The sequence below is a fragment of the Tamandua tetradactyla genome, chromosome 4 (assembly GCF_023851605.1).
Source record: "Tamandua tetradactyla isolate mTamTet1 chromosome 4, mTamTet1.pri, whole genome shotgun sequence".
In the NCBI taxonomy this organism is placed as follows: Eukaryota; Metazoa; Chordata; class Mammalia; order Pilosa; family Myrmecophagidae; genus Tamandua; species Tamandua tetradactyla.
In genome coordinates, this window is record NC_135330.1 from 120,564,188 (window position 1) to 120,708,366 (window position 144,179).

General features: G+C 36.6%; 1 long non-coding RNA gene across 1 annotated transcript; it reads left to right on the plus strand.

Moving 5' to 3' along the window:
- Positions 1-18,104: 18,104 nt before the first annotated feature.
- On the plus strand, positions 18,105-80,550 carry LOC143679315 (uncharacterized). The gene is made up of 3 exons (XR_013173646.1): positions 18,105-18,199; positions 75,783-76,012; positions 80,447-80,550. It is a non-coding gene; the product is annotated as an uncharacterized LOC143679315 (long non-coding RNA).
- The last annotated feature ends 63,629 nt before the right edge of the window (positions 80,551-144,179 follow it).

Consider the following 144,179-nt stretch of genomic DNA (forward strand, 5'->3'; position numbering starts at 1 on the left):
ATAATTAATATAAATCAATACTTCATTAAAATGTAACTTCACGAATGAACTCATACTTATTTGCAGAGTATTCCATGACAGATACAAATTGCATAGGATAAAAAGACTGGGCTCACCTGAATTTTTTTAAATATCCTTAATAAAAATTTAAAAATTATATTAGATTGTATACATAGTGCTTCAAGTTTATATATAGATTCAGGTATCTGGTCGGTATAAGTTATTGATTTTGTATCAATATCCATTCTCCATATTTTTAGAAATCAAATCTCCTGAGGTTTAGATGGAAATAGGATACCTATCTTAGTTTGAAAGGGCTGTAATGACAAACAACACAATGGGTTAGCTTAAACAATAAAACCTAGCAGAAAAGAGCAGCACAGGAAAGGAAGGTGGAAAAATTCAAAAGAGGGAACCTGGGACCTGAATGATAATCCGAGGAGCAGTGCTGTCCTATCTCTCTAGTCCAGCTCAGCGTTTAATTTTTCACAACTTTATTGAAATATAATCCATGGAAATGAAATTCACTCATTTTAATTGCACGGGTTAATAAACTGTGGTAAATGCACACAGCCGTGCCGCCAGCATCAAAATCAAGATTTGGAACACCGTTCTGACCCCAAAAAAGTTCCCCCATGCCCTTTTGCAGGCAATCCCCTCCCCAACCCCAACCCCTGGCAACTACCAATCTTCCCTGTTCGTATAGTTTTGCCTTATATAGAATTTTGAAGGAATTGGATCATATAGTATGTAGCACAACATTTTAGAGATTTATCCAACATTGTTGCATGCATAGGTAGTTTATTCTTTGTTATTGCTGAATAGTGTTCCATGATATAAATATACCACCTTTTTTTCAACCCATTTACCAGTTGATAGGCATGTGGGTTGTCTCCACTTAAGCGGTGTGCTGGTTAGAAAGTGTTATGTGCCCCAGAAAATTCATGTCCTTTAATCCTGATTCAATATTGTAAAGTGGAAACCTTTGAATAGATTGTTTTCATGGATATATAATCCACTCAGTTGTGGGTATGGCTACTTGATAATATGGAGCTGTGACTCCACCCATTTAAGGTATCTTGATGAATTTATTAGAGCCTTTTAAAAAGGGAAACACTTTGAGAAGCCTCAGATGCAGACACTTGGAGAACAGTTGCTTCAGAGCTCACAGACACATGGATGTTAGGAGATGCTTGAGAGAGACAGAGGGAGCAGATGCCTAGACATGGGCAGAGCCCAGCACATGTCCCCATGTGCCTTCCCATGAGATGCTAAGGAAACCCAAACCCAGAATTGTGTCCCGTAGGAGCTAAGTAAAGGCACACAAGCACTTAAAGAGGAAACCACTGGCATCAGAAGCTGGAAGTAGTGGAACCAGAAATTAGGACCAGCAGATGTCAGCCACATTCCTTTCCATGTGACAGATATTGGCCTTTCTTGAGTCAATGTATCTTTTCTTGGGTGCCTTAGTTTGGATATTTTTCTGGCCTTAGAACTGTAAATTTGTAATGTAATAAATCCCCTTTATAAAAGTCATTCTATTTCTGGTATATTGCATTCTGGCAGCTTTAGCAAACTAAAACAGGCAATATTTTGAATAATGCTCCTTATAGGCATCTATGTGTGAGTTTTGTGTGGACATATGTTTTAATTTCCCTAAAACAGATGATTAGGAGAAATACCTAGGTCATATTTTAAGTATGTGTTTATTTTTTAACAAACTGATAGTTTTCCAAAGGGATTATATAATTTTTCATTCCCAATAAGCCAGGGCTTCTGTTACTCTGCATTTGTTATGGATTGAATTGCGTCCCTCCAGAAGATATATTCAAGTCCCAACCTCCAGTCTCATAAATGTGGTCCTATTTGGAAATAGGACCTCAAAGATGTTATTGTTAAGATGATGCCAAGCTGGATGAGGGTGGTTCCTAATCCAGTATGACTGGTGTTATAACATAGGGAGTCTCTGATAAGTCTTAGAAGAGGGAACTTGCAAATAGATGGACAGAAGACTGCCAAGTAACAGAGGCAGAGGTTGAGTTGTGCCATAAGCCAAAAAACATCATTGGTTACCAACAAGCTACTGCTAGGACTCTATAGACTTCAGAGAAGCATGGTCCTGCCAATATCTTGATACATACTTCCAGCCACCAGAACTATATGACAATACGTTTCTGTTGTTTGGAGCAACCCAGTTTGTGGTACTTTTTATATAGCTGTCCTAGCACACTTATTTGCCGGCACTTCGTTATCATCAGTATTTTGAGCTGCCTGCTAGCTGTTCTTGTGGGTGTGTCATAGTATTTCATTATGGTTTTAATTTGCATTTCTCTAATGAATAATGCTGTTAGAATTTTTCATGTGTTTGTTGACCATTTCTATAACTTCTTTCATGAAATATCTCCTCAATTCTTTTACCAGGTTTTAAATCATATTTTTGACCTCATTATTGAATTGTGTTATTTACACATTTTGATACAGATCCTTTGTCATACATATGTAAATATATGGCAGTTAGTGTTTATATACACATATGTAAAGAGAGATGTATCTACATATCACAATGGATTTGTCAAATATTTGCTCCCAATCTAAGGCTTGCGGTTTCATTTTCTTCAGTCTCTTTAAATGAGAAAATTTTAAATTTTTGATGAAGTGTTCTTTATCTAACCAACTATGCTTTCATTTGAGAAAAAAAAAACACCTAACTTATTAAAACAAAAATTATAGTAGTCTCTTTTAAAAAAGGGTCAAATCAATTACCTAGTTAATGCGCATATATTTTTATGGCAGAATACTATAAACTTTCTACAATAAACACACTCTGCTTTTGTAAACAGAAAAAAAAAACCTAACAATTTTAAGAATGTAAACAGGCTTCATATTCAAGAAGACAATATTAAATACACAAACTAGTTCTCTCCCAAATTTTTAGGGAAACAAAATGATATGCAGAGAGTGAAATAAGTACCAGCTCTGGAAAAAAGGAAAATATGTTTTTAATACATTCAAAATATTGAGGAATCTAGAAACACTATGTGTTTTCAAGAATGCATTGTGGGAACAAATGAATAAGGTAGGCCCGTTTACTAAATAAGTAGAAAGAATGCTATGAAAATAGTCCCTGCTTTGTACCGACTCCAAGTTCAAAAGCAGATGATATTTGAGGGAAACTTATTAACATAATATGACCAACTGTGAATACTTTAGCAAGTGTTAGAAAGCACACACACAGAAACAGTCCAAATTTGACCTAGCCCACCTTGCATTTCCTCCTGGTTGCTGTTGATTCACTAGAAGTGTAATACTGGCACTTGAAGACTGTGATCATTAGATCAGTATTTTATAGTTATTGAGCAGAAAATATGGAAAGAAGGAAGGAAGGGAGGGAGGGAGGATGAGGGAGAGAAAAGCAGAGAGATAATGAGGGAGGGAGGGATGGGGGAAGGGAAAGCCAAAAAAAAAAAAAAAAAAGCCAAAAACTACTAGTGTTAAAGCATTCTTCTTTCTAATCTGTCAAATTTGAAAGGAAAACAAAAATCTCTTATAGAACACATCTCAATTTTTAATGTTGGAAGAAATGTATTTTGTAAAAGGAAAGGAGGAATTTTAAGATGAAATATCAGAAGGAAAGTATTCAAAAGAAAATTGTAGAAAATGCCTCATCTCATATCACCAAACAAAAGGGTATCCTCAAATTCTGCAGTCTTGTCAAACTTGACATCATTTTCTGCTGTTGGCTATGTCCTCCGGGGATTACAAAGATGCTTGCCCTTTCGCAGGGGACTTCTCATTGTGTCCTTCACTTTCTCTGTTTGCTTTTTATGCTACCACTGTCCTATTCATATTTTTAGATATAATTTCTTCGTTCTCTACTGGTCATGCATTCTATACCCATGGTTTTAGATGTTATCTTTCTGATCATGATATCTACAAATAGCTCCCCTCCTGAAGAACCAACCTACATTTCTAAACATTTTATAAACATTTCCCATCAGGATATTGGAAATCTGTTTTGTTTTGTTTTTATTTTTAATAAAAGATTCTCTTCTTTGCTTCCATGTGTTTTTGGCAGCATTCATTTCCTTAACTAATCTTATTGGATACCATCCATATTTGTTTTCTCCCACACTGCAATACATTGGGGATGTTAGCCTTATGCATATCTCAAATGTACCTCTGGTTTCCTTTCCCCCTGACTCCAGCGACACATAAGCCAGCATTGCCCTTTCTCTAATGTGCACCCTGGTATTAGCCCGTTCACTTGTACTGATCCCTGAGTCCTCTCTTTCGGAACATCCCAGATCCCAGATGAGATTACTAGATACAGTCCTTAGGTTGAAAAGCATTTAAAGGCTTTTCATAGCCTGTAAAATTAAATTCAGATTATTCATTTAAACATTGTGTTTAAACATTTTTTCCATGACTCATATGGAACATCTCATTTTTTTTACTCCAGTGAAATACATACTTTTGCTTTTTCTCCTTCTTTATTGGCTCCTTCTTTTCTATCTCCTTTTTCTCTTTACACCGCCCTCTAGGTCATCTCTTTATTGCCACTGATTTCAAGTTACCTATACACTAATAGTTCCAAAATGCTTATCTCTAGCCCTCTCCCTCTAGAAAGCACATGTTCAAATGCCTAATTGTTATTTCAATTTCAATATCTCATCAATACCTTCCTACTAACTTGTCCCAAAAGAGCATACTGCTTTCCCTCTAATGTCACAGTAAATGGTACCACCATTTACAATGTTAAAGCCAGGCTTCTTCCTTCTATACTACCTCTTAATTCCAATTCATCAGCAGATTTATATAGCCATGTGCTCCGCAACCAATGTGTTTTAGATCATTACCTTTCCTTCTTGAACTGTACCTATCTGAACTAGTCTATTTTCATTCTTGTCGCCCTCACAGAGCAGGCAGTGTAATCACTCTTCAGAGGTCAGATTGATAATGTGTCTGGATTATGTCAATCCCTACTTATAATTTTTCAATGGCTTCCATTACACAATGAAATAAAATTCAAATTCCTCCATACTGTCTCAGAACCCCCGCATGACCTTGGCCTGCTCACCTCCTCTTTTTCCTCTTATGTCGCTAAGACAAATGGCTCTCAATCCCTCTGCTACACCGTGTTCTCATCAGGTCTGGGGCCTTTGCCCAGGTGTTCTGAGTAGCATTCCATGTCTCCCATCCTCACAAAGTAAGTCCTTTTCCTCCTTCAGCGCTCACTGCAAAGATCTCCTCATCAGAGAGAATGTCCCTGAAAAGCTATTAATATAGGCAATCGTTTATTTCTTTTTTAGCATCTAATTTGTTTCCTTTTTTGCTCTTTTAACTATTTGTAGTTATTTCATGTGTTTATGTATTTAATTACTGCTCTATTATGCCCACTAAAATATAAACTCCCTGAGAACACAGATCTGGTCAGTATCATTCAATTGTGCATGCCTGGAAGCTAATAGTGTAAATGGTACATAGTAGATATTTAGCTATGTCTAGTGAATGGATAAGTGAACTCTCTATATCATTGTTCTGATCTACTTAATGTTCTTCAGCATTCTGAAAGGTATTTTGGGTTTAGTCTTCTCTTTGCCTTTGGGCTGTTATACTTTCAAAGCCCCAAAATAACACTGACCATAATATCTTTCCTGAAACGTTGCTGTCCCTTTCCCATAAAGACAATTGTTAAATTAGATTTTATAAGCAATCTATAAAATAAGTAAATCAAGCAAATAAATTGAATATAATTTATTTTTAGGTGAAATTAGATGGCACTTGGGGGGGGGTTCTTTCCTAATGAAGTCTCGCAGTACATTGCTGTTGGGTATAGGAATTGATTATGTATTATTAAATTCCATATCCTTTTATCCTGTACCAGAGTAATTTGCCATTCAATGCTACCTGAAGCGAAATTGCTGAAATATTATCTATCATTTATACTTAAAAATCTATCTTGCTAATGATAAGGAATAACCAGTTACAGATTATATTGGTCATAAGTGGTTAATGATAATGAATAACTAGTTAAAGATTATATTGGTCATAAGTGAAGTGAAGCATTCAGTGTATTCAAAAGACTCTTGAGATTTAATCATTATCATTTGTTTATTAATACCAAGAGCACACATGAATGACTATGCTTCTCAAATTTTCTATATATACACATTTCTCATATTAGATATATATGTGTGTGTGTGTGTGTGTGTGTATACATGTGTACATATAAATCAATCTACAGCCATTAGGGAAAAACCTAGGCTGAAAGAAATCTGTTCCTGCAGAATTCCTGGGGATAAAACCATGGTAATTACAAGTATCTTTCAGTGTCTGAATCTGTGCAATATTCTTGTGAGTTGCATATCTTATCGTGTAGAAACTAATGCAGAGTACTGATCGATCAATAAGCTTCCGTTTGCTCATTTGTTTGCTACCTCTCCACAAACTATGCAATGAAGGTCTTTAAAGCGGTAGGAAACCTGATTTAAGGTGAGATTATAACATAAAATATAGTATAGAGAAAGTTCACTCTTTTTCCTGTTATGTAAACAGACTTTGATTGTTTTCTGAAAAAATGGGGTCCACTAAAACCTTTCAATACAAAGAGAGTGGATTTATATCATGGGATGGTATGCTACTTAAAAACAGAGGAGATCTAGTAAAGCTACTTTCTTCTCTGTGAAAACCCATTTGTTAGGCAAAGCTAAACTGTTTCTGTAATATAAGCACTTATTTCACTTGGATCCACATTTGTGATTATTTTTTAATGCAACCTATTTTAGTTCCCCCAACACAGAAATATGCTAGCCAGCTGTCATGGTGACCTAAATTTCTGAGGAATACCGTGCGTCAAAAAAAAGTGACCACTTTTTCATGAGGTAATATTAGCCAATGTCTGCTACAAAGCATGCCATGTTAAAACAGCCTCTCCTCATCTCAGAATGAAGATTATAGTTCTCCTCCATCCAAGGCTAATAATGACAACCCTTTGTTGCATGAAGTAAAATAAATTAATGGTTCAACAATTTTGTCCAAATATCTGGATAAAGTCTTAACTACCTCAAATTTGCAAACCGACTATCTGATTTAATTGTTTTGGCTTATCTTATTTTGTTTACTCATTAAGATTTTTTTCCTCCTTACATATGATGATTACTAATTATATATAACCTATTGACTTCTTGTCTTGAATTCTTTATTAGTGTTAGTTTTCTTGAAATCTGGGGCATCTTTGATTTGTTGATAAATCTTTTTCCTTTTATGATTTTTGTAAGTCTTGTTTATAAACAACACTAGAAAACATGAATACCTATGGTACTCATGTTAATATAGGCAATTACTTATTTCTCTTTTAGCATCTAATTTGTTTCCATTTTTACTCTTTTAACTATTTGTAGTTATTTCATGTGTTTACATATTTACTTACAACACGAGTAACTATGCTACTCATGTTTCCTATGAGTGTATTTAAAAGCATTTTCTAGGTCTGATTTCTAGGTCATCAGAGAACCTAGGCTGAAAGACATATAACAAATATGCTGATTCTGGTTTTGGAGTAATTGGGCAAGGTAACTAATTTTCTCCCTCTGCTTCATCTACAGATATGTTTTAAATATTAACAATTATATATTTGTCTGCCTAGTTCACATCTGTGATTGGGAACTTAAATTCTAAATTAATCTATAAAATATATAAGAAAAGTATAGCTTACACAGTGATTCCGCAAATAGTTTAGCATTCAGCCTTCTTCTAAAGAACATCTGATGGAGTTAGTATTCATCTTTGGAAATTATCACATGTACTTCCACAAACCTTTACATCCAAATAAAAAGAAATTCAGACACTCAACAAGAAAATAGAACCCTCAAAATTTGAACAAGTCCAGAAGGCAAGTAATTTCTCAATTCTCCTTGACATTTTAAATCTGCCTTTTATTGATTTTAATATTTCTTTAGTTAATATTTCTGTGATATTCTTATATTTGCCTAAGCCTTCAATACTCTGTATATTTGCTTTCAAGAATTTATCAATATTGCTCAGATAGTCATAGCCAGTTTGTGTGCTTTTACAGTATTTCCTGTAGTCTGCTTCATTTTGGCCAATACAGGAGATCTATCACTTTACTAGAACAATCTTTGATCTGGACTTTCCAGAATTAATTTGTTAATCTAGTACAAGAGAGAGATGGCTGGCTGAGAGGAGACTGTGTCATGTTAAGCCACATTCTGGGAGGGGAAGGCAGAAGTGGAGCTTCATGATGGCTCAGGATGACTCTACAGGAAGGACAGAGAGCAGGAGGGGGTTTCCCCCAAACCCACATGGCTGGTCTGGTGAGTGTGGAGCTGGAGGAGCTGGAGATGGGAATAGAGCAGGATACACCATGTACTGGAGGAACTCATGGTTTGGCCTCCAATTACAAGGGCTTGGGATTCAAACGTCATCTTATAAACATTTTTCAGAACATTGAAATCTAACATTTTGCGAAAGGAAGGCAAAAATTCAATAAATACAAGCACAATTTGAATTTAGACCTAGATTTAAAATTCCTTTTCAATTCCCTGATTAGCAAGGACCCCACCCCACCCCTCCCCCGTTTACTCATTTGCAAAGTATCTCTAATGATGGTTGTTCCTCATGGTTGTTTATCATAACTGGGGTGATGGTGATTAAATGCTCAGCATAAACTTAGCACAGAGGAATGTCTTATGGAAGGGTCATCATGATCATTTTGTTGTAGAGAAAACGCTCCGATATTCACTGTCTTCATGAGCGGCAGCTATAGGGTAGCTGCTCCTTAGTGTTTTCCCTCTAGGCTGTTATACTACAAGAAAGGCACGTATTACAAACTATTTAGTAGAAAGGCCAGTGTTTTAGTTTGTAAAAGCTACTAGAATTCAATATACCTGAAATGGAATGGCTTTTAAAGATGGGAATTTATTGAGTTGCAAGTTTACATTCTAAGGCCATGAAAATATCCAAATTAAGGCAGGACTATAAAAATGTCCAAACTAAGGCATCCAGCTACAGATACCTTGGTTCAAGAAAGCTGATGATATTTGGGGTTTCTCTCTCAGCTGGAAAGGCACATGGCAATGTCTGCTAACTTTCTCTCTAGGCTTCTTCAATGGCTTCCCAGGGCTCTGTCCATTCTGTTGGCTCTGTGAGTTCTCACAGCTCCAAGACTTTTTCCAAAATGGTTCCCTTTTAAAGGGCTCACCTCAATGTGAGGTCCAGTAAGTGACCTCACCTTGAATGGGTGGAGACACATCTCCATGGAAACCATCTAATCAAAGGTTGCCACCCATAACTGGGTGGGTCACATCTCCATGGAAACATTCAAAAAGCTTCCCACCCAGCAATACTGAATGAGGATTAAAGAACTTGGATTTTCTGGGGTACACAGCAGATCCAAACTGGCACAGCCAGTAAGATGCCATCTTTACACTGAAATATTTTCTGATGAACTTTCCACATATGAAAATAATAGCAAAATGCTTAAGAGTAGGCATTGAGTGAGCCTTTGTCTACTTTAGACTTTTTGCAGTTGGTGCTCAGGCAAGATAGACAGGATACAGGAAATAGGAGGATGGATTGTTTACTTCCATGTGAAACACAAAGGAGAGTGCTATAATCCCAGGCTGGAAGCAGCAAAGCTATTAGCACCCCAAGACTGAAGGCATGAAAAGAGTGATCATAAAACAAAAAAATTGAAAGAAAGAGTCTCATGAAACATTCTGCATTGCAGACAGGAGGATTAAAATAAAATAAAATAAAATAACATAGAAGCCCTCTCATCTAATCATCTGATGTCCTCGCTCCCTCCTCTCTTGCTTGGTTACCTCTTGGTTCACCACAACCAGAAGTCATCAGGGGCAGGAGCCCTCTGCTAATCTAGTACCTGCTGGTCAACAACTCAGGTCAGAGGGCAGGAGAAGAAGGACAATCTGGAAGGAAGATGAAGATATCTGGGTTAGACTTCTGATGCCTGTTGTAACTATTATAAAATTTCCTGATGGTTTCTGAAACAATGTTTCTTATTATCAGCAAGCTTGAGCACTGCATTAAAGCTCATTAGAAGAACTTAATATGTGTTGCTGGACCTTGGCAACCCTGATCATAGAAAAATTTCTCACAAAAAACGACACTGCCAAGTGGGCTCCTTGCCTGATGCACACAGAAGGCAATGCCACAACACTAGGATTTCCAGAAAAGAAATAGTGTAATGCAATGCTGACCAGCAAGGAGATAGTAGCTGAGTCTCAGATCTGTCTGGCTGAACTGAAAGGTTTGAGACATTTTGCAGTTTTGGGTAGATGGGTCTAAGGGAATGGTTTAGGATCAGGCTGGTTGATGTGGATTAAGGGGTAGGTATAAGGGGAGCATGCCCCATCTTAAACCACACTACTCCATGAGTCACATGTTCAAAAATGGCAGCTTAGCATGATCATTGGTTGTGATTTTACTATTATAATTAGTTCAAAGTGACTTTAGGTCAGGATTTTTTCTGACTGCACATGTCTTTATGGCTGAAACCAGTCAGAAGCAGCTTTAGCAACTGCTGCTAAAGGAGGGGAAAACAGAAAACTGTCTTGCAGTGTAGTGAGCTTCTCATGTATAAATATGAGGAGGTGGGAGCTAAAAAAATGGAAATGGAAACTTTTGCAAGTTAGTGAGGGAGGGGCTAGTTTAGCACAAGAAAAGATTAACAGGAGGCAGTTTCAAAAATACCACTGGAATATGTATGTAGCACATACATATGAGAATATATTAATACTTATTAAAACATAATTGGTGAGATTCTAATAGATATTAGGATGATTAGTAATATGTAGATGAAATAGAATATTCAATAGAAGAACATAAAATAAATCCTAATACAAATAATGTCTTTTCAAGATGAGTCCACTGTTTTTAAAACAGCAAAATATGAGGGCTAGAAAAATGGACTTGACAGGCAGAACTGGGTTTGAAACAATGTCAAGAGAATTGTAACTAGATAATTCTGATAATCCAATAGGACATCTAAAAAAAGTGCTTAAGACAATTTATGCAAAATATTTAACACAATGCAATGGAATGCAAATCTCTCAATAAATATTGATTATGATGTTACTACCACTAAAATTGTTATTAATATTAACATAATTTAGTTTTTTTATAACTCTGTTGCACTACAGATTTTTCTTGGATGCTCATGCATTTGTTCATTCTAACATGGCTGATACAGTTGTAAAGGAACCCTGTGTTTATCTTCCTGACTATTTTATTTAGTAGGTAACTCATGTGAAGAGCGTATTTTGTGTCTTTTTAAAGCTAGTATTGGCCAGTCAGTACCTAAAGAAGCTGATCTTTATTATCTGCTTTATTGCATGCAAGAGAAACATTGCTACTAAAACCTTTATATTGCTGCCAGTATACTGGCACTGTAGTCAGAGTAGCAGAGAGAAAACTTAATCGAAGGTCATCTCCTTAAATCATATTTGCAGTGCAGAACTCGTTGCTAAAGAGAGAATCAAAGACAAACACATTTGACATTTGAGAACTAATACCGAAACATAAAGTATAAATGTCCCATAGCTTTGGGATAGAAAACTAACTAGAATTTAACAGTGGCTATCAAAAAGAACTTACTCTATGTTATTTCAATGTAATACAGATATTTTTATTAAGATGAGTTTTCTACCTACAATACCATTTCAAAATAATAGCCTCAGAAATGAAACCAACCCTGAGAGTTGTTTTATTATAATTAGTAGCAAAGACCACATTAATTAGTTAAAGAAGCATAAATGATTCATAAAACCAGCACCAAGTAACTCATTTAGCACCTTTCTTAAATAACAATCTAGAGACAGTAAACAATACTTAGTCACTCAGCTGTTTGCTGGTATATGAATTACAGGGTTTCATGCACACACATTCCATTGAAGCAGGCTTTCAGGAAAACAACAAAAAGAGAAAATGCCTGCATTACAAGCAGTGGTTGTAAGATAAAAGGTAATTGGGTCAGAAGTAAGAGTCAAAAGTTATGTTCTTTGTCTCAAGCTTTTCTTGAGGACCAAATAAAAGAGGTATTTACCCAATGGTTAAATTGATGTTAAAGTTGAGTGATATGTCCCTTCTGGACTGATTTTTTCGACATCAATATGTTGAGAAATGTGAAAAATGATCAGTCACACTTACTGCCTGGTCAGTGTGTTTAAAATCCTGTTCTCAGAACTGAAGGTAATTATGAAAAAATTGCAGTTCTAACCCTTACAAAATTTGCAGTTGAGTGGAAAAGGCAGAGGTATAAAAATAACATGCAACTGCGCAAACATATTTAAACTAGAATGTAAGAAATTCACTGAATTTAAATATGGTGCATTCAAGATCTTATTAAAAAGAGAAAATCCGTTAATAATGTACATATACATAGAGGGAAAATTCTGTTAGTGAACCAAACAAGTAAGCATTCCCATAAGAGTCAAGAAAAAATGATGATGTATCAGTTATCCGATAAAGGCTTAAACTGCAGCCTCATTCTCTGCCGTTTTGACACTGTGGGATGACAAAGGTAGCGAGAAAAAAATATGAAATTTTATATTGTGAAACTGAAAATTATAAGTAATTCCTCTAAGTTCTAATACTTTTGTGGATGTAGGAAAACAGAATGAAGGTGCGAATTACTGGGGTAATTACAGTGACAAAACTAGCTTGGAACGTTTCAAACACTATGTCTGTTCTTTTTTGCAACACTTCATTATATTTGTGAATTTTATTAAATATTTTTCAGTATAGGGATTTAAGAATTTAACAGATTGTAGTTATTAAGTGATATGCCAGATCTATAGATTTAAGCAACCTAATATTACATAAAACATCATAAATAGAGGGGGAGAAAAAAAGAGTAGTTCCAGAAATACTTAAGTCATGTAAAATCTCACTCAAGTGATGGAGAATGGATACTGTTTTCTCTTTAGTATAGGTTTTGCTCTCAGGGAATAAATATACTGCTGGAGAATAATTTTTGTGAATCCAATGAGCACGGATTATGATGCAGGGAAGTGCTAGATTCATTTTCTAGTAAAAAAAAGAAAAACCTAAAAGAATAATATACCAGAAGAGCTAGATCTAAGTATTTGCCTATTGTGCCATATGTTTAAGGAACATTTCAGAGAAGATACTTCCTATTGTTTGTTTACATATTTATTTTTTCTCTCTAGAGATAAAATGAGTAGAGTTTTTCTTTGCCTTGAGAAATAAATAAATGGCTTACTCCAGTACAAAAAGAAGACAAGCCTGTTTAGCCTAGTTGCTAAATGCCTCAAGCCACAGTAAAAGGTAGCCTGCATTTGATACTGATGGGCTCTACCGTGTGGAAATCAAAAAACCTTTAGTTGATAAGGGATTGAATGAAAAATCATAAACCGATCATTAAAATGTTTATAACATGTAAATCGGTCAAGTAATGGGTTTTTTTTTTTAATCTCTGAAAGAGATCTTGTGCTTGAATCACATTACAGAGCAGATATTTTTCCTTAAACAAAATGTTTTCTCAGATGATTTTAAATCTTAAAGCTAGAGGGAGTAGTGTTCTCAAACTAGGAACTTTTCTTCTAGAGAAGACCTGAAACAAAAGGCCTCTGCCCAGATATCTGTTTCTTATTGGACTAGGATCAATAAAGTGGGACTGGATGCCATGTAGCTGCCTCATACCCTGTCATCTTAACCAATGGCATCTTATATTTTCTCCATTTTATATTCATATTGTATGTGTGACACATTTATTATCTGACTTGAAGAATTGCTAATAAGGGTAAATACTACAAAAGTAATAAGTAACAAATAAAATAGGAAATAGCGAGATATTTCTTGGGTTGTAAAACGTACGTAAGGTTTTGTACTGAGTTGGTTGAACTATTTTTCCTCTAACCAGCAAATTCAAATTTGTTAAATGAAATAACAGTATTAAGCTATTAAAGTTTTTTTTAATTGTAGGTTATCATTGGAAATCCTAAGAATAAAAAATGCTAAAGGGACCTAGGATTGAGTCAGATTGTAGAGGTTAAGGACAGAAATAATGTTGAAGGAAAAATCAAGCCTCCTTTTCTTTGTTTCTCTGTGGTTGTTTTGGGGAAAGGACATAGGGAGAGAACACTCTTGGGATTGCATCTTGATGTATAATTTATCAAATCCACAGGGTAACTCAACCAATGATTTTATGTTTTTTTTTTTCTTTTATTCAAGATTGCCTGGTACATTTTACTTAGTTTATTAAATGGATAGGAAGAAATAAAGGCAAAAACATTGTATTGAATTTTCTTTTAGAGTCAGCAGAAGCCTAAGGATTTCAATTAGTTAAATTTTCATTTTTGGGCCAGCATTTTTATCTTGAAGTTTTATTCATTAGGGAGCTTTACTCTGTAATTCCTCTAGCATTTTCCTAAAGGTAGGCAATAATGTTATTTTAGATTATGTCCTTTCCTATTATAATATATACTTTAGTAAAATGAATCAAAAGAATAAACCTTTTTTTTTCTGTTCCACTTGCATGAGTGAGTTGAGAAGGGATGTAAGGAATAAATTAGAAGTTGCTATGTTTGGATAAAGACTTTGAAATACAATTAGGGAATAAAAGGAAAAATAAATCAGCCAAAAAAATTCCAAAGTTGGGAACAATATCATTTCTTGATACAAAAAGTAGATTCTGCAGCAATGTTTGTGATGTTTTCCAAAGAGAATCTATTAGTCATGTTGAGGGAACACTACAGAGAAATTCTCCAAGGCAATACAGGGAAGTTTGAATTTTGCCTCAAGGATAGTCTCTTTGGGGAGATTTACCTGAACGTGTTACGAAAGAGACTGAAAGACCATATTTTTCTCTGCATAGATTATGATTAGAAGTAAGATGTGAAATACAGACTAAATAAACATCATCCTCATCTTATTAAACAGATTAGACGGTAGACGTGAATGGATTCAAATCAGAATTATTATGTATGTTATCAATGCAATTCATTCCAAAAATTTAATGCTTAATAATAAAATTATTATAATGTGGCAGATGGTCAAATAAATGTAACAGTCTTTTAGGGAGAGGATGGTGGCAGTAATTTTTCATAGGTATATGTTCAGAGGAGGAGACAAAATTGTGCGTTGGGTTAATTTTTTATTACCTAAAAATATTCTCTCATTCTTTATATTCATGTTTATTCAACTGTTAACTAAACCAAACATTCTTAATTTGTGGCAACATCTGACACAACTAACTTAAGATGCTGGCAGTGCTAAGTGTAACTACTACAGGATAAAACTCCATAGATCAAATAAAAAGCTATGTTATTATTTTAATGTGAACCTTTAATGGGACAAATGACATAGTAAAAAGGAATGGGATTTTATGTGTTTGGGGATGGAAGAGTTTGCGAGTTGCAGATAAATGGAAAGATGCTTGAAAAGAAAGGGAGTCGTAGAGAATTAAAGAAAAAGAAGGGCTCATGCAAATAGTCAGTTTTTTGACTAGTAAGATAAATAAGTGAAAATGATTCTTATAGGTATGAATCTTATGGGTAGGAATTAGATTTAAAATTTCCTCTATTTTTCACTGTGTGAGATTCTACGGAGTAACGCAGTTAGCAGGAAGCTGTCTACCATTCTCTCTACCTGTAAGGGAATGCATAAAGAACAAAATGATCAGTAGATTCATTCACACTCCCTGACTTAGTCAAGGAAAGTTGATGTTTATTTAGGGAACTCTGACCTGGAAATAGTTTTTTGTAACACTTTAGGAGTCATTTATCTGAAATGGTCCCTTTGGCTGGTTCAGAAATAGATTTGGGCCTGGTTCATCTGTAGTGTGTGTATTTCGTAGATCTGCAGTGAGAAAATATCACAAGAAAATGTTTTTCATATACCTGAATCAGGATATTATTTTATTTTTTAATGAAAAAGATATAAAGGGTATACTGAGAAATGAAATGAAATACAGTTGTATATGCTAATGTGTAATCTATAGGAAATGGATTTTGAATAAGTTGGCTAGCACACAGAATCCTTTCAAATAGTAGTGTATCTCCTCCATATCCTCAAAAGAGTTTGAAGCTGCCAATGTATTGCCTTTCCAGTGAATTTCACAGTCATATTGTGTTCATAAAGCACTTGTGAAATGATTGGGTCATGGTCAACTCTGAATGTACTTTCCCTGGCCATGGGTTTGACTTACCTGAATTTCTCCACATTAGCATCATGCTCTACTTACTGCAAATGGCTTCTGCAAGAACCAAAGAAATTAATGTATATTAACTTTGAAACCTGAAAATTTCACATCATGATGATTAATTTTCTTGAGGAGTTATCAATATTATCTTCCGTATTAAGTACCATTCACTTCACAAGCAAAGGAGTACCAGTGAGCATTCACAGAACAAAAGGTAACATTTTCTTCACATAATTGTGTTTGTGATGCTCTGATATTTTTAAGTTTCAATATCAGTGAACTTAATATCTGGAAGTGTTGGTAGACTAAAGATGAGTGAAAAAGCGAAAGAAATTATGTTTATAATTTTCCTCAAAGACATATATGAATATTTATCCTTGTAAACGTAGCTTTTGTTAATTAATGGTTTTAATATACTCTTTATTTTAGAATAATTTTAGAACAATGGAAAAACTGCAGGGATAATACAGAGAGTTCCCATAAACCCCTCACCCATTTTTCTCCTAAACTTAACCTTTTACATCGCTGTGGCATATGGATTCTTTGTTTTGACCAAGTTGTACAACATTTGTACTGCTATTAAGTACACTTTATGAAGTTATTGGGATTTCATCCATTTTTCCACTAATGTGCTATTTCTTTTCAATCCAAGATACCCATATGTTGCTTTCAGAATTAGCTCATTTTAATTGTGAATTTTGTTGTGTGATTACACCACAATTTATTTGTTCATCCTCCTCTGACTGACCATTATTTGTCATTTGTCACTATGAGAAATGTAAATATTTTATTAAATAAGCTGAACTCTCAGGTGCATTCATGATACAACCTCACTCTTTCTCTAGTGCCCCTTCAATCTGCCCTGTGGAAGAAATCTAAGGCTCATTCCATGGCAGTTTGTGCTACTCTTATTCTCAAAACAGTTTCCTTACAATCACTAAAATATATAGTCATAAAAAACCTCAAATCTTATGCAACATTATTCAGACTAAATCTGTTGCCTCTTCTCTTTCTGGGATTGGGTGAAATTGGGAAGCCTGCTGTGGAGAGGGCAGGTATGGCTGCGAACACGTCATGAGAACACTTCAAGATTAGGTCGGGGAAGGGAATTTAGGCTTAATGAAATATTTTCCAGACCTGGATAAGGCTGAAAGGTGGGAATAAAGGCATTGCCATTTTAAGGTGATATAAGCGCATTGTTTACAGACCCACCCAAGTATCATCAAGTGAAATGTTTTTTCTCGATCCACTGTTTATTTTTTAAAAAGTCCTATTCTTTGTTAACTTACATGCCAATTTTTATATTTTTGTCTTAGACAGATGGAAATAATTATTCTTTCCCCAATTTATCACTTGGGGAAGTGATAACCCCCAAGGTTACTATTGTTGTTTTGTAAGTAACCAAACAATATTGTTTTAACATTCTTTATTAAATTGTCTACACACCTCAATATATCAGATGCACTTTGAATTATGTATACCATCTTGCTGGTTTTCTCATTAATGAATTTCTCTTTAAGGTGTGTTCATTTTATGCTTATTGGAGTCCTATGTAAGTTTTGAAAATTATGCTTAAACAGGCAAAAGAACCCTCCTTTGATGGGTGGCATTTAATAGTCTACGCAGATGCATAATTGCTATTTGCTCTTTTTAGGAGTGCTTTTTTTTTTAAAATCACTCTCTGGGTAACCCCTGACTAAAGCCCCTTGGTAAATGATGCTTATCTTCAAGAAGGGTGCTTTATACTCCCTTCTTCACTGCTGGCTAGGAGAGAATTCACTCAGCTCTTGGAATCCCACTGCCCCTGCAGACTCAAGCACTTGCGCTGCATTCCTTCCCCATCTCAGTAAAATGCAGTTTGCTTTCATCATAGTTCCGTATTGTCCCTCCGCAGCCAGAAACAGCATTCCAGAATGCCAGAGCCTTTCTTCCTTACCTTCCTGCAAGTGAGAACCAGACACCAGATTCTCAAACCTCAAGGAAGATGTGTTCAGCCTCGTAAGTGTCTGACTGAAACTCCTCACTAGACTTGAGGTGGAAAACAAACAACCCTTCCCTTTCCTCCTTTACTTCCTCCATTGGAGTTCATTAGCTCAGCGTCTTTCTCTGAAGGAATCTTTTTCTTAAAATCCCACTCTTTTATTGGAAAAGTCTTATCACCTTTTTTTTCTTCCATACTTCCTTGGTGCTTGCACAAATGACAATACTGTATATACGGTATATACAGTTTCGAATCAGCTAGTCAAGAATGCTGCTGATATTCCGAATGGAAATTTATAAATTCATGGATTAATTTTAGAAGAATGAAAATACAATTTTTGCTTAGTCTCATCTATGAACATAGTATGTTTCAAACCCCAATTATTTAGATCTTCTTTCTGTGCTTCCGTATAATTTTATACTTTTCTCCCTAAAAATCCTCACTTCTCATTTAATTATGATTATAAATTCTTCTGACTTTTGAATATCCATTTTATGCCCAACAGACTTGGTGTTCACTATTTTAATTCTAATGATTTCTAGGTTTCTCCAAGATTTTCCTGTAGAGACATCATATTTATAATGTTTTGTTTCTTCATTTATAACCTGATACTATGTACTATATTTGCTAGACTTACTGCAATGACTAGATTCTGGAATATTAGATTCTGTTACTCTTCTCTTACCACATTTGCTGCTACATACATGGAAGGGAAATGGTAGTAAGCATCATTTGATTCCTAAATCTATTGAAATTTTATCTAAATATCATCTTAAAATGTTTTCCTGACTTTATATGTGGTTGTACATTTGGTTCATTACCTTAATTTGTTTCAGGAAGTTGCTTTTTCAAAAAACATTTAAACCTATTTTGCTAAGAGTTTTCCTTCTGTTCCTGAATGAATTTTATGCCAATTTTTCTGAATTAATTTGATTATCACGTGCTATTTTCTTAAAATTACCATTTCAGTATATTGAACTAATCACAGTTTTTATATTAAAACACTTTGCATTTCTGCAATAAAACTTCATTCATTATGACAGGCATAAATATCTTCGTGAATAATCATGAGTAAAATATAAACATAATGTATACACAGAACTAAGTTCAGGATAGCTGCCTTTGGAATTCTCGTATTCCGTATGAATTCTCTTAAAATCCTCATTCCTCCTTTCTTTTTGCATTAAAATGTCTTTGAAACAGTAAACTTAATGCAAAAGAGTAATCCATCTAACATAATAATCTACTTTTATACAAGCCTTTGGGAATGACAGGTTGAGTACTCAGTTCTTGGGGTTGACATGAATATTGATTATGTATGGGCAGCTTAGGTTCTATTTCTTAAAATTTCAAAGGGGAGTCAAATCATTTCTTTTCTCCACATGAATACCAAGGGACTTAGAAGATTCATATGCATCATAAATATGCAATATAGTTACATTATGGAAGTAAAGTTTTATTATTATGCTAATTTATGAAATGTCCTATCAGTAAGCATCAACTAACTCCTCTCAATGAAATGGTGACATTAGGGATAGCAAGATAAATACAGAGCAGCATTACTGCCCACAGGTTATCTACAATATAATTCATACAATTGTCACATCATTTCCTTTAACTGATTTTAAAAATATAAATGTCAACAGCAGTGTAACTGCTCTACTTACAGCTTTTCCTTGAAACCTTCTGTGCATGTAGCAAGAAACCCTGCACATCATGGATGCACAGTAAATCCTTGTGGAATATTTGGCTGATTGCATTCGTTTGTCCTGTTAACATTAACATCCATGTTACTTGACCATCTAGTTGGAAAAGTCGCATTCAGGTGATAAAGTAAATCAAGGATTATTTATGCTACAAAAAAGACAACTCAAAATTGATTTATGAAATCACATGAGAATCTGTAACTTGTTTTATTTTAAAGTCAGAAGCCACATACTATTTTGAAAAAAAAGTTTGGTAGTAATAGTTGTTAAATGATGGTCATTGTGATCATTGGCTAATTTCACAAATATTCAACTTTGTGTCTATGTCGTGTTCTCCTCTGTAAGCACTAGATTTTGTAATAGAAGAAAAGGCTGCTGTTATTCCTGCTGGGTTTCATTGCAAATGAAGCAGGTGATGAGAGGCAAGTCCTTATTAACGCAATTCTCTACGTCTTCTGTCATTTCAAAACTACAACACCACCACAAATGAGATGGCTTAGATCCAGTTTCTGACAAACTAATCAAAGTCCCAAATTTTAACACTGGACTTTACAGCTTTCACAGAGAATGCTTGGACTGGCTCATCAAAAATCAGCTGTGGTACTGTAGCCAGGAGATATTTACAGTGTTACAAAGAAAATAGCAAACAGAACCTTCTGATAAAAGTCTGAGTGGGCAGAGCACTTCACACTGTCAGAATCTAAAGCTGTTCAAAAGGAAAGAAAAAAGTAGGGAAGGCAATAGCCCTCCCATTCATACCTCACATACTCGCAAATATACACTCTGCTCCCTCCCCTATCTTAAAAATAACAACACCAAAACCAACAACACCAAACGGTAAAAGGAATAGCAATTGGCTAATAATTAACACAGATTTTATTTAAGAGTAGTGTAAGGGATGGTGGACTTCTTCCACTGAAATAAGGAAGTAACTTCAGTCTCCACCTTCTAACCTGGCCCACCTCCTGCCCAGAAATAACATATGACAATGAAGGGTTCAAAATACCTTTGTCTATCATTGGTCAAGTATGAGGCTTACTTGATTGAACCCCTCTAAGAGCAGCTAAATGCACAAATGAAGGACTCAACATACCTTCATCTGTGGTTGGTCAAAGACAAATGAATAACTATGATAATAAGGTATAGAAAACTCACTCTTTAATTGACTGACTTCTGAGACTAGATTATAACTCCTGAGTAGCCAGCAGCGTGAACCAGGATAGGGTCTCCTTTGCGTTAGAGACTAAGACAAAAGGAGCCTGCACGCTCTCATGCTTTGCACTCGCTCACCACTTGTCCTGTGAGTGCCCTTTCTCATGAGAAGGAAAGAGAAGAGCTTCTGCCATATTGCATGAGCATCCGGAGAACTAACTTGAGCTGGCAACACTGAGCTGGTAATACTGCTCTATACAATAATCCAGAATTGGAGGCAAAGAAATAGGGTAGCATGCTTTAAAGAACAATGCGTATTAAAATTCACTGGCCTCTTGGAATGACAGCCACATTGGGGTTAACATAGATTCAGGAGTAAGAAGTTTTAAAAAGCCATAGAATTAAATAGCAACAAATAATCATCAGGTAGGCATTACTGATTATCTTTCTGAACCAATGAAAGACCTGACTAAAATAAAAATTTGCAAAATAGAAAATACAAATGAAAATAAATAATACCTTTGCGTACAAGACACTGAAAATATACAGTTGGGAGAAAAAGCCAAAGAAATGTAAAGTAAGTGGGATAAAATGTCTGTAACATACAAAAGAAAAAGAAGTGAAATATTTTAAGATAGCAGTAATTCCTACCAATTCATAAGTAAAAGACCATTACTAAAGCGACTAGGTAAAAAATAAACTGAGTGGAAGAAATTGTCAATTCAGTAAGTGTGTGAAAAGGTGTTCAACCTCCTATTTAATCAGGGAAAAGCCAATGAAGGATAAATAATTTTCATAGATTAGAATGGTAAATAAATTTAAAGATTAATAGCATCTATTTCTGTTGAGGTTGGGCAAAATGAGCACTCATACATAGCACAGGGATCTGGAAAACTAATCGGGCAGAATTAGAAATTGAAATATGCAAGCCATTACACACAACAACCTTGCTTTATAATAAAAATATAGAAAGACAAGTCCTGCATATATAAAGATATGTATGTGATGATATTTCCAGCAGAATTTTAAAAAATAAGAATATCCTAAATGCCCATTAATGGGGGACTGACTAAAAAATGATGGTATATTTATCTATATGTGATAATATAGTCACTCAAGAGAAGAATTTAGATGTACATATACATGTGATGTTCATTAAGCAAAGCAAATTGCAGGGTAATATGTATAATAAAGACATTTTTGTAAAATAAAACTTTTGTGTGTGTGTATATATATGTTTTCATGTGTTTACATGGACATGTAAAATTACTTGCAAATATACATAGCATGCAGCTGACATTTCTCCTTGTGAATTGGGAGAGGTGTATGGGGAGAAGAGGGTGGGTGCTAGATTTTATTGCACACTTCTTTGCGTCATTTGTAGCAATAAGGATGCTATGCTTTTGTGCTGTGAAAGGATAATCCACCATGCATATTTTTTTAACTGAACTATGCAAACAACCCTTAGAAACATTTCTGAATATAAGACCAGGTTTCTTGTGGAAAAAGAAAGGATTTTTTTCTATCTCCATCAGACAATTAATTTAATATCCATCCAGTAGGTGATATTGAGCTTTACCAAGGTTTATGAAATCTCTAAAATTGTTAAGGAACCTTCAGAGGCAAGTAATGCTTCCTTTAAGGGCATTTAAGCTATTTGGAGGAGAGTTAACAGATTGTAGCTGTTGGAACATTGTGATCTAGTCTGAGTGATAAAGTGAAGTACTCTAGTTCAGGGCAATAAATGCCACCTGCAGTGACTTTATCAGTCAACTCATATTAAGAACATGTTCTAGGGCACAGTATCATTTCTCAGTACTTGACATCCAAGAAGAAAACATTTTCCAATGTTTATTAGCACCATACCACTTGATAAAAGAAGGTGGCTTTGTGAATTCCAGAAATCATTTTGTCCAGGACCATAACACATTGCCTCATTTACCAATGTAGAACTAGAGATTTTTGGAAAATCATAAAACCCTCAAATTGAGTCATATGCATCTGAATATCCCATAAGGATATAATATAATGAGAGCGTCTGCATTGCTAACATTTTCATTTTATTGTTTCCCTGGTAGAAATTAGAATTACTAGAATATCTTAAACAAAATAATTGTATAAAATCAGCCATGGTAATTGTATGACACCTAATTATTATTAGGTGATTATAGCATCTATATTACTGTTGGTTAATAAAATGCCAGATTCTTCAAAGCAAAAACAAAATGTGCAATTCTCATTCAATTAAAATTAATCCCATAGAACAAAATTAGCAAATATTTGAAAAAATTGTTTGTCAAAGCTATCTGTAGGTTTGAAAGCATAATTGAAAATAAAAGTTGCTAATGTTGTTGCCCGAAACCAAGGACAAGGCTGCAAGCCTCCAGGAACATTCTGCAGTACACCAAAGGAACTGGGACCCAGTCTCCCGAGCTTCAGGAAACAAGATTTTATTCGTCCACGTGCACGGGCCCGGCCGAGTCCCTTTGAAAATCTGAGCCTGGAATAATCTCACAAGAGCTTCTCTAGTCAGGATGACACCTTAAAGACAAGTTCTGAACTGGTGGTGTTGGAAGGAAATGATTGGCTGATTTAAATCAGGAAAGGGCCAAGCTGGGTTTACAGAAGCAGATGAGCAGTTGGGGGCGGGGTTTCTTTACAGAAATTTGTTTTACCTTGCCTATGTGCAGTCTTACTGGTTCTTGGGGCAAGCATCCTGTTTACATGTAGTTCTGCCTGCTCAGAGGAATGTGAGGAATTTCTAAAGAGGAGGTAGTTTAAATGTGCAAGGAGGGGTGAGGGGCTGCCTGCTGCAAGGGGAAATTGCCTGGGCAAACAGGGGCTACCTGCTACAAAGTTATCCGGAGAGATATTTTTGGATCCTCATTCAGTGTCTACACTGATTAAACAAGAAAAGTGCTTCTTCCAAACCTACTCAGACAAGTTCTGACTCTTTGCACCACTCTTCTCATATGACTAATGAACACCTGGTTGCTGTGACTTGAAAAATGTATGCTTTGGTAGGTTACAGTGGCTCTTCGTGTTCCCTTTGGGCTTTCTAATTCTCATCCGTTATATCTCTTCTTTCTTTTATACCTCAACTCTTTTTACCAATATTTGTAGTTAAGCTAACTCAAAACATCTGCCAGGGCCTGAAACAATTCGTTAGAATCTGCTTTAGTGCCAGAGATAAACGTCTAACTCTACAATTTTTATGGATTGAAATAAGCTCTCCTTACCTCTTACTTACTTCTGGCAACTTGTCCCATTTTATATTATTTCAGTTGTGTAAAGAACTTTTTTGTATTTCATTTCCTTGATTGTTTGCATGTATCTTATGTACCACAGAGAAGATGATATTTCATTACCTTATAAACTCTTTCTTTATTTGTATATTTGCTTGTATTTTTGTTGAAATATGCTTGAGTAATGATGAATAATTTATGTAGATATGGATATGAACCATACGCAGAACCCAAGATTGTCCTTATATAAATATTTGCTGTCAGTTTTAGCCATCCCATGCTAGAATGACAGTTCAGATACAGGAGTTCTCAGTTAACAGAAATGCTAGCAACACCACTGCAGGTTTAAAAGAAAAAAGTAACAAGTCTGAAAAAAATACTTTGCTTAATTTTCCTGAAGCCTATTGTCTTGATCTTGGACTATAATTTATTTTATTAAATTGATAGCACCAATCATCATTTCTATATTCACCGAAGCTCTATAAAAGTCCAAAACTATTCTGGTAGAGTCTACTTGGAACCTGTTTTTCTCTTCTAGGGTGTAAGATATGTGCATTTCAGTTTAATCTATTTACAAATGCAGTTTTGAGGCTACAGAAAGAAAAAATAGCATCTAAGTCACTGCTCCTCAAAGAAAAACAGACCCTCGGGGCAAGCTGTCAGTTTACATTACAGTTAAAGAAAAAAGTTTCAGAAGCATCAGACTCCAAGTAATAAGCACATAATAAACTGTAATATAAACCCACATCACAGAGTTATCTTGATTTATGTGAGTAGCACAGACAGAATTACCTAAGGGGAAATGCATACAATTGAAGCAGAACAATGCTGTCTTAAATTGGGCCTCACAATAGTTTGCAGGAAAGATGCCTTGCTTAAGAGGGTCATAAACTGATTTTAATAGAAGCCTGTAATTTGTCTACTGCATATTGAGCTAATTGTTGTTGATGTTGATACAGATAAAGTGGGGGAAAAAGACCAAAACACATTTTCGGAGTGCTAGAGTTTTCTGAATATAGATATGTATTTTATTGATTTTTTTTAATTGCATAAGACAATGTGCTTTACAGTGAGAGACAACAGATAGGGAAAGAATAATGGCAGACAATGGAAAGGACTATTTGGAAGACTGATTACCACTGATAGATCTTTCCTGATTTCTTCTTATAATTTTGGTTCAATGTAAAACACTTGATGTTATGACCATGAAAAAGAGGTTATTGGGATAGGGAAGAAAAGAGGGAATATGATAATACACCAATAACTCATAGTCGAAAGTTCTCATTAAATGTGGACTTGGGTATAAAAATTAGACAAAGTCTTACTAATTTTAGAAACCAGGGAAAAAAATCACATCCACTCATCAAAACAATAAGTAGTTTAGACAATTGGAATTATACTCAATGATTTAAAACAGAACAAACCATAACAAAACAATACAAAGCAAAGATACCCACTTCTCAGAAAACAAAATTCCATACTGGTGTTTCAGGTTCCCTAATACAGCATACCTTAAAAATTATATGAGAAAAAGGGTGGGCCACTGTGGCTCAGCAAGCAGAAATCTTGCCTGCCATGTCAGAGACCCAAGTTCAAGTCCCGGTGCCTCCCCATGCAAAGAAAATATATATATATAAGAAAAAGATTTAGTTTAAATAGCTCCAGTGATTGTAAAACAGCTATTTGCCCCAAATAACAAAGCATGAAATTAAATAAAACTGTGTATATACCATTACATACATTACAAGGAATCAATGTAAATAATTCTTTAGGAAGGGTTTAATATATTACTTTGTCTTTCAAAAACAAATAACCTAAAATGCATAAGAATCTAGTTTGGAGCAAAAAAGTAATTAGACTATTGATGTTATAGACATAAAAATGATATATATGATATATATATTATAATTTATATTGGTATATATGTAAAATGATTTATAAAATTTTTGCCTATAAACAGATGATACAATTTTTCTGCAATAAAAATACAAATAGGACTTCCTGGAAGATGGCGGCTTAGTAAGACGCGCGGATCTTAGTTTCTTCTCCAGGACACCTACTAGGGGAGTAGAAACGATACAGAAAGCGCCCAAAGCCACAACAGAGATAAAAAAGACAGCGTACCCCATCCTGGAACGGCTGGCTGGCTGAGAGAAGCAGCTCGGGTGAGATCGCCGAGGCGCGCGGGCCTTACCGGGCAGGGTGGCAAGTGGCCGGAGTTACTCCCTTCCCCCTTCCCGGGCCGGCTGGGAGAATTGGAGAGACGGTCCCCTGAAACAAAGACGGCTGGCGCCCACACCATGCGCAGCCCCCGGACCAACTGAGAGAATTGGATCGGAAACCCCCAGGCCGCGGAGAACGGTGACGGGTGGGGGAGGCCCCTTCCAAACCCGTGACTCCCGGGGAACGTGCACTCTCTCGGGCGGGCCGCTGCCGCTGGCGCCCTCCCGCCACGCTTGTTGCCCAGGGCTGACTAGGAAATTCGGACGGGCTCTTTCCCTGGCTGCGGCGACCAGCAACCCTCCCTGCGTTCGGACCCCGGGCCGGCTCAAGCCGTTTCGGCTAGCGAACCCCCCGGACGGCGAGAGTTTTCCAAAGTTTAAGGTCCCACAGCACCTTTTACTGGTGGGACCCGCAGACAAACGTGTGCCACGAGCGCCACCTACTGGGCAGGATAAGAAAAACAGAACCCAGAGATTTCACAGAAAAATATTACAACCTTGCTGGGTCCAACACCAAGAGAAATCTGAATAAATGCCCAGACGCCAGCAGCAGAAGATAACTGTCCACGCTCAAAAGATTGAGAATATGGCCCAGTCAAAGGAACAAACCAATAGCTCAAATGAGACACAAGAGCTGAGACAACTAATCCTGAATATACGAACAGAAATGGAAAACCTCTTCAAAAATGAAATCGATAAATTGAGGGAGGACATGAAGAGGACATGGGCTGAACATAAAGAAGAAATAGAAAAACTGAAAAAACAAATCGCAGAACTTATGGAAGTGAAGGATAAAGTAGCAAACATAGAAAAAATAATGGATAGCTACAATGATAGATTTAAAGAGACAGAAGATAGAATTAGTGATTTGGAGGATGGAACATCTGAATCCCAAAAAGAAACAGAAACTATCGGGAAAAGAATGGAAAAATTTGAACAGGGTATCAGGGAACTCAAGGACAATATGAACCGCACAAATATACGTGTTGTGGGTGTCCCAGAAGGAGAAGAGAAGGGAAAAGGAGGAGAAAAACTAATGGAAGAAATTTTCACTGAAAATTTCCCAACTCTTATGAAAGACCTAAAATTACAGATCCAAGAAGTGCAGCGCACCCCAAAGAGATTAGACCCAAATAGGCGTTCTCCAAGACACTTACTAGTTAGAATGTCAGAGGTCAAGGAGAAAGAGAAGATCCTGAAAGCAGCAAGAGAAAAACAATCCATTACATACAAGGGAAACCCAATAAGACTTTGTGTAGATTTCTCAGCAGAAACCATGGAAGCTAGAAGACAGTGGGATGATATATTTAAAATACTAAAAGAGAAAAACTGCCAACCAAGACTCCTATATCCAGCAAAATTGTCCTTCAAAAATGAGGGAGAAATTAAAACATTCTCAGACAAAAAGTCACTGAAAGAATTTGTGACCAAGAGACCAGCTCTGCAAGAAATACTAAAGGGAGCACTAGAGTCAGATACAAAAAGACAGAAGAGAGAGAGATGGAAAAGAGTGTAGAAAGAAGGAAAATCAGATATGATATATATAATACAAAAGGCAAAATGTTAGAGGAAAATATTATCCAAACAGTAATAACACTAAATGTCAATGGACTGAATTCCCCAATCAAAAGACATAGATTGGCAGAATGGATTAAAAAACAGGATCCTTCTATATGCTGTCTACAGGAAACACATCTTAGACCCAAAGATAAACATAGGTTGAAAGTGAAAGGTTGGGAAAAGATATTTCATGCAAATAACAACCAGAAAAGAGCAGGAGTGGCTATACTAATATCCAACAAATTAGACTTCAAATGTAAAACAGTTAAAAGAGACAAAGAAGGACATTATATACTAATAAAAGGAACAATTAAACAAGAAGACATAACAATCATAAATATTTACGCACCGAATCAGAATGCCCCAAAATACGTGAGGAATATACTGCAAACACTGAAAAGGGAAATAGACTCATATACCATAATAGTTGGAGACTTCAACTCACCACTCTCATCAAGGGACAGAACATCTAGACAGAGGATCAACAAAGAAATAGAGAATCTGAATATTACTATAAATGAACTAGACTTAATAGACATTTATAGGACATTACATCCCACAACAGCAGGATACACCTTTTTCTCAAGTGCTCATGGATCATTCTCAAAGATAGACCATATGCTGGGTCACAAAGCAAGTCTTAACAAATTTAAAAAGATTGAAATCTTACACAACACTTTCTCGGACCATAAAGGAATGATGTTGGAAATCAATAATAGGCAGAGTGCCAGAAAATTCACAAATACGTGGAGGCTCAACAACACACTCCTAAACAACGACTGGGTCAAAGAAGAAATTGCAAGAGAAATTAGCAAATACCTCGAGGCAAATGAAAATGAAAACACAACATATCAAAACTTATGGGATGCAGCAAAGGCAGTGCTAAGAGGGAAATTTATTGCTCTAAATGCCTATATCAGAAAAGAAGAAAAGGCAAAAATTCAGGAATTAACTATCCATTTGGAAGAACTGGAGAAAGAACAGCAAGCTAACCCCAAAGCAAGCAAAAGGAAAGAAATAACAAAGATTAGAGCACAAATAAATGAAATTGAAAACATGAAAACAATAGAGAAAATCAATAAGGCCAGAAGTTGGTTCTATGAGAAAATCAATAAGATTGATGGGCCCTTAGCAAGATTGACAAAAAGAAGAAGAGAGAGGATGCAAATAAATAAGATCAGAAATGGAAGAGGAGACATAACTACTGACCTCACAGAAATAAAGGAGGTAATAACAGGATACTATGAACAACTTTACGCTAATAAATACAACAATTTAGAGGAAATGGACGGGTTCCTGGAAAGACATGAACAACCAACTTTGACTCAAGAAGACATAGATGACCTCAACAAACCAATCACAAGTAAAGAAATTGAATTAGTCATTCAAAAGCTTCCTAAAAAGAAAAGTCCAGGACCAGATGGCTTCACATGTGAATTCTACCAAACGTTCCAGAAAGAATTAGTACCAATTCTCTTCAAACTCTTCAAAAAAATCGAAGTGGAGGGAAAACTACCTAATTCATTCTATGAAGCCAACATCACCCTCATACCAAAACCAGGCAAAGATATTACAAAAAAAGAAAACTACAGACCAATCTCTCTAATGAATACAGATGCAAAAATCCTCAATAAAATTCTAGCAAATCGTATCCAACAACACATTAAAAGAATTATACATCATGACCAAGTAGGATTCATCCCAGGTATGCAAGGATGGTTCAACATAAGAAAATCAATTAATGTAATACACCATATCAACAAATCAAAGCAGAAAAATCACATGATCATCTCAATTGATGCAGAGAAGGCATTCGACAAGATTCAACATCCTTTCCTGTTGAAAACACTTCAAAAGATAGGAATACAAGGGAACTTCCTAAAATGATAGAGGGAATATATGAAAAACCCACAGCTAATATCATCCTCAATGGGGAAAAATTGAAAACTTTCCCCCTAAGATCAGGAACAAGACAAGGATGTCCACTATCACCACTATTATTCAACATTGTGTTGGAGGTTCTAGCCAGAGCAATTAGACAAGAAAAAGAAATACAAGGCATCAAAATTGGAAAGGAAGAAGTAAAACTATCACTGTTTGCAGACGATATGATACTATACGTCGAAAACCCGGAAAAATCCACAACAAAACTACTAGAGCTAATAAATGAGTACAGCAAAGTAGCAGGTTACAAGATCAACATTCAAAAATCTGTAGCATTTCTATACACTAGTAAGGAACAAGCTGAGGGGGAAATCAAGAAACGAATCCCATTCACAATTGCAACTAAAAGAATAAAATACCTAGGAATAAATTTAACTAAAGAGACAAAAAACCTATATAAAGAAAACTACAAAAAACTGCTAAAAGAAATCACAGAAGACCTAAATAGATGGAAGGGCATACCGTGTTCATGGATTGGAAGACTAAATATAGTTAAGATGTCAATCCTACCTAAATTGATTTACAGATTCAATGCAATACCCATCAAAATCCCAACAACTTATTTTTCAGAAATAGAAAAACCAATAAGCAAATTTATCTGGAAGGGCAGGGTGCCCCGAATTGCTAAAAACATCTTGAGGAAAAAAAACGAAGCTGGAGGTCTCGCGCTGCCTGACTTTAAGGCATATTATGAAGCCACAGTGGTCAAAACAGCATGGTATTGGCATAAAGATAGATATATCGACCAATGGAATCGAATAGAGTGCTCAGATATAGACCCTCTCATCTATGGACGTTTGATCTTTGATAAGGCAGTCAAGTCAACTCACCTGGGACAGAACAGTCTCTTCAATAAATGGTGCCTAGAGAACTGGATATCCATATGCAAAAGAATGAAAGAAGACCCATCTCTCACACCCTATACAAAAGTTAACTCAAAATGGATCAAAGATCTAAACATTAGGTCTAAGACCATAAAACAGTTAGAGGAAAATGTAGGGAGATATCTTATGGATCTTACAACTGGAGGCGGTTTTATGGACCTTAAACCTAAAGCAAGAGCACTGAAGAAGGAAATAAATCAATGGGAACTCCTCAAAATTAAACACTTTTGTGCATCAAAGAACTTCATCAAGAAAGTAGAAAGACAGCCTTCACAATGGGAGACAATATTTGGAAATGATATATCAGATAAAGGTCTAGTATCCAGAATTTATAAAGAGATTGTTCATCTCAACAACAAAAAGACAGCCAACCCAATTACAAAATGGGAAAAAGACTTGAACAGACACCTCTCAGAAGAGGAAATACGGATGGCCAAGAGGCACATGAAGAGATGCTCAATGTCCCTGGCCATTAGAGAAATGCAAATCAAAACCACAATGAGATATCATCTCACACCCACCAGAATGGCCATTATCAACAAAACAGAAAATGACAAGTGCTGGAGAGGATGCGGAGAAAGAGGCACACTTATCCACTGTTGGTGGGAATATCAAAGGGTGCAACCACTGTGGAAGGCAGTTTGGCGGTTCCTCAAAAAGCTGAATATAGAATTGCCATACGACCCAGCAATACCATTGCTAGGTATCTACTCAAAGGACTTAAGGGCAAAGACACAAACGGACATTTGCACACCAATGTTTATAGCAGCATTATTTACAATTGCAAAGAGATGGAAACAGCCAAAATCTCCATCAACAGAAGAGTGGCTAAACAAACTGTGGTATATACATACGATGGAATATTATGCAGCTTTAAGACAAGATAAACTTATGAACCATGTAATAACATGGATGGACCTAGAGAATATTATGCTGAGTGAATCCAGCCAAAAACTAAAGGACAAATACTGTATGGTCCCACTGATGTGAACGGACATTCGAGAATAAACTTGAAATATGTCATTGGTAACAGAGTTCAGCAGGAGTTAGAAACAGGGTAAGACAATGGGTAATTGAAGCTGAAGGGATACAGACTGTGCAACAGGACTAGATACAAAAACTCAAAAATGGACAGCACAATAATACCTAATTGTAAAGTAATCATGTTAAAACACTGAATGAAGCTGCATCTGAGCTATAGGTTTTTGTTTTGTTTTGTGTTGTTTTGTTTTGATTTTACTATTATTACTTTTATTTTTTTCTCTATATTAACATTCTATATCTTTTTCGGTTATGTTGCTAGTTCTTCTAAACCAATGCAAATGTACTAAGAAATGATGATCATGCAGCTATGTGATGATGTTAAGAATTAATGATTGCATGTGTAGAATGGTATGATCTCTAAATGTTGGGTTAATTTCTTTTTTTCTGTTAATTAAAAAAAAAAAAAAAGAGAAGGGATAATTGGAGATGAAGGGATACAGACTGTACAACGGGACTGGATATAAAAACTCAGAAATGGACAGCACAATACTACCCAATTGTAATGCAATTATGTTAAAACACTGAATGAAGCTGCATGTGAAGTATAGGTTTTTTGTTTTTGTTTTTTTTTGTTTTTTTTTCTTTCTATTATTGTTTTAATTCTTATTCTGTTGTCTTTTTATTTCTTTTTCTAAATCGATGCAAATGTACTAAGAAATGATGAATATGCAACTATGTGATGTTATTAAGAATTACTGATTGTACATGTACATTGAAATGATTTCTAATTGTTTTGTTAATTCTTTTTTTAATTAATAAAAAAAAAATGTATAGATACAAAAAAAAAAAAATACAAATAAATAATGGGGCAATGATAGTCAAAATTAATGTCAAAATTATATTTAGTGGTCATATTCCTTCAAGTTCATTGTAGTAAAACTAGAATTCAAAATTGAATATTTAACCACAAATCACCAAAATTATTAAGCAATGTATAAACTAAACAGATCAACAACCCAAAAACAATTAAAATATTTATTCTACTACCTTCAAATAAACTTTCAAAACTGTTTACCTTATTTTTTAGTTAATTCAAACATTTAAAAAACAAATGCCCATCTATATGAATTGTTCCAAAGTATAGAAACATTTTTAAAATCAGCATTGCTGTTAATTTTATGTAATGATCCCCATTCCCACTTTAGTGGAGAGTAAGAAAAATCAAACTGCGCACCAAACGTCTTTATCTATAGACTCTGAGTAGGGAACCATTAGGAGGGCAGTGTAGCTTGAACCAGTGCCTCCGGAGGAAAGTAAGAAAGTAAGGGCATGCTTGAGGAGGCCAGCTGAAAGCTGTTGAAGCGATGATGGTGTCTGGGGAAAAGATGGTAGAAGTGATAAGATATGGTTGGGTATTAAATGTATTCTGAAGTTAAAGCTATTTTGATTTCCTGGGTGACTGGATATGGGGTGTGAAAAAAAATAAGTGGCAATTGTTTTTTCATTGCTCATGGGATCAAATCTAGTTTTCTTAGCTATGAGACTCTACACATTTAGGCACTGCTTGGCATGTCAAACTCATCTCCTCATCTCTCTACTTGGTTCATTTTCATATCCTAACTTCAGTGACCTTTCATTCCCTAGTGTGTGCCATTAACTTGGGGTCTCAATGATTTGCCTCAGTTATTGTTCTAGTGTTTTGTTTACAAATAATCTTATAGAGCTCAGTCGAAATGTGTTCTCTTTATGTTATGTCTTCAATCATCACCCTTTTAAAATAACCTTCCCACTTATTTGTCTCCTTCCTCTTCTCTCTACTCTATTCTATTCTCAACTGCAGCACTTCCAGTGTTTTCTTTGATATATTTTGTATTTTTGATATATTTTTAATAGATATATCTTCTTCCCTCATTTTGCCAAGTGACAGGAATGGACATTGAATTAACTTCTAGTGTATATTGAAGTTATACTTGGCCCTCAGAGGACACTTTAATGAAAAAATCCAGACAAGTGTGATGAAACCGAGTATCTCTTCCTGAGTAAATAAAAATTATTTTGATCAGTAATAGGTTGATTATGTTACTTTAAATGGTAGAGAATCTTTGTCTTAACATCATATTTAACTTTGAAAAAGTAGAAACATACCCAACCGTGTCACAGTAGGACACCCATGCCCCTGAACTGGATATCTTCTCTATTCCCCTTCAGATAATCTCTCTGTTCTGTGCCATGTCAGGTTGACCTTAATGATTGACATCAAGGGCTGTTTTATTTTATTTTTTTTAACTTCAGGCTTTCTTTTGACTTTTTCTAAAGGTAAATACCAGAAGTTTTTTAGGGTGAAGGGAAGTTAAGTTGAGAGTATGTTTTCCATTGATTCTCTTAATTTTAGTCACTGAAGGCTAATTGCTTTTCTACAGGATCCTCTGTCCCCAGGTAAGGTTAACTACTCCATCTCCTTGCATTTTAGGAGTAAGGAAAATAAGGCACCCCATGTGTACTATGCCTGGCACTCCACTGTATCTTATTGTTGACCTACCTTAACCCATATATGGGTCAAAAGATTCTGCATTAACTTCTTTTCAATAATTCCAGTGTTCTATCTTTTGTCTGTCAGGATCCTGACTGAAGAACCATAAAACTAGTATATTACATCATGCATAGCCTGTAGAGATAAATAGAGCAAGATAGAATACAAGAATAAAAGGCTAATTAATAGAAATAGAAATAAGTAAATTAGTGTATATATAGATAACAAATATTTGTTAAGCATTAAATTGAATAAACCTTTCATAGTTCATAAGATATATCATTAAGAAGTTCACAAAAAAATGCATATACAATAATAGAAAGTTTCCTTATACATTTTCTCAAATACGTGTTGGTTACTATTACCATATTATTTTCATTTAATAGACAATCTAACTGCCACTCAGAAATCAGGTGATTTTCCCTAAGTGAAAAGTGGGAGAACCAAGATTTGAATTCAAACAGTCTGGTTCTTGTGCAGTCAGTGCTCTTCACTTCACCCTAAATAGTTTCCTATTTCAGCCATGGTATTCAGATTAATCAGCTAGAAAATACAAGGGAAAATGAACCCTCTCAAAATAGCATCTATATTACAAAATAAGCAGATAGAAACCAACCAATAAACGGTACATATCTCTCTGAATAAAACTGTAAAATTTTATCTAGGGAAATTTTTTTTTAATTGAACAAGCAGAGAGATTTAGCAAGTTCCTGATGTAGAAAACATCTTCACAGAAGTTACTTCTAAGTTATTTAAGAAACTTAAATCAAATCAATTCATTCTAACTATGAACTATTTTCATCCCAAGCTTGACAAATATACTGAAGTTAGTCCTGAAGAATAAATGAACAATTGTATATATCAACTGTTCAAAGAAAACCGGCAGTACCAGGAGGTTTGCCAAAGGTTAAACATATTGCAAAGACATAACGAAGTGCAATCCATGTGGAAAAAAATAATAACTGAATAGAAAAAAAGAAGAAATAAACCATAAATAAACTTTTGAAATTCTGGGGAAATAAATACATTTTCAACGAAAAGTTCCAATCTATAGTTCATCTAAATTAAAACTAATGAAGTGGGATATCTACTTATCCTAAAAACTATAAGAAATTCTGAATGCAACTTAAGAGTTAAATATGAAATGAATAAATCAATAAATAATTGAAAGAAAACAAATTATAGTATTAATATGATTTGTTAGTGTGAAGGACTTTTTATGCTCAAGAAAAGCAATGATACAGTTATATATGGTGCAAATACGCATGCATACCTTCATGAATTAAAGCATTCAGAAGTCGAAACAGTACATATGATATTAGGCAAATAATATACTGATGAAGCAAAACAAATACATGTGATGGATGAAGGGTTTATTTTCAAAGGGTATGAGCAGTTTCATAATTTGAAAAAGACAAAATCTCCAAAATAAAGATGGCCTGGTTCCATGCACAACCAATTCAGAAAATTAGATTTAAATGTGAAATTCTCACACTGAAAACACTGTACTTAACTAGTAGGCAAATAAATTAAAATTACAATGAGATAGTTCATATAAAATTGGCAAAAATGAAAAATAATGGCATCATCCCATTAGCAAGATGATAATGTGCTAGTGTTTCTAATAACTGACAAATTACCAAGCTGTCTTCAGCTCTGAACCATAGCCATACTGAACGTGAAGGAATGAAGTAGAAGTAACATTTCTAAGTCTAATTAGAAATGATGAATATGACAAGTGCAGTAAAAAAAACTTCTTTAATACTAAAACCCATGTTCTTAGTCTTTACATTTCATAATGTTTATAAGATTTCCCAGGAAACTCTGTTAGAATGCACCAATATTAACGGTACTCATATCAGGAGATGAGAGGAGACAATAATTGGTGAAACAGAAATATGTATTTCATATTAAACTTACAAAAATTTCAGGATGCAAAATGCCACTCACTATTATCTAAATATTGTAAAGAGTGAAGAATAGAAGTTATCCCATGTGTCTTGAACAATGATTATCTTGGACAGTAGAATGATGGATTTTAATGTTTGGTTCTTTTAAAGGCTACTTTAAAAATTTTCCATGATAGTCATATAAACACGTTTCAAGACACATTTACAGAAAAATGGTATTTTTAAAAATTAACTTTTTGATTTAAATTTGTAAATTAATTCATAGGTGCCATTATAAAATTCCCAAGTACATGCAGGCTTCAGCCTGAGATAATGTCTGTATGAGTTTGAATTTCCAAGGGCTGTTTGAATAGTTTTGGCTGCACCCCAAGCACAGGAGAAGACCAAGGAGAAGCAGCAAGAGCTTCACACAGTATTTATTGACCTTTGCAAGAGCAGTGACACCAGCAGCTGAACTGGGATCTGGCAGCTTCTAAGCATGTTGGCATCACTGAGAAAGAAGCCGAGATGGTGAGGTTTCATTATGGTGATTTTTGACAGCTGTCTGAACTACAGGAATCTTTTCATAACCCCCATCTTTTAGGTTCCAGCCTCATTCTTCTCAGTCTTTCAAGGATCTTTAGCTTGGTATTTAAGGCTTTTTAACTCTTATAAATTTACTTTGCTTTCCCAATCTGTTTACCTCAAGACTACAGATCAAAAAACCTGCCGCTTAGAACAGTCATCTCATGATTCTCCCAATATTCTGTCATAAACATAGCCTCCAGCTCCTTCTCCTCCTGTCCCTCCTGACATACTAAAAATTGTTCAAAGTCCAGATGTAACATTACCTGTTTAATTTTTCCTTCTGATATTGATAGCCTTAATCTTTGACATCTTAGAATATGTAAGGGTATTCCAACAATGAAGGAAGGTACTTAATACCTTAGGCTTACCACGGCTACGAATGATTGTGACAATTATTCTTTTAAACTTACTTGAGACTCTTCTATTAAATATAAACAAACAACGACAAAATCAATCTAATGCGAGAAAACAACAACAAAAACAGACACCCACTTATTCTCACTTATCCTTGCACTCTCTCTTGCACCTTCCTAATTCCCATTTACATTTTCTCTATCATATTTCTCAACAGCAAACTATTCTTGAGAATGTTAGTATGTTGTTTTATCAATAAAAATATTTAAAGAAAGAATAAACTATACTTGCTGCTTCCACGTCTTACCTACACACGCAGTTGTCTATGCCGATCCTAGATTGATTCATTTCCCTCACTTTAATTAAAATTGTCATTGAACAAGATAATCAAATGAGAAGGACTTCTTTTAAACATTCCACTTCATATGACATCTCAGTAGAACTGAAGAGTTGACCACTACTTCCTTCTTCAAACCCATTGTTTCCTTGGATACTGTGACAGTTCCACTTCTACTCTGCTTATTCATTTTCTTGCTTACAAAATAATTATTCTCTTCACAAACTACAAGTACTGGATCCTTAGCTCTTCTCATGCCTAACTCTCACAAGGATTTTCACCTCTATGTCAATGTTTTGCAATTTTATCTTTAGCTGAGATTTCTTTCATAAGCTGCAGATTTGCATTTCCCCTTCCTCTTGATTTTACCACTTGAGTGCCTCAAAATCCCTTCAAACTAAAAAGTCAAAGCTGAAATCGCAATCTTCCTCCCCTTGTTCCCAAAGCCAAGTCCTTTCCAATGTTTCCTGTCTCAATGGTTGGCATATGCTCCTGTTTGAGCCAGAACCTAATGGGCCATCCTTGACAACACTTTTTTCCTTCACTCCTCCATATCTTACCCATTATACTGCCCTGCTAATTTTATCTTCTAATTATAAGTTGAATCTTTCCAATTTTCTCTATCCTTAATGGTAATACCAAACCTCAGTTGCATATTCTTATATGCACGATATTGCAATAACTTCCCAACCACCTCCTGCTCTACTATGGCCCTTGCTAATATATGCTTCTCACTTAGATTTAATTCTGAGTTTACAAAATCTTCTGTAGTCATCCAGGGTTGCTCTCATCTTTATGCAAGTTGTGTCTTGAACAACTTTAGGGGCCATCCTTCACTCAGTGGTCTTGGTCATTTGTGGAGATATTTTGAACTTTTTCTAGCAGATGGCAATAAAATATCTGGAAGAATGTAACCCTTTTCCTGAATGTAACCATTTGGGCTAGTAGCAAATTGCTCATTTCTCACTCTCTTGCTTAAAACCATTCAATTCCTCTTCATTTATTTTAGGATTAGGTATAACATATATACTAACAATGCATTAGACAGTCTTGTACGTAGGCCAGCCCTACTTTTCCCTTGTACTTTTTTATGTCATACTATCCCTGTTCTCTTTGGCTCAGCCACTCTAACTTGTTACATGCTACTTCTTCACCTGTTATTTCTGGTTATGGAGAGTTCTTCCCTTCTTCCTTAACTCAATTCATTCATAACCTTTCCTCATATCTCACGTGCCTTATCAGCTCCCCAGGAAAATACTTTTGGATCTCTTATTTAGTTCAAATTCTTCTACCATGATAGACTTATGATAGTTTCCTGACCCACCCCACTTATATTTATCACAGTTATAATTTCAAAATTTTGTATAACTCTTCAATTAAAGTATGTGTTCCCAACTAAACTGGAAAATCCATCAGGAACAGTGACCGTATTATTTTTAGCCCAGGACAATGCCTTATGTATTGAACAAAGGGAGCTGGAAAGGAAGGATGGAAGGAAGGAAAGGACAGGCAGGATCTAAGAAAAAGCATGGGTTTATGGAGGCAGTTAACTAAATTTTACAGCATGTTTTATGCCAAGTTTACTAATAATTATGACATTGCTTGGAGGATGAATACTTCCCTTAAAATTTAGAGTGTAAAGAATATAAATAAAGGTTTCAATTTAATGGAGTTCATGAAGGGATTTTATAAACAGTTAAGAAATTAAACAGTTAAATTAATACTTTTTCAAATACACCTAATGTAGTTTGAAGTAGTTTTTTTTTTGGTTAAGACATTATTGACTATGGAGTGGGTTTAACTACTTCCCACATAAGTTATGTTTCACATATTTTCCCATTGAGTATACCTAGTTTTTATGTATATAAAGTTTCCTAAGAAAACTGTCATTACAATTTTATACCTCAGTAACTGGAACAATAATGACAAGGGAGCACACCTTTGCATTATCTATTTTGGTTTCAGAAAATTGGTAAGAATATTATATTTGAATGACAGTTTTCGTAGATGCTAATGAAATAAGAATTTAACCTCCCTGTGACTTCAATTTTCTTTATTATGTCTAAATAATAGGTTACAAATAAATGTTATTTAAATTCATTTTATAAAGGGGATTTTATTTGAAACTAGAAAGAGGGGTTGACATTCATTAGCAGATTAAAGAAGTATTGCCCTTCACAAACAAAAATGATGCTGCATTCATACATTCTTAGATCACTCAATCAGTATTAAAAAGTACACGAATCTACATGTACTATGCCATGGGCTACTCACTGGTGATGCATCAATAATTGCACCACCGTGCCTGCCCTTATAGAATCGACACACTCATGAAAGAGACAGGACAAAAATATCACAATGCAATACTTGATCATGAATGTGGAGTCAAAGTGCTACAAATGTAAATGGAAAAGGTTCCAGGCCTTTGGTTTCAAACAAGGATTTGTCCATTGGAAAAAAAAAAAAAAAGTAAGTTGAGGAGAGAAGAGCTAAAAGGATGAGAAAGAGATTATATGGGATAGAAACAATCAATTGAAATAATTCTTATTTGGAAAAGGATGAGAGAAAAAATGTGTGAAAGTCAACTGTAAGCATAAGAAATAGGTACTAATTCATTTGGGCACTAATATACATTTCAAGGAGAAAGCTAATAGAAGAGAAGATAGAAATATAAAATTAGAACCAGGTTTTGGCTTTAATTTACAAATTAGAAGTTTTGGTATTGATTGGTGAATGTACACAAATGGTGATTTGGAAGGGAAATGTTGCAAATGTAGCTCTCATTTAAAAAACTAATGCTAATGTTTCTGTAAAACATGGATAAGCTGAGAAGAAATAAAAATACAGTCATTACAAGAGTCTGAACTTTAATCAGATTTTTAAAAATGGAATCCCATAATATTTCTGTGGGCATCATGATCTAAGATTTGCTTGGTGAAAACTGAGGCAAACATAATCTTGAAATTTTGATCCAATGTGATAAGATCAATGCTTGTTTCTTCATTTTTATTCAACAAATTATGTGTATATAAAATATACAAGGCATACTGCAAGGTCCTGGTTAAAATGTAGCAAACAGAACAAGCCAAACCTCTGCCCTCACACTGCTTACCTTCTAGTTGGAGAGAGAAAAAACGAACAAATCAAGTAAAACATATAAAATGTTGGATAATGATAAATATTAAGAAACAAATAATAAGGCAAGGAAAGAGACTGGGAATGTGAAGGAATAGGAATTTTAGGAAGTGGTCAAGAAAAGCTTCACTAAATAAGTAACATTTAAATAAGGGCCAAAGGAAGAGAAGGTCACTCATAAGGGCAACAGGAGAGGTGTATTTCAGGAGGAAGGAACTGCATACACTAAGACACCAAGAGAGGAGGCAGGCTGGCATGGGCATTTCAGGCATATTTTAGAAATTGTCAAGAGGCTCATGGTCTTTAGAAATGGTTGAAGGGGATGGTGGTAGAAAATGAGTCAGTGAGGGAACAGGGGACAAATCAAACAGGACAACATGAATTTTTTTTTTCTGAGTGGGGTGGGAGACATTGGAGCTTTTTGAGCAGAGGGACTACTTGATCTGAGTGACGTTTTTAACAGGATCACTCCCAGACCAACAAAGAGAAATAGTGGAAGGAGGCAGCCCAGGTTAGGAGGTTTTGCAGCAATTCACAAGAGAGACCACGAAGGCTTAGACCAAGCTTGAAGTAGTAGAGGCATTGAGAAGTGGCAAGACCTGGTTCATGATGGTCACATGATGCTATGGTCAGTGACTAGCCTCTAGCCTGTACTTGCATGGGTTTGAATTCCAGTTCTGTCACTAATACAGACAAGATTACAGTCATTATTATTTTATTTTTAAACATTTCTCTACTTCAGCTCCCTCTTGCATAGAAACAGTAATAATAATAGTAACTGATTAAATGAGTTAAAATTTGCAAAGCCCTTAGAATTGTACTAGGCAATTGGGAAGAACTAAGAATTGATAAAGGAAAAAAAGAGGATGCATGAGGGTTTGCTAAAGGATCAGATGTAAGGGATGAAGAGAGGAGGTGGGTGATTGAGGAAACTGAAAGGACTGAGGTTCTCCTTTATTAAAGATAGGTAGACTGCTCAGGAGAAGTAGGTTTGAGGGAAAATAGAATAAACTCAATTTTGAACATTTCATTTTTTGATTGCCATTTAGATGCTCTTGTGAATATGTGGAATAGGCCACTTTAGGTCGGTGTCAGAGATATGTATTTGAGAAGCTTCAGATATAGATGGTGTTTAAGTCTAAGAGATTAAGTAAAATCACAAAATACTAAAACATCACAAGTACTAAAACATATGACTTATTTTGGTTTGTTTAAAGCTTCTGGAATGTAATATACCATAAATGGGTTGGCTTTTTCAAAAAGAATTTGTTAGGTTACAAATTTACAATTCTAAGGCCATCAAAATGTCCAAATTAAGCCATCAAGCCGAGGAAAGGCTGATGGCATCAGGGACTCCTCTGTCACATGGGAAGGTTCATGGTGACATCGGTGAGTCCTTCTCTTCTGGGTTGGTATGAATGATCTCTCTTCTTCTCCAGAGGCTTTCCTCTGGATTTCATCTCTTAGCTGAGATTCATCTATCTTTTATTTTCTTGCAAAGGACTCCAGCCAAGGAATTAAGACTCACCTTGAATGGGCTGGGTCACATCTCCATGGAAACAATCTAAACAAAAGGTGGCACCCACAATAGGACTGAACCCACAAGAATGGATTAAAAGAATATGGCTTTTCTGGGGTACATAACAGCTCCAAACCGTCACACGACTTTTAGGGTATCATGCAATGAGAATCAGTATAGGAGATTAACAAAGATTAGTAAGAGAACTAAAGGAAAGCAAAAAGACAAAGTAAAACAAAACAAAGACAAGTGCTGTGATATTCTGAAAACCAGATGAAAAATGTGTCTGGAACCTCCGAGAGGCACCAGTTCTGTTAAGTACTCTCCAAGCAGAATGAAGCACTGGGAAACGACCATTGGGTCTAGCAAATGTGGGGTCTTTGTTGCCCTGATTGGGAGACATTTCAGTGGGAACAGCAGCCTTACTAAAGTGGATTTAAGAATGAATGGAAAGAGAGGAAGATTTCCTGTAGATAAAATTAGAGAAATGAGGCACTGAGGAGAAAGTAGAGTCAAAAGCGTCCATATGTGTGTTGGCTTGGTTTTGATCTTTGAGGTGCTCAGTATATCAGAATATTCGTATGCTGACATGAATGGTTCAGGAAAGACAATTTAATGAAGTGGAGAGAGGAGAAACTTGTTGGAGCACTATCCTTGAGTAGATTAGAAAGGACTGTCTGCTGTAAGATAGAGAGTTTAGGCTTAGCTGGGAACATGGACTGTTTATTCATAGAGATAGAGCAGGGAGATTATTGGGGTGCAAATGTAGATAGGTGGGGGCATAAGTGTTGGGAAATTGTGGGTGTTTTCATTCAATCACTTCAATTTTTTCAGTGATGATACTAGTTTATCAAAATGCTAATGGAAAAGTGGGGATATGGTATGAAATAGTCACGTAGGGGGCAAGAGGGGTAAATGGCACATGCATACATGCATGCATACACACATATATATGTATGCATACAAACATAAGTGATATACATATATACATGCATAAATAGAGATCAGTGAAGAAATGAAATGAATGTATAACATAAATGTAATTACATATATGAACATATATGCACACCAAATATACAAATTGTGTGTAGGAATATGTGTTTATTTCTAAATATGAAAAATATATATAAACTTGATAATGTTGTTGTACCGTTTTCATATCTATTCCAAAGAAGTTGGCATAGAACTTCAAATGGATACTTTTCAAAGTTATGAAAAAATTCCTATAATGAATATTACTGGTTTTCCATCCAATAGCTATTCTCCCTTTCTCCTAGTTACTGGAACACCAATTTTGTTTAAATTCAGGTAGCGGAGAGTAGAGCTCAACATAGCAGTGTACCCATACCCCAGCTGCAGGGTATGAATCATGATTGTTCAAACCAGTAGTGGAAATTCCATTTCTCATTGCCAGTGATTGGATGGGAGTAGATATATGATCTTTGTTTTGTTTTTTTTAACCAGTGAAACTGAAAAATCTAGTCATGATTTCAGAGTAAGATTTTCATCTCTGATACAGGAGCCTGGCAGGAAGTGAGTTGCTTTCTCTTCCTTCCCACTTGGGATACCATTGCATGAGACATATGTTTAGGGCTTTGCATTTATCTTGTATCCATGAAGAAAGAGTATTGCAGAGATGTCAACTCAGAGCTCTAATATCACTGAGCTCAAATGAATTCCGGAACCATCTCTATACTTTTTGTCAAATAAAAAATAAATATCATTGTGGCTTAAGCCAATGTAATTCAGATTTTCTTTTATTTGGAGACAAATATATCCTAACTGATGCTCTATGTATAAGCCTTCTTTCTATCAAGGCGCGGGCCAGAGAAAAGGAATATAATCATCTGAAAGTCTTCAGAATTGTCAAGTTACTTGAATTTGCAGGGCTTTCACTGCTCTAGATAAAAATTTTGAGGTGGGGCATGTAAGTATTGATTAGAAGAACATTATAGGAAAAGGAACAGAAGGAGATGAAAAAACTTAGTTTGAGGTGAAGGTTAAAAGATTTGAGAAAAAAAATCAATGCTATCTTAGCATTTAAATACAGAAACCAAGAATGTAATATTTCTAAGCTAGAGTCTCTTAAAGGAAGTAGAAATCAGGAGGTAGAATTCAGGAGTCAAAGTTGTAAGAATTTTCAGGAATCTAGATTATCTGCAACATTCCATTTAAACATAAATGTATCATACCCTGGATGATTTCTTTAGAGTAATCAGAATGCATAGTAACAGGTCTTAACAGGAAGTTTATAGTTGATTTTCTTTGGGGTCAGTAAGAAAAATTGAGCCAGTGTTTTAACTAGTATTGCTGAAGAATAGAGAGATTAATGGTTGTATTAAATTGGGGTCAGGGGATGGGGAGAATATGTGTATCCACTCTGGGGCTTAGAAGTAGCCCTTGGGCTTACTAGTTCATAGATTCTCAAAATTAGGAAATGCTAAGCCAAATATTTTCCTGACAACTCTCAAAGATTATAGAGTCACCGTCAAGCTCAGGACTGTTCATCAATGATCAGCAATGCTCTTGCAAAAGATACGTTAATTGACAGTGGAGTAGGAAAACTGTTGATGCACTTAATTTGACAGTATGGCATCTGACAAGCCAGTGAGCCCAAAACAAGGTAAAGGTCAATAAAATAGCAATGCCACCCACCAATTATACAGATGTCAGATTCGGAAGGCCACAGTATTCTAGCTTTAAGTGCCAGGGAAAACCCCATGAAATCATAGCACATCAGAATGATCTACGCTGGCGTAAATGTTACCCACATGGGTTCGTTCCAGGATGTTTTATGTTATGAGGATGTTTTATGTACATTATGGGCCAGATATCTAATCTCGAAACCCTGAATGATTTTATCAAAAAGCTAATTACATGTACTGAAAAAAAAATGCTAATTATATGTTCTGAAAGCCTTAGAAACCCCCCCAAAGCCCATATATTAGACCAAATTAGCAATCAGAACATTTTCTATCCATGATTAAACAGATTTTACATTGATAGCCCCCTTTAGGATCAATCAAATAAAGTAAGTTTAACTGAAGTTTTATGTGAAGTACTGAAGGATTATGGTTAGAAATATATTTGGAGATATATGATGCACAGCCCTGAGTTTTGCAATATGGCATCAGCCAGGCTGTCTGCTAAAAACAAGATGCCCCTCAAATGCAAAATATTGCCTTCACTTGAATATAGTCATATAAAATAGCCCAAACCAGCTGCCAGCTTCCAAACCTTAGAAAATGCAAAAAAAAAAAAAAAGGTTTCATTTTGCTTGTTGCAAACATTACTCTTCATACATTTCTTCCCTGTAGAAAAAGCTCTTTGTTGAGTAATTTTTTCATACTGTCACCCTGTTGTAAAATGCCATGGTATATTCGCTTTCTGCTCTTTGATCAAATCATTCATGGGTTCTAATATGTTGTGGATTTTCACGACATGTGGAATACAACAGGGTATCATTTGAGTAATAACCTTTCTCAGAAATGCTAATTGGTGCCTATTGATTTTTATTAATAATATATGAATTGGAAATTTTATTCATCATGAAGCAAACCTTAACACCAGGACCAACACAGCTTTAATATGTACTTGAATCCTCTGGTCTCTGTGCTCATTCCCAGTTACAGGCCTCTTATTTGCATTTTGTAACCCATTTGTGTAGGATACTTAATCTTTGTTTCGAATTTTTTAATTGCAGAAGTTGTAGGTTTACAGAAAAATGCAGCGTTCCCTTATACACACCCTCATTATTAACATTTTGCTTAGTATGGCATCTTTGTTACAATTGATGAGAGAATATTGTTTTAATTGTGCTATAAGACCAGCATTGACATTAGAGTATACTGCTTGTGTTGTACAATTCTCTGTTGTTGATTTTATTTCTAAATTTTTATTCTAGTAACCTACATACCAACTAAAATGTCCCATTTAACCACATTCAGTGGAGTTTATTACATTCACAATGGAGCGCTAGCATTACCACCATCATCGGCAAAATGTTTCTATCTCTCCAAACAAGATTCCTGTACAATTAAGCATTAGCTCCCCAGTCCCTATCCCTACTTCAGCCCCTGTTAACCTCTATTCTGGCTACTAGGAATATAGAAGTCCATGACTTTGCATATTTTAATTATTTCATATCAGTGAGCTCGTGCAAATTTTTTCTCTTTTGCATCTGGCTTCTTTCACTCTACATGATGTCTTCCACCTTCAACTATGCTGTTGCATGTATCAGAACTTCATTCCCGAAGTACTGCTGAACAATACTCCATCATGCAGCTATACCATATTTTATTTTTTCGTTCATCTGTTGATGGGCCCTAGGGTTGCTTCCATCTTTTGGCAGTTGTGAATAATGCTGCTATGAACATTGGCGTGTACATATCTGTTTGAGTCCATGATTTTTATTCTTTAGGGTATGTATCTAGAAGCAGGTCATATGGTAATTCTATACTTATCTTTCTGAGGAATTGCCAAACTTTTCCCACAGAACTGCACCACTTTACATTCCAACCAAAAGTGAATGAGTGTTCTTATTTTCTACATCCTCTCCAACATTTATGTTTCATTTTTTTTTAAAACCATAGTAGCCATTCAAGGACTGCATTGAAATCATAAACTTCTGAATATCAAAAGACTCCATTGTGGAAGGAAAAAACAAAATGCAGAATGGGAGAAAATATTTGGAAACCACATATCTGATAAGGGTTTAATATCCAGAATTTGTAAAGAAATTCTACACCTCAATAACAAAGAGACAAGCAATGCAATTTGAAAAATGGGCAAAGCATCAATAGACATTTCTCCAGAAAGATATATAAATGGCCAAAAAGCACATGAAAAGATGCTCAGCATCATTAGCCATTAGGAAATGCAAATCAAAACCACAGTGAGATACCACTTCACACCCAGGAGAATAGCTTTGCCTTTTGAGCTCTCTCACTCTGACGACACAATTTTTCCCATCATCATCAGGAACTGGGTGGGTATTATGTCCACCTAAACATATTACATAACACCTTCCAACAGATGGTTGTTTTCACTGCATTTAAGACTCCTCTATTTCTATATTACCTCTCAGAAAATAATACCATGCCCTTTGAACAATCTGATTCAGAAATCAGACCATTTACCAAAGAGGCCAATCAGTCCTACAACCGAGTTGGGTTCTCTTAGATTCATCGTTAATTATTCTTAAATTATTCCATTTTCACCATCTTTTGCCTCATAAGTAAGCCCATATAGGACTTAATAATGTCTTTCCAGAGTTCAAAACACTTGAAGCATGTACTATATTGATTCTTTATCTGAAAGTATTGTGTAATTTATCCATTTACAAATATATTGTATTTGTGTCATGAGCTTCTCAAGGGTAGGTACTTATCTTATTACCTTGGTATATTTGCTACATCAGAGACAGTGTATTACATAGAAATAAAATCTGCATGTTTTTTTCCATGAAATTATCTCCACAACATTAATTTGTAAGCTTTGCTTTGAATAAGTCTTTTATACTATTTAGCCAATTCCACATTTATATTTATTTGAACTATTCCGCTTTCCTCAATAGCATGGTGATGAATGTCAAGTAATCCAAGTTTTACCATAAGCTTATTCCCTGAGGATCAACATTTCTAAATGCCTTGTTGGGCAAATGAGTTGCGTTTCTTAAAGAAGCTTAAAATACATTATCAAACACATGAATACGGTATCAGTTTTTAGGTTGTTTACAGCAGTGTATGAGGACATCCCTCGTTTTCTCTCATTTTCCCTCTCCCTCTATTTGCATTCAAGTAAAGACATTCATATTGGCCAGTTCTTCCGATTATCGATCAATTGATCATCAGTCATTGATTCTCAGTTACTATTTTTTCAATTGTTAAACTGTTACAAATGCAGGGCTTGCTAAAAATTTGGACAAATTGTATGGCATATAAATGTATGATATAGTACCAGTTCCTACATTTTAATTATTCTTTGTTCTGCTTCTTCTACAATCCCTGCTCCTACTCCACTGCCTCACTTGGAAACACTTTTGAATGTGTTTGATGTGTGTCCTTGGCTATATATACCTTCCTAAGATATATCATTGCCCTTGTCTGTATCTTTGATTTACAGAAACGATGTTGTGCTCTGGAACTCATTATTTTTCTTACCCTTTACTCTATGTGATATGTTTCACAAGATCTATTGATGCTTCTGAAAGTACATTGAGCTCATCATTATAACTCTGAGTCCTTCACAGTTGCTTATCTAGTTCCTTTAGTGATGGACACCTGGGTTGCCTCCAACACTCTCTACCAGAAACGATAATGCAATAAATGTTCAAAAATAGCTTTGTTCGTGGATGAGTGCAAACTTTTCTTTAGGACAGATAACTATAGCAGGATAAGCATAGGCAGTATGTGCATTTAATTTTAAGATTACTGTCAAATTTTTTCCAGGATGGCTGATAAATTAACTCATAACTGCAGAACATGTGTTCTTTATTCCCACATCCTCACCAAAACTTGATGTTATCTGATTTTCTAGCTTTTGCCAAGCTGCAATTCATAAAACAGTATCACATTACTATTTTAATTGGATTCCTCTATTACTGAGATTTAGGATCTCATTAAAAATTAATTTCCAAATTGATTTCCCATGTCTTTGAATTATCTTATGTTATCATTTGACTGATTCCGACCATTTCCTGTAGTTTTGCTGTTTATTCACAAAAATTCTTTAATTATTGTAGATCTTCTTTTAGACAATACATATATTGTCTAATAATGCAAAACCTACCAGCTATCTGTTCAGTGTTCCCGATGTTGCCCTTTGTTAAAGAGAAACTCCTGACTTTGATGTCATAAATTCTGTTTTATTTACGGTTTGTATATTTTTTAATCTTATTTAAGAAAAACTTTTGCTTCCCAACATTATAAAGATATTCTCCTACTTTATTTTCATTAAATTTATATTTATATTTTCATAATTAGGTCATGTTATATCTAAATTTCACCAAAATATAATGGAAGAGTTTCCCAACTCTAAAAAAAAAAAAGTCTGTCTTCTCATTGTTTCATAGTGCCAATTTTATCAAGTATCAAACTATCCACAAAAAACAGAATTTCCAAGGGAATATCCAAAAAACAGAGATTTTGAACTCTCTATTCTGTTACTTCATACATTAGTTTCCTTTGGCTCTTGTAACAGATTAACACAAACTGGGGGGCTTAAAACAAAATAAATTTATTCTTACCTTTCTGGAGACCAGTAATTGGAAAACAAAATGTTGGCAGGCTCACACTCCTGAAACCTCTGGGGGGGATTTATTTATTGCCTCTTCCAGCTTCAGGTGGCATTGACATTCTTTGGCAAGTGGACACATCTCTTTCTCTTCTTCCTTTACAGAAATTTCTTTTTTATATGTCTGTGTGTGAAATCTCCCTCTGCCTTTCTCTTATAATGTTATTTGAAATCCCGTTTAGGTCCCCCTCCCTATCTAACGCAGATAAGCTCCTTCTCTCAAGATCTTTAAGTTAATCACATGTTTTGCCATAGAAGATAATATTCACAGGTTCCAGGGGACATGGGCATGTCTTTATAGAGGGAAAAATGACCCTGTTATTTTAAGCCAAGGCTGTGGTAATTTGTAACTGCAGCTCTTGGAAACAAATACCCTCATTTACATTTATTGTAAATTTTATTTTATTTTTATACCAATAAAATAAAAATTTATTTTGTTTTAACGCTAATCCCTGCCCTGTTATTTCAGATTCTCTGACTGGAAAGTTTCTTTTGATTCTCACTTTTTGTTTCAATGGAATAGACTCACTTTATTCCACTGGATTGAAAATTTCAAATCGTGTAATTGTTCTCCACTCGGTTTTATAATCTTCTAAATAGGAAAATTAGTACTTATCTTAACTTCCTTACAGATTAGCTCTGCAGATTAAATGGCTTGCTAGGCCCCAAGTTATTTGGCTCTGTCTCTATCTGGTCCCATTCCTCAAATAAGTTTGAAAGCAGCATGCCGCCTTGGATAACATAGGCTTATGTATTAGGTACAGAAATATTGAATATAATAGAGGAATAACTTTTTTCTATGTTGAATTCTATTAAAATTAAATCTCACAATAAAAGAAATAACTGGGATAAATAGGGAATGCATATATAAGTGCAAAACAATATGGTAAAGAAGGCTTGGAAGCATAAAACAAAATACTTACATAGTAATTTAAGTGAACCAATATTAAATAAATGAATGCAATAAAGTGTCTATTATAAATTATGTAGTATTATATCAAAGATTTTTTTTTATAAACACAGAATGTAAACATGAGCCTCAGTAACTAATACTGGATGGCAACTACAGCAATAGTCATTAATACTATCCTATAAGCCTTACCACCAATTTTAGAAGTGCATTGGGTTAATTTGGATTAATTTGCAGATCATGATTGTATTTTCACCATTAAGATATTTTTTCCCCAAATAAACTATTTTCCCCAAATAAACAACTATATGACTTTTGGATAAAGACTGAAGAAAAAAATCAAAGCATGATGGTTTAATGCTTGGGAATTGATGGACAAATATTTCATTCATACTGGATTACTTCTTTTCAGTTTTAGAGAAATTATAATTAAACAATAAAAACCATAAAAAGTACATCTTATGCTGTTATAAAGTTTTATGTGTTTCTTGGAATATGGAATATTTAAACATATGTAGAGTACGTAATTTAACTCTAAGTAGACTGGAAGTTTCATGGAAATAGAACAGCTACATTAATTGAAAACTGCTACATTTAAATGAAAAATATTTAATATGTCACAAAGGGATAGGAACGTATGCCTACATTTATACTAGTTGATGAGCTTCAGATGCTTGGTGAGACTTTAAAATAGTACAAATTTAATCACAATTTGGTAACTATTCACTGATTTTTAACATGAATATAGAAGTTGCAAATTTGCAGATATAGGTAAAACTTAGTCACAGAGCATATTACTGGGAATGCATTTAGAGAATGTACAGCTGTGAATAGCACAAGAAAGCTTAATGTTCAGGACAGAATTCAGTCTAATGCTGTGTTAGCTTAGGAGGCATGAATTTATCACTAAACATTCACTATTTTTATACTTGCTAACATTTGCTTGCTACTTATATGTGTCATGCAATGTCTAAATGTTTTACGCTGGATGAATAAATTTTATACACACGATAACCCTGTAAGGTATATATTATCATTATCCACATCTCACAAATGAGGAAACTGACAGAAAGAGATGAAATAACAGCCCAAATTCACAGAGCTGGCAAAGGTTTTAGTCCAGATTCAAGGTCTGGTAATGTGGTTCTAGAACCCACTCCTCACCATTTTGTGAGACAACTTCAGAAGAGGTGTGTGAGGGTTGGGATCTGGTGTCAGTCTGGTGAAGTGAAGAGGCCCAATGGTCTGGTCAGGCAAGCACTGGCCTAATCATTAGTGCAAGGATATTTTGTGGCTGGTTAGTAAACCAGAAGGCTGGTGTATTAAGTCAGTCAGTTGATTGCAGCTGTGGCTGATTACATCTGCAATCAACTAAGGCATGTCTCCCATTAATTTCTCGAAGTCTTTTAAGGAAGAAGAGAGACTCTTTCACTGCTTCTTCAGCCAGAGATCCTCTTCTGTGGAGTTCATCCAAACTCTTTATTGGAGCTGCCAGCTTCACAACCTACCCTACGGATTTGGGACTCTTCCATTCCCATGGTTGTGTGAGACACTTTTATAAATCTCATATTTATAGATATCTCCTGTTGTTTCTGTTTCTCTAGAGAACCCTGACTAATATAGGATATAACAATTATAGTAGTTTCTCAACAAAATGTTAATGCAGATAAAGTTTTCCAGCTGAACACTTAGTACTTTTGTCAACCCCTCCCCCTAAGTCTTTTTAATGTTGCTGTCCTTTCTCAGTACTCCCAATGTGGCAACTAATATTAGATGTGCATTGCACATCTGCTGCATTTGCATTTTAATAGTCATAAAGAGATGTTCCCACAGATTCAGAGAAATAGATCTCAAATTGTGAAACTTAAGACGTGAAAGACAAGTGTGGTAAGAGGGGATGAGTTTGGCAATGCCATCATTTTAAGCAGGAGTTTCTTCTTAGTTCCCTTTATACTGCAACATATTGATTTTGAATCTTTCTATCTATTTATACTGTAGGGCTAGCACTAAAAGTATAATATTCTCTGCATATTTTAAATACCATTTAAATGCATAATCTAACTTATCCGTCTGGCATATTTAAATACAAATAAACTGTGTTTAATCAATGTCTACAATGGCAATAACCTTGAAGTGAGAAGATACAGAGAGGTTATTTAAAATCACCAAATGCCTTTTTTGATAGTCCATGAGATGCTGTTTCCTAAGATCCTTATCCCATTCAGCATTTGAATATGCCACCCTCACCATTAAAATATACAGAGCTCTGGCAGATGGAGGTACACAGACATCCCACAGAATGGCTTTTCAAATGAGGCTCATGTACCCTGGAAACCAAAGCAGACAGCTCCAGTGTGGACAACCAAAGGCTTGTGACTTTTGCTACTATTGGAGGAAAGTGTCTGTTGACTCTTGGGCTCATTATTTCCCAAACAAAGCCAGTTGGATTAACCTTTCCTAGACTGAAATACCAGCTTGCAACACAGAGTGACTTTTTGTATTCCAAAGATATGACCCTTCTCTCTTTCTGAGAGCCATTTTACTTCTGGGTAATAAACTTCAGAATCACCTGTAAGAATAGGAATACAAGTGTTCTAGTTTGCTAGCTGCCAGAATGCAACACACCAGAGACGGATTGACTTTTAATAAAAGGGGATTTATTTTGTTAATTCTTCAGAGGAAAGGCAGCTAACTTTCCACTGAGGTTCTTTCTTACGTGGAAGGCACAGGATGGTCTCTGCTGGTCTTCTCTCCAGGCCCCTGGGTTCCAACAACTTTCCCCGGCGTGACTTCTTTCTACGTCTCCAAAGGCCTGGGCTGAGCTGCAAGTGCTGAGATGAGGAATGCCGAGCTGCTTAGGCTGTGCTGTATTGCGCTCTCTCATTTAAGCACCAGCCAATTAAGTCCAACGTCACTCATTGCAGCAGACATGCCTCCTAGCTGACTACAGATGTAATTAGCAACAGATGAGGTTCACGTACCATTGGCTTATGTCCACAGCAACAAGACTAGGTATGCTCACCTGACCAAGTTGACAACAGAATCTAACACAAGAAGCAACTTAACAAATCATATTTTTCTCTAACCTCCAGGTTAAATTAGGCACATGGCGAACACAGTCACAGTTTCTTTCTCAGCTGGAATTGCACATGGTGAACATGGCATCATCTGTTAGCTTTCTCTTCTGGCTTCCTGTTTCATGAAGCTCCCCAGGAGGTGTTTTCCTTCTTCATCTCCAAAGGTTGCTGGCTTGTAGCTTCTCTGCTTCTCGTGGCTATGTCGTTCTCCTCTGCTCTCTTTGAATCAATCATTCTCCAAAATGTTTCCTCTTTTATAGGACTCCAGAAACTTATCAAGACTCACCCAAATGGGTGGAGACTTGTTGTTACCTAATCCAGTTTAACAACCACTCTTGATTGTATTATGTCTCCATGGAAATGATCTAATTACAGATCCAAACATACAGTATTGAATAGGGATTATTCTACCTTTATGAAATGGGATTTTGATTAAACATGGCTTATTCTAGGGGACATACATCCTTTCAAACCAGCACACCAAATGAATAAATGGTATTACTGTTTTTTCATAAATCCTAGGCTTTCTTTTCCCTGTGGTTCCCAAAATAATTTCCAAAACATTTGCAGAAATTTGGTCCTGTGTTATATCCATCTATATAAAAGAAGTTATAAATCACACTTAAGAACTGAGGAAGTAAAGTAATGCAGCTTCTGGTTGTAGAGGTTCAGTTTTAAGGACAAATTCATTGGTATGGGTTGATTGCATTCCTCACAATGGTATGTTGAAGTCCTAATCCTAAGTAGCTCAGAATGTGACCTTATTCAGTTATCAGATCATTATAGAGGAAGTTGAAATGATAAACAAGTTAAACTGAATTGTATTTGAGAAGGGTGGGACCTTAATTCAATATGACTGATACCCTTATATGAAGGGGAGAGAGGACACAGACAAGGAGAAGGCATCCATGTAAAGCTTGGGACAGATGCACTGTGCCAGTTGGAAAGGATTTAAATACCCTAGAAAAGCCATGTTTTAATTCTAATCAATCTTATGGGAGCTGTAGATACTATAGTTTGGAAACTTGATTGGGTTATCTCCATGGAGACAACTCACCCAATTGTGGGAATGAACTTTTGAATAGAGGGAGCTGTGACTCCACCCATTGCCGGTCGATCTTGATTACTTTATTGGAATCCTTTAAAAGGGAAAGCATTTTGCTCAGAGCTTGAGAATGAAGTGAGCAACAGAGACACAAGAACTGCAGAATCCACCAGCCAGCTCCCCTGGGTGAGTTTAATGAAGCAAGAGGCCTGGAGAGGACTAGAGGATGCCGCCATGTTTGCCATGTGCCTTTCCAGTTGAGAGAGAAACCCTGAACTTCACCGGACTTCGTTGAGTGAAGGTAACCTCTTGTTGGTGCCTCAATTTGGACACTTTTTATAGACTTGCTTTAATTGGGACATTTTCTTGGCCTTAGAACTGTTAACTAGCAACTTACTAAATCCGCCTTTTTAAAATCTATTCCATTTCTGGTATCTTGCATTCCAGCAGCTAGCAAACCAGAACAAGCATACAAAGCAAAGTACCCCTAAGGCCACTACAGTACAGGAGAGAGGCAGCGAACAGATTTTTCCAACAGACCATAGAGAGCATGTCCTATCTGATTTCAGATTTCCAGCATCCAGAACTATGAGGCAATAACTTTCTCTTGCTTTAAGCCACCCAGTGTGTGCTATTTTATTATACTGGCCTTTATGCAACCTAAGACAGTCACATATAAAAAAAAATCGCTAGTGTGTGATGTTTTTTTCTATAATAGTATCCTCCTGAAAAGAGAAATAAAGCTCCCTTGTTCCAAGATCTGCATTAGTATACTAAAGTGCTTTCTCTAGCAAGCAAGAAAATCCTCATTTCACCTGTGGAAATAGAAGAAAAATTTCACGTTCACACCTTGAAATATGTAGGTCAGAAATGGAAATTAAAGCAGGTTAAAAGAAAACACTGAGCTTTTTCTCCGCCGGCCCGCCGCGCGGCAGCCGAGCCGCCCGACCTCCTCCTCCCCTCTCTTTCTCCGCCGGCCCGCCGCGCGGCGCCCAAGCCCCACAGCAGCCGAGCCGCCCGACCTCCCCCTCCCCTCTCTTTCTCCGCCGGCCCGCCGCACGGCGCCCAAGCCCCGCAGCAGCCGAGCCGCCCGACCTCCCCCTGCCCTCTCTTTCTCCGCCGGCCCGCCACGCGGCGCCCAAGCCCCGCAGCAGCCGAGCCGCCCGACCTCCCCCTGCCCTCTCTTTCTCCGCCGGCCCGCCACGCGGCGCCCAAGCCCCGCAGCAGCCGAGCCGCCCGACCTCCTCCTCCCCTCTCTTTCTCCGCCGGCCCGCCGCGCGGCGCCCAAGCCCCGCAGCAGCCGAGCCGCCCGACCTCCTCCTCCCCTCTCTTCCCCCTCCTGCTCCGGCTGCTCTCCAACCACCACGGTGCCCTCTTCCCCCGCCTTCACCATGCTCCTCCGCCACCAGCCTCGACAGCCTTGCCGCCCTCACCTTTCCTCCTCCAGAACAGCTACTGGGGGAGTGGAGATAATACAGAGCAGCTCCCGGAACCACGAGGGAGATCAAAGGGACAGCGTACCCCATCCTGGAACGGCTGACTATCTGGGAGAACCAGCTCCGGTGAGATCACCAAGGGGCACGGGCTTTCCTGGGTGGGACGGCAAGCGACCGGAGTCCCTCCCTTCCACCTTCCCGGGCCAGCTGGTAGAATTGGACAGGCGGTCCCCTTAGGCCACGGCGGCTGGTGCCCCCACCACACAAGGCCCCCCGGAACAACTGAGATAGTTGGGTCGGAAATCCCCAGACTGCGGAGAACAGTGACCGGGGGATCCCTTCCAAACACGTGACTCCCCCGTCGGCTGGGAACAGTGTACTCTCCCGGGCTGCGACAGCTGGCGCCCTCCCGCCACGCTTGGTGCCCCGGGCCAACTGGCTAATTTGGCCGGACGCTCTCCTGTGCTGCGACGGCCGGCGACCCTCCCTGCGTTTGGAACCCCGGGCCGGCTGGCATTCTTCCAAGACGCTTCGGTTGCCGAACCTCCCCTACGGCGAGAGTTTTCCAGAGTTGAGGGACCCACAGCAACTTTCGCTGGTGGAACCCACAGACAGGCGTGTGCCACGAGCGCCACCTACTGGGCAGGATAGGAAGAACAGAACCCAGAGATTGCGCAGAAAAATCTTTCAAGCTGTGGGGTCGAACACCCGGGGAAATCTGACTAAATGCCCAGACGCCAGCAGAAGATAACGGATCACGCTCACAAATTGAACATATGGCCCAGTCAAACGAAGAAACCAATAGTTCAAATGAGATACAGGAGCTGAAACAACTAATGCTGAATATACGAACAGAAATGGAAAACCTCTTCAAAAACGAAATCGATAAATTGAGGGAGGACATGAAGAAGACATGGGCTGAACATAAAGAAGAAATAGAAAAACTGAAAAAACAAATCACAGAACTTATGGAAGTGAAAGATAAAGTAGAAAAGATGGAAAAATCAATGGATACCTACAATGACAGATTTAAAGAAACAGAAGATAGAATTAGTGATTTGGAGGATGAAACATCTGAATTCCAAAAAGAAACAGAAACTATCCGGAAAAGAATGGAAAACTTTGAACAAGGTATCAGGGAACTCAAGGACAATGTGAACCGTACAAATATACGTGTAGTGGGTATCCCAGAAGGAGAAGAGAAGGGAAAAGGAGGAGAAAAACTAATGGAAGAAATTATCACTGAAAATTTCCCAACTCTTATGAAAGACCTAAAATTACAGATCCAAGAAGTGCAGCGCACCCCAAAGAGATTAGACCCAAATAGGCGTTCCCCAAGACACTTACTAGTTAGAATGTCAGAGGTCAAAGAGAAAGAGAGGATCTTGAAGGCAGCGAGAGAAAAACAATCCGTCACATACAAGGGAAACCCAATAAGACTATGTGTAGATTTCTCAGCAGAAACCATGGAAGCTAGAAGACAGTGGGATGATATATTTAAGTTACTAAAAGAGAAAAACTGCCAGCCAAGACTCCTATATCCAGCAAAATTGTCCTTCAAAAATGAGGGAGAAATTAAAACATTCTCAGACAAAAAGTCACTAAGAGAATTTGTGACCAAGAGACCAGCTCTGCAAGAAATACTAAAGGAAGCACTAGAGTCAGATACAAAAAGACAGAAGAGAGAGACATGGAGAAAAGTGTAGAAAGAAGGAAAGTCAGATATGATATATATAATACAAAAGGCAAAATGGTAGAGGAAAATATTATCCAAACAGTAATAACTCTAAATGTCAATGGACTGAATTCCCCAATTAAAAGACATAGACTGGCAGAATGGATTAAAAAACAGGATCCTTCTATATGCTGTCTACAGGAAACACATCTTAGACCCAAAGATAAATATAGGTTGAAAGTGAAAGGTTGGGAAAAGATATTTCATGCAAACAACAACCAGAAAAGAGCAGGAGTGGCTATACTAATATCCAACAAATTAGACTTCAAATGTAAAACAGTTAAAAGAGACAAAGAAGGACACTATATACTATTAAAAGGAACAATTAAGCAAGAAGACATAACAATCATAAATATTTATGCACCGAACCAGAATGCCCCAAAATACGTGAGGAATACACTGCAAACACTGAAGAGGGAAATAGACACATATACCATAATAGTTGGAGACTTCAATTCACCACTCTCATCAATGGACAGAACATCTACACAGAGGATCAATAAAGAAATAGAGAACCTGAATATTACTATAAATGAACTTGACTTAACAGACATTTATAGGACATTACATCCCACAACAGCAGGATACACCTTTTTTTCAAGTGCTCATGGATCATTCTCAAAGATAGACCATATGCTGGGTCACAAAGCAAGTCTTAACAAATTTAAAAATATTGAAATCATACACAACACTTTCTCGGATCATAAAGGAATGAAGTTGGAAATCAATAATAGGCGGAGGGCCAGAAAATTCATAAATACATGGAGGCTCAACAACACACTCTTAAACAACAAGTGGGTCAAAGAAGAAATTGCAAGAGAAATTAGTAAATACCTAGAGGCAAATGAAAATGAAGATACAACATATCAAAACTTATGGGACGCAGCAAAGGCAGTGCTAAGAGGGAAATTTATTGCCCTAAATGCCTTTATCAGAAAAGAAGAAAAGGCAAAAATGCAGGAATTAACTGTCCACTTGGAAGAACTGGAGAAAGAACAGCAAACTAATCCCAAAGCAAGCAAAAGGAAAGAAATAACAAAGATTAGAGCAGAAATAAATGAAATTGAAAATATGAAAACAATAGAGAAAATCAATAAGACCAGAAGTTGGTTCTATGAGAAAATCAACAAGATTGATGGGCCCTTAGCAAGATTGACAAAAAGAAGAAGAGAGAGGATGCAAATAAATAAGATTAGAAATGAAAGAGGAGACATAACTACTGACCTCACAGAAATAAAGGAGGTAATAACAGGATACTATGAACAACTTTACGCTAATAAATACAACAATTTAGAAGAAATGGACAGGTTCCTGGAAAGACTTGAACAACCAACTTTGACTCAAGAAGAAATAGACGCCCTCAACAAAGCAATCACAAGTAAAGAGATTGAATTAGTTATTCAAAAGCTCCCTAAAAAGAAAAGTCCAGGACCAGACGGCTTCACATGTGAATTCTATCAAACATTCCAGAAAGAATTAGTACCTACTCTCCTCAAACTCTTCAACATAATCGAAGTGGAGGGAAAACTACCTAATTCATTCTATGAAGCCAACATCACCCTCATACCAAAACCAGGCAAAGATATTACAAAAAAAGAAAACTACAGACCAATCTCTCTAATGAATACAGATGCAAAAATCCTCAATAAAATTCTAGCAAATCGTATCCAACAACACATTAAAAGAATTATACATCATGACCAAGTAGGATTCATCCCAGGTATGCAAGGATGGTTCAACATAAGAAAATCAATTAATGTAATACACCATATCAACAAATCAAAGCAGAAAAATCACATGATCATCTCAATTGATGCAGAGAAGGCATTCGACAAGATTCAACATCCTTTCCTGCTGAAAACACTTCAAAAGATAGGAATACAAGGGAACTTCCTTAAAATGATAGAGGGAATATATGAAAAACCCACAGCTAATATCATCCTCAATGGGGAAAAATTGAAAACTTTCCCCCTAAGATCAGGAACAAGACAAGGATGTCCACTATCACCACTATTATTCAACATTGTGTTGGAAGTTCTAGCCAGAGCAATTAGGCAAGAAAAAGAAATACAAGGCATCAAAATTGGAAAGGAAGAAGTAAAACTATCACTGTTTGCAGACGATATGATACTATATGTAGAAAACCCAGAAAAATCCACAACAAAATTACTAGAGCTAATAAATGAGTACAGCAAAGTAGCAGGCTACAAGATCAACATTCAAAAATCTGTAGCTTTTCTATACACTAGTAATGAACAAGCTGAGGCGGAAATCAAGAAACGAATCCCATTTACAATCGCAACTAAAAGAATAAAATACCTAGGAATAAATTTAACCAAAGAGACAAAAAACCTATATAAAGAAAACTACAAAAAACTGTTAAAAGAAATCACAGAAGACCTAAATAGATGGAAGGGCATACCGTGTTCATGGATTGGAAGACTAAATATAGTTAAGATGTCAATCCTACCTAAATTGATTTACAGATTCAATGCAATACCAATCAAAATCCCAACAACTTATTTTTCAGAAATAGAAAAACCAATAAGCAAATTTATCTGGAAGGGCAGGGTACCCCGAATTGCTAAAAACATCTTGAGGAAAAAAAACGAAGCTGGAGGTCTCGCGCTGTCTGACTTTAAGGCATATTATGAAGCCACAGTGGTCAAAACAGCATGGTATTGGCATAAAGATAGATATATCGACCAATGGAATCGAATAGAGTGCTCAGATATAGACCCTCTCATCTATGGACATTTGATCTTTGATAAGGCCGTCAAGCCAACTCACCTGGGACAGAGCAGTCTCTTCAATAAATGGTGCCTAGAGAACTGGATATCCATATGCAAAAGAATGAAAAAAGACCCATCTCTCACACCCTATACAAAAGTTAACTCAAAATGGATCAAAGATCTAAACATTAGGTCTAAGACCATAAAACAGATAGAGGAAAATGTTGGGAGATATCTTATGGATCTTACAACTGGAGGTGGTTTTATGGACCTTAAACCTAAAGCAAGAACACTGAAGAAGGAAATAAATAAATGGGAGCTCCTCAAAATTAAACACTTTTGTGCATCAGAGAACTTCATCAAGAAAGTAGAAAGAAAGCCTACACAATGGGAGACAATATTTGGAAACGACATATCAGATAAAGGTCTAGTATCCAGAATTTATAAAGAGATTATTCAACTCAACAACAAAAAGACAGCCAACCCAATTACAAAATGGGAAAAAGACTTAAACAGACACCTACCAGAAGAAGAAATACGGATGGCCAAGAGGCACATGAAGAGATGCTCAATGTCCCTGGCCATTAGAGAAATGCAAATCAAAACCATAATGAGATATCATCTCACACCCACCAGAATGGCCATTATCAACAAAACAGAAAATGACAAGTGCTGGAGAGGATGCGGAGAAAGAGGCACACTTATCCACTGTTGGTGGGAATGTCAAAGGGTGCAACCACTGTGGGAGGCAGTTTGGCGGTTCCTCAAAAAGCTGAATATAGAATTGCCATACGACCCAGCAATACCATTGCTAGGTATCTACTCAAAGGACTTAAGGGCAAAGACACAAACGGACATTTGCACACCAAGGTTTATAGCAGCGTTATTTACAATTGCAAAGAGATGGAAACAGCCAAAATCTCCATCAACAGAAGAGTGGCTAAACAAACTGTGGTATATACATACGATGGAATATTATGCAGCTTTAAGACAAGATAAACTTATGAACCATGTAATAACATGGATGGACCTAGAGAATATTATGCTGAGTGAATCCAGCCAAAAACTAAAGGACAAATACTGTATGGTCCCACTGATGTGAACGGACATTCGAGAATAAACTTGAAATATGTCATTGGTAACAGAGTTCAGCAGGAGTTAGAAACAGGGTAAGACAATGGGTAATTGAAGCTGAAGGGATACAGACTGTGCAACAGGACTAGATACAAAAACTCAAAAATGGACAGCACAATAATACCTAATTGTAAAGTAATCATGTTAAAATACTGAATGAAGCTGCATCTGAGCTATAGGGTTTTTTTTGTTTTTGTTTGCTTGTTGGTTTGTTTGTTGTTGTTGTTTTTTACTATTACTACTACTTTTATTTCTTTTCTTTATATTAACATTTTATATCTTTTTCTGTTGTGTTGCTAGTTCCTCTAAACCGATGCAAATATACTAAGAAACAATGATCATGCATCTATGTGATGATGTTAAGAATTACTGAGTGCATATGTAGAATGGTATGATTTCTAAATGTTGTGTTAATTTCTTTTTTTTTCTTTCCGTTAATAAAAAAATAAATAAATAAATAAATAAATAAATAAATAAATAAATAAATAAATAAAAAAAGAAAACACTGAGCAAGGACTCAAAGCTCTTCTTGTGAAGACCCGCAAGGCATGCCAGGAAAAGAGCAGAGCAAAGAGGAAGCATTTGCACAAACTCTATTATGATCACTTTCCTTATTAGAACTCCACACATACCCCTGTTTTGGAAGGAAAAGCCTAGGCAGAGATTCAAGGAACTGAAGAAACAGACCTCTTGGAATCCTGGTGTTTAGAAACTGCTATTTTGAACGGCCCAGATTTTGTGTCTGGTGGCTAAAGTGGGCAAAGAACTGGGAAAATTTGTCCAGAGCTGCTCCTGGATGGGGTGGGAATTTGCTATGTCACAAAGCAAAACCAGGAAGGAGGATGGATATAGCCAGAGGTGAGGAGTTTAGGCAAAGGGTGGCAGAATATAAAACTGTCCCCTGGCTCAGTCACTTTGCCAAACAGAAAAAGAGATTGTGGTTTGCTTTGGTTTGGTTTTCCTTTTTGTACATTTCAGGGCCTTAGATTCATTCTTACATTTCACTCTATTATATTTACAAAAACAAACTTTTTAATAGAAAGGGGAAGGGACAGAAGAAAATACAATGATCAAATTTGTGAGTTAAAATCAAATCTGAAAAGTGTGTTCTTTATTTAAAGGTGAGTAACTTGAAGAAAAAGTAAAGAGAAGGAGCAAAGAACATGTGAGAAGGGGAAATGTTAATCTGTATATATGGTAACAGAATAAACATTTTTAAAAAATGCATGGAACTACATTAAAAGCAAACCCTAAGTGAAGCCATGGACTAAAGGTAATAGTAAAATTATAAAAATTCTTTATCAGGGTGGGCCACGGTGGCTCAGTGGCAGAGTTCTCACCTGCCATGCTGGAGACCCGGGTTCGATTCCCCGTGCCTGCACATGCAAAAAAGAAAAATAATAATAACTAAATTAAAAAAATGTGTTATCGGCAAGTGTAACAAATGTTACACACCAATACAAGGTGTTAATAATAGGGTGGTGCATGGGAAAGCTGTGTTTTATAAATGATTGTTCTGTAAATCCACAACTTCTCTAATACATGTAAAAAAATTTTGAGATCAGTATATGCATGAGGGTATACTATCAAGAAGGGTTTTAAAAAGAAAATTAGTCAACCAATTTAAGTGATGCATATATATATATATATACATGAATTTAGGAAAGAGGATTTTATTGATGTGATGGGGCAGAAGCTAGGTCTGAGGGAACTGAAGGGTGAATGGGAGTTGCATGGTAGGCTAATCCCCCCCAAAAGATGTTCACGCTCTAATCCCAGGAACTTGTCAGTATTTTATCTTACATGGCAAAGGAGCTTTGTAGGTGTGATTAGGTTAAGTGTCTTGAGATGGGGAAATTATACCAGATAATTTTGCTGCTCCAATGTAATCAAAAGTGTCCTTATAAGAGGGAAACAGAAGGACCAGAAACTAAGGTAGATGTGATAATGAAAACGGGGAGAGAGATGCTACATTGCTGGCATTGCAGATGGAGGAAGGAAATAGAAACCAAGCAGTGCCCATAGCCTCTAGAAAATGGAAAAGCCAGGGAAGTGGAGTGCCCTGTAGAGCCCTCAGAAGTAAAGCAATCCTGCCGACACTTTGATTGTAGTGCAGTGAAACCCACTTTGGTAATCTTGACGTCCAAAATTGTAAAATAATAAATAAGTGTTGCTTTAAGCTTCTAAATTTGTGGTAATTTGTTACAGCAGCAAGAGGAAACTAATCCAAGGTAGAAAAAAGGAGACAGTGAATATAGACTACTGTAAAGATACGGATGTGAAGGGGAAAAGAAAAAAATGAAGGGTTTTTATATTTTAATGGAGTAAGCTTGAATTTAATCAAGTAGTAAGGCTTTGAAAAGGTCTGGTGGATTCTATAGGAGATAGAAAATATAACCAAGGACCTGAAATTCATAAGAAGATATAAAGAGGTAGAATTCAAAGGGAAGAATCAGTATTTAAAAGGAGACATGCCTTCAGATGAAAAGTGAGGCATGCCTTTACTGTCACCCTGTGGACAAGAACACTTTCCCCGCAAAAAAAAAAATCTTAAACTTTGTGTAGGTGCAAAATGCATTCTGATCAGGGTGAGAGAAGATTAGAACATCCAGACAGAGTGGATTAACTACCCTCTTTTATTTTTGATAGACATTGAACTCACTCTGTCATTCCCATGGTTGCAAGGTGATAGTAAGCAACTAAGCATCAGGTTCATGTTCAAGAGGACAGAATGAATATAAAGCTTTGGGTCTTGTGTTTTTAATTAAGCAGGGAAAACCCAGAATCCTTCCTTTGCATCTCATTGGTTAGAATTGTATCATGTGACTAACTTTAGAGCAGTCACTGCAGAAAGGGGTGACTTTTTTCACAATTGCCTTAGAAAAATAGAAAGGTCCTAATTTCCCTGAGATTAAGATATTCCTCCAGCCACAAATTTGGTGTTCGATGATAGGAAAAAGGGAATGTCTGTTGAGTAGGAAGTAATGCACACATACACATAAATACATACTTATGTATATAATAATGGATGAAAATATATACATATTTGCAAGTGTAAATTTTCTTTTTTAGTGAAACAGTTATTTCCCTGAATGTGCTTTAATAAAATAACCCTTTTCACGTAGGCTTTAGAATAGCAGTCAAGGAAGTGTACCAGCAATCTGCTCAGTTCCATATACTCAAGCACAAGAGTACCAAACATGTCTTCTGTTTACCCCTCATATTTTGAGGTTCTCAATTATTGGTAAATCTACCATATGCTTATATCCTTCATTTGAGCTTAACTCCTATTGTGTCAAATTTATCCAAATAAATTTAATTTTAAATTTACAGACCATATGTTGAGGCAAACTTGAAATCTCCCAGGACGCCTGCAATAAAATAAATATTCAAATTGGTGAAGTAAATTTCCACAGTATACCCTCTACTTCTCTTTACTGCACTTCCAACCAATTTTTATCCAAGCTGTAGTGCGTAAAGTAGACATCATATCAACCTAGGCCTGCCAATCATATTTCTCTACTTAATACAAAAAATCAAATATGAATTGTACCTCTGCAAAAACTGTTACTCCACAAAGAGTTTCTAAAAGTACTTTTTCAAGATTCTGTGGTAGAGAATGTCACAATATAAAGTGAAATACCAAAATAAAGTCATTTCCTGGAGAGGTAGAGCTTTCATCCTCCCTTGGCATATCATCTTTCTTTGAGAGAAGAGAGCAAAAGAAATAATTATCTTGCATAAATTAGCAGACTTCTCCTATTGCAGAAACTACGGCCCTCAGTTTGGGCAGTTTGACTGTTGTGTAAGAAAATGAGGTAAATGCTTTTTTATGAGAAGGAACTGGGAAAATACGAAGGCCAGGCCAAGTGAGTGTTAGGGTAAAGAGGAATGGGGGTAGAAGCAAAAAGGAGGAAATAGAAGACTTCTTTGTTCCAGAAAATCTGCTTAAAATGATCTGATACCTCCTTCAGATAAAAGGAATGTTTTCTTGAATGTAGAAGATATTTCCTGGTGAACACACTTTTGCATTGTTTGTGAAAGAGCACATAAAGTATCAGTTTCCTGCAGCAAGTCAGAATTACAATCAAACTGTCCTGCCACTTTGGTTTTATGATAATGGAAATTTCAGGGAGATATGATATTGCAGGGACCTCTGGTAAGCCTCACTACAGTAATCACAATGCAGACTCCTGGAGCTTTGAAATAAGGCCATGCCCTCTTCAGGAGACAACTATTTTAGATTTAAAGAGCTGTAGTCCCTTGCTTCCTGTTGGTCTTGACAGATTAGATACTTGATTGCGGCCTATTACATGACTATGAGACCAAAACCGCCCATTCTAGGTCTGTTATTATCTGATCCTGCAAATAACAACAGTTACAACAAAGGTTAAGAGTAGCAACATCCTTTGATGAAATGGAGATAATCTATGCTTTACGTTAATTAGTTGTATTTCTCTCAACTTTTTTTCCCATTGCTACCTGAGCCAGTTTGAAACTTGTATACCCCAGATAAGTCATGTTCTTTAATCTTCATTCAATATCGTTCAGTGTGACCTTTTTTATTGTTTCCATGGAGATGTGACCCAACTAACTGTGGGTGGTAACTTTTGATTAGAGGGTTTCCATGGAGATGTGTCTCCATTCATTCAAGGTGGGATTGCTTACCGGAGCCGTTTAAGAGGGTACCATTTTGGAAAAAGCTTCAGTGCCCACAGAGCCCATACAGCCAGAGACCTTTGGAAATAAAGACAGAAAATGCCCCCAGGGAAGCCATTCTTAGAAGCTGATAGAGAAAACTAGTAGAAGTCACCATGTGCCTTCCTAACTGAGAGAGAAACCCTGAACATCTTTGGCCATATCTTTGGAGTTAAGGTATCTTTTCCTGTATGCCTTAGTTTGGACATTTCTCTGGCTTTAGAATTTGTAAATGTGTAGCTTATCTTTTTTAAAAAGCTGCTCCATTTCTGGTATATTGCATTCCAGCAGCATAACAAGCTAAAACACTATATTACGTTAAGAGTCCTGGTGGTGGCTGGCATTTCAATTTAGGTTTCAGGTAGGACTGTTATTACACTGATTCCAACCAGTTATAATATGATAACTGATGAACATACAATGAAAAGTGGGCACAGGGAATAACTGTGCTAGATGTTCTTATCATCTTACTCTTATTGTCCCAGACCCACTCCCAATCCTTAGGCATACCTTCTTTGCTCCTAAAAGTTGTCTTCTCTCTACAGTTTCTGATGAGTTCTCTTGTCTTTTAGCTACTGCTTAGGTTCGGCCTTTTTTTCAAGGTACCTTTTGGAGAGGAGAGGCCAACAGAGGAATGGTTGGGGTACTTAGTTTCCTGACTTTCATGGTTTGATTATGACTGCTTTCCCCTACCTAATGCCACAGCTTCTGTCAGTTGAACCTCCCCTATAGCTACAGTTCCCCTCTGTGGGTTCAGAGCAGGGTGACACAGCTTTAAATGGCTTTTACTTCCCAAAAGTTTCAGCATCTCCTTTCATTTGCCTTCTCTCTACCTACATCTGTGCAAAAGTCCCCTCTTTAACTCTTTTTAATTACCTTTTGAGGGCACCATCTGTTTTCTGCCAGGTCACTAGCAGATACTGCTGTTTTGACACAACTGCAATAAAATAGTTTGGTAGAAAATGTAAAGTAACCGTGAAGTATTACATAAGATGCATGGGGCACAGCCCTGAACTCTATGGCATATTCAAGTGTTATCCAACTTCTCATTGCTGGCTCCTCTCCCCATCCTGTGACCTGTATCTCTCCACCTGTGGTAGATTGGATCAGATCCCCACAAAAGATATTTTCAGGTCCTCATCCATGTTTCTGTGGGTGTAAACCCTTTAGTAAATAGCACCTTTGAAGATGTTACATGAGTTAAGGTGTGAACTCGTCTGTGAATAGAATCAGAGAATGAGGGCCACCACTGTGTGACTGAGGCAGAGATGCAAGCCATGTGTCATGGTCAGGGACATGTGTCAACTTAGTCAAGTTGTGGTACCTGTTTGTCTGGTTGGGCAAGTGCTGGCCTGTCTGTTGCAATGAGGACATTTCATAGAATTAGTTCATGATCACATCATCTGCATCCACGGCTGATTCCATTTGTAATCAGCCAAAGGGGAGTGTCTTCTGCAATGAGTGATGCTTAATCTAATTACGGACACCTTTTAAGGAGGATTCAGAAGAGACAGGTTCCATTCCTGTTTCGGCTGGTGAGCCTCTCCTGTGGAGTTCATCCAGACCCTGCATCAAAGTCATCAACTTCACAGCCTGCCCTGCAGATTTTGGACTCTGCATTCCCGTGGTCACGTGAGACACTTTTATAAATTTTATATTTGTGAGTGTTCTCTGTTGATTCTGTTTCTTTAGAGAACCCTAAGTGATACACCATGGAACCACAAAGATTGTGTCCACCAGCACCAGAACACTCCAGGCTCCAGGAGAAAGCACAGCCCATCAAGGCCTTGAGTTTAGACATCTAGCCTCCCAAACCATGAAACGATAAGTTCCTTCTTTTGAAGTCAGCCAGCCTGTGGTATTTGTCATAGAAGTAGGCAAGCTAAGACACCCAATTTAAGATTCTCTGTACATCCCTGGTTCCAAGCACTGCTTTCCTAGTAATTGGTTGAAGGCTCAGATATGGATCAAGGATGTCTGTCATGTATATAAAATTGCAATTAAAGTAAGGAGACACAACTAAATTTTTAAGGTCTGAACAGAAGGTTTCCAAGATCAATTGTACCTGTGCCAAAACAGCTACATCAAAATGCCATGAACTATGCTGGCATTTTGATGAGAGGAGTCAGGCTGTTTGTCTATGAACACGATCAAACAGACTGATCCTATCATACATAGTTTTAAATCAACAAAAGGAAGGTACCAGGCTTCAATTATGGAATGTGATTTTCTTGAGGAATTGTGAAAGGGTCATTTTGATGAGAGTACATTTTTTCCTGAATTCTTTGCTGGGACACAAAACAACTGCATTGCCTTTCTAATATTACAACTGCCGTTATTTACTTTTCAGTGTTTCATTGATCCTAACAGTTTGAAAATTCAGAAACATTTAAGTAAATTCAAGGAAAAAATTTGAATAAGTGAATAGAAACTGGGCATGTGAACTTTCAAAATTGTTGAATTTAGATCAACTCTATTTTTGTAAAAGTTTGTAACTATTTGCTGGTTTCTTTAGAATAAAAGCAAAAATCTATTTTCCATATTTATTATTAAACTCTTCCACCTGTGCCTTTCAGGTGAACTTTCCAGTTTTGTCTCCCAGAGGTGTGAGCTAAAGAGAGAGATGATATTAATTGTGTGCCTTTTAAACTGACAACTGATTATTCAGCTGAAAGTTAGAGTTTGATGATACAGAGAGCTTTTTTGCACCAGAGCTCAAAGTGCCAGCCTGTCTTTGCTTTCTTTACATACATTCTATCTTGTAATGCACATTTCCAGTTTAGACCATGGAGATAGAACAACAATAGAGACATAAACTACCTTCTAGGAATCTTTTGTGAGAGTGTCGAAGGTAACATTTTTTTTCCCATAGATGCCATTAAAATCAGTTCATATTTCTGTGTAAGCCCTTGAATCAACTGTAAATAGCAGTGAAATGAAAAGTTGATCTCCATCTACCATTTTTAACTTAATCTTTTTATGCCATCTTTGATCTCATTTTGACCTTATGTGTTTAGAGTTCTGTATTTATAAGCTATTTTCCGTGGTGTTTGATTTGACATTTTTCTAAAACCTGAAAAAATAAATGCTACAATCATTTCCAGGAACTTAGCTTTGTCTCTTCCATGTTGCCTTGCTGTCTGTAATTCTCTCCAACCAAACTCATCCATTCTCTTGGGTGTACACTCTCTCCTTTCCTCTCATTTGCACTCACTGGCACTCAATCTCGTACCTCATCCCCTCTGTCACTTCAGTAGAATTTGACTTTTATGTGAACCAAAGTGAAAAGTTATAGTGATTGAGTTCAAAGGAAAAATGACAGATGTATTTCAGATACATAGTCTGCACAGCCCTTCTCTAGAGTTCCCACTGAGTGAAATTTAGGAAAAAGTGGTAAATCTATATTCATATTCAGTTCAATACACACATAGAAAAGAAGTATTCTAAAAGTTTGTACTGCTTCTATCATAATGATGTGAGTGGACTGAACACTAGTCCTAAAGAACAAATCACTAACTTTTCTTGGGGCACATGTGCACATTTTGAGACATGTTCACAAATGATTGATATTTTTGTAAATATTGACTCACCACATGAATACTTCAACAAAATTATGTCTTTAAATATGGAATTATATCCATAATTTTACTTATTATATTAATAGTATCACAGATATATTATTATAGCACATAATGTATACCTAATAAAATATACCTTATATCTATAGTTAATTGATTAATTACCAGTTAAAAACATCTCATCTCTTATGATGTCACAAATAAAATACATTTTAATTCAGGTTTAATGATATAAGGAGATTTTTTACACCTGTGGTCAGTTAGCCAGTGTGACTTTTAAAAAGTGACAATTATATTAACTCATGTGAGTCTCAGTCTCCTTATTTATAGAGAGGAAATCATGAGTCTCATTCCATGCGTTTAATTGTTGCATTTAAAAACATGATATATGTAGCCAAAATTTAGTAAATTCCTTACACAAACTAACTATTAAGTGGGAGATGGTGGCAGCAGCAGCGTGTGTTGTCATATCTTTTCTTTGTCTTTCCAGCTGTTCCCCAGGTTCATTTAGACATGGAGCAATGTATTCATTTCCTGTTGTCGCTATAGCAAATCACCACCACTGTTTCACTGTCCTAAAACAATGCTCACATTGAATATCTTATGATTCTAGAGGTCAGAAATCTGAAATGGGTGTCAATGGGCTAAAATCAATGTGTTGGTAGGTCTGCATTCCTTCCAGAGGCTCCAGGGAGGAATCTGTTTTCTTGGCTTTTCCAATGTTGAGAGGCTGCCCACATGCCTTGCCACACGGAACCCTCTCAATCTTCAAAGCCAACAGAGTGTTGTCTTTAATTCTCCCTCATTCTGACCTCCGTTTCCATTCATTAGAACGTTGTTATTACATTGGTCCCAGGCAGAAAATCCAGGACAATCTTTCCAACTCAAAAACCTCAATTTAATCAAATGGATGATGTCCCTTTTGCCATATAAAGTAGAATATATAATATTCAAGGATTTGGAGCATCAGAACATGACACATTTGGGGTTTGGTATCTATGAGAAGATCCCATCTTTGAAAAACTTCAGTTGGATGGGGTTCTAGTTTGTTAGCTGCTGGAATGCAATATACCAGAAACAGAAAGGTTTTTAACAAGGGGAATTTAGTAAGTTGCTCGTTTACAGTTCTAAGGCTGAGAAAATGTCCCAATTAAAACAACTCTATAGAAATGTCCAATCTAAGGCATCCAGAGAAAGAAATCTTGGTTCAAGAAGGCTGATGAAATTCAGGGTTTCTCTCTCAAGTGAGAAGGCACATGGTGAACACAGTCAGGGATCCTCTCTCATCTAGAAGGGCACATGGCATACATGGCATCATCTGTTAGCTTCTTCTCCTGGCTTCCTGTTTCATGAAGCTCCCCAGGAGACATTTTCCTTCATCTTCAAGGGTCACTGGCTGGTGGACTCTGCTCATGGCTATGCCATTCTGCTCTACTCTCTCTGAATCTCTTCTTCATTCTCCAAAATGTTTCCTCTTTTATAGGACTCCAGAAACTTATCAAGACCCACCCAAATGGGTGGAGACATGTCGTCACCTAATCCAGTTTAACAACCACTCTTGATTAAATCACATCTCCAGGGAGATGCTCTGATTACAGTTTCAAACATACGTTATTGAATAGGGCTTATTCTGCCTTTATGAAATGGGATTTTGATTAAAACATGGCTTTTCTAGGGGACATGCATCCTTTCAAACCAGCAAAGGTGGTATACTTTCTTCTAGCTAATGACAACATGCTCTCTCTTTCAAAAATGAACTTCTTAACCTAAAAAAAGTAAATAAAAGATGTATCTATATGTAATTAAAAGAATTATACTAAGGTAAAAATAATCATGCTCCCACCACTCAACTTAATAAATATAATATTATCAGTACATTGGAAGCCACACATTCCTCAAAGGAATTGCTATCTATATTTTGTATAAAACTATTTTCATACACACTCACATGTCCTTAAACTATATTTTGTTCATTTCTTTACTGTTTGTGAACTTATGTGTGTTCTTGAATAGCATGATCTTCCAGGTCCATCCGTATGATTCACTTAGCTATATTTCATACATTTTATGGTAGTATCATCTTTCTTTGTATGAATACACTGCAACGTATTTATTTAGTGGACATTTGGGATTTTCTTATTTCTTTGTTATTATGAGGAATACCACTACGAGCCTTTGTACACACATCTCCTGGTGTCTGTGAGTAATGTTTTCTCCAGGTGATGCCTAGTATTAAAATTGGTCCCATGCTGGGCTGAGATAGGCCCTTTACTTACCACCCTTGTCACATTTGGTGGTGTTAGACATCTTAACCTCTGGAAATTTATTGGATATTAATTTATATCTCATTGAGATTTCAATTTGCATTTCACATTTAGGCAATGATGTGGTACATCCTTTTACATGTTTAGGAAAGTTGAATTCTCTTTTCTTTGAAACATCTGTTTCTATATTTTGTCTATTGGGCCTGTTTTGCTTATTTAACCAAAATGCTTATTTATAAATTCTGGATACTAGAAAATGTTGCTCTGATCATTTTTGCCAGAGGAGCCTCAGGGTTCCAAGGGTTGCATTTGAATATGCTTGGTGGGAGATAATCAAAAGAAGATCCTGAGACATTTCATTTCCATCTTTTCACTGCTCAGTGTCATGCCACGAGTGTTCTCACATGCTGGGAACATCATTCTATAAAGTCTGTTATCAGTAGGCAGGTTAAACTGCCTCATATATGGATGAGTTCACCAAGGAAAATCTGTAAAGAGGCTGAGAAGGGACATTCAACAGCAGGAAGGAGAAGACCTGGAAGAGTTCAATACTGAGAATTTTGGTTTTCAGGAGGAGATCAACATTCACAATATTAAATAATCCCCAGAGAAGAAATGGATAAGCACTAATTCTCCATTGGAGATAGCAACAACAAGTCAGTCATGCTTTTGCTGAGAGCTGGTCCAGGGATTGATAGGAGGTGAAATTTATACTGCCGTGGTCTGAACAGGAAAGGAGAAAGGAGGAAGCAAACTCAGGGATTTTGGGTGGCTTTTTCAAGAAGTTTGGCAATGCTGGCGAATAGGGAGGGAGGTGAAATTGGAGAAGGATTGAAGTGAAAGAACAAATGGGAAAGACATGAGCTTTTTTTTTTTTTAAGGTGCAAGTAGAAAAGACAGAAAGTGGAAAAATGGGATAAGGCCCAATAATTGAAATGAAATTCCCAAGGTAGTATGGAATAAGGGCTCCAGGGGCTCCAGAGAATAAGGGGAGGAGATATTTTCAGTCAGAATGAGGCATTTATCTCATTTTTGAGGAAGGAGTTAGTTATAATAAACTGTCATTTTTGTAGATGGGGTGTCAGGAATTTGTAGGAGGTCTTATCTGAGTATTTCTACACTTCTGTGAAGTAGGAGACGAGATTTTCTGCTGAGAATAAGTGGGAAGGTAATAGGGTAGGACGGTTGAGGAGATAAGAAATGGTTTGATTAGATATTATGGAAAATGGAGAAAAATCTTATCAGAACAGAGAAGAATTGCTGAGCAGGGTAAATGGCTCTATTGAGTTCAAAGAACATTAATTTGTAGAGGCAATTTTCTGAAGGTTTTGTGATTTTTTCCCTAGCCTGACTCAACAGCTGAGGTATAGGAACAGAAAAAGCAGTCCGTTGGATTGCTCCAGCTTTGGTTTGTCAGGTGGGTTAAAAAACCTGGCAAATGGAATTGATATTATTCACAAAGACATCATTGAAGAAATTGATCAAGGACTGTAGGCTTAAAAGGAAGGCAGTAAAGCTGAGGTAGGACTCAAAGCCTTACATACAATTGATTGCATAGCACAGAAGTGAATCCAAGTTAGCCTGATGAAATTTCATTTTTTGAAAAAAACGCTTTAAATTTTTTTTGCACCCATGCATCCACCTTTCTCTTCTTCTAGGAAGTACATGGTATTAAAGACACAAAAATAACTTTTTTGTCAATTTTCAAAATTTGCTTAATTATGCTCTTTCTGAAGTGGTTCCAATGGAAGAATATTTTGTCCATGTTTAGAAGTGTCATCATGTGATAATTTCTAAATTATTAGTTCCTTTTCCCTTGGAGAACTAATCGATGATTAAATCCCCAAATTCTCCTTCTGCAGGTTTTTTCTATGACAATTTTAATCTGATGCTATCAAGTTCAAGGAACCAGGATAAATATTAAAAGGTGATATAATTTTAGAAAATCTTGTACCCTTTTGATCCACAAAATCTCCTAACTCTGAATCAGATTAAATGTCACTTTTAACCATCCTTGGTGAAACCAAATGTATGCTGTCCATTTACATTTAGTCAGTCTCTTTTCTCTTTCTTCTATAAATCCCTTCCTTTGTTGGAGTTTAGTTTTTTGAGGTAGTGATTCAGAATTCACTAGTAGGGAAACACAGGTAGGTATTGGAGGCTTCTCATAAAATCCTTAATTTGGCTCATATGGCACTGTGAAGCTTCCTAGCACAGGACTCAGCACAATGCCTTGCAGGAAAACTTGGGATGTAAGAGACAGATCTCCCCACCTCTGCCCTTCAAAATCCTTATCCAGGTGTTGCTAACTAATTCCCAGGACTATATTCTGGCTGTGGTATAAGAGAAATCCTCAGATTGCAGATCCGATGATCACTGCAATTTTTGTTGTACCTGACCTGAAATAATTTATTTTACTTTCCCACTTTAGCCCAGATGCTGCAGCATCAGTGCAAACAGAGAGGCCTCATGAAAATTATACAGCTACTCTGGGTTTGAAAACACCCTCTCACACACTTTTAGTATCTTCATCTTCTTACTGATCATGAAGCAAACATTCCGATTTTTTTTTTTCCTGAGACACATTGCTCTTAACATATTGGGCACAGAAGGTTATCTTTAAAATCCCCTCTAAATCTCCCAAATTAATGTTCTGTGTCGTGAGCACCTGCCAGCTTTGATACAGTTATGGTATTAGACATTTTTGAGTGATTTTGGACTCTGAAGGTTGTTTGCATGCTGTTACCAAATCTGGCTGTATTTCAGCTCTGGCATCTTCCATTTCATAGAGGATTTGCTGTGAACCTAATAAATGTTTTCGTCTAATTTTATAATTGTCATACCTAGAAGCTGCCTCTATTAATGATTGGCACTTCCTTGCTTATAAAACTGCTGCCCCTGTAATTGACTTTTATCAAGTCAGTATTAATTCACAGTATTTCTCTGGAGGGGGCTGGGAGTTGGGGACCCGGTACGACATCATTTCTTGGATAAAACCTGATGAAATACATGCAAGTTTCTTTTAACTTCTACATATTGGACAGTAATACTTTGTGCAAAAGTTACATATGGCCTTTCAAAGACACCCCGTACGATGTGTACACGTGGCTTATTCATCTGGCTTTGTTTCCTAAACTGCATTTAAGAAAACCTATTTTGCTTTTTGAGCCAAGTGCTTTTTAAAAGGATTTCTATCTTAGTTTCAGATAGCTTTTAACAGAGAAGGTCTGGATCCTTTGGTAAGTTGGAAGCCTCACTCACCTGTACTCTCAGAATCAATCTGTGCAGTAGTTGCTCAGCAAACCCTGAATACATTAAAATGAACTAATATGTTTTCTCCTAATTTTACAAAACCTCTTAGCTAGTCAAATAAGCGCTTCAATTAAAAATCACTCAAGTAGAAATTGAGAACACATATTCCTAAATTATTATGATCAAGTATTTTTTATTGGGTACCTAATAAACGCATTTATTATGTTTCAGAATCCTTTATCGGAGCTGATAGCTACATTGAAGAGAAGGTGTTACTTACCTTTTTCATATTTCCATTCAACTTAGTGGGGCTAATTTTCCCCAATTTCCCTTCAGTACATTCCCATTACCTTTCACTTAAAGAAACACGTTTTGTATTTCTTCTTCTTTTTCTCAGTCCCTGCAGTTGGAATTATTGTGCCTCTGGCAGTAAAATGTATGCTTGGAATTTAACAATAACTAACACCCTCACCTTCAGATGAGGCATCCTCTAGTTGCTGAGACAAGTAAATAAACGGACTCTTACTACAGTGTACAATGAGTGTGATGAGGGAAAATAATACGATGCTACAATACCATAAAAGAAGAATTCTTATGCCTGGGTTTGGACAGAAGGTTACTGAAGAGGTGAGGACTTTATTGAATTCTGATGTAAGATAGAGGTGAGTGGGGGCTAATTCAGAGAGACAAAACCTGTAAAAAGATCTCAAGGCAAGAAAAATCAAAGATTTGTGCAACAGAGTCATTAGTAGTTGGCTATAACTTTCGTTATGACAGCGATCTTTATAGTAGAAAAGGTGTATAAATGCATTGAAAATATTTCAGCTTGAAAACAGTTCAAATGTGGGAATCATCTAACTTCAAACCTCTGCGATGAGATTTTTTTTTTCTTTTACATGGGCAGGCACCAGGAATCGAACCCAGGTCCTCTGGCATGGCAAGCAAGCATTCTCGCCTGCTGAGCCACGGTGGCCCGCCCTGTGATGAGATTTTGAACTTGAAAAAAGAAGAGGACAAAGTTTATGGGTTACCAATGTACATATTTATTAAAAATCAATCACCTACCCATGTCTAATTACTTTCTGATCATGCCAGTTTTCCTCCCTGGGATCTATGAAATAGTTCTCTCAATCTCCTGTGCATTTTGCTCATCATAATATCCTATCAATATCCTCTAGTCTATGAAATTGCATATGTAATATTATTTTTAGACTTGAGTTTATTTCTAACTTATCCATGACTTAAACTATCACAGTTGTGAACTTTGTTCCCTTTCTTTCTCTTTATCTGTTCCTCTCTAACCAAACAGAAGAGACACGATTTATAGTACAGGCTTCCACATGGCCATAAAGGTAGATGTTGATGATACAGAGCAGAAAACTTATTCTCATGGACGGTAAATTTCAACCAGTTGGTGACAGGTATGGGAAGAGAGCCAAATCACTGGCAGAATCTTAAAAGGGTAATCATGCCTGGAGCTTCATGCCTAAGAAAATCTGTTAAGGGAACAGGGTGGAAACTTGGGAAAAAAAATACTCTAAATGATGTTAATTTTCACTCCCTTATTCGTGCACCCCAGCCCCCACCCCACTTTAAGAACCAGTGATTCTGAGCCATACAAGCATTTGTGGAACTATGATCAAAGGGTCACGAACTTAGATGGTAAATAATACATAGAAACATCAATTTGGAGTAAACATTTAAAGGTCATAATCTAACATTTATTTTAGGATCAAAGTGCAGTAGGAAGTTTTTGGAAATCTGTGAAGAAAGAAGTAACATGAATAGCCAGTTTAGGTATGTTTGCAAAACGCAGTAGGCAAAGGGGAGGCTAAAGTTTTAAAACGTGTAAGACAGTGATGACCTCAGGGAAAGAGTTATCAATTCAAGAACTATAAAAACGAAATGGTAGGGATATGAAAACAGCTTGCGTTGAACTATAGTCCTAGAATGATTTGAATTTGAATCCCAGCTCATTTAAATGCTGTGTAATTTTTGACAAATTACTTTAATACTTGGAGCCTGCTTTCTGCTGTGTCACTACTTTCCATTTTTTTCTCTGTGTAGATGGTCTTTTTCTACCCACTTCCAATAGTCAAATTTTATCAGTTCCTCAAGCCTTGCTCGAATCCTTCCTACCCTAAAAGGTACTCCTTGAGTTTTCCTTATGAATATAATTGCTTCCTCCCTTACTCTTCTAGGATGTTAGCTGTCCCACAGCACATCATTCTGTCTCTATTCAATACATAGGCACCAATTTCTTATTTCTGGCACAAGGATCCATAAAAGAAAGAGTTGTGTCTCATCCACTTTGCAGCCTGGTAAAGTCTCTTGAAAATATAGAGAAATACATGGCTAGGTCAAAAATCAGTTTACTCTTAAGGTGGTCACGTTTATTCTGATTGCATGCATCATTAGTTTCCATAATTCAGTTGTAACCTTTTAGATAAGAACTTATTTTTGCTCCTTTCATATGTGTAGCATGTGTCCCATGTAGACTTCTGTACTGTTTTCCTTCAAGTCTTCAAAAGCATATTGACTGAATGGTCGATTAACTCTCCAGGATGGAGAAATCTGCCAGTGGGTTAAGAGATTTAAATCATCCCTAGAGCCTCATGCTGAAAAAAAGATTTCTTAGTTTCAAAATGTTTGTGAAACACCCCGTGCACTGACTACAGAGAAACAGATTCTGAGGGCACTCTCCAGGCCATTCTCCAGTGGCTCTCTAAAAAGCTGAGATGCCACAATTGGGGTCACAAACCTTAATCTTTGCTCCTGTGCTTTTTATTGCTCTGGCAGGTTTGGATACACTCCAGAGGGAACTGTCATCTTATCTTACTTATTCCACAGGTCGGGAAAGAGACTTGTAGAGAGTATTTGTAAGTAAGAGGGAGAGGTGAGAGGGAATCTCTACTTTAAATAACCCTTAGAATCATGCCTGAATATGAAGATATAATATACTGGATAGTCCATTGTGGAGATGTAGGGGAATTGCATAACATTTTTTAAAACTCAGTGATGTTGATATGTATTGTTTATATTTAGCCTTGATATTTTATATTACTTCCCTTATACAAATTGATACTGTGTGCTGAATAAGTTAGGCAAAAATGTGAAATCGAAGTAAAACAGTTTCATGAAACTTTATGTTTCAACAATTAAGATAAAAAGCAACATTCCACGTATGAAGACTCTGCCCATTCACAATTAAATGCAAGCGAATGATAAGGAAAATGTCAATTCACAGTTTAGGCAGATTAAGGCCAGATCATTTTATGTTCAAATGTTGTCTTACTATGTGAAAGGTAAATTGTTGTAATCTTATTATTTTCCCATCTATTGCTACGCAAATTTGTCTGAGACTTGTTTGGGATTCAATAAAATGGACTAAATAATTCACTTTTGGTATTTGTTTCAGTTTGTAAGCCGCTGGAATGCTATATACCAGAATTGGAACAGCTTTATAAATTTCCTTTATAAAAGGAATTTAATAAGTTACAAGTTTACAGTTCTAAGTCTATAAAAGTGTCCAAAATAAGGCATCCAGAAGATACCTTAATTCAAGAAAGATAGATGGGTCAGAACACCTCTGTCAGCTAAGAAGTCTCGTGGCTGGAATCTGCTAGTCCCTTGCTCCTGGGCTCCATTGCTTTCAGCCTCTGTTCCTGTGGGGGTGCCTCACTTTGCTTCCCTGGGGCTGGTCTTCATCTCTTGTCTTCTCTTGGCTGTCTTCAGGTTCTGGCTTGTATAACATCTCATGGCGATGTCTGCTGAGCTCCAAAAATCTCCAAACATCTGTCTCTCTTCTCTAAGTGTCAGCATCTGTGTTAGCTCTGCTCTGAAGTTTCTTTTGGCTCTCTCATTTCTGGTTCTCTCCAAAACGTTTTCTCTTTTAAAGGATTCCAGTAAACCAATCGAACAAATCCACCTGAATAGGTGGATTCACATCATCATCTAATCAAAGGTCACACCCACAATTGGGCAATACTTTCAAACTGGCACGGGATTCTTGCATCCTGGAGGGAGTCAAAAGCTAGAGCACAAAATAAGCAGACATAAATCTAGGAGAGAATGAGAGACTTGACATTTCACTAGAGAGCACAGAAATTATGAGCATTAGGGGGACAGGAACATTAATTCAGAGCTACATAAGCCAAGGGGAGAAGGAGGCAAAGTTTGGTCCAAGTGGTAAAATGAGAATATATTCTCGAGATGTCGGTCTGCTGAAATATAATTAGTACCCTTTCTCTTGTACAATCATTTGAATTTACAATTTAAATAAGAAAAAGTAACAGAGTTCAGCAAAAAATATGAGCAACGTCACCAGTTCTTTGAAAATCGAATGGAGATGTCTTAATGATTCTTTGAAGCAGAAAGGAAGGATAGAAGGTATTTAATTTGATAGAAGTAAGATTAGCATGGAGTAATTTTATTAGAATTAAACAAGAGAAAAGACTGGCCGTGACTTAGGTCAGAATCTGAACATCATCAGAGTATTAAAATATCTTTTTTTTTTTTAAGAGAATGAAGGAAAGGCTGCAACTACTTTGAATAATTACCTTAGGGTATATTTATCTGATCTTTGATGAGGCTTCATCCTGAACTTGTCCCTCCAAATCTGATAGTCTTTTCTAATTAGTTTGCCTGTATCTTATTTATAATTCATTAAATGACTGCTTTGTAAATATTAACTAATATTTTTGGAAAGTTCTAGAAAATGGAAAATATTCTTCCTTGTAAAAAAAATTACATTGGCTGCTGTTTCCATTTTTTAGTCTTTCAGTTCTGAAAAAAGTAAAAAAAGTAAAAAAAAAAGTAATAAAATCCAGCATGTCTCAGGATGAGGTGAGAAGAATAAAAGATAACTGTACCAGGTTTGCTTCCTGGTGCCTGCCCATGCAAAAAAAAAAAGATAACTGTGAACGCCCTGCCTTTGCTTGTCTCATATGAAATGCAAATTTGTCACGTTTTCCTTGTAATTTTAGGATACTGAATGTTACTTTAGTATGTCCAACAAAAATATTACATAAAATAATTTTCTTTTTATATTATACTGTACAGATTTTCATTTGCTTCTAAAGAGACAACATAATATTCACCTTGTCCTGCTCAAAGTCACATAATACTCCTAAATTAAAAGAAGATGTGAAAGTAGGAAAAAACAGCATTACTTTTCTAACTTGGCAATTAATAACAGTTATTCATTTATCTGTAATTATAAAATGAGCAAATTAAAATAAAACAAATTATAATGAAGTAAAAATTTTAATGGGAATTACATTTTGTCAATCAATAATGTGAATTTTTCATTGCACTAAATTAGGAGGTCGCTGTCAGGTAAAATGGACATCTTTTTGGCTGCAGCAGTTTACAATTCTATGGCCTTTGAACATACTCATGGTAACTACAGAATGACAAAAGCTGAATATGTTTGTGCTCCTAGTTTTGAACATAAATTATCAGCTTTGCTGGAGAAGCTTAGATTAGAAATGTTTCTCTTGAAGAGTGTGGAGTAGGATGACTGAAGTGTTCGTGCTTTGTGTTACATTAACAGGAAGGCTTTTTCCCCCTTTGTTTATACAATTATTTATTGGAAATTGAAACTTAGTGAAACATAAAAGGGCTAGGTCAATTATGAGACTTTGAGCTTATGAAAGGTCAAGTAGTGTGCCACAATCAATGATTGAGCTTCTGCCTACTCAAAGCATTATGCAATGTTCTCGGCACAATCACAGACACACAAACCACTTTTTCCATCTTTAGCAAGCTTTGATGTCTGATGGATACAATGCCTATAATCCTCAAACATCTCATAGCCCAAAGCAGGGGGTCATAACAAAAGTGTATTTAAAAGGTACATAAAATGGATTTGTGCACATAAGTGGCTGTTAACAATATAGCATACAATAACATTTTCTAAAAGAAATGGACTGATAAATGTAATTCTAAATACTTAGAACTTTCACTTCATGTTCTTTTCTGTGAATTAAAACAAAAGCTGATCTCTAGAATTTTAACTCTTTCCAATACTTTTCAGTGCTGTATGCCATCATCATCAATTTGTATTTCTTTCAATTTATGTGAGCTTGTCTTATTTTCTAGTCCTTCAAGGAGAAATGAGTGGATGATTATCTTATTTGGAACACTTCAACAATGCCAAAGTAACTAAAGGCATGAAAGAGTTAACTAATCGTGTTCTCTAATGTGCCCTGCTATTCCTAACGTGTTGTTTTGGATTTAATTATTTCTCACTATGTGATTTTTATTCATTTAGGAAAGAATTTGAGAGGGTTCATGCTTAAAATCTATTTAAGTAGACATGTATGAAATAAAAACTGCCAATGCAAGAAAAGCTATGATTAAGCATAGGAGAAACGAGGTAAACAATCAGGAAAAAAGACATTTCAAAACCTCCCCTGTCAAGGAATTGGCAAACCTTGAATCATTTCAGAAATATAGGCAGACGTAGGATATTGGCATTGGAACATAATAGAATATGCAAGAATAGTTCAATTTGGCTTAGCTAACTATCATCTAAATCTAATCTATTTATGTATCCAGCACTATAATATTTATTATTTTATGCAGTTCTGTTTCAAACAACACCCATTTTAGGGAAAAATCATTTCACAAAATAAGCCCAGGCTATCTAATGCCATCCTTTGTTTGCTTTCAGTGAGCATTAAATTCTCTTAAGAACATTCAAAAGCATGTCTGGTCCTTGAGAAAACTGAAGGTTTTTTTAATGATTTTGAGGACATCTTCTACAAAATCTTATTTTGCTCATAAAATCAGAAGTAGAACCAGTGTCATGCCAATAATGGATCTGTTCTTTGTTCTTTTTTCCTTGCAGTAAAGTCTTTAATTTTTTGTTTACTATGTCCAACAACAGAGAAGCCAAAATGGGCAAAATATTAATTATTGTTCACATATAGTGCAAATTTAAAAGAGTTAAAAAAAGTCAATGTCTTTAGAGTTATGTGTAGTTTTAGAGTCAAATGATTTTGCTCACCTTGATCATCAACCTTGTTAAATGTGCTTGAGCATAATTAACTTTCCATTTCTTCAACATTTTAAATGTTTATTCTGAAGGTAAAAATAGCGTGATATTAATCATAAGGATTTTTTTTTTCTTAATTTGGAGCCTGACTGCTTGACTTTAAATCCTAGCTATGTCATGTTCTTTGACCTGGGGCAATTTTCCTAAATATTCTGATTATGACAATAACATCAGTCTTCCCTTTTTTTGTATGAGGATTATATGTAAGCATATATATGTGGGGGGGGGGTGTGTGTATGTGTGTCAAGACAGGGAAGAACTGTTTCAAATCCTATGTGCTACTGAATTTAAATTGTTATTACCAATGTGATTTAAAAATTACAACATACACTATAAGCAATTTTGTATGAGGACCCATTTCCCAGGCTCTCTTCAAAATGAGCTTTACTTTAATATTTGCCGGTCTAATAGGCAAGTAAAATAATTTCATCAAGAAACCCCAATTTTCTATTTACTAATAAATTTGTACAAATTTAATAAGTAAGTTTGCCACCTGTACAATTATTTTTGAACTGATTCTTCATATCTTTTTTCCGATCTTTCCTCTATAGGAATGCTATCTTCTTCTCATTGTTATTATTTTTGGCACAGACAGGCTCTGGGAATCGAACCCGGGTCTCTGGTGTGGCAGGCTAGAATTCTGCCACTGAGCCACAATTGCACCGCCCTTGCACAATTATTAGAAGTCTTCCCTGTTTACATCTTGTATTTAAACGTTCTTCGCGGTGTTTTTTTTTTTTTGGTACAGAAATTTGAGAATATTACAGTAAATCTAGGATTCTGAGCTTTATCGTGCAAAAAAAGACATTCCCAATTATATTTTAATTAAAATATTCTCTTTTATTTTCTTAAAATATTTATAAATGCATTTTTGGTTAGCTTACTATGGTGAGGTAAAAATTTAAGTATATGCGTTGATATACAAATTCCCAAGAATCTTAACACCATTTATTGTCCCACCTTTCCTCGATGATTTGAATAGCTAACTTATCTCATTCAGAAGCAGTCAGGGTTTTGTGTCTGATTAGGACACCTTGCTCCTTGAAGTTGTGAAGTTGCTTACAGAGCTGGAAAGTGAGAAACTCAAATATTTTTTCTTTATAATTGCATGATCTTATTCATAAAATGTTTCTCAAAAAAGTCCCAAGGTAAGTTAACTGAATTATAAGAAATTAATAAGGTCACTGTATTTTTAAAATCAATGTATGAAAGTCAATTGAGTTGCATTCCTAAACAACTGCAGCAATTACAAAAAAGAAATTTAAAAAGATCATATGAATGTGAATATAATTATTATGATAAAAATACATACAGTAATGATTTTAAAAGTATAAAAACTCTTCATGGAAAATTGTATGTGGTACAATTGGAGGATGGTAAAGAAAATCACCATAAGTACATGGAGAGATACTGAATTCTCTTTGGTAAGACAAAATACCAGAAATGAGTGAATTTACCCTTATTTTGCATATAAGAACATAAAAACCACACATAAAATATAAAGGAAGTTAAAGAATAGCTAGTGTGGTTTTATTGAATCAAACATATTGGACTTTTTTTTTCTTTTTTAAATGCAATTTTATTAAGATATAGTCACACACCATAGAATCTATTCAAAGTATACAGTCAGTGACTCTCAGTATCATCATATAGTTTTGCATTCATCACCACAATCAATTTTAGGACATTTTCATTACTTTGGGAAAGAAAGAGAAAAATGAATGAAATGAAAGAGAAAACTCCAAACATCAAATACCCCTTACCCACCCCTTCCTTATCATTGATCCCTAGCTTTGGTGAGGTACAGTTGTTGCCATTGATGAAAGAATAATAAGATATTACCATTAACTATAGTCAATAAAATGCAATAGGTGCATTTTTTTAACATACCACTCTATTATTAACTTCTTGTAATAGTTTTGAACATTTGTTCTAGTTAATGGAGAATTTTTAAAAAATATTTGTATCAGTAGTCACAGAATGGAGAGTGGTTGCTTAAGTTGTGCAGAGTCTATAGGTAAGTTGAATCTAAATAAGTAGAAATGAATAGAAGTGATGGCAGCACATTATGATGAGTGCAATTAATAGTGATGAACTGCTTGTGAATGTGGTTGATAGGGGTAGTTTAGAGTCATGCATTTCTCAAGTAGGAAAACCAAAGATTAAAACATGGGACTGTATAACTCAATAAATCTTGTGGTGGATGCTGAACAAATTTGACTTTGAGACCAAAAACTTTGTTTGAAATAAATAAAGTCCCTACATAATAATAAAATCCCCAGAAAGGATTTTGGAAATTGATAGTCTGATTTTAGAATTTAAATGGAAGAACAAAGAGCTAAAAAAATAACAAACTTTTGAAGAAGTAGACTAAACTTACCACAAATGTAAAATGAAGTTATATTATTGATATATATTGGTATTGGCACAGGTATAGACTGTGTTCTAGTTTGCTAGCTGCTAGAATGCAATATACCAGAGATGGAATGACTTTTTTAAAAAGGGAATTTAATAAGTTGTAAGTTTACAGTTCTAAGGCCATGGAAATGTCCCAATTAAAGCAAGTCTATAGAAATGTCCAATCTAAGGTGTCTAGGGAAAGATACCTTGATTCAAGAAGGCCAATGAAATTCAGAGTTTCTCCCTCAAGTGGAAAGGCACATTGCAAACACAGTGTCATCTGCTAGCTTCCTCTCCATTTCCCTGGGAGGTGTTTTCCTTCTTCATCTCCAAAAGTCGCTGGCTAGTGGACTTCCCTCTTCATGGTTCTGTGGTGTTTTGTTGTCCTTCTCTGGTCTCTCAGAATCTCTAAAGGTAGTTAGTGATGGACTCTCTGCTTTGTGGTGCTGTGGCATTCTCTGCTCTCTCAGAATCTCCTGGCTTTCTCTCTTCTTGTTCTCTAGCTGTTTCCAAAATGCTTCTTCTTTTAAAGAATTCCAGTAAAAACAATCAAGACCCACCTGAAATGGATGGAAACATGTCTCCACCTAATCAAGTTTAATACCCACATTTGATTGAGTCACACCTCTATGGAGATAAGCTAATTAAAGTTTCCAATATATAGTACTGAAAGGGATTAGAAAGCTGTTGCTCCCACAAGGTTGATTAGGATTAAAACATGGCTTTTCTAGGGTGCGTAAACATTTTCAAACCAGCACAGACTGATAGATCACTAGTTGGAGAGTCTCAAACATAACCATTCATAAATGCACACTTGGTTTCTGAAACCTTGGGCAGGGTGTGTCAATTATGAAGGCTGAAATGATTTTGGGACAATTGTTTGTACGTGTGATAAAAATTGAATTGGCTTCCTAACCTTGCACCACACACACAAAAAATCAATTCTTGGTGGAGGTAAAAGTTTAAAAATTGTAAAAGTAAATATAGGAAAATTTATTGATGAGCTGGGCTAGATATCTCAACTAAGAAACAAACAAACAAAATATATGGAAAAATTAAACCTTTTTTTCAGCCAAGGACCATAAAAAGCAAAATGGGGAGAATGTAATGTAAAAAATCCAAAGTATAAGAGAAAAAAAAAACAAATGGAAAAAATGAGTGAAAGATATATACCAGAATTTGTAAAAGAGGGAACAGGAGAGTCTTTAACCTGTGAAGTAAACTTTAACCACATTAGAAATGAGAAAAGCAAACATTAAAACCACATAAGATACCATTTCATATTCACCCGATGTGGGGTAAAAAAACAACTAAGGCAATGCCCAGTGTTGGTGAGGTTGTCAGTCAACAGGATGTCTCATCCATGGCTATGAGGAATGTAAACTGACCCAACCACTTTGAAAGACACCTTGGGATTTGTTAGAAAAGTTTGTATAGAATTAATCCACTATTTCTAATTTTTAATAAATGGTCTAGGGAAATTTGTAATGTGCTTCAGGAGACATGAACAGAAATTTTACCGTCAGCATTACTTGCAAAAAATAAATATTGGAAACAACCTAAAAAACATAATCAGGAAAACGTGTAAATAAATTGTAGTTTTTGTATGTCAATGGATGCTATTCTGTAATGGAAATAAATACAACTACAAATAGTACACTTCAACAAAGATTGGTTTCAAGACCAAAACTTGGAACAACAGAAGCCAGTTAGAGAAAAATGAAGTGTAATTCCAATTAAATAAGGTTAAAAAATAAGAAAACTGAAAATTATAATGTGTAGAGACAAGTGCATAGGAGGTGAAAGTGAAGTAATGATTAATGCACAATCCTGAAAGGGAAGCAGCCTTAGCCCACTTCCTCACCAGGGAGGGGACAATCTTGGAAGGAAACCAGGGTTTGCTGTGCCTCTGCCTTTATAACCTTCATGATGAGGACTGGCTCCTTATGGAGGAATAAGGACGCAGCAATTGGGACTCTCTTCCGATCCCTGTCAGAGGGTTATCCAGCTCTTTACCCCAATACACCACACAGTTCCCAGGATGGGGGGAGGTTATGGCTTTCAGGCAGAGATGCAGAATGTTGGAAGTGGGCCTAAAAGTGCTTAAGATGCATGGGGTGAGAATCCAGTGAGCAAGGACTGCAGGGCCTGGCACCCTCATACTGGGGGTTACTGAGCGATGCCTACTCCTGATTCAACATTCCATTGGGCATGGTTATTAAATACCTTTAAAAGATATTTAACTACCCCTCAAGAAGGGATGGAAATGTGCAGGAAGATATGGGTAAGACACTCAGATCAATGGGAAAGAGCTGAGGTTATTCAATGCAAGGGACAGACTGGGTGGCAGATAAGCTGAGAAAAGTGTCACACAGGAAGTGATTGCTTCTCCCCCCTCCTGTTTGTGCATATTTGGCACAGTGACTATCTGGAAGGAAAATGTCTTTGTTCAGCTGACCTGGGCCATTGTGGCGACAGGGAACCGAACTGAGAGCTGGATCTGCCATCTGATCCCTCCCTCTCCCTTCTTTGCTGATTCTGGACTGCCACTCAAGGAGCTGATTTCCCCAGCTTCATGTTTATACTAACATCAGGAAGTCCTTCATTTGTACCTTGAACGAAAGATAATAGGATAGCCATTGACTGTGCAGCCTTCTTCCCTACATCCCTGGCCAACCTGCTGGGATACAATGAAACTGGCAAATGACTCCCACATCTTTCCCGGAGATAACCAATGACTCTCTAGGGGTTGGCAGCACTCCACTGGGGTTTATCTTCCATTGTGGGCTCCACTAGTTGGGCTGCTCTCTGCATAAGTCATTGGACAGATGGGACAATGCAAAATGGACGAACAGATTCTACTGGGACCTCTTCAGCTGGCTCCCAGATAGACGAGGGTATGTATGCAGTCATTGCTTCAGACAGGCCTGATCATTCTGCTTGGAGTCATGGCCAATATACATGACACCAGAACCTAACCATCAGAGTTACGTTACCATTTTTAGCTTGTTTGATATGTCTCTATTTAGCAAGAGATCACAGGCAGCCAGAGATGATGTTAAATCTTAATTAGCTCCAACTGCTTGCCAGGACATACTGCAGAGCCCAGCAGTTAGGCAGTGCAGGGTTCCCTCATTTCTGATTTGAAGAGAGGCATGTAGAGCTACCATCCACAGACCATGCCTGTTGCAGTTGGCCTCCCCAGGGGGGTTGTCCAAGGTAAGATCTTTCCTCCTGCTTTTTTTGGGACCTTTTGTGCTGTGGCAGAACCAAAGCATTTATTTGCTGGGGACCCCTGTTGCGCCTGAGCCTGCGTTCCCACCATGTACCATAGCAACTCGCTCCACAAAGAGCTCATATAAAAGGATCTAACACATTATTTGGCAGAAAGTGGTGATTGCAATGCATGCTATTAATTACTATTTAGAGCTGTTTAATGTATACTATCTCATGTAGAAGATTATTTCCTCTCATTAGTAGTGTTACAGAAGACACTGAGCAAATATACAGAAATTGGTAGATATGCCTCAGCATTTGTAGTAGGTGGAATTATGTACCCCATTTCAGATATGTTTTTAATCTTAATCTACATTCCTATTATAAAGAACATTTTTCGAGCATGTTATTTTCAGTTAAAGTTTGGCGAACTGAACCAGGGTGAGTCTTAATCCGGATTACCGAGGGCCTTATAAAGAGAGGTCACACAGAGAATTAGGATGTCAACAGGAGCTTTAGGGGAAAGGAAAGGATACCACCATGGGGCGAGAAAGCCAATGAACCCAAACCAAGGCTTGCCTACAGCCAGCTCCAGAATGTTAAAAGTCTTCAAAGAGAAAGCAACTGTTGTCGCTATCTCAATTTTGGACTTTACCCGGCCTCAATATTGTGACTTAATTAATTCCCATTGTTTAAGCTGAAGTCAACTTGTAATTGTGATAGCAACTCAGGTACCCTAAGACAGTTTTCACTATCAGTCACAGATTTATGAGTTTTAAAATTGAATAATGGCATATAAAATTAGCTCAACCCATAAATGATACAGTTCTGTTGCAGTGCGTGCAATAGTATTTATTAATTATTGCCTAATTTACCTAAACTAGCCTTATTATTTCTATCTTTAAGAAGTATTTTATGATTCATAATGATCAAATTTTCATGGTTTCTCTGGGTTTTCAAGTCAAACAATACAGGGAGATAAACACCCGCTTCTAAAGGGCAAACAACCAGCTCCCTAATAGTGAAACGAATGCCTTCATGACAAACCAAATGTATTCAAGACCATGGCAGGCAGAGTGTCTGCTGATGGTGAATCAAATGGGGCTACAGCATCGCATCTAGTCAGTGTTTGAATTGTTACTAACAATGAAGATAAAGTATCAAGAAGTGCTTGAGTGTCTTCTGAATATAAAAAGGCATGTAAAAAATTTTGTTTTCAGGTTCAAGGCATTTAAACTATGTTCAAAGTTCCTTTGTTATCCAAAATATTTGACTCGCCAGGCATCTTATTTATTCTTCACCAAAAGAAGGTATTGGAAATGGGTGAGGGGGCATTTCTCAATTGGGCTGTATTTTCCCACATTGGCTGTATGCTTCAGGACGATTTGTGGTATTTTTTCCTTCTAGTCTTATTGACCACATTAGTGGTACAACTGCATAAAGTCAAATTCATTGAAACTAACTTGATTAGCCAAATTTTGGTTACTTTCCTATTTGGTCTAGTGAAATATACATATTTTTAATTTACTCTTAGCATTTTCTTCCTAGGTATTTTTTGGTTGTTGTGATGTTGGTCACACACACACACACACACACACACACATACACATGTTAAGATTATAAGGGAGCACTCTGCCCAGTGGATAAGTTTTCTAAGCCTTATATTTTGTTTAAAGTGGTCTGACAGACATGAGAAGGTTCCATTCCCTCTTTAATAACAAAAATGACAAACTATTTAAAACCACAGAATACAAAGACACTCTTCCTTCTATTTTTCTTTTCTATTGGTACAAGAAGGACACATTTTTTTCAAGCATATTTTCCTGAGTAGCATTTAAGCAGATAAGTAAACAGTGGTCTTTCTTTCTTTATTTTTTGACAGCAAAGCATTATCTGCAGAGACATACTCAGTTCTAATTCCTTACCCTTTCTCCAAGTTTTATAACTAAATAACCTTTTTAAATAAAATATTGCAAGAGTCCTGCATTTTGAGGATGAAAGTACTGTTTTCTAAAAGGTCAATTCAATCTGGGAAATGTTTTCGGTTTAGACAATACATTATAAACTGTAGAAACCTGTGGCAATTTTCAGCACCACTAACACTGGGAAGTAAATTTCAGTCATTCACAGTAAGATGGCAATGTGGTGACATTTGAAGCCTGGACGTGGGCTCTTACATTCATTGTAGGTGAATGCCTGTTGTGCGGCCGGGGCCTTTTTCCAACTGCCAGATGCATTTTAGATATAAATGAAAAAGATGGTCAGAACACTTTACAAAATGAGTGAGTCCCTCATCATCTGAGTGACAATATTCATCTTTTACAGCAGGCAAGGATTAAAATACATCAAATTAATAAATCCCTAGGAAACCAATAATCTCACATTTGCTGAACAATTGTGTCTTCTGGTAGTTATTATCTTTGAATTACAGTAAGCCACTATCTTTGTTTCATTTTCCAGATATATGTCCTTGTCCATCAAAAACTATGGCAGTTACACAACACAGTCAAACAATAAATTTATGAAACATTCCTCTGAAGTGCATGTTAGTTTCGTAATCTTGATTCCATATCTTTATTTACTTCAAAATATATGAAACTGTCAGCAAGAGGGTCAGAAGACTATAACACTTTCTTTGTCTCTTTGCTAGAGTTTTTGTTTAACTTGAAAAATAAGCTGAAGCACCAAGAGAGTGATGAAATAAAGGATATATAAAGTCACAATGGCATAAAAATGGTAAACACACATCTACAAATATACCTTAAGACTGTTGTGTCGAATCATTAAAAATTTTTTTTTATTCATTTCCACAAGTTTGGCATGATGTTGGCTTTGACAATTCACCAAGGACTTTGATAGCAAGAGTAAATTTATTGAATATCTTTCAGGCTTCTTTGATAATTTATCCGCATTTGCTAGTACCAAAGAGAGTTATTTAATTTCTTGGCGCCCTGGTTTGTACAGAGTATGCTTCATAACTGTATTATCTGGTTTCCCCAATTATATTATGTTCCGGGCCTTTCAGTAAGCTATGTTGGGCAGTCAATACATTTAGAGGTGAGTACATTTTTCATTCACAGAGTACAAATATGAAAAGCCTTCAGCCCCATTGCTCTTCATGCTTTAAATCAAGTAGATGTTCAGAAAATCTGATGGGTCTTCTAGGTAAAATACTTCACTGATATTTTCTGAACAATTGGTTTAGGAGTAAATAGCACTCTTTCTAATTTATCACTATCTCTTGTTCCATTTTTACTAAGCAGCTATATTCCATAATTTAGGCCTACCCATTTCTAGTTGGATATCTAAATATACATCTCAGACTTAATATGCAAAGAGAAATATCCCTACTATGTAATCCCAGCCTTTCACCATCTCAATAAGTGACATCACCATTTGCCCATCAGATAATCTTTTATTAGTCTTTTCCCTCATACCCCACATCCAATTCACCATTAAATTCTGTAGAATTTACTTCCAAAATATAATTTAATTTTTATATTAAATTACCACTGACTCAATCCTTGCCCAGTGAATATCTAATTAATCCCAAATACCTAAGATCCAACTGATGAGGCAATCCTTGCCCATCTCTCTTCCAAATTTTGACAGCAGTTTCCTAATTGGTTTCCCTTTCCCCATTCTTGCACTTTGTCTAGTCCAACTGATGTGATATTTCTCGACATTGAATCATATCGTGTCACTTCCAGTTTAATTTTCCAGTGGATCTTAGTTACATTTCAAATCATTTGTGACTTCTTGTATTTCATAGCTGAGCTTTACCTGGTCTATCTGAAACCTCATCTGCCTCTACTGTCTCCTCTACTCTGCATTGTGCCTTAGTCACACTGGCTTCTTGACTGTTTTGAAACTCAGCAAGTGAGTTCTCATCTTAGGATATTTGTCAATGATATTCTTTCTGCTTGGCAAATTTTCTTCAACTTTTTGCAAGAGTGTCAGCCTTTTTCAAACTCAGATAATGATCCTCATAGTGGATTTTGAAGCCATGGTGGGTGGGTAGACACACCATAAAAGTCATTTTTATCTTAACTGCTCTGTTAAGATATCAGCATACATCTGTCTGTCTTTTTCAGATAAAAATTTCTCTGGACATAGATGTGCCAAGAATTAGTTTAGGTGTATGCTGGAATATCAATTGTTGTGTTCAACTTCTTTTGATGTGGTATCAGAAAGATATTGATTGAGGGTCTGAAGTAGTGGAGGAGAGCTATTTCCTTCCGTCTCTTCTCTGAAAAGTTTGGTTAGCCTGTAGATTCTGAAAAGTTGTGTTGTCATTCAAATTGTGTTGTCGTGGTGTTATTGACATCTGTATTAACATGTCTGACTTTTGTTCCTATTTGAAATTCAATTTTATATTTCAACTCTTTACATCAAATTCATATTTATATCTCCCATATTTGCCTCAAATTGAATAATCTAAACATAGGCATCATCCACATCAGCTTTCCTTCCAAACGTGACAATTTAATTTCAGAAGGGCTGAAACTAGTATTTGGCACAAAGCAGTGTATAGTAACATCCACTGAAATGAATGAATCTTTATTTAGTCTTTATAACGACAAGATCCTCTTAGTTTTCTTACTCTGTGCTCTCTTCTCAATCTACAAAATATTAGGAGGAGCAGATAACTGGTGGATCATTCGTCTTCATCTATGATTTTCATTTTATCACTCTTCTAATTAAGACTACTCCAAAAGGTCTTGAGATAGAAGTGAGCTTTTGACAGTGAAGTAGATGGATTCTGCAGGGACAGAAGACAAGATCATATTTTGTTTAGAGCCCTTAAATCTGGACAAACTAACAACTATATCCTCCTTTTTTTTTAAAGTTAGAATATGAGAGTGGTACATGGCTAGTGCATAGTATAAGGAGTCCACTTTTGGTGAACCTCCACTATAGGCCTTAATCCTTTAGCTTCTGATTTAAGGAAATATTGAGGCAATTTTCATAAAGCTTTAGTTGGATCTATTTGAAACTTTTCAGGCTCAGCTCCAAATATTTTACTCTCATAGTTGGATCTTAGGGATCTGAGATTAATTATACATCCATGCAGAGGACTTGTGTCTTGAACAGTAGGACTGGGCCAGAATGATGGAAGTCAGCTATTAACTGATGATGAATCAAATCGCTCTCTGCAATTTCAAGGAATAAGGCCTCGGGCTTACATTCTTTTTCTTTTTCTCCTGACAACCCTCAATGTGGGCTCCCATTTCATTTTATTTTTAACATTTTATTGTATAATATAAGATATATTCAAGGCAAAGAAATAAAAGAGTAATAGTTTTCAAAGCATTCTTCATCAAATATTCACAGAACAGTTCCCAAAGCTTTTCATGGGCCAATACAATCCTCTCAGATTTTTCCTTCTAGCAGCTCCAGAACATAGGAGGCAAGAAGGCTTAAATATTTTTTATCACTATAATTGACTTTTTTCTTTCCTTTTTTGTGAAAAATAGTATATAAAAAGATACATTTCAAAGCATAGCACCACAATTAGTTGTAGAACATATTTCAGAATTTGACATGGATTACAATTCCACAATTTTAAGTTTTTATTTCTAGCTGCTCTAAGATACTGGAGACTAAAATAAATATCAATTTAATGACTCAGCAATCATATTCATTTGTTAAATCCTATCTTCTCTGTATAACTCCACCATCACCTTTAATCTTTCTGTCCCTCTCTTTAGTGGTGTTTGGGTTATGGCCATTCTAATTTTTCCACGTTGAAAGGGTCTGTCATTAATATGGTGTAGGGAGATGAAACTATCTGATGTTCTGGAGAGGCTGAGCCCTCTAGGTTTCAGGACTGACCTGGACCAGGGACCCACCTGGAGGTTGTAGATTTCTGGAAAGTTACACGAGTGCAAAGAACCCTTGTGGAATCTTATATATTCCCCTAGGTGTTCTTTAGGTTTGGCTGGAATGGTCCTGGTTGGGGTTTGGCAGGTTACGATAGGTAGAATGTCTAATGGAAGCTTGGGTAGCAGCAACCTCCAGAGTAGCCTTTCCACTGTATTTGAATTTCTCTGTCACTGAAACTTTATTAGTTACACTTCTTTTCCCCCTTTTTTACATTTCTTTCCCTCTTTTTTACATTCTATTTTGCAACACACTTTGCTTAACAAGTTTCTACCTAAAAGTTATTTTGTCGTGCTCTCACCAAAAATAAATGGATGGGTATCTTATAAATGTCCTAGAGTTGCGTTTCATGGTTCAGACAAAGGGCCAGTCTGAGTTATTTGAGCTATTTGAAATTCCACTACACTAACAATTTGGTCACTCCAAGGAAGAGGTGTGGGAATGTAGTTGGATCAAGAGTTGGTAAAGTGGCTCCATATCAATTAAGAAATATTTTTAATGGGGTAAAGTGTTTCCCCCCCATTGAATGGTTGTAATTTGAGTTTCCTCTTTTTCATCTAGTTGAACAGAGTGGAAAAGGTGACATTTTCCCTTGGAGACCATTCAGGACTGATTTCTTGGAACATCCTATTGACGTCATTCCCTTTTCTTCTGAGGGAAAAGGCATTCTTTTCCAATGTCACCTTTGTTCACAATACCTCAAATATCTTCATTATAGTGATTGGCCAGGTGGGACAGAAGCATGTTTAATTGCATTTGAAAGGCCATGAGTTTGTTTAGTAGAATCTCATTTTTGTTCTATCACCCTTTAAAATGTCTTTCCAATTGTTGAAGTTCAAAAAAGGAAGTTATTTCCCACTTAATCTTTTGTGCTTCTGAAATCCCTCATCTTTGGTTTAACTACATTAACAAAGCGTGAGGAAAGAGCCAGGGTTATACCCGCACCTCTCTTGATTACAGAATGTTGTGAGAAATTGCTTTTTCACCTGTGTTACAAATGCTCTCATACTTTTTGGGTTTACAAGTTTGGAAAAAGGTCCAATCAATTGTTTTTTAAACTTTTTTAAAGTTGAATCAATTTTAATGGGCAGTGTTGTTTCAGGGATACCTCATAATAAAGACTGAGGTATTTTCTTAGCCTTTTTATGCTATCTGGCCCAGCATGAAGAGATGAGTCCTCTAGGTCATGTTTTGGACCTTCTGCAACAGCCTTATTCATCCAATGTTGAGCACATCCTGGACCAACTAAAAGAGGAACCCACTGGTATAGATCTGGATGGTAGGTTCCCAACAGAATTATAAATTCTTCCATACATTGTTTCTGATTTTCTTTAACTTTAGGGAAATCTTTTATGGTATCTACATTCTTCTCAAGTCCAAAGTTTAATCCCTGCTATGGGCACACCAGGTAATAGGTTTAGTCTTTAAAGGGTGCTGGACTAAAACACGTGTCTTCAAGAAATCAGGAGGAAAATAAAAGGGATGAAAATGGTAAAAGGAGAAATTAGTTGGAAAACCAATAGAATTTCTTTGAAGTTCATTTAGCTTTGTTCTGTTTTTGGCCTTTTCTTTTTCTAATGAATCTTTAAGTGAAGCTATTGTGGAGGCAGATTGTTTTCTTGAAGCTTAGGTATACCAATCAAAGGATGCTCCCCCCTTATTTTTTCTTCTGGGAGATTTCTTTTCTAAGGTGTACAAATTTGTTCCTATCCAAAGTCCCCCAAAATGGTCACTGCAAAGATAGATCATTCTTCCTCAGACCCACCCATACATGACAAAGTTAAAAGTAGGAGGATTTTACAGCATGCGCATGTAAGAAGGAAGAGTTTTAGCAGGAGGGGGAGAGGGAGAATTAGAGCAGTAATAGCCCATTATGCTGTGATCAGAGGAAATATTACTTATGTGCAGGTCACTTAGAGCCCTGAGATTTTAGACTCAGTCACTGGAAAACTTTTGACCTCAGCGGTTTCATGGGGAGTGCAAAGACCAGATAGACATCCATACAAAACTGGGAGACATGATGTGGACAGAAAAGGAGACTCCTAGAGAGTGGGAGGGAGAAATTAGACAAAACAAAACAGGGAAACTGAAGATAGAACCAAGATTAAAGGTACCTAAACCAAAATTGCAAATAAAGTGACATTGAACTCAATGCAAATTGCAGAGTTCAGATACAGGAAGATTTCCTCAGGGATGAGGAATCTCAGCAACAGTAGACACAAAGCATCTGGTATGGGTGCCTCACCTAGTCAATACCTGGAGCCCATAGCCCCAGAGGGGCATCTTTTATAACTCACTGGGGTCTCTAAAATTGTTGAAAGACAAATTGGAGTCAAGTCTGCAGATTACAGCATTTTATTGGGGATGCCAAAAGTTTTACTGCAGCAAGAAAGCTGGATCACTTGTAAAAATGTTAGCAACATCAAATTTCCAGGGTTGGGGGCAAGCACAGACCTGTGCAACTTGGCCACATTGACCCCCAGCCCACACAGGTGCAACCACCAACCTACTGCCCTGAGTTCTGCATATGCACACAAAGGGCCATGTGCCCTAGACCAACACACACCAGGGTCCCACCCCCAAGACCTGTGTACCAACACAACCACATCCTCTCTGCTGCTGCGTGCCCACGCTGACAGACACCAGCTTAGTATCCCGTGCCTGCACCTATACCTGTACTGCAATGCATCACCACACTGTTGTGTCCCACACCGCACTCTGCATTCTGCTCCACAACCATCCCACAAATACAAGGCTTTAGACTACTGAAAGAAATCAACTTCCAAAGTAAACCAATCATGATTTTGCAGCAGAAGATCATTAACCATATTGCGGTGCAGACAGATATAGCCCAGCCTAAGGACCAAATTAAAACACCAGAGGAGACACAGAAATTGGAACAACCAATCAAAGATGTTCATATAACTCTACTAAATAAAATAAATGGGATGACTAATGGTATAAAGGATATCAAGAAGACACTAGAAGAACATAAAAAGGTATTTGAAAGAATAAATAGAAAAAATAGTAGATTTCACCTAGATTAAAGGTGCTGTAGACCAAATAAGAAACATGGTAGAGACACAACAGCAGATTTGAAGAAGCAAAAGAAAGAATAAGCAAACTAGACAACTGATTTCAAACACTCAAAGCAGCAAATGGCAAAAAAGATGAAAAAATTTGAATTGGATATCAGGAAAATGATGGACAAAACGAAGCACACAAATTTAAGAATAACTGGTGTTCCAGAAGAAAGAGAAGAGAATAGTAAAGGGCTAGGAAGATTAATTGAAGATATAATGGGAGAAAGCTTCCCAATCCTTATAAAAGACATACACATGCAAATCAAAGAAGCTCAACCAACTCCACATAGAATAAATTGAAATAGACCTACCCCAAGATATATATTAATCAGTCTGACAAATGCTTCAGAGGAGCAGAAAAGCCTGGAAGTGGCAATAGAAAAACAGTTTACTACATACAAGGGTAACCATGTAATACTGATTTCAGATGACTCAACTGGCACTATGGAGGCAAGAAAACAGTGGTATGATATATTTAAGATTGTGACAGAGATTTGGTACCCCAGCCAAATAGTCCTTCAAAACTGAGGAAGAGATTAAAATTTTCACAGACAAACAAATCCTGAAAGAATTTGTCAACAAGAGACTGGCCCTACAAAAAATACTAAAGGGAGTTCTGCCAGTTGAAAAAAAAAAAAAAAAAAAGACAAGAGAGGGAAGCCTAGAGGAGGGTAGAGAACTGAAGAGTACCAGTAAGGGTAACTTAAAGGATAAAAAGAGGAGGAAGGAAAAAATACATATAGATCTGAGAAATAAAATCCAAAGTATAAGATAGTGAATTTAAGAAATACCTTTTCAGTAATAACTTTGAAGTTAACAGACTAAACTTACTAATTAAAAGATGCAGATAGCAGAATGGATTAAGAAATATAATCCAGCTATGTGCTACCTTCAAGAGATTCATCTTAGACACAAGGATGCAAATAGTTTGAAAGTGGAAGGATGGAAAAAGATGTTCCATGGAAATTATAACCAAAAGAAAGCAGGAGTAGCTATACTAATATTGGACAAAATAGACTTTAAATGTAAAGACATCATAAAAGTGAAAGAAGGGCAATCTATATTAATAAAAGGGACAATCCCCCAAGGAGAAATAACAATCATAAATGTTTATGCTCCCAATCAAGGGGCTCCAAAGTACATGAAACAGACATTGGCAAAACTGAAGGGGGCAATAGATGTTTCAGCAATAACATAGGATACTTCAACAAACCATTCTCCTCTATAGGTAGAACAATCAAAAATAAGATCAACAAGGAAATAGAGAAATTAAACAACTTGTAAATGAATTAGACTTAACAGAAATATAGAAGTCATTGGATCCCAAAACACCAGGATATATACATTCTTCTCTAGTGCTCATGGAACATTCTCCAGGATAGATCATCTGCTGAGGCACAAAACAGGTCTTTTTAAATTTAAAAACATTGAAATTATTTAAAACGCTGTATCTGATCACAATGGAATGAAGCTGGATATCAATAACCACCAATGTACAAGAACTTTCACAAATATATAGAGATTAAATAATACACTCTTAAACAACTGTGGGTCAATGAAGAAATCAGTAATGTTTCTATACAGAAGCAATACCTGACTGTGGAGTCAGTTATGGAAAAATTCCATTCAAAATATCAACTAAGAGAATCAAGTACATATGAACTTACCTGGTGATATAAAGGACTTGTACAGAAAACTACACAACGTTGCTAAAAGAAATCAAAGAAGATCAAAATATGTGGAAAATCATTCCCTGCTCATGGATAGGAAAGTTAAATATATTAAAATGTCAATTCTACCTTAATTGATCTACAGATTCAATGCAATACCAATCAAAATTCCAACAACCTATTTTGAAGACTTGGAAAAGCTAGTTATTGATATCATCTGGAAAGGAAAGAGACCCTGAATAGCTAAAACCATCCTAAAATGAAGTGGAAGGATTAACACTCTCTGACTTTAAAACTTACTATAAACTTAAAGACTGATAGACAGAAAACTATGTAACATTACTAAAAGAAATCAAAGGAGACCTAAATAGACAGAAATACCAATCAAAATCCCAAAACCTACTTTCAAGATTTGGAGAAGCTAATTACCAAATCCACCCGAAAGGGAAAGAGATCCCGAGTAGCTAAAAAAAGAAGAAAGAAATGGGAGGATTAACACTCCCTGGCTTTAGATCCTATTCTAAAGTCACAGTAGTCAAACAGCATGGTACTGGGAAAAAGATAGAAGCATTGACCAATGGAATTGAATGGAGAATGCAGAAACAGACCACCAAATCCATGGTCAACTGATTTTTGACAAGGCCCCCAAATCCTCTAAACTGGGACAAAATAGTCTTTTCAATAATTGGGCATGGAAGAACGGGATATCAATAGCTAAAAGAATGAAAAACGACCCCTATCTTACATCCTATGCAAAAAATTAACTCAAAGTGGATCAAACACCTACATATAAGCAATAGTACCATAAAGCTTCTAGAAGGAAAGGTAGGGAAGCATCTTCAAGACCTAGTAATAGGAGGTAGCTTCCTAAACTTTACACCCAAAGCACAAGCAAAAAAAGAAAAAAATAGATAAATGGGAACTCCTCAAAATCAAATGCTTCTGCACCTCAAAAGACTTTGTCAAAAAGGTGAAGAGGCAGCCAATTCAATGAGAGAAAATATTTGGAAATCACATATCGAACAAAGGTTTGATTTCCTGTATATATAAAGAAATCATACAACTCAACAATAAAAGAACAAACAATCCAATTTTAAAATGGGCTAAAGATATGAATAGGCATTTTTTTTCTGAAGAGCAAACACAGATGGCTCAAAAGCACATGAAGAGATGTACATTTTCATTGGCTATAAGGGAAATGCAGCTTAAGATTACAATGAGATACCACCTCACATCCATAAGAATGGCTGCTATTAAACAAATAGGAAACTAAATGTTGGAGAAGATGTGCAGAAATCGGGACACTTATGCACTGCTGGTAGGAATGTATGATGGTGCAGCCACTATGGAAGACTGTTTGGCAGTACCATAGAAAACTAAATATCAACTCGCCTTATGACCCAGCAATAGCAGTATTTGTTATATACCCAGAAGAGCTGAAAGCAATGACACAAACAGACATTTGCACACCAATGTTCATAGCAGTATTATTCACAATTGCCAAAAGATGGAAACTGACCAAATGCTCATCAATAGATGAGTGGGTCACCAAAATATGTTATAAACATACAATGGAATATTATGCCGCAGTAAGATAAAATAATGTCTTGAAGCACATGACAAGATGGAAGAAACTTGAAGACATAATGCCGAGTGAAATTATCCAGATACAGAAAGATAGGTACTGCATGATTCCACTTTTACGACCAGCATAAAGTATAGTTAGAGGTTTATATTGCAGAATATAGGGGACTTAGAGATACATAGAAGCTAGAGATGGGTGAACCATTAGCTAATGAGGTTGAACTCCAATAAGGGAACAGATAACAGTGAAGTTCACTAGTGGGTCTATAAGTAATATTACCAAATTGAGGGTGAACATGATTGAAACAGATTGTATAGACCTATGTTTCCCACTGATTAACACTAAAAATTTAAAAAGTTCTTGCAGAAACTACTGGAATGCTTTGATTAATGTACAAAGAGTATTTAAGTCCAGGGTACAGGGGAAAACTGCTATTGCATGCTGTGAGCTTTGTTCAAAAGAAGCCATCTGCACAACCACAGTAACACCATTGGTAAATAATGGCGGGAGGGATAAGAGTTAAGAGGAGGTTTAGATTTCCCATTTAGTGAGGGTGTGTTTATTGGTTATCTTTCTCTTGAGAAAAAATGTAATTATCTAAAATTGAGAGTGTTGATAGGCTGTGAACTTTGGGCATTATATATGATGCCTAATAAATGCAGGTGGCTGAAGGACGCACTGACTGAGAAGTAGACTGATGAATGATGGTGTATACATATGATCAAATATTGTGCTGCTGTAAAAAGGAACGAAGTTGTGAGGCATGCAACGATGTGAATAAACCTGTGGGACATTTAGTGAGGCAAAATAAAGCAAAATGAAAGAGCAATTATTGTATGGTCTCATTTAGAAAATGCTTATAAGAAAACAGGGGCCTAGACTGTAAGCTCTTATAGCAGACACATTTTGCCCAGAGTGGTAATTATAATTTCTGGATTTTGAGAGGATGATTTATTTATCTATTACTGGTATTTAGAGATAAGAATGTAGCTGATCATGTAAGTATTAAGAAATTCAGAACACAGGGGTAAGGAAGACAGTGTATATTTTAGAACTTACTCTTTAAGGCCAAAGAAGAAATGTGTATTCTGTCTATAACCTAAATCTTCTGTAGCACATAATCTAACTCAACCTATCTGGATAGTTCATTTGAACAATTGAAACACAGGGAGCCCAGAATAAGAATGAGGGCCTTTATAGCATAATGTAATGCCTGGATACATCTTAGAACATATTAAGCAGATAATCAAAAACTATTGGCAAATCCCTTGAGGGATGGGAGAAAAAATATGAAACTATTAAACTTTACCACCAGGGAAACCTGTGATATTATGTCAAACATTAGGGACACCTAAATCAATAGATCAAGCACTTTATCTTGAGGATTATTCTTATGAAGCTTATGTAGGTAGTGGAGAAGCTTAACCTACCTATAGGTGTGTCTAAGAGTTACTTCTGAAGCACCTCTGTTGTTTCTCAGATGTGGCCTCAGTTTCTCTAAGTCCAACTCTGCGAGTGAAATCATTGCCCTCCCCCTTACTTAGGACATAATATCCAGGGATGAAAGACTCCCTCGTGGCATGGGAGATGATTCCCAGGGATGAGTCCAGCCCTGGAACTGTGGGATCAAAAAGGGGAAAAGAAGTATAATTAGAAGTATCAGTGGCTGAGAGAGTTCAAATAAAGTTGAGAGGCTACTTTAAAGGTTACTCTTACACAAGCTTCAGTTAGACATTGCTACCTATCATAACTTGTTAAACCCCAACCAAAATCATTCCAGCCAATCCCAAAGAACACTTAGGGAATTATATAAGATTATACAAAGGTTCCATGCACTAGAGTAACTTTCCAGAAACCTACAACCTCCCGATGGGTCCCTGGATGAGATAAGTCCTGAAACGTAAAGGACTCAACCTCTCCAGAATATCAGATAGTTTCATCTTCCTACCCCATATTATTGACAGACCCTTTCAACATGAAAAATTTAGAGCAGCCATAGCCCAAATACTCCTAAAGAGTGGAATAGAAATATAAAAGGCAATGGTGGAGTTATACAGAGAAGGTAGGGTTTCACAAACAAATATGATTATGTAATCATTAAATTGATACTGCTTTTAGTCTCCAGTATCTTAGAGAAACTGGAAGTAAAACCTAAAATTGTGGAGTTGTAACCCATACCAAACTCTGAAATCTATTCTACAACTAATTGTTGTGCTGTGCTTTGAAATGTATTGTTTTTTGTATGCATGTTATTTTTCACAAAAAAAGAAAAAAAAGTAAATTATTATGATAAAAAACAATATTTATTCCTTCTAGCCTCTCATGTTCTGGTGCTCCCATATTTTCCCATGTTCTAGAAGGAAAAATATGAGATGGTGATATGGCAGCCCATGACAAACTCTGGGATCTGTCTCGTGAGAATAGTGCTTTGAAAACTGTTGAATTTTTCTTTCTTTGTTTTGTATATATGCTATATTATACAATAAAAAAGTTAAAAAAAAATTTCTAGGGCTGGCAATTGACTTTTTATGGACATATAAAGTAAAATAGCTTGAGTTGTATTGATTTGATAGGGGTTTGTCTGTCTTATAGTGGTGGGTTTAGGGCAGCTTTATTTTATACTGAGTCAAACATAACTAACCAGTGGCTTGATTGGCTATCCCAGTAGGATGCCTTGGTAAGGACTTCAAGTTTCAAAAGATTTCAAGGGGAAATTCAAGAACATCTTCAAAGAGGAAGTAAGGCAATTGTGTGTGCATGTGCATGCACACATGTGTGTGTATATGTGTGTGTGTGTGTGTGTGTGTGTGTGTGTGTGTTTCCTCTGAGGGACCCTGTTTTGGTTTGTTAAAGCTGCTGCGATGCAATATATCAGAAATGGAATGACTTTTATAATCAGATTTTACTAAGCTTTAAGCTTATAGTTCTAATGCCATAAAAATGTCCAAATTAAGGCATTCAGAGAGACATTCATTAACTCCAAAGAAAAGCCAATGTCAGTCACATGGCTGGTATCTGCTGGTTCTTGTTTCTGGTTCTTTGCTTTCAGCTTCTGATACCAACGGTTTCCTCTCTAAGCACATGTGGGACTTCACTTAGCTCCTGTGGGACACAACTCTGGTTTCTGGCTTGTTTAGCATATCATGGGAAGGCACCTGATAATGTCTTCTGGGTGCCAAATGTTGCGTCTAGGCATCTCCTTTCTCTGTTGGCATTTCAAGCTTCTTCAAGCATCTCTGCATCTCTGAAGCAACTCTTCTTCAAGTGTCTGCATCCGAGATTTCTCCAAAATGTTTCTCCTTTTAAAGAACTCTAGTACATTAATCAAGACCCACCTTGAATGGGCAGAGTCATAGCTCCATCTATTCAAAAGGCTGCACCCACAATTGGGTGTGACACATATCCATGGAAAAATTTAATCAAGAGTTCCACCTTATAATATTGAAACAGGATTGGGGGAACATGGCTTTTCTGAGATACATAATGGTTTCAAACTAGCACTGGTCCCTGGGGTTTTCTCAACATAATTTTATGAAGAGAGAGACAGAGAAAGGAGTCTTTTTTTTTTTTTAATTTTAAATACATGAGATTAAAAGACAATTTTATAATATTTGGATTTCTTTAAATTTCAGGAATTTGAGGATGAAATCTTTCACATTTAAGTGGCATTTTGAGTTACATTGAGAGCAATTGGATTTATCCACTCAGATGTTATTGTTTGTCTTAATTTAAAAGGGATTAAATTTCAGAGAAGAGTCTGTAGGTCTTGAGCTATATGTCATTGGATAAAGGACAAAAACACCCACATTCTGGTCTTAACCCTCTAATAACAACTTACTTCTTGACATTATTCTAGTTAAGTGGAAATTTGTTTTATCATAAAATTTTTTATTAGTAAAGATTTTTTATGAGCTGAAATATCTTTAGGAAAAACTGTCTTTAATTTAAACTGAAATATATGTATAGATATATAAGAAGCATATACATAAATATCATCTATATTCTTCTTGAATCTGTAATATCATAATATAGCTGTTCATTTAGACTGATTGTTTGGCATGCCAATACTCCTAGTCTAACAGAAGCTTAAAAATCTAGTTGGATCTGAACTTATTTTGAAAAAATTGAATTCTTAATTCTGGTTATTTCATTATCTCTTCCTGAAATTGGGGAATAAGTACTTATGGAATTAAGCATTTATTCATAATAGATGAATTAATCACTTCTTAGCCTCAGGATCATTCTTGGTTAATCTGACTTTCTAGGGGCTTTAAGTGATACTAAAGTTCATTCATTTCTGTCATAAGGATGGGAAGTTATCTCCTGGGGATGTTTATCTCACTCTGATTCACTATGGCGAATGCTTAGTGCTGGAGAACATCACAAATGCTTTTTTTAAAAGAACAATTTTACAAGATAATTCCTCTAAATCTGTGAGAGTACCGATAATTTATTACATTGTCCAAAAGTTTTCATATGCAGCCATTCATACATTCCTTTGAACTTCCCTCAGGATAATAGGAAATTATTATCAGAAAAATAGCATAAATTAGTCAAAGGCAGATTAAACCCTCATTCTGGCCAAAAAGATTTCCTCATAAGGAAGCATAGCATTTATTTTAAATTTAGTTTAGTTTTTACAATAACCTTTCTATAAAAATGCTTCACTCAAATAATTTATAATAGAAATGTATTTATGAAAGTAAGATGTATACTTGGGTACCTGCCCAATTATTTGGGAACATTTCATCCGAATGGCTGGTTCAGTGTTGATCCAGGGCCGAGGCTCCCCTTCCATGCAGAGTAAGTTGTTTCACACAGCCACCGATGTGAACCAGAAAAGAAGTTAAAGGTTAACCAACCTCCTCAAGGAGGAAAGAATGTACGGATAGTATTTTCTCATAAGGCATTAAAACTCCTCTTCCCTTACATATATATTGATAACAAATCTCCAGACCCCTGTGTCATAAGACCATGCTGAAATTCTGTTCTTATACACTGTATTAGTAAGGGCTCTCTAGAAAAACAGAATCAACAGGGAACACTCACAAATATAAAATCTATAAAAGTGTCTCATATGACTGTGGGAACACAGTGTCCAAAATCCACAGGGCAGGCTGTGAAGTCAACGATTCCGATGGAGGGTCTGGACAAACTCCACAGGAGAGGCTCTCTAGCCAAGGCAGGAAGCGAGCCTGTCTCTTCTAAATCCTCCTTAAAAGGCTTCCAGTGATTAGATTAAGCACCACTCATTGCAGAAGACACTCCCCTTGGCTGATTACAAATGGAATCAGCTGTGGATGCAGCTGATGCAATCATGATTAATTTTATGAAATGTCCTCATTGTAACAGACAGGCCAGCACTTGCCCAACCAGACAAAAAGGTACCACCACTTGGCCAAGTTGACGCATGAACGTGACAATGACAGTCCACTCCTTGTCAACTTGGAAGCTATATATATATATATATATATATATATATATATACCACCTTAAACCATACCTAATTTCTAAATAAAAAACATAAAAACACACATTTTTTTCTTTCACCTAACAATACTCAACTGTCCTGCATATAACTGGAAACACATTAACTCTCTCCAGAATAGGGTGCAAGTCCTTGGGTAATATTCATTCTTAAACTTGATATCTTACAACCTAAATAGTATAACAGGAACAAAACAGCATTACAGTCCTCATTTCTGTAACGATTACATGGTCTCAGTTTATATATCACTACCTTCTTCTACTACCCATTCCATGCTCCCTTTCCCCTCAGCAAGCACTTCAGCTGGCCATGGTTCTTTGCCCACTGGGATGACCCAAACCTTCATTCCTGAAGTTTCAGACCCATTGGTAGTCCTGCCTGGATAGGGCTGTTGCAGTTTTCCATTGATTTTAATCACAGGGCATGGTAGAACTAAAAGATGCCCTACGGGATCTCCTATATTCCAAGAAAACTCTTCTTTATCTCCATTGTGTGGTTGCAGTCCTATTTCCCCTGATAGTCTGGGTCAATCACCCCAGCCAATAATGCAATCCTTTTCTTGGCTTGTTGATCCTGGGGCATAAGTAGCCCAAAGTAACCAGGTGGCAGTCTTAGATTCCAATTCAATGGAATCATTATTATTTCTCCTGGTGGCACTCCCCCTTTTGGAACTAAAACCTTTAGACCAGCAGAGCTCATGGTTGCAGGGACAGGAAGGAAATATTTTCCTAGTGGACTGCTAGGGGTAATAGTGAGTGGTGTCACTCCCGTTATCACCCCTTGGTTCCTGGACCCATGGATCCTGGTCATGGGAGAAACAGCACCATGCAGTGGATGCTGATTCAGAGCATATACAGCTTCCTGGAGAACATTACCCCAGCCTTTCAAGGTATTGCCACCTACTTGGCAATGTAATTGTTTTCAAAAAGCCATTCCATTGTTCTATCACTTCAGCTGCTTCTGGATGATGGGGAACATAGTAAGACCAGAGAATTCCATGAGCCTGTGCCATTCCCACACCTCATTTACTGTGAAGGGTGTTCCTTGATCAGAAGCAATGATATGTGGAATACCATGACGATGGGTAAGGCATTCTGTAAGCCCACAGATGGTAGTTTTGTCAGAAGCATTGCATGCAGGGAAAGCAAAAGCATATCCAGAGTTTGTGTCTATTCCAGTTAGAACAGATTACTGCCCCTTCCATGAAGGGGGTAGTCCAATGTAATCAACCTGCCACCATGTAGCTGGTTGGTCACCTCAGCAAATGGTGCCATATCAGTGGCTGAATATGGGTCTATACTGCTGGCAGATTGGGCATTCAGCAGCGGCTATAGCCTGTCAACCTTGGTGAGTGGAAGTTCATGTTGCTGAGTGCATGCAAAACCTCCATCCCTACCACCATGACCACTTTGTTCATGAGCCCATTGGGCAATGACAGGAGTTGCTGCGGAAAGAGACTGACTGGTATCCACAGAACGGGTCATCTTATCCACTAGATTATTAAAACACACAGCTCATGATAGGCAAATCAGGTCTCACGGTAACTTGGTGGGCCATGGTTAAGCATTCAGTCTCTACTAAGGCCCAGTAGCAGGCCAAAAGCTGTTTCTCAAAAGGAGAGTAGTTATCTGCAGCAGATGGTAAGGCTTTGCTCCAAAATCCTAAGGGTCTGTATTGTGATTCTCCTATAGGGGCCTGCCAAAGGCTCCAGACAGCATCTCTATTTGCCACTGACACTTCCAGCACCATTGGATCTGCTGGATCATACAGTCCAAGAGGCAGAGCAACTTGGACAGCAGCCCGGATCTGTCGCAGAACCTCCTTTTGTTCAGGTCCCCACTCATAATTAGCAACTTTTCTGGTCACTCCATAAATGGGCTGGAGTAGCACACCCAAATGAGGGATATGTTATTGCCAATATCCAAAGAGACAAACTAGGCATTTTGCCTCTTTTTTGGTCATAGGAGGGGCCAGATGCAGCAACTTATCCTTCTCCTTAGAAGGGATATCTCAAAATGCCCTGCACCACTGGACACCTAGAAATTTCACTGAGGTGGAAGGCCCCTATATTTTTGTTGGATTTATCTCCCGTCCTTTGACACGCAAATGCCTTACCATTAAGTCTAGGGTAGTTGCTACTTCTTCCTTCCTAGGTGCAATCAACATGATATCATCAATATAGGGGATCAGTGTGATGTCTTTTGGAAGGGAGAAATGATCACATTCCCGGTAGACGAGATTATGACATAGGGCTGGAGAACTGATATACCCCTGAGGAAGGACAGTGAAAGTATATTGCTGACCTTGTCAGCTGAAAGCAAACTGTTTCTGGTGGTCCTTACTAATAGCTATTGAGAAAAAAGCATTTGCCAGATCAATAGCTGCATACCAAGTACCAGGGGATGCACTGATACCACATCTGCAACAACAGCTGCAATTGGAGTTACCATCTGGTTGAGCTTATGATAATCCACTGTCATCCTCCAAGACCCATCTGTTTTCGGCACAGGCCAAATAGGAAAGTTGAATGGGGATGTGGTGGGAATCACCACTCTTGCCTCCTTCAAGTCCTTAAGCATGGCAGTTATCTCTGTAATCCTTCCTAGAATCTGTTATTGCTTCTGATTTTACTCAGTAGGGGCAATTCTAGCGGCTTCCACTTAGCCTTTCCCACCATAATAGCCCACACTGCATGAGTTAGAGAGCCAATGCGGGGATTCTGCCAGTTGCTCAGTATGTCTATACCAATTATACATTCTGGAACTGGGGAAATAACTACAGAATGGGTCTGGGGGCCCATTGGGCCCACTGTGAGATGTACCTGAGTTAAAACTCCATTGATCATCTCCACTCTGACTGGTGGACCAGAGTGACGTTTTGGGTCCCCTGGAATTAATGTCACTTCTGAACCAGTGTCTAATAATCCCTGAAATATCTGATCATTTCCTTTTCCCCAGTGCACAGTTACCATGGTAAAAGGCTGTCGGTCTCCTTGGGGAAGGCTTGGAGGAAGATTAACAGTATAAATTTGTGGCAGTGTAACAGGGTTCTCCCCCCAAGGGACCTAGTCTCCCCTTCATTCAAAGGGCTCTGGGTCTGTAAACTGTATCAAGTCTGGAAATTGATTAAGGGGCCATGACTCTGTGTTTTGTAATTCAGGTTAGACTTCTGTTCACTTGACCTAGAACTCTTTCATTTATACAGCTCAAACAAGAATTAGTAGACTGTCTATCTATTATATTTCTAGGTACCTCATGATTTACTACCCAAAACCACAAATCTCTGTGAGTCATATAATTTTGACTCCTGCTTTGAGTTTACTGTCTATTATAATAGCCACATCTACCCTTTTTTGGCGGTTAAGTGCTGCCACTTGGCTTCTGCCAAGTCAGGATCCTGTCATCCCCATTGTGTTTAAGGATTCTAGCTCAGTGAGTACAGTTCCCACAGTAATTTCTGACCTACAGAGAAGTGCAACTACAGAGCTCTTCAGGGATGGTGGCACTAGTCTTACAAATTTATTTCTCACTGTTCTGGCAAAAAGTGCATCCTCCGGACATTCCTGGGGTGTAAGGGCAGGCTTTACATGATAAATCCACTCTAACATTCCAATCTCTCTAAGCCTCTGGATCCCCTCATCTACATTATACCAGGGCAGTTCTGGCATTTCAACCTCAGGTAATGTCAACCGCATTTTGATCCATGTTTCAACGAACCATCCAAACAAACTATTAATACCTTTTCTAACCCCTTGAGCTATAACACTGAGTGCAGAATCTCTGCTTAGTGGGCCCATATCAATAAATTCAGTCTGATCCAGCCTTATATTCCTCCCACCATTATCCCACACTCTTAAAATCCATTGCCACACATATTCCCCTGATTTCTGTCTATATAAATTGGGAAACTCACACAGTTCTTTTGGAGTATAATGTACCTCCTCATGTGTGATACTTTGTATCTCACTCTTAGGGGGCTTTTGGGACTTTAGTCTAGTTATAGGTCTGGAAGAAATGAGGGGTGGTGGGGGTGGGTCACAAAAACAATTAGAAATATCTTCCAAGCCATTTGCTTCATGGCATTAATTTGCAGTTTCATCTGATGAAACAGGATTAAGCACTCTAGGGATAATCCCTTCAGAAGGAGGTTGGGTGGCCAGCTCTTCAACGTAGGCTGGAGGTGGGGCGGTTATGTTCTCAGGGCAAACTATTGCAGGGTTATCTAGAGAAGACTCAGCATGACCTAGGGTTTCAACCTCACCCCCGAAATCATTATCAATCCATATGTCACCATCCCATTTTTCAGGGTCCCACTCCTTTCCAATCAATGCCCTCACTTTAGTGGCAGACATCATGCAACATTGAGATTTCAGTTTACGTTGTAATGTTACTACTCTAACAATAAGATTCTGAATCTGACTTTCAGAGATCTCAAGTCTACACCTAAAGGAAATAAGATTTTCCTTCATGATCCCCATAGAAATGTCTACATCTGTCAAACGGCACTTAAGTTTCTCGTTTGAAGCCTTAATCCATCCCTTTCGCTCCTTAATGTAGCCAGTGTTTCTAACAACAATCAGCCAACATCTTTATACCTTTTATTTCCACAAAACTATATAAAGATATCAAAACATTATCCCCTGGAGCCTGGCTTCATACAAGCAAAGCATTAGAAGAATCGAATGGTGATATTTTGACTATCTTTTTTGCCAACTCACTCCATGGATTGGGAGTGTCATTCTGATTATAGAAATCACAGCCCGTAGAGCCTTTGATTCCAGTCAGAGTAGAAAACCATTCATAAAAACCTAGTTTTAAGATTCTGTTTCTTCAGAACCACTCTGGGTACCAAGATATATTAGTTAGGGTTCTCTAGAGAAACAGAATCAACAGGAAACACTCATAAATATAAAATTTATGAAAGTGTCTCACATGACTGTAGGAACACAGAGTCCAAAATCCACAGGGTAGGCTGTGAAGTTGACAATTCTGATGGAGGGTCTGGATGAACTCCACAGGAGAGGCTCACCAGTTGAAGCAAGAAGAGAGCCTGTCTCTTCTGAATCCTCCTTAAAAGGCTTCCAGTGATTAGATTGAGCATCACTCATTACAGAAGACCCTCCCCTTGGCTGATTACAAATGGAATCAGCTGTGGATACAGCTGACGTGATCATGATTTAATTCTATGAAATGTCCTCATTGCAACAGACAGGCCAGCCCTTGCCCAACCAGACAAACAGGTACTACCACTTGGCCAAGTTGACACATGAACCTGACCATGACATACCCTGTGGAATGTCCTTGTCCTAAACCCTTAGTAGCCGACCTTTTTACACCTCTCTTTGAGGAACCTCTCTTTCTTTTCTGGAAGGCTGTCACCAGAGACTCACTTGTACGTAAGCCCTAATAAAATTCATATTGACTCTGTGCCTGCCATATTCTTTGGTCTAGCAGCTTCCCTGACCCAAACTCTACAAGAGCCAGGTTGTAACAAGTGTCCAGAATGCTGGATTCAAAATTAAAAAATAAAGCTTAAAGAGGACAATTCAAATTTAGAATTTTTAGAGAAACTGCAGCTAATACTAGAATAGAGACATTTGTGGGATATTAGGAAAAAATGTGGAATAAAGGTAGGCAGAATAAGACTTCTTGAGTATGTGAACAAAGAAGCTGTTCTTCCTCATTTGGTCTGTACTGTGTGTCAAGAAAGAGAAAGATTATTAAACTCAATTTGAGCACTGGACTAGAATTTAAGAAAAACAGCAAAGTTTCAACTAAAAAATCTTCTTGTTTTTCAAGGACAAAATGACTGATAGAGATAGCCATGTCACTGAATAAGAAAAAAATTAATGAGTTATGTAGAAATAGGCAGCGTGAAGAACTGGATGTTTTGTTTATTTATTCTGAAGGGAAAATATCTATCAGTGATTATTCGCCTTTACCCAACTGGCCCCAGTATTTTTACACGTTTCTGGAATGCCTTTTCCCCCATATGCAAAATAGATAGCTGAGCTGATCTCAAGAGAACACTTGGGATGAGAATATTGCAGGAAAGCTCTCAAAATGTCAGTTTCAGAGCTTCTCTGGGCATTCTATAATCAACATTTATAATTCAAATCGATGATGGATTCAAAGAATTCAGCAATAATTTATTCTTGCAAAGACAGATACCATTTATCAGTCCTTACACATGGAGATTGTTGTCTATCAGTATAATGTGACAATTTGGTAGAAAATAGTTTACAAATCAGTTCCACTTCTCACTGTGAAAAGTGAGGTTTTATCTCTCTTACCTGTATTCTTGATAGACAGCCCAAATGCACACATAACCCTCATCTTCCTGTCATAACTAATCATAATTTTGATTAAATCTATATTCAACATATGCATTATTTATGGCAATGTAAGCATTGTTCATAACTAAAGCAGACAATATTATATTTAATTTTACATAACTTTTATTTTTTTAGAAGTAATAATTACCTGTTTGTTTACTTTTTTATGTACCTGTCAGAAATTAATCTTCACAGGAGCTATATATTCTTCTTAATATAGTCACATACACCAAGGAAGAATTATTTTCATCCTTTGTCCTAGGAAATCAGGCTTTCTGAAGCCTACCCAGGATCTTTGTCCCTGATGCTACAAAGATTTTACCTTAGAATCCCTTTTAGCCATTGTATTTACAATTCTCTCTGCCCTTAATGTGTTGGATTTCTTGTTTTCAATACCTTCTGTTCTAGTTTGCTAGCTGCCAGAATGCAATATACCAGACATGGAATGGCTTTTAAAAGGAGGAATTTAATGAGTTGCTAGTTTACAGTTCAAAGGCCAAGAAAATATCCCAGTTAAAACAAGTCTATAGAAATGTCCAATCAAAGGCATCCAGGGAAAAACACCTTGGTTCAAGAAGGCCGATGAAGTTCAGGGTTTCTCTCTAGTGAGAAGGCACTTGGCAAACACAGTCACAGTTTCATTCTCAGCTGGAAGGGTACACGGTCAGGGTTCCTCTCTCTCATCCGGAAGGGCACATGGTGAACACAGCATCATCTGCTAGCTTCTTCTCTGACTTCTTGTTTCGTGTAGCTCCCCGGGAGGCATTTTCCTTCATTTCCAAAGGTCGCTGGCTGGTAGACTTCTGCTTCTCGTGGCTATGTCAGTCTGCTCTGCTCTCTCTGAATCTCTTTCTTTCTTCAAAATGTTTCCTCTTCTATAGGACTCCAGAAACTAATCAAGACCCACTCACATGGGTGGAGATATGTCGTCACCTAATCCAGTTTAACAACCAGTCTTCATTGGGTTACATCTCCAGGAAGATAATCTAGTTACAGATTCAAACATACTGTATTGAGTAGGGATTATTTTGCCTTTATAAAATGGGATTTAGATTAAAATATGGCTTTTCTAGGGGACATACATCCTTCCAAAACAGCACACCTTCTCTCTTCCCTTTCCTTCATTACCTTTTTTTTTTTTTCGCATGGGCAGATACTGGGAATCGAACCCAGGTCTTCTGCATGGCAGGCGAGAACTCTGCCTCTTGAAGATACCATTCATTACTTTTTCATCCTAGTGGAGCCCATCCTTTAACTTTTCCCTGATTAAAAAAACAAAGTTTATGGAAAATAAATGCATTGAATCTTTGTGTATCTAAAAAAAATCAAACAAATAACCCCATGAAAACTAACAAAGCAGTCACTATGTAATTGATGATACAACTGGATAACCTAATTCCCAGAACCTATGGATATGTTACATTGCATGACAAAGTGGAATCAAGGGAGCAGATGGAATTGAGTTTGTTAACTATCTGACAAAACAGAGAGATTATCCTGAAATATTGAAGCGGGCCCATTATAACCACAGGGTCATTAAATATGGAGGAGGGAACCAGAAGAGGAGTGACACAGTATGAGAAAAACTAGACCCCCTCTTGCTGGCTTTGGCATAGACGAAAAGGGCCAAAGTCAAGGAATGTAGGCAGCCTCTACGAACTAGAAAGGGCAAGGAAAGGGACTCTTCCCTAGAACCTCCAGAAAGGTACACAGGCCTGATGGTGACATCTTCATTTTAGCTCAGTGAGACCAATTTTGGTTTCTGAAATACAGAACAATAAAATAATAACTTTGTGTTGTTTTAAACCAATTAGTTTGTGGTAATTTGTTACAGCAGCTATAAAAGACATAAATGCTGTGATTGTTTTCCATAAACTCAAATGTTACTTTCCAGTGCTTGGCCCTGTGTTCTTATCCCAAGTTCCCAGGGTTCTGTGGTGAAAAGCAGGCTGCTTAGTATTGAGTTTTCTGCCCCACCTTACTGTTCAGATTTAGGGCTCAGATTATTCTCTCTGCTAGCTTTTGCTCAGCTATCTACTTTCTGCAGCTTTCAATATTTTGCAGATGCCTTTTAATTCTCCATTCTCATAATTTGTGGAAATTTAAAGTCATTTTTATCAGATTTTAAAATTTTCATAGTATTTTGCAAGTGAAATAATTCATAATTCAATTATTAGCCATATATGACACCAAATTTCCAACCAGTTATTCATTCACTGAGCAGTTACTAAAGGTAAACTATTATGACAGATGCTTGCAATGGCATAACAAAGTCCCTGCCTGTTCTAGTTTGCTAGCTGCTGGAATGCAATATACCAGAAAAAGAATGGCTTTTAACAAAGGGAATTTAGTAAGTTGCTAGTTTAAAGTTCTAAGGCTGAGAAAATGTCCCGATTAAAATAAGTCTATAGAAACACCCAGTCAAAGGCATCCATCCAGGGAAAGATACCTTAGTTCAAAAGAAGGCCGATGAAGTTCAGGGTTTCTCTCTCAAGTGAGAAGGCACATGGCAAACACTGTCAGGGCTTCTCTTTCAGCTGGAAGGGCACATGGTGGATGCGGCGTCATCTGCTAGCTTTTTCTTCTGGCTTCTGGTTTCATGAAGCTCCCTGGGAGGTGTTTTCCTTCTTCATCTCCAAAGGTCTCTGGCTGGTGGACTCTGCTTCATGGTGCTGCACCATTCTCTGCTCTCTCTGAATCTTTCATTCTCCAAAATATTTCCTTTTTCATAGGACTCCAGTAAACCAATCAAGACCCACCCAAATGGGTGGATACATGTCATCACTTAATCCAGTTTAACAACCACTCTTGACTAAATCACATCATATCTGATTACACTTTCAAACATACAGTATCAAATAGGAATTACTCTACCTTTATGAAATGAGATTTTGATTAAAACATGGCTTTTCTAGGGGGCATACTTTCTTTCAAACCAGCACACTGCCCCACCACACACTAGTGCTATTTTTCCTCTGAAGAAACACTTTCGAATTTCTACTGAGTAACTTGGGACAATCTCAGAGGTCAAGAGATTTGAATATAAGCAAGCTATATACTGTGCATTCTTTAGTTGCAAGTTTTGAACATTTTAAAATAGAGAAAGAGACTGCCATTTGGAGAAATAAATCTCTTTTTTTCTTACTTCCTAGAAGCATCTTACTCAACAGACTGAAAAGACTATCAAAACACTGGCACAAAAACTGACATAAACAGAAAAAAACATCAATCGAATGTGTATGTTTTTCCTTGTGTTCCTGGAGTCCTTGTCATAAGTGACTCTGAGTGATTACTATTTACTTATTTATTTATTTAATCTACGTGCAAAAAAAAGTAGAGGCCTGAGGAGTGTGAAGATGCAAGCTAAATATGCTCTGGTTCCTTATGCCTCCAGGCTGCTCCCGGATAGGCATGGGTGCTGTGAGCCAATTTCATGTTATCTTTACTGAATGGGTATTTCATTCATTCTAAAAAGAAACTCTTCTACATGTTGCCTTTAGAGATAAAGGAATATTTCAGAAATTTAAGGTCATCCTTTCAAATTCAATGATTTTGTAGGTCCAAGGGAAAATGTAACTTCTAGAAAGGCCATTTTACACAACTGAATGGGAAGGACAAATTTTCTATTGCATTTCAAAGTGGCATTGTTTTTGACCTTTTAAGTGATTTAGTTAAGCATTGAACACTTATGAAAAGACATCAAATTGGTAGCTGATTGACAATAGAAAAAGGGATTAACTATACTGTAGCCCCTTAAAGTATGACTCATAAGAAGCCTAATCAACCAAAAACATTTAGAGCAGCATGTCATAAAGGCATGAATGTACTAGGAGAGATAAAAATGGCAGAGAATCTTTATCAAGCTCTGGGCTGCTCTCCTGAAAACCAGGATAAATGACAACTGTGCCGTCTATTGGCAATCCTAAAACTTCCTAAGAGTTGTGAAAATTTCTTACACGATTATTAAAATGATTACATTTCAAATTTTCTCAGTAGATATTGCCCAGGTCTGCCTTATAAAATACAGAATGGCTCTGGACCCCATTTGGAACAAAATCTGCTTGGTGCTTGTGCATTTTGCTGAATCCCGAAATTATTGGAAATAACCTATTCAAAGGCTAGCACATGTCACACTGCAGTACATTGGGCAATTTTTATTTAAGTGGGTTAACCTTCAGATAGCTATTATAAGCTGAAATAAATAGGCAATTATGTCCTTTGTATTTTAGTATTTTTAAATATAACACTTAAGTGGTGAGAAGCCGATTACTGTTGTATAGATGCAGTAATGTGGAAACAGATGCATATTATGGAAAACTTTGAGGGATAAATTTGGCTGTTTCTTGGACTTTCAGCTAAATCTCCTGGAAAATGTATATTTGTTCTAATGTGCCACAAATGTGCCTGATCTACTTCTAGGGTTGCAGTTGTGAATTTTCAACAAGGGTCTTTAATTTTTTAGGTCAACTAAAATTGCAGGAGCTTTGTGAACCTCACTTAAATAAACAGCATTCCCTGATGCAAGCATCCCATGATCATGGACATGAACAATTCACTTCCCCTTGTATTTTCCTGCACTATATCTTTCCCACTTTTTTTTCTCTTTTATATCCAAATTCGGCCTTTTTGCGTTAGAGTTTACCGTCTCTCTCACCACTACCGAGTGCACGCACCAGAAGAGACCTGATTTCATAGCCATAAGCCTATGTCTTTGCTTTCAGACATTTCTTCAGCGAAGTGGAACCATTAGTAGTCCAGAGAGCTGCCCCCCAGCAATGTTGTTCCTAAACTCCATGATAAGTTCAAGAGCATCAAATTATTTTTGTGAAAATTTAGTAATTGAATTTATGCTGGTAATGAATGGATCAATAAAATTATAGTATTATAAATTACATAAATCTTGCCAGTGAGTTCACACAATACTTATCTGATATTATTTTTCTATCCACTTTCTGTTTAAGAATTTCAGTATCTGTGTTTTTATCGAGAGATAAATTCATTTTCATTTAAGAGTTAAGTTCTCTTGATTCCTAAATATGGTGAAAAGTTAAAGTCAATGAGGAAGTGTTATTTTGCATTATGGAATGAAGAAATCAGAATATCCTCTCTCTAAAACCAAATATAAAATGGAACAAAAGAGTCCAAAACAACCATTTTGGTGTTCCGGAAAGTGATAAAAGTCAAACAAAAAATTGTGAAATATTTATTCATAAAAAATAGAATATTCCTGTAAGAACAGCTAGAGTCTGTGGCATTTTTGTTTGATCTACTCCCATTTCCCCCATGCCCCCACAATGCCCAAATGGACAGGAGACAATAGCAGTTTTTGGTTGTTTGTTTTCACTAAGGTCTGATCAGGATAACCATCAGCTTTGGTATCAGAAAGGATCAGCTTGATTTGGGGGTGGAGGTAGGTAGCCAGGTGCCGTTGTTCAGCACATGTAGTGAACTTGATAGGAAATGATGAAAACCCACAGCTCAGAAAAAAAATGTTGTGGGTGCTGTTAGGGCAAAAAAAGCACCAGCCAGAGAGTAGTAAATGGAGAGATTTGGGGAATGAGAGCACAGAGAGGGTGAGAATAAGATCTCCACACTTCCCTGGCAGATAGGAAAACTATGCACATGTGCAGGGGGAGACCAGAGAGAGTTCAAAGGAAAATTAAAGCCAAAGACAGATTGAGAAAGCTAGTTAAACTTTGAATATACTCCTCAAACTGCACATAGAAAATCATCAGAGGGATGAAGTTTTACAGGCTTGCAATATTTGAGCACATCTTCCACCCAAATCATTGGCTGACTATTCAGCCATATAGAAACTGGGGAAACCTCTAGGAAACCAGCCTTTCATAATAATAACAACAACAGTAATGATTTTTAAAAAGAAAAAGTAGAACAATCTGAGTGGAGTCATCAGTAGCTGTACACTATGGGGCAGACGGATTTTGCACTTTAAATCTAAACACATTACAACAGACTAAACAGCAAGAATGACTATAAAGAAAACCTGAGCGGTGGTGGATTGAAATCCAGAATTGCTATATTATTAAAATATTTCAATTTTGACAAGATATCAAAAACATGAAAAGAAATAGGATGTGCTGATACTCAGGAGCAAGAGAACATTCAATCAAAACTGACTCTAAGGACGCCCCGCAGCAGCCGAGCCGCCCGCCCTCCTTCTCCCTTCTCTTTCTCCGCTGGCCCGCCGCGCGGCGCCCACGCCCCGCAGCAGCCGAGCCGCCCGCCCTCCTTCTCCCCTCTCCTCCCCCTCCTGCTCCGGCTGCTCTCCAACCACCAGGGTGCCCTCTTCCCCCACCTTCACCGTGCTCCTCCGCCACCAGCCTCTACAGCCTTGCTGCCCTCACCTTTCCTCCTCCAGAACAGCTACTGGGGGAGTGGAGATAATACAGAGCAGCTCCCGGAGCCACGAGGGAGATCAAAGGGACAGCGTACCCCATCCTGGAACGGCTGACTATCTGGGAGAACCAGCTCCGGTGAGATCAGCAAGGGGCACGGGCTTTCCTGGGTGGGACGGCAAGCGACCGGAGTCCCTCCCTTCCACCTTCCCGGGCCAGCTGGTAGAATTGGACAGGCGGTCCCCTTAGGCCGCGGCGGCTGGTGCCCCCACCACACGAGGCACCCCGGAACAACTGAGATAATTGGGTCAGAAATCCCCAGACTGCGGAGAACAGTGACCGGGGGATCCCTTCCAAACACGTGACTCCCCCGTCGGCTGGGAACAGTGCACTCTCCCGGGCTGCGACAGCTGGCGCCCTCCCGCGACGCTTGGTGCCCCGGGCTGACTGGCTAATTTGGCCGGACGCTCTCCTGTGCTGCGACGGCCAGCGACCCTCCCCGTGTTTGGAACCCCGGGCCGGCTGGCATTCTTCCAAGACGCTTCTGCTGCCGAACCTCCCCTACGGCGAGAGTTTTCCAGAGTTGAGGGACCCACAGCAACTTTCGCTGGTGGAACCCACAGACAGGCGTGTGCCACGAGCGCCACCTACTGGGCAGGATAGGAAGAACAGAACCCAGAGATTGCACAGAAAAATCTTTCAACCTGTGGGGTCTAACACCCGGGGAAATCTGACTAAATGCCCAGATGCCAGCAGAAGATAACGGATCACGCTCAGAAAATTGAACATATGGCCCAGTCAAACGAAGAAACCAATAGTTCAAATGAGATACAGGAGCTGAAACAACTAATGCTGAATATACGAACAGAAATGGAAAACCTCTTCAAAAACGAAATCGACAAATTGAGGGAGGACATGAAGAAGACATGGGCTGAACATAAAGAAGAAATAGAAAAACTGAAAAAACAAATCACAGAACTTATGGAAGTGAAAGATAAAGTAGAAAAGATGGAAAAAACAATGGATACCTACAATGACAGATTTAAAGAAACAGAAGATAGAATTAGTGATTTGGAGGATGAAACATCTGAATTCCAAAAAGAAACAGAAACTATCCGGAAAAGAATGGAAAAATTTGAACAAGGTATCAGGGAACTCAAGGACAATGTGAACCGTACAAATATACGTGTAGTGGGTATCCCAGAAGGAGAAGAGAAGGGAAAAGGAGGAGAAAAACTAATGGAAGAAATTATCACTGAAAATTTCCCAACTCTTATGAAAGACCTAAAACTACAGATCCAAGAAGTGCAGCGCACCCCAAAGAGATTAGACACAAATAGGCGTTCCCCAAGACACTTACTAGTTAGAATGTCAGAGGTCAAAGAGAAAGAGAGGATCTTGAAGGCAACGAGAGAAAAACAATCCGTCACATACAAGGGAAACCCAATAAGACTATGTGTAGATTTCTCAGCAGAAACCATGGAAGCTAGAAGACAGTGGGATGATATATTTAAGTTACTAAAAGAGAAAAAGTGCCAGCCAAGACTCCTATATCCAGCAAAATTGTCCTTCAAAAATGAGGGAGAAATTAAAACATTCTCAGACAAAAAGTCACTAAGAGAATTTGTGACCAAGAGACCAGCTCTGCAAGAAATACTAAAGGAAGCACTAGAGTCAGATACAAAAAGACAGAAGAGAGAGACATGGAGAAAAGTGTAGAAAGAAGGAAAGTCAGATATGATATATATAATACAAAAGGCAAAATGGTAGAAGAAAATATTATCCAAACAGTAATAACTCTAAATGTCAATGGACTGAATTCCCCAATTAAAAGACATAGACTGGCAGAATGGATTAAAAAACAGGATCCTTCTATATGCTGTCTACAGGAAACACATCTTAGACCCAAAGATAAATATAGGTTGAAAGTGAAAGGTTGGGAAAAGATATTTCATGCAAACAACAACCAGAAAAGAGCAGGAGTGGCTATACTAATATCCAACAAATTAGACTTCAAATGTAAAACAGTTAAAAGAGACAAAGAAGGACACTATATACTATTAAAAGGAACAATTAAACAAGAAGACATAACAATCATAAATATTTACGCACCGAACCAGAATGCCCCAAAATACGTGAGGAATACACTGCAAACACTGAAGAGGGAAATAGACACATATACCATAATAGTTGGAGACTTCAATTCACCACTCTCATCAATGGACAGAACATCTACACAGAGGATCAATAAAGAAATAGAGAACCTGAATATTACTATAAATGAACTTGACTTAACAGATATTTATAGGACATTACATCCCACAACAGCAGGATACACCTTTTTTTCAAGTGCTCATGGATCATTCTCAAAGATAGACCATATGCTGGGTCACAAAGCAAGTCTTAACAAATTTAAAAATATTGAAATCATACACAGCACTTTCTCGGATCATAAAGGAATGAAGTTGGAAATCAATAATAGGCGGAGTGCCAGAAAATTCATAAATACATGGAGGCTCAACAACACACTCTTAAACAACAAGTGGGTCAAAGAAGAAATTGCAAGAGAAATTAGTAAATACCTTGAGGCAAATGAAAATGAAGACACAACATATCAAAACTTATGGGACGCAGCAAAGGCAGTGCTAAGAGGGAAATTTATTGCCCTAAATGCCTTTATCAGAAAAGAAGAAAAGGCAAAAATGCAGGAATTAACTGTCCACTTGGAAGAACTGGAGAAAGAACAGCAAACTAATCCCAAAGCAAGCAAAAGGAAAGAAATAACAAAGATTAGAGCAGAAATAAATGAAATTGAAAACAGGAAAACAATAGAGAAAATCAATAAGACCAGAAGTTGGTTCTATGAGAAAATCAACAAGATTGATGGGCCCTTAGCAAGATTGACAAAAAGAAGAAGAGAGAGGATGCAAATAAATAAGATTAGAAATGAAAGAGGAGACATAACTACTGACCTCACAGAAATAAAGGAGGTAATAACAGGATACTATGAACAACTTTACGCTAATAAATACAACAATTTAGATGAAATGGACAGGTTCCTGGAAAGACATGAACAACCAACTTTGACGCAAGAAGAAATAGACGACCTCAACAAACCAATCACAAGTAAAGAGATTGAATTAGTTATTCAAAAGCTCCCTAAAAAGAAAAGTCCAGGACCAGACGGCTTCACATGTGAATTCTATCAAACATTCCAGAAAGAATTAGTACCTACTCTCCTCAAACTCTTCAACATAATCGAAGTGGAGGGAAAACTACCTAATTCATTCTATGAAGCCAACATCACCCTCATACCAAAACCAGGCAAAGATATTACAAAAAAAGAAAACTACAGACCAATCTCTCTAATGAATACAGATGCAAAAATCCTCAATAAAATTCTAGCAAATCGTGTTCAACAACACATTAAAAGAATTATACATCATGACCAAGTAGGATTCATCCCAGGTATGCAAGGATGGTTCAACATAAGAAAATCAATTAATGTAATACACCATATCAACAAATCAAAGCAGAAAAATCACATGATCATCTCAATTGATGCAGAGAAGGCATTTGACAAGATTCAACATCCTTTCCTGTTGAAAACACTTCAAAAGATAGGAATACAAGGGAACTTCCTTAAAATGATAGAGGGAATATATGAAAAACCCACAGCTAATATCATCCTCAATGGGGAAAAATTGAAAACTTTCCCCCTAAGATCAGGAACAAGACAAGGATGTCCACTATCACCACTATTATTCAACATTGTGTTGGAAGTTCTAGCCAGAGCAATTAGGCAAGAAAAAGAAATACAAGGCATCAAAATTGGAAAGGAAGAAATAAAACTATCACTGTTTGCAGACGATATGATACTATATGTAGAAAACCCAGAAAAATCCACAACAAAATTACTAGAGCTAATAAATGAGTACAGCAAAGTAGCAGGCTACAAGATCAACATTCAAAAATCTGTAGCTTTTCTATAAACTAGTAATGAACAAGCTGAGGTGGAAATCAAGAAACGAATCCCATTTACAATCGCAACTAAAAGAATAAAATACCTAGGAATAAATTTAACCAAAGAGACAAAAAACCTATGTAAAGAAAACTACAAAAAACTGTTAAAAGAAATCACAGAAGACCTAAATAGATGGAAGGGCATACCATGTTCATGGATTGGAAGACTAAATATAGTTAAGATGTCAGTCCTACCTAAATTGATTTACAGATTCAATGCAATACCAATCAAAATCCCAACAACTTATTTTTCAGAAATAGAAAAACCAATAAGCAAATTTATCTGGAAGGGCAGGGTACCCCGAATTGCTAAAAACATCTTGAGGAAAAAAAACGAAGCTGGAGGTCTCACGCTGCCTGACTTTAAGGCATATTATGAAGCCACAGTGGTCAAAACAGCATGGTATTGGCATAAAGATAGATATATCGACCAATGGAATCAAATAGAGTGCTCAGATATAGACCCTCTCATCTATGGACATTTGATCTTTGATAAGGCAGTCAAGCCAACTCACCTGGGACAGAACAGTCTCTTCAATAAATGGTGCCTAGAGAACTGGATATCCATATGCAAAAGAATGAAAGAAGACCCATCTCTCACACCCTATACAAAAGCTAACTCAAAATGGATCAAAGATCTAAACATTAGGTCTAAGACCATAAAACAGTTAGAGGAAAATGTTGGGAGATATCTTATGGATCTTACAACTTGAGGTGGTTTTATGGACCTTAAACCTAAAGCAAGAACACTGAAGAAGGAAATAAATAAATGGGAACTCCTCAAAATTAAACACTTTTGTGCATCAGAGAACTTCATCAAGAAAGTAGAAAGACAGCCTACACAATGGGAGACAATATTTGGAAATGACATATCAGATAAAGGTCTAGTATCCAGAATTTATAAAGAGATTATTCAACTCAACAACAAAAAGACAGCCAACCCAATTACAAAATGGGAAAAAGACTTAAACAGACACCTACCAGAAGAAGAAATACGGATGGCCAAGAGGCACATGAAGAGATGCTCAATGTCCCTGGCTATTAGAAAAATGCAAATCAAAACCACAATGAGATATCATCTCACACCCACCAGAATGGCCATTATCAACAAAACAGAAAATGACAAGTGCTGGAGAGGATACGGAGAAAGAGGCACACTTATCCACTGTTGGTGGGAATGTCAAAGGGGGCAACCACTGTGGAAGGCAGTTTGGCGGTTCCTCAAAAAGCTGAATATAGAATTGCCATACGACCCAGCAATACCATTGCTAGGTATCTACTCAAAGGACTTAAGGGCAAAGACACAAACGGACATTTGCACACCAATGTTTATAGCAGCGTTATTTACAATTGCAAAGAGATGGAAACAGCCAAAATCTCCATCAACAGAAGAGTGGCTAAACAAACTGTGGTATATACATACGATGTAATATTATGCAGCTTTAAGACAAGATAAACTTATGAACCATGTAATAACATGGATGGACCTAGAGAATATTATACTGAGTGAATCCAGCCAAAAACTAAAGGACAAATACTGTATGGTCCCACTGATGTGAACGGACATTCGAGAATAAACTTGAAATATGTCATTGGTAACAGAGTTCAGCAGGAGTTAGAAACAGGGTAAGACAACGGGTAATTGAAGCTGAAGGGATACAGACTGTGCAACAGGACTAGATACAAAAACTCAAAAATGGACAGCACAATAATACCTAATTGTAAAGTAATCATGTTAAAATACTGAATGAAGCTGCATCTGAGCTATAGGGTTTTTTTTGTTTTTGTTTGCTTGTTGGTTTGTTTGTTGTTGTTGTTTTTTACTATTACTACTACTTTTATTTCTTTTCTTTATATTAACATTTTATATCTTTTTCTGTTGTGTTGCTAGCTCCTCTAAACCGATGCAAATGTACTAAGAAACAATGATCATGCATCTATGTGATGATGTTAAGAATTACTGAGTGCATATGTAGAATGGTATGATTTCTAAATGTTGTGTTAATTTCTTTTTTTTTTTCTTTCTTTCCGTTAATAAAAAATAAAAAAAAATAAAAAAAAAAAAAACTGACTCTAAGGAAGCCTGGATACGTTGGGTCTTAAGCAGACAAAAGCCTCAGACAATCTATTATATATACTATCAAAGAATTAAAACAAGCTATGTGTCAAAGATTAAACAATTTGATGAAAATGACAAAAATGGGAAATCTCAATATAAAAATAGAAACTAAAAAATAGAAATTCTAGAGTAGATATGTATGAACATTGAAATTTTAAAAAAATACTACATGAGCTAGCAGGTGATATTAAATGGCAAAAGAAGCAATTTAGTAAACCTGATGATAGGTCATTAGAAATTATCCAACCTGTGAGTAAAATGGTTGAAAAAAAAAAAAAAGAACAGTGGGACAGTATTGAGAAGACCAACTTACTTTTAATAGGGAGTCAGAAAATGAAAAGAAAAAAAGAAAGATGCCAAAAAGATATTTAAAGAACTAATAGGAGGAAACTTCTCAAACATGATGAAAAATATTAACCCATAGATTCAATAAACTCAAAGAACCCATCATAGTTAAACCCCAAAAGACAAAACAGACTCATGGAAGGAGTAAAAATGCCTGTTCTTTACATTTCATTTAAACTTTTATTTTTAACACTTTTTTTAAAAGAACCTAGCCTTTGTCTGTGTCATTTCTCAGGAATTAGAATCAGAAGTACTTTTTGTTTCAATTTATGTAAACATTTTTGATATTAACTCTGTTATTTATGTGACACACATTTGGCCACCATGCTTTAGGAAGCTAGAATGTTTTATACAACGTTTTAAAACTTAATCAATTTGATCAGGTATCTTCCTCTGTCACATTTTATTCAAAGGGGGAAAAATACATAGCTCAAGTGAAGTCTAAATTTTTTTTAAAGAACGTTCCATATTTAGTTATTTATTTAATTTCATCGTCATTTCCATTACTTTGGTTATTTATGTGGTGTGATTTCAGAAACAAAGTCCATTATTCCCAATAACACTACTCCCCTCAGCCTTCCTGAAATTCTCATCAAAGGCTGAACTGCATGGGATCAAGCATTGCCTCAAATGCATACGTGTTATCTGCAAAAGGTTTCACAGTAACTGGCTGGCATCTTTTATCACATAAGCACAGATGTTAGTTCATTGTGCTATCTTAAGTATTTCACAGAGCAGGCAAATGGTCTTGAGGGGGAAGAAAGAATTTATGTATATGGAGAAGAGTAAGGGAGGCTTGAGATAGTAGGAGCCAGGCAGCAGGCCTTGACCATCAGACCTAGTAAGTCCTCTTTGTAAAATCATCATTTGTTTTGAAGGAATGTTATAGTATAGTACATCAATAGATCAGATATTTTGCAAACATAGATCAGATATTTTGCAAACGTTGGAACTGAAGAGCCACTGTGGGCAAGGTGAGCATGAGAGGCAAAGCTGTATCTGCAAGTTCACGCCACCCTCCAAGTGAAAGATGTACAATGAAATCAAACTTCCATCAATTATCTGGTTTCCTTGAGGAATGATATTGAAGGCTCTTCATTGCTCAATGCTGCTGCCTGGTTAGACATTTAGCTGTGGCAATAAAAGATTCTGCTTGATGAGAAGGAACTCATTCAGAACCTCCCTCCTGTCATCCTATGGACCCAATGGACCAGCACTGCAGTGGCTGAGAATGAAAGTTCGCTGATAGGCACAGGATACATCATCCTGTCCACTGGGTTTTGAAGAGCATCCTCTGCAGTGGACGTTGCTCAGCAGTGACATTAACATGAAACAGGAGGATTCACACGATTTAAGTTTATTCCCACAGGTCATCATAATTCATCATCCCAAATCTTCCAGTCATGTTCCTTCCAGTCTCCTGACCATCAAGTCAAGCCTTGTGCCACTGCTTAGGAATCTATAAATATATCTCACTGGCCTAATCACTCAGCATATGAATAGAAAAACAAGTGTTCTCCTAAATACCTACCCAATAGAAGTTTTCCATTCACTATTGTTCTTTAGGTCCATTTGGGAATGACGAAGAGCAGTATCAATCCATCTTTGGCTTCACGATGTATTGAAGAGGATCTTCTGTGATCCTGCCTTGTTCATTGGTTTCAGAGAATCCCACAGGGACCATGGCTGAGCATTGAGGGAGAAGTCTTAATGTAATAAAGGTTGAGGACATGGACATCATTTGTTCTCTTGGCTTGCTTGGGCTGGGTCCAGAATATACTCCTTCTTGTCCTTCTAGCTTTGACAGATTATAGATGTGTCTTCTTGACCTTAAGTCTGATGAATCTGATAATACCAATCTCATGACAAGCAGCTCTGGTCATTTAAATATACGGTATCTCATGGTCATAGACTCAGTTTTACTAGGACATAACAGTAAGTCAAGAGTCATGTTCTACATGGAGAAAAATCTGATCCACAGAACACGCAATCTTATTGCAGAACTCTAGCGGGCACTTGCCAATAGGAGACTCCATGTAGCACACTTATTCACTGCTGACACCTTGAACATCTTTGGAAGTTAAAGAGTCTTAAGATGGGTGATAAGACCTGAGTGATGGGTGCCTTTTTTTGAAATATGGACTTATTACAAAACTCTTATTTGCTCTCACTTGAAGGCAGTTGTATAGGTCACTGATCAATGGTTTGGAGTAATATGCCCACACGAAGATATTCTGTTTCTAAAATCTGAAGTGGTCCATCAGTTTTTGTGCTCTTTTTTTTTCTTTATTAGAGAAGCTCTGGCGCTACAAAACAATCATGCCTCATATACAAGATTCTCATATACCACCCTACTATTAGCACCTTGCATTGATTGGCATGGAACATTTGTTACAAATGATGTTAGCACACTTAAGAAATTGTACTGTTAACTGTAGTCCATGGTTTAAATTAGAGTTCTCTTTTTGCACATTGTAGTTCCATAGATTTTTTTTTAATATTTTAACCATACATACACTCTGTCATTTTCCCTTTCAATCACAGTCAGATATTTATTTCAGTGCTGTTAATTGCATTTACAATGCTGTGCTACCATCACCACTATCCATTACCAAAACCTTGCCATAACTCCAAATAGGAACTTGTACATTTTATGCCTTAACTTTCCATTTCCTATCCCAAACCTGTCTCCTGGTAACCTGTTTTCTAGGTTTTGACTCTGAGTTTGCTTACTCTAATTATTTCAACATAGTGAGATCATACAATATTCATCTTTTTGTGTGTAGTTTATCTCACTCAACATGAGGTCCTCAAGGTTCATCTGCATTGTTGAATGTGCCAGGACTTCATTCTTTTTCACAGCTGAATAATATTCCATCGTAAGTATACACCACATTATATTTATCCATTCTTCAGTTGATGGACACTTAGGCTGCTTCTATCTTTTAGCAGTTGTGACTAATGTTACCATGAACATCAGTGTGCAAACAGCTGTTCAAGTCCCTGCTTTCATTTCTTTTGTGTATATACCTAGTAGTGGGATTGCCACATCGTGTGGCAGTTCTATACTTAACTTTCTGAGGAACAGCCAAACTGTCTTCCACAGGAGCTGCACCATTTTACATTGTCACCAGCAATGAATGAGTATTACTATTTCTCTGAATCCTTTCTAAAACTTGTGATTTTCTTTTTTTTTTTAATAGCAACCATTCTAATGGCTGTGAAATGGTATCTCATTGTGTATTTGATTTGTATTTACCTGATGGCTAATGAGATTTAAATTGGTTTGACTTTTTCTTATTAAGTTGAAGTATTTCTTTATATATTCTGTATATTAAAACTTCCTCAGATATGTGGTTTCCAAATATGTCCTTCTATTGTGCAGGTTATTAACTTACTTTCATTTCAAGTCCTTAGTAATACAAAAGATTTTAAATTTGATGAGTTCTCATTTGTCAATTTTTTCTTTGGTTGCTTGAGCTTTAGGTATAAAATCTAAGAAACTACTGCCTAATACAAGGTTCTGAAGATGCTTTTCTAACTTTCTTCCAGAAATTTGATACTTCTGCCTCTTATATTTAGGTCTTTGAAATGCATTGAGTTGAATATCTGTATGAGGTGAGGTATGGGTCTTCTTTTACCTTGCAATTGGAGATCTAGTTTTCCCAGTACCATACAATGAAGAGATTATTCTTCCCAATTTATGTGGTCTTTGCCCCCTTATCAAAAATCAATTGGCCATAAGTATGAGGTTTGATTCTGAAGTCTCAATTTCATTCCATTGGCCAATGTCTGTCCTTGTGTCAATACCATGCTGTTTTGATTACTGTGGCCTTGTAATAAGTTTTAATATTGGAAATTGTTAGTCCTCCAATTTCATTCTTCCTTTTCAAGGTGACTTTCTCTATTCAGGGCGCTTAATCTTCCATGTAAATTTGATGATTGTCTTTTCCATTTCTGCAAAGAACACTATCAGTGTGTTGATTGGGATTGCAGTGAATCTATAAATCATTTTTGGTAGGATAGACATCTTAACAATATTTAGTCTTCCAATCTATGAATGCAGAATGTCCTTCCATTTATTTAGCTCTTCTTTGATTTCCTTTAATAATGTTTTGTGGTTTTCTGTGTATAGTCTTTTACGTCCTTGCTTAGATTTATTCCTAGATATTTGATTCTTTCAGGTGCTATTGTGAATGGAATTTTTTCCTTGATTTTTTATTCCAACTGTTCATTACTTATGTATATAAATATTACTGATTTGGGGATGTTTCTTTTCTACCTTGCCACTTTGCTGAATTCATTTATTAGCTTTAGCAGCTTTGTTATGGGTTTTTCAGGATTTTCTGTCTATATGATCATGTTGCCTGAAAATGGGGAAAGTCTTATTTTTTCCTTTCTAATATAGATGACTTTTGTTTATTTTTCTTGTCTAATTGCTCTGCAAGATCTTTCAGTACAATGCTGAATAACAGTGGTGACAGTGGACATTCTTGTCTTCTTCCTGACTTAGAATGAAAGTTTTCAGTCTTCCAACAGCAGGGTGTTAGCTGGGGGCTTTTCAGCTATGTCTTTTTATCATGTGAAGGGAGTTTTCTTCTATTCCTAGTGGTTTAAGTATTTTTATCAAGAAGGTGTACTAGATTTTGTTAAATGCATTTTGTATCAATTGAGATTATCTTGTGTGCTTCTTTTCTCCACCATGAAGTTAATATGGTGTATTACATTAATTAATTTTCTTATGTTGAACCAACCTACATACCTAGGATAAATCCCTCTTGATATGGTCTATAACTCTTTAATAGGTTATTGGATTCGGCCTGCTAGTATTTTGTTGAGAATTTTTGCAATTCACCAATGATATGGAAGGTTCAGGAAATTAATTTCTAACCTACTAAGAAAGAAACTTGAATTGACTCAGCTTATCCAAAAAGGACTGAAGATAATCTGAAATCACTACATCAAGTTTTCTATCATCAGGCAGAATAAAAGCTAGAGTTAAGGTATGGTTAAAGCTTATTATAAAAGAATAAAGAAAGTTACAATTATTTCACACATTAGACCATATGAATGTGAAATTCTTATTTGCTATATTTAGTAATATGTTAATGTAGGAAAACATATGCATGGTCAAATATAGGAGGAACTACAATTACAATTAAGAGGTTGCATTCATTTTTCCAAATTTCCTATTATACATATATTAGCCTTATTAATGGAACAAAAGGCTTTGTAAAAACTTTAAATATTATTCTATATTTTACTCTCTGAAATGTTAAGTGCTTGAGAAATTGGATGAGGTCATGTTCTTTGTGCTGGTTATTTTGGTCCCATAAAAAATCTAATGTTTAAGGACTCAAATAAGTTTAACATTATGCAATTTCAGAGCCTGAAAGTCATAGAAAATATGCTAAAAATTGTCATGGAAGTTCCCATTGGTATGATAGCTTTTTATAATATATAATGTTTAATGAATTACATTCAATTTAACAGAGTAGTAATAAGGAATTTCTTTTACTGCATTTTATTAATTCTCTCATCTGTAATGCCTAGGGCATGTCTGCCACAAAATTGTTCAACAGAATATTTCCATTTGCGTCAATCGTATAATATGTGCAAATCTTCCAACCATGATTAAAACAAACATGCCAACTTTCTTAAAATAGGCTGAAAATTAAGATGTGCTGAAAGAAAACTATGATTCATGCTTAATGGAACATTAGAGTCCTGACCACAGATGCATTGCCATATACTACTTTGTTTTAGAAGTGAAAAGAAAGTAAATGGAATCTTCATTTCACTTTTCATGTTTACTCTCTCTTTTGGCCATGTATTTGTTAGTTGATTTTAGCTAACAACTCTATGAAAGCACCATTAGTACCAAGGACTAAAATAGAACACAGAGAATTGTAAAATCTTGTCGATAACAAGAGTAATGATGGGAAGTAATACAAGAATTGTTCACAAGCTCCCATTTATTTAGTCCTCTGTAACACTTTTATTTATGATTCTCAGCACTCAATCCAATGCTCTGTGCAGCTCAGTTATGTTTCTTCTTACTTCTATGTTCTGCTTCCTTCCTTGGTTACTCCAACCTTCATCATTCCCCATATATTTTCCCTTCTTCCTATCAGCAGTGATGTTTCCTTCATAAATATAAGAAATTTCTCAACTGGTAAATGTTTTAAGTATCTTTATTTCTGGGCAACCAATAAAACAACAACAAAACCCTTCATTTCTCACCAGATTCACTGAAAAAAGATTTCTTTCTTTTTTTTTTTTTCCTGTTGAAGGAATTTTTCTATCCAGGTTCTTGTTTTCATCCCTTCCCACAACATTGTCATTCTCTGTGAATTAATAGCTTTCCTCCAGTGTTCGATGTATTGTTCTCTACTTGATATCAAACTATGTAGCTCTCAAATTTTGCAGAAAAAAATTAATCATGTATACCAACCCTAATATTCAGATGCCTTTTGGGCTACTGGTCTAATTATCTTCTTCTCTTTCAACCAATGTACATGATAAGCATTGGGTACATTTACTATATGCACTTGTTTATCCAGTAGAACCCCATATTGAACCACATAGTAAGTGCTCTATGCTCAATCATGCATCTATTTGTGCTTTACTTACTTTGCATTTTTGCCTATAATGTCCTCATATCCTTTCTCTGCTGACTAACTTCTTGTAAACCCATAAATATGAATCTGACAAATACTTATTTGATACTTATTATGGGAAAAGCACGACTGTGACTTGCCCATATTTCATCACTGCTTTTATGTTTGCCATTGAAAAAACAAATCACATATAGAAAACAGATGGCAGTTGATAAATATACTTAAATGAATGAATGACAATTAAATTGTAATTAGAACTATGGAATATCAATGAAAACTTCTTTGGGGAAGTGATATCTAATTTGAGAACTGAGGGATGAATAGAAATTCAGGGTGAGAAGAAGTGAGATGGAGAGAAAAAAGTTTTAGAAGGACCTGAAAAAGGAAATAATAATAATGAAATGTTCCAGATATTGAAAGAAAGGTGAATGAGGGCTGAATAAACAAACAAACAAACAACAAACAACAGGAGGGACAGTGATTCTAGAGACAGCAAGCAATGTAAAAATGCATCAGGTTTCACAGAACCACAGTCCATACTACATATTTATGTATATATGTAATTACAGTATACTTGAACCTAAAAGCAGTGGAAAATCATTAAAGGTGTTTAACAGGAAACTTTATTTACTTTGTCAAGTACGGTTTTCAAACAACTTTGCTTTAGCTGTGGAAGACCTTAAGTAAACTGTCATAGATAGTCTTGGTGGTCTGGACAATTGTCTTGGCAATGGAAAAGAAGTGAGGAAAAGCTGATTGAAAGAAACAAATAATAGGTAATTGTTTTAGTTTGTTAATGCTGCCAGAAATGCAATATACCAGAAACGGGTTGGTTTTTATAAAGGGAATTTTTTAAATTACAGATTACAGTTCTAAGGTTATAAAAATGTCCAAATTAAGGCATCAAGAGACAGATACCTTAACTCAGAAAAAGCTGATCTGGGAAGGCACATGGCTGGCATCTATGGGTCCTTTGGCTTCTGGTTTCAAACAGCTTTCCCAGGAGCATTTTCTTTCTGCATCTCCAAAGGTCTCTCTGTGTGTGTTGGCTCTGAAGCTTTTTTCAAAATGGCTCCCTCTTAAAGGATCCCAGTAAGCAGATTAAGATTCACCTTGAATGGATGGAGACACATCTCCATGGAAACATCTTAATCAAAAAGATACCACCCAACATTATTGAATCAGGGTTAAAGAACATTATTTTTCTGGGGTACACAACAGTTTCAACCAGGCACAATGATTTTGACTGGATGTTGTGGTGAGAAGAGGGATGCATCCCCAGTGAATCCCCATTTCCAGTTTGAGAAGTGGGTTAACTGGTAAAGGCAGTTATTAAGTCATTGCACAGGAGAGGAAAAGCAATGAGTTGGAGATCTTGAAGAGGCCATTGGAGCTATAGTTTTTTAGCTCTGAAAATAAATGACAGGTCTACTGATAAAATAGTTTTATTATAATAATAATGCTGTAAATCTGGAAGGTATTTGCTTATCCATTGGCATGAAAAAGTTTTCAATAATGATAAAATAAAAAGTAGGGTAGTGGGAGGATGTGACTAAGATGGAGGAGGGGGAGAGAGACATTCTTCCAAATACCTTTCTGGTTTTCCAGAACCTCTTTTGTTAATGAAAGAGCAAAACAGTTTTATATGTTTTTTTTTTTTTTTTTGGTTTTATCCAGACCAAATTTTGAATCACTTCCACTAATTGAAGTTGTAACCTAAAGATAAAGCTGAGCTAAAAGGTGGAATTTTCATCACTTTTGCTCCCTAATTGATCATCCTATAATGGTTTTTTACTTTAGCTTCTACATATCACAAACAAGAATTTCTCAAACTTTATGTTTTTATCATCAGACATGAGCAAGTCAAACAACTAAGAGATCAGATTAGAAGGACAGGCTAGAGGGATTTTGAAGTCATTCCTCAAAAGGTTCCATTCAAACATCCTTTATCAAAGGAATTCCCCCTCAGTAATTCAGGGGCTCCCACATGATCTTCTGCTGCTCATTACTATAGTATTTACTACTTGATATTTGTGCCAGTTTGAAACTGTTACATACCCAGAAAAAACATGTTCTTTAATCCTGTTTCAGTATTGTTGGTTGGGATCTTTTTGATTATGTTGTTTCCATGGAGATGTGACCTACCCAGTTATGTGTGGGACCTTTTGATTAGGTGGTTTCCACAGAGACATGTCTCCATCCATTCAAGGGCCAGAGTCCTTCATAAGAGGATAAAAGACAGAGAGAAGACTAGAAAAAATAAAAATAAAAAATAATCCCCAGAGAAGCTACGAGAGACAGAAGCTAAAAGAGAGGACACTTAAAAAAACAAAGAAAAAGTCGTTGAAGCTAGAAGTTGGAGTCGATGAAGCTAGAAGGGATAAGGGAGAGACCAAGCAGATGCTTGCTCTGTGCCTGGCCATGTGACAAATGAGTTGAAGATTGTCAGTGGATAGTCTTCAGGGAGAAGGTATCATCCTGTTGATTCCTTAATTTGAACATTTTCATAGTCTTAGAACTGTAAACCTATAAGCTCATAAGTGAAAAGTACATCCATTTCTTGTATATTCTTTCTTGTCAGCTTTAGTAGATTAAAAACTGATTCCCCAAGCAGGCTTGTTACCTTAGTGGCACCTTGAGAATTTTCTTCTGCTATAAAGATACTGAAGCTAAGAGAGGTTAAGTAATGTGATAAAGGTCACTCAGCCAATAAGTCAAAGTCAACATTTGAATCCAGGTATGTGCAAGAAAGTAATTATGTTCCATTTTCAATTTATTTTGCTTGGTTTTATTTCTTCATCAAGAAACACCATTTATCCTGTTTGGTTATGGCTACTTTTCCAAATTTTGAAGTTATTTTAAATTTTAAATGGTATTGTGCTGCCTTCTGAGGTGTTACCCATTTCGTGCAACTTGATGCAATCGACACTTTGTAAGCATATGCTTTTTATGGAATCTTGTTACACTAAAGAAGAAAGTGAGAAAACTGAAAAAGTTTCCTGAATCTGAGACCAATCTATGATCATAAAATGTACTAAAATTCTGCACATTGTCTCAAAAACTTCAGTTCCTTTTAAACAAGTGAAATATTAAGCACCCTTGTGGCATTACAAAATATCTCGTTTTAGCTCAAGCCAAACACTGCATAGAAAAGTAAATAGCTGAACTCAGTTTTAAGATTTTAATGCTTGGCTCAATATATTTCTCAACATTTAGAAATCCAACATCTAAAAATTATGCATATATATATGTGTGCACATAAAATATATACAAACATATATACATCCATATATATGTATATGTTTAAAAATTCAACATTTAAAATTATCTCTCTATATATAATTTTGTGCGTGCATGCATATATATATTTTTTCTATGCCCTCTGAATATGCCAAAAATATAAAAAGTTCATCTCCTTCATATCTCCTTCCTATTTCTTTTTGGATTATAGTCACCAGACAGAGGTGGAAAAATATAAGGGGAGAGTATTCTGACTTTAAACTCAAATATTCCTGGCTTCAAATATTGACTTTGACACTTACTGGCTGAGTGACCTTTATCACATTAGTTAACCTCTCTTAGCTTCAGTTTTCTTATCTAAAAGTGGTGATAGTAATACCTTCTCATGGCTTTGTCTTAAAGATGAATTAAATAGTCTATCCACAGTGTCTAGCGCATAATGGGTACTTAGTAACCGGGAAGCTATAATTATCATTAGAAAAAAAGGCTGCTGGAGAATTTGCATAAGCATGCCATTTGGCAACAATACAATTTTATGGTCATATAAAACTAGTCACAATATTTATCATTTAAGACAAAAACAAAGTCAAACCTCGTCAATAAATTTCCTGACATAACACAGTTCAAAATGAAGAAAATAGAGAAATAAGTCTAAAATTTAGATAAAATATTTTCTTGCTTTGTTTTTTCCATAAATCTTCATCACTGCTTTGATTATATTTATATATCATAGGTGATTGTCATTATGCTGTGATTTCAGGAACAAAATCCTTCCTGCCCAACAAAATTCTCATCTTCTACCCTAAATTTTCATCCATGACATCATTGTTTGGGATTAAGCATGTCTTCAGAAAAAAAAAAAATACGTAAAACAGTCACTGACCAGGATCTACAAAAATATTAGCATAGAAATTAATTTCTCAGATTATTTGCAGTGTTTCTTAGGGCTGGAAAATCAAGATAAGGAGATAAAGCCCTTTTGCTGGGGTGAGGGTGGTGCTAGGAGGGGAAGAGATTGGTATTCACAATCACTGGGCTGAGGAGGAGCAGGACGACAGCACGTGTTCCAATAAGATGACTTAACCTCGTGGGCCAAACCAAAGGGCAACAATGCAGTGTGTCCTTCTCTTTACATATCAAACCTCCAGATGACCCTGTTAATTATAATAAGTTACTGGATAACACATGTGAGTTTCCAATCATCAACCAATTTGGTCAATATATCATAATGGCAGACCACAGATTAGGTACTTTAGTTACATAACATTTTAGAACAGTAAACTGTGTAAAACTTAAGATTCCCTTAAAAAAATGAACTCTTTATAAAGACAGAAAATCCTATGTAAGAAATAAAACTATTTAACTAATGACTGGGGGACCTGGCCTGAGCAGGTTAAGAGTAAATGCAACTGGAAACCTCGTGTCTCCACAAAAAGTAAATTGGTAGAGAATTTACCTATTTACCTATTGGTAGAGATCAATCCTGTGATTGATATGAGATGGCACTTTACAAGTTTATCAAATTTATTGAATCTGTAGGATGAGGAAAAAATAATAAAATCATTGGTGCATTATTAGGGCATACCTGGAAAGACATATATCAGAATTAATATACAAGTAACAATTAGAATAAGAATGAAAATGATATATTCTATCTAGAGTACAATTGATTAAAGTTTTTATAATGTGGATTGTTTACTATTTCTTAATATTATTATTTTACTAAATTGTGCATTATCAAAGGGTAAATGAATTAGATATTCCTTTCCTTATAGAAAAGACATGTGGAAGTTAGTCTCTTCAATTATTATAAATAATATTATAACAAAATTATTTGTGAAAAATTTTTACCTTTTGAATGATTTCCTGAGGATAAATTACTAGAGGTAGAGTTGCATGTCAAAGGTTTGTTATTGCTAACTAGGCCTTCAGAAATAACGTATTGATTTATATTGTCCCAGAGATAAATAGGTTGACCTACTGTTTGCATTCAACCCATTCTTGAACCTTACAGGAACTTGTTTAATACTTCTGTCTTCTACATCTTTAATATTTGCCTCTCTACTGGCCCCTTTCCCTGTTAATAAGCATTCTCACATCTTCCCAGCTTAAAAAGGAAGCCCTTTCTTGACCCCCTCCTCTAGGGCTACCTCAGTTCCTTCCCTTTCAGACTTTGCTAAAAAGCATCTTTGTTCACAGCTTTTACTTTTCCACCTCCCATTAAGATCTAAACTCAAACCTTTTTAGTTCATGTTTCATTTGACTTCTTGGTTCCTTTTGACTATCTTAATTACTCCTTCCTACTTAATTTTTTTCCGTACTTGGGGTCTGTGACATATTTTATTTTCTCCTGGCATAGGAAAGGGTAAGTGGGATAATTTGTCAAAAATTTGAAAAGTACCACTTAAAATTAGTATTTTGAGCTTCACTTACATAATATTAACACCAGTTACTTTGCAAATTGAAATACTGTACATATGACTTTATATGTAGTGATTTTTCAACTAATACATGCTGTGGGAACATTATTCCCCATACTGTGTGCTGCAGAAAGCCAATAATCCACACTATGCTAAAGGATGTCTTACCAAAATAAGTTTGTGGAATGCTGGTTTCAACAAGGGCATGTGGATTTATTTTTCTTCAAGAGTGAGCTGAGCCGTCAATATGCAAACACCCAATTTACTATTCAGCTTTTCTCAAAACTAATTAGAAAGTGCAACCCTTATTGCATGAAACTCATTAGAATTATCTAGTCAGTAATGATCCAGGAAACCAAGTTTTACAAACATTGATCTACAAGAAAGAATTACTTACCCACACATGTGCTCAGATCCTAACCTAGTCTGTTGCTCTAGCTTTATCATCTTTTGAAAAGTTATTGAACTGCTTAAAGTCTCAAGTTAATTATCTCTAAAAGAAGCCTGCATTAGTCAATGTCACAAGGAAAAAAGAACTGACAGGTTATATCTACAAATATTATGATATGTTTGTACGAATTTTCTTACCTGACTGTAGGTATTGTCAAGTCCAAATTCCATTGGTCTGACTGCAAGCTGGAACGCCCACAAAAGTTTTTGTTGAATTAACTCCCCAGGAGAAACTGACTAGATGAAGTAAACAAGTAAAGATGGAAATTCTCTCTTCTGACTACTGAAATTATCACTTCTTTTAAAGTCAAGTGGTTGGATGAGGCATCTCTCATTACTTAAGGCAAACTCCTCAACTGATTATAAATGTAACCATTCATAGATGCAGTCAACTTCCTGGTGACTTAAGTCCACAAAATACCCTCACAGTAACAATCAGACCAGTGTTGCTTGACCAAACAACTGGACAACATCACCTGGCCAAGCTGACACATGCACTTAACCATCACAAAGGTAATAAGGTATTTTATTTTCCTAGATAGCTCAAGAAAATACCATGAAATGAGTTAGTGTAAACAATGGGAATGTATTAACTCACGATTTTGAGGCTAAAACAAAGTTCAAAACAAGGTATCATCAAGGCAATGCTGTCTCCCAAATTGTGGAACTGGCTGCTGGCAATCCTTGCACTTCTCTTTCATATGGCAAGGCACATGGCAGTTTCTCTTGGTCTCTCCTTTCTCTTCTAGGTTCCACTGATATCCTGTATCTTATTTCTTGTGGCTTCTCTCTGTCTGAGATTCACTTCGCTTATAAATGACTCAAGTAATAGGATTAAAATCCATGTTCATAGAGGTTGGCCCATGCCTTTTTAACTAAAATAACCACATCAGAAGGTCCTGGGTACAATAAGTTCACGCCCACAAGCATGGCTTAGGTTTAAGAACATGTTTGCTGGAGTATATATATAGCTCAATCCACCACATAAAGGCCAATTTACAAGACTAATGTGAGTATTAAATTTGTTAATACAACAAATCTTAGATATGGTAACACTCTCCCCCCTCCCCACTTTCTCTTTCTTTCATCTATTATCTCTGGAATAAAAATTTCATAAAAATAGGATTAACTTTTGACAAATATAGTAAGGAAATGTTTCATTGTTATATGTTTTTGCCCCTTCCTAAGATATTTCTCCTGCTCCTCGCTCTTCATCTCAGTCTCAATACAAACACATCCATCTCTAAAGAAAGGATAACATATAGGGAGTTTATATATGAGAATTAATTTATAATAACACCTTTCTTTTTCTAGGGTGATGAACAATTTAAATTTGTTCAAGTTTTGAAGGATTTCTTTTGTGCAAGTCTTTGCACATACACTTTGGTGAAAACCAAGATGAGTATGAGAAAAAAAATTAGAAATAAGTGAGCCTTCACTCATTTTAGGAATAATAATTAAATTCATAAATTAAAAGATCTATTCTTTATAGAAGGATAAAGATAAAATGTGGTTATAGGAGCACATCAAGCATGGGATTCATATTTTCCTGCTGTCTTAGTGAAGAATTTAGGGATCTAGTAGGAGAAGGACAGAATTGAAGAAATGAATAGACTATCATCATTTTCATATTTCTGCAATGAAACTATATATATATATATATATATATATATATATATATTAGTCAGGGTTGTCTAGGGAAACAGGGAGATATCTGTAAATATTATAAAATTTTATAAAAGTACCTCATGCGACTGTGGGGATGCTTGAGTCCAAATTCCATAGGGCAGGCTGCAAGCTGCCAACTCTGATGAAGATTTTCGATGACTTCTGCAGGAGAAACTGGCTGGCTGAAGAAGACATGAAAGTTCTCTCTTCTGACTGCTGAAGTCATCACTTCCCCTTTTAAAGCTTTCAACTAATTAAATTAAACATCTCTCATTGTTGAAGACACTCTTGTAGGGGATAATAGATGTGATCAGCCATAGATGCAATCAACTTACTGATGATTTAAGTCCATGAAATTCTTTGTAGTAACAGGACAGTGCTTGCTTGACCAGATAACTGGGCACCACTACCTGGCCAAGTTGACACATGAACCTGACCGTCACACGATGTAAGATCATTATATACAATATCAACATTGTAACCTCTCCTGCAATGACAGAAGTGATAGCTTTTCAGACTGCTCTTTTAGCTGTAGCTTTTTTTATTGAAAACAATCTCATGAGTACAGGACTGATCCAGTAAAAGGATGGAGTGCCTACAGCCATGTCCAGCTGCCTTCTGCATTTGAAATACTATGGCCCAAACAACATGGTAAACACTTTATAGCATTCAAGGCTCTACACAGTATTTCTGAAATTTATACATTTAGTTTCATTTCCCCATCTCCTCTTTTGTATTTTCTTTAAGTAGCTTTATTGATGTATAAATGATATACATAAAACATAAGTTTTAATTATACCATTTGATCATTTTTTACCTATGTATACACAATCAAGAAAATGAACATATCCATCACCCCTGAAAGTTTCCTTCTGCTTCTGGTCATATATTCCCCAACTCTTTCTATTCTCAGGCAAACCCCTATCTGCCTTTGGTCATGATAGATGAATTGGCCCTTTCTAAAATTTTATATAAATGGCATCATACAGTATAACTGAATTTTGTCTTAGCATAAATATTATGAGATTCATAATGTTGTATATGTATCAAAAGTTTATTCCTTTATTGCTGAGTAGTGTTCCATGGTATGGTTGAATCATACTTTGTTTTTGTGTTCATCTGTTATTGGGCATAATGAGTTCAGTTATTAAATAAATCTCTTTGTATCTTTATACTTGTGCTGGTTTGAAATGATGTATGTACCCTAGAAAAGGCATGTTTTAATCCTAATCCCATTTGGTAAAGGCAGCCATTTCTTTAATCCCTAGTCAATACTGTGTGTTTGAAGCTGTAATTAGGTCATCTCCCTGGAGATGTGATTTAATCAAGAGTGGTTGTTAAACTGGATTAGGTGATGACACATTTCCACCCATTCGAGTAGGCCTTGATTAGTTTCTGAAGTCCTATAAAAAAGGAAACATTTTCGAGAATGAGGGAGATTCAGAGAGAGCAGAGCAGAACAACATAGCCATGAGAAGCAGAGAGTCCATCAGCCAGCACTTTGGAGATGAAGAAGGAAAAGGCCTCCCAGGTTGCTTCATGAAAGGAAGCCAGGAAAGAAAGCTAGTAGAAGATGCCATGTTTGCCACATGCCTTTCCAGATGAGAGAGAAACCCTGACCCTGTTTGCCATGTGCCTTCTCACTTGAAAGAGAAACCCTGAACTTCATTAGCCTTCTTGAACCAAGGTATCTTTTCATGGATATCTTAGATTGGACATTTCTATAGACTTGATTTAATTGGGACATTTTCTTGGCCTTAGAACTGTGAACTAGCAATGTATTAAATTCCCATTTTAAAAAGCCATTCTGTTTCTGGTATATGGCATTCTGGCAGCTAGCAAACTAGAACAGAAAACAACATATAATGGGGTGTTGCTTCCTATTTTCCTATTTTTGTTCACTTTTTTTTTCTGGCATGGGCAAGCACCAGGAATCAAACCCGAGTCTCTAGCATGGCAGGCAAGAATTCTGCCATTGAGCCACCATTGCACTGCTCTTTTGCTCACTTCTTAATCTTTTTTTTTTCTTTCTGTCTTTGTTTGGATTAATTGAGTATTTTTAATTCTATTTCATTTATTTCACTTATTACCTATAACTCTGCTTGTTATTTTGGTGGATGCTTTAGGACTTACAATATACATATATGTTATCACAGTCTAATTTCAAGTGATATTATATACCACTTCGCTGATGGTATAAGAATCCTACATCGCTTCCTGGACCGGCTGAGAGTCTTGGAGAGGCAAGTTTCCCATGCCGCGGTGGCTGGTGGCCAGCACCCCTCTCTCACGGGCGGATTCCTGGACCAGCTCCAAGCCTCGGATCAGTGGGTTCCCCAAGCCGTGGCGGCCGGCGAACAGCACCCCTCCCCCACAGGCGGCTGCTCGGAGGGAGAGGAGGGAGTTTCCGACAGTGGCAGGGACTGGGTCCAACCAAACACCAATAGTGGAATTAATAAAGGAGCCACAACATCTTTTGCTGTGGGACCCGCAGACCAGCAAGCGCCACATACAGGGCAGGATAAGAAAAACAGAACCCAGAGACTTCACAGGAAAGTCTTTCAACCTGCTGGGTCCCACACTCAGGGAAATCTGATTAAATGCTCAGATGCCAGCAAAAAATAACAAATCACATCAGGAAAATTGAAGATACGGCCCAGTCAAAGGAACAACTCAATAGCTCAAATGAGGTACAGGAGCTGAGACAACTAATTCTGAATATACGAACAGAAATGGAAAACCTCTTCAAAAACCAAATCAATAAGTTGAAAGAGGACATGAAGAAGGCATGGGATGAACAAAAAGAAGAAATGGAAAGTCTGAAAAAACAAATCACAGAACTTATGGGAATGAAAGATACAGTAGAAGAGATGAAAAAAACAATGGAAACCTACAATGGTAGATTTCAAAAGACAGAGGTTAGAATTAGTGAACTGGGGGACAGAACATCTGAAATCCAAAAAGAAACAGAAACTATAGGAAAAAGAATGGAAAAATTTGAGCAGAGGCTCAGGGAATTGAATGATAATATGAAGCGCACAAATATACGTGTTGTGGGTGTCCCAGAAGGAGAAGAGAAGGGAAAAGGAGGAGAAAAACTAATGGAAGAAATTATCACTGAAAATTTCCCAACTCTTATGAAAGACCTAAAATTACAGATCCAAGAAGTGCAGTGCACCCCAAAGAGAATAGATCCAAATAGGTGTTCTCAAAGATACTTACTAGTTAGAATGTCAGAGGTCAAAGAGAAAGAGAGGATCTTTTTTTTTATTAATTAAAAAAAAATTAACACAACATTTAGAAATCATTCCATTCTACATATACAATCAGTAATTCTTAATATCATCACATAGATGTATGATCATCATTTCTTAGTACATTCGCATCGATTTAGAAAAAGAAATAAAATGATAAAATAGAGAAAAAAACAAGAATAAAAAATACAAAAAATATGTATAAAAAAACAAAAAAAAACTATACCTCAGATGCAGCTTCATTCAGTGTTTTAACATAATTACATTACAATTAGGTAGTATTGTGCTGTTCATTTTTGAGTTTTTGTATCCAGTCCTGTTGCACAGTCCGTATCCCTTCAGCTCCAATTACCCGTTAAAAAAAAATTAACTTTTTTTAAGCTTCTTTCAAGAATTTTTTGTTATCACTGGTTTAAAACTATTGGATTATGATAGGACATTGTAATTTTCTTCATATTTCTGTCATTGGGATTCAGAGAACTTCTTGAATCTGTGATTTTATAGTTTTCTTAATCAAATTTGGGAAACGGTTAACCACTATTTATTCAAATATATTTTTGTACCTCTGCAAACCTTTCAGGATGCTGCTTGAAGTTGTCCCAAAGCTCACTGGAAGCTCTGTTCTTTTTTATTCAATCTTTTTTTTCTGTCTTTTATTTTGAGTGAGCTCTATTGATATGTCTTCTACATCTGTCCTCTTTTCTTCTATTCTGCAATTAATTCTAGCTTTTATGCCTTAGATATTGCAATTTTCATATCTAGAATTTCAATGTGGGTTTTTATTTGTGTCTTCCAAGTCTCTACTTAACATGCTCATCCTATCCTCCATCTTCAAGAATACATGGAATATTTAAAATAATTGATTTAATGTCATTGTCTACTAATTCTATCATCTGTGTCAATTCTGAGTCAGTTACAATCAATTGAGTTCTCTCCTGATTACAAACAGTATTTTTTCATTCCATGCCTACTAATTTTCAATTAGCCAGTAGTAATTGTGGATTTTACCTTCTCGTGCAGTGGGCATTCTTGTATTCCTAAAAAAATATTCTTGGGTTTTGTACTGGGATGTGACCACATAACTTGGAAACAGAATGATCCAGTTGAGTTTTACTTTTATGCTTTGTTGATTGGGAGACCAACAGGCTTTAGTGTAGAATGAATTCTCTCAATTACTGAAGCAATGTTCTTTGAAGTGTTCTTTCCAGGGCCCTGAGAGTCATAAAACTTTACACTCTGGCATTAGGAAACAGGACATATTCTCAATCTTTGTGAGTGTGAAATTTTTTTTTTATATATATGCCTCTCATCCTGTCAGGTGTTTTTCCCCCAATCTCAGACACTTTTCTCACATGCATTTGGTGATAAGTATCTGCTAAATACTCTAGGGGGATTCTCTGTAGGTCTTGTGAGTTCTTTTTGCTTTCAGATCTCTCATCAACTCTTCCTTGAGTGTGCCTTCCTTTCATCTCATCTGGGTTCCTTCTCTGTAGCCTGGGATTATAAACTCAGAATTAGGGCAATCGAAGTCTCACCTCATTTGTTTCAGGTCTCTCTGGGATCACTGTCCTTCACTTCCT